Source organism: Patella vulgata, chromosome 2, assembly GCF_932274485.2.
Source record: "Patella vulgata chromosome 2, xgPatVulg1.2, whole genome shotgun sequence".
Lineage (NCBI taxonomy): Eukaryota > Metazoa > Mollusca > Gastropoda > Patellidae > Patella > Patella vulgata.
In genome coordinates, this window is record NC_065880.2 from 68,435,974 (window position 1) to 68,580,152 (window position 144,179).

General features: G+C 35.2%; 5 protein-coding genes and 3 long non-coding RNA genes across 10 annotated transcripts; 4 read left to right on the forward strand and 4 right to left on the reverse strand.

Moving 5' to 3' along the window:
* Positions 1-10,432: 10,432 nt before the first annotated feature.
* On the reverse strand, positions 10,433-23,856 carry LOC126812580 (myosin heavy chain, striated muscle). The gene is made up of 24 exons (XM_050539037.2): positions 23,722-23,856; positions 22,316-22,642; positions 21,914-22,057; positions 21,520-21,676; positions 21,285-21,312; positions 20,797-20,911; positions 20,402-20,494; positions 17,682-17,745; positions 17,024-17,122; positions 16,605-16,708; positions 16,331-16,469; positions 15,918-16,186; positions 15,598-15,768; positions 15,184-15,478; positions 14,875-14,945; positions 14,550-14,637; positions 14,211-14,328; positions 13,604-13,861; positions 12,728-13,403; positions 12,319-12,555; positions 11,989-12,045; positions 11,549-11,802; positions 11,164-11,242; positions 10,433-10,879 (listed from the first exon to the last, which is right to left on the reverse strand). Exons 2-24 carry the CDS (start codon positions 22,508-22,510, stop codon positions 10,433-10,435), a joined length of 4,158 nt encoding a protein of 1,385 aa, XP_050394994.2. The 5' UTR covers positions 22,511-22,642; positions 23,722-23,856.
* A 1,740-nt stretch (positions 23,857-25,596) lies between these two features.
* Positions 25,597-38,377, forward strand: LOC126811019 (uncharacterized). The gene is made up of 3 exons (XR_007675352.2): positions 25,597-25,737; positions 25,850-25,904; positions 36,576-38,377. It is a non-coding gene; the product is annotated as an uncharacterized LOC126811019 (long non-coding RNA).
* Positions 38,378-39,453: 1,076 nt separating this feature from the next.
* LOC126811013 (myosin heavy chain, striated muscle) lies at positions 39,454-47,439 on the reverse strand. Its single transcript, XM_050536477.2, has 14 exons — positions 46,609-47,439; positions 46,006-46,062; positions 45,140-45,393; positions 44,847-44,925; positions 44,002-44,444; positions 43,766-43,898; positions 43,427-43,643; positions 43,094-43,334; positions 42,782-42,974; positions 42,526-42,654; positions 41,838-42,410; positions 41,494-41,652; positions 41,240-41,297; positions 39,454-40,154 (listed from the first exon to the last, which is right to left on the reverse strand). Exons 1-13 carry the CDS (start codon positions 47,221-47,223, stop codon positions 41,241-41,243), a joined length of 3,150 nt encoding a protein of 1,049 aa, XP_050392434.1. The 5' UTR covers positions 47,224-47,439; the 3' UTR covers positions 39,454-40,154; position 41,240.
* Positions 47,440-52,413: 4,974 nt separating this feature from the next.
* Positions 52,414-72,732, reverse strand: LOC126811014 (myosin heavy chain, striated muscle). Of its 3 annotated transcripts, XM_050536479.2 has the most exons (18): positions 72,597-72,729; positions 70,857-71,191; positions 70,294-70,437; positions 68,820-68,976; positions 64,937-64,964; positions 62,766-62,892; positions 60,653-60,748; positions 58,672-58,735; positions 57,231-57,329; positions 56,877-56,980; positions 56,478-56,616; positions 56,081-56,349; positions 55,764-55,934; positions 55,029-55,323; positions 54,716-54,783; positions 53,335-53,408; positions 52,645-52,732; positions 52,414-52,463 (listed from the first exon to the last, which is right to left on the reverse strand). In XM_050536479.2, the coding sequence occupies exons 2-17, from the start codon at positions 71,049-71,051 to the stop codon at positions 52,723-52,725; spliced, it is 2,040 nt and encodes a 679-aa protein (XP_050392436.1). In that variant the 5' UTR covers positions 71,052-71,191; positions 72,597-72,729; the 3' UTR covers positions 52,414-52,463; positions 52,645-52,722. The 3 variants fall into 3 exon arrangements, with proteins under 3 accessions (XP_050392436.1, XP_055954739.1, XP_055954740.1); XM_056098764.1 differs by lacking the exons at positions 52,414-52,463; positions 52,645-52,732; positions 53,335-53,408; ... (7 more) ...; positions 58,672-58,735; positions 60,653-60,748 and adding exons at positions 59,724-59,813; positions 63,731-63,848 and having other exon boundaries at positions 72,597-72,731; XM_056098765.1 differs by lacking the exons at positions 52,414-52,463; positions 52,645-52,732; positions 53,335-53,408; ... (6 more) ...; positions 57,231-57,329; positions 58,672-58,735 and adding an exon at positions 63,731-63,848 and having other exon boundaries at positions 60,661-60,748; positions 72,597-72,732.
* Positions 58,644-76,117, forward strand: LOC126811020 (uncharacterized). The gene is made up of 5 exons (XR_007675353.2): positions 58,644-58,781; positions 63,826-63,991; positions 67,234-67,334; positions 74,208-74,358; positions 75,550-76,117. It is a non-coding gene; the product is annotated as an uncharacterized LOC126811020 (long non-coding RNA).
* Positions 76,118-90,720: 14,603 nt separating this feature from the next.
* LOC126811010 (uncharacterized) lies at positions 90,721-94,726 on the reverse strand. The gene is made up of 3 exons (XR_007675351.2): positions 94,495-94,726; positions 92,524-92,607; positions 90,721-90,777 (listed from the first exon to the last, which is right to left on the reverse strand). It is a non-coding gene; the product is annotated as an uncharacterized LOC126811010 (long non-coding RNA).
* A 435-nt stretch (positions 94,727-95,161) lies between these two features.
* LOC126811009 (palmitoyltransferase ZDHHC6) lies at positions 95,162-106,559 on the forward strand. The gene is made up of 10 exons (XM_050536473.2): positions 95,162-95,281; positions 96,032-96,292; positions 96,726-96,817; positions 97,243-97,399; positions 99,056-99,187; positions 99,684-99,737; positions 100,203-100,367; positions 101,670-101,857; positions 104,107-104,132; positions 104,263-106,559. Exons 2-10 carry the CDS (start codon positions 96,047-96,049, stop codon positions 104,361-104,363), a joined length of 1,161 nt encoding a protein of 386 aa, XP_050392430.1. The 5' UTR covers positions 95,162-95,281; positions 96,032-96,046; the 3' UTR covers positions 104,364-106,559.
* A 2,164-nt stretch (positions 106,560-108,723) lies between these two features.
* On the forward strand, positions 108,724-116,191 carry LOC126810820 (myosin heavy chain, striated muscle). Its single transcript, XM_050536106.2, has 18 exons — positions 108,724-109,433; positions 109,626-109,769; positions 110,035-110,219; positions 110,478-110,595; positions 110,800-110,892; positions 111,068-111,131; positions 111,235-111,333; positions 111,470-111,573; positions 112,114-112,246; positions 112,448-112,716; positions 112,832-113,002; positions 113,168-113,462; positions 113,586-113,662; positions 113,816-114,279; positions 114,545-115,220; positions 115,338-115,574; positions 115,734-115,790; positions 115,934-116,191. The coding sequence occupies exons 1-18, from the start codon at positions 109,239-109,241 to the stop codon at positions 116,189-116,191; spliced, it is 3,639 nt and encodes a 1,212-aa protein (XP_050392063.2). The 5' UTR covers positions 108,724-109,238.
* Positions 116,192-144,179: the final 27,988 nt, after the last annotated feature.

Genomic DNA, 144,179 nt, shown 5'->3' on the forward strand with positions numbered 1-144,179 from the left:
CCTTGACTTAGTTCGATACTGAGCATTTTCTGCTCAGGGTAGGCAGAGCAATAAGCAATTTGGTTGGTCGAGACTTTGGAACAAAATAACTCTCCTACTAATTAAGGTAGAGTGTTCAAACTTCGTGTAGGCGTTCATTAGGTGAATGCCTTGATGAAGTGCGATGATGAACATTGTCTGCTTACGGTAAGCAGAGATAAGCAATTTGATTGGCTGATGCTTTTGGGCACGATAACTTTGGTTATAATTAAGTGAGAGCTAGGAAACTTCGAGTATAGATTCATTATATCATTACCTTGACTAAGTTTGATGAAAAATTGTTGCTTACGCCAATGAACGATAAGCAATTTGATTGGTCAAAACTTTGGAACATAACAACTCTGCTTTTATGTTGATGTTCATTAGGTGGATGTCTTGACCGAGATTAATGATTAAGATTTCCGGCTAAAGCTAAGCAAAGCTTAGCAATTTTTTTGACGTTGATTTTGTCTGATAGAGAGAGATGAAACTTAGTGTATAGTTGATAATCAGTTTGTTTGCTAGATACTTTTGGATAAGATAAACGTGCAATTAATTAATATGTGTCATCTATTTATTTCGGGATTTCGGCAGGGGACATCAGCCTCACTGTTGGCGTGTTTATTTTTTATCCTTTCCTTGTTACTCGTATTATTAAGTAAAATAAATTGTGAAAGCATATTACCACGGAAATAATGGGAAGTATATCAACTAATCCTATAATGAACTTGAATTCGATTTCCTGGCCATGGTTCCACAGTACACTAGGGTGATTTACGGATCTGTCATGCGGGGTCTTATTAATCATTGGCAAAACGATTCTGAACACCAGAGACACCCTATCTATGAAGTTTTCGAACGTTAATTACGTTCGCGACAAGAACCGACAAAAACGCCCTTCCCGGGCAACTATACGCTGTACCTTGACAGGCCCTCCCGATGAACTTTCTCGGCCAGCATGGGACTCCCAGGTTAGCAAGACAGAGACGTGGACCATTAATTAAAGGAACGACTTTTCATTTTTGTTTAGACACATTTACAACGAATCTAATACACAGACGTATGACTCATCAGCTATAGTGTAAGGGAGACGTTGTTTCGAAGATCTGTTACTCGTGTACATGTATATTTATGTAATAGGTAATGATTGATTACATTTACATGTATGTTTTGAAAACATCTATAAATGTACAAACAAAACCTCTTTCAGGGATTAGCAACGGGAAAACATTATGGAAGGGGATCGACGCCACATTAAAAGACATGTAAACACGAGTAGAAGTTACTATGTCAGCATATGAAAGTGTTGTTTTGATGATTTTTCCATGTTCGATTTTACAAAATAGAAAAGTATTGTCCACTAACGAAAAAACACATGTACAAATGCGCCTTGTAACGTTTGTATTTTCTACGTCTGATCTTTCAACTGTTGTAATTTCTACTAGTGCATAATCGACATATGTAACTTCGACATCGGTATTTTCTTCCAATGTAATTTCTCCACATGTCACATCCATCAAGGCGTGGTTCCGATTTTAGCCGAAGCTTGCGTCATAAAAACAAAACCTCCCTTCAAGTAGTCTCGGTCATCCAGACAATATGGCTCCTCCGCGATAGCTCCCTCGACTAACGGGCTTGGATGACCGAGGCTACCCTTCGAGGAAAGTCATTCCTACTACCAGAAAGTTGCATGGGGAGCATCAATAATTTTTAACGGAAGTTAACACTAACATATTGTTTTATGCTAAATTTTAATACAACTTTTAATAGTTTGCTTTCTTTGTTATTTTTATGTGTGTCTTGAATTCACCATTTCTGGTGTTCATGTCGTTAACATAATTTTGAATGCATAGTTATAGTTTCGAATAAAGAACCGCCCCTGTCGGCCCTGTCGTCTGCTCCACATTGGTGACATCGTTCAATCGTAGCCATGGACAATAATAATCAGGTATATTTATGTTTGAATATCTTCCACAAAAAACTTGTTCTTAGAGCACATAAGCGTACAAATATACTACATAAGTGACACAGGTCTTTCTTCTTTTTTTAGTTGTCAGATGGTAGCACTATCTACACTACAGTTCTACACTCGTTCAGTCGTTGAGTCGTTATAGTTTCACGCGTAGACGCCGTAGATACCATATGGTCAATGAAATGGGGTTTAACGTCCTATTTTGATGTATTTTTTGTATTGGCTAATGAAGACTGGCATATACCATGCAGGGTGCAATGAGGGAAATTTTGTCAGGACATCCATCAATAACTCGCCTAGCCCTAGCTAGACTATGTCTATGAAATGAATCACTAGGCCTACTACTACTAGTACTATCAGTATCTCTAACAATTTCCAACTGTCTGGGATTTTTAGCATGCGCCCTGTCCTGATGCAGCACACTGGACCTCGGTTTTTCGTCCCATCCAAACGACTAGGTGCTATTCTTGATATTCAAACATAAATATACCTGATTATTATTGTCCATGGCTACGTTTGAACGATGTCACCAATGTGGAGCAGCCGACAGGGGCGGTTCTTTATTCGAAACTATAACTATGCATTCAAAATTATGTTAACGACATGAACACCAGAAATGGTGAATTCAAGACACATAAAAATAACAAAGAAAGCAAACTATTAAAAGTTGTATTAAAATTTAGCATAAAACAATATGTTAGTGTTAACTTCCGTTAAAAAATTATTGATGCTCCCCATGCAACTTTCTGGTAGTAGTAATGACTTTCCTCGAAGGGTAGCCTCGGTCATCCAAGCCCGTTAGTCGAGGGAGCTATCGCGGAGGAGCCATATTGTCTGGATGACCGAGACTACTTGAAGGGAGGTTTTGTTTTTATGACGCAAGCTTCGGCTAAAATCGGAACCACGCCTTGATGGATGTGACATGTGGAGAAATTACATTGGAAGAAAATACCGATGTCGAAGTTACATATGTCGATTATGCACTAGTAGAAATTACAACAGTTGAAAGATCAGATGTAGAAAATACAAACGTTACAAGGCGCATTTGTACATGTGTTTTTTCGTTAGTGGACAATACTTTTCTATTTTGTAAAATCAAACATGGAAAAATCATCAAAACAACACATTCATATGCTGACATAGTAACTTCTACTCGTGTTTACATGTCTTTTAATGTGGCGTCGATCCTCTTCCATAAAACATATCCTTACATTTTAATAAGCTCCACCAAACTTACAAAATTAGAGGCCATTTTTTATTTATCATGTAATAGATCGGGTGTAGATGGTCGTTAAAATTGGATACTTGAATTTTATGCGATATAAATATCTACGAAACGAACTGCCATTCAATCTCATACGAGTTAACTCGTCTTTTGCGGGCAGAATATAATTGACTTCCTATATAATAGTCGGCTGAATCAGTTGAAAATCTTTCCTTATATAAGCATGGGTATCCTAGCTTCCTTCGTGTCGTTAGACAATATGACCCGATCTTGTAATACAAAAATTGGTTTCGGTTATACGGATTGTGTTGCAACTGTTTTGAGGTAGCAAAAGTTCCAAATTCTTGTGTATGAAGTGTACTGTAAAGACGGACACCGTATCTCAAACTTTTACAATAGCAGCTGCCTTGATCTTTAACATGTGGGGTTGGGTCGTCGAATGGTTAACACGTGCGCGTTGCATCGTAAGGTCTGTCATTGATTCAAGCGGCGTGGTTTCGATTCCCCGCGTGTACGTGACAAGGAGTAGGGTCGCCTGTCCCACTACTACGAAATGACCTAGTGTGTGTCGAGTAAATAACTCATGCAGTAATCTCCCTTTAATCAGTGATTGACCGTCGCATTCACCTATTGTTTGGACGAATGCCTATTGCTGTATTATTAAGCGCCAAGGAAGAGGTGGTGTTACTAACCTTTTCTCGAAACATACTGGTACTTAAGTACTATAGCTAGGACTTTTGCCTTTAGGGAGAACAATTTGCAAAGTGTATAATATTATAACAATACGGAAATGGATTGTTAAGAACTATTGTCATCGAAATTAATTGAACTTCCAGGGTTGTTTATGGGTAATCTAAATTTAATGAGATTTGCAGGAATAGTGTTACACTACACATGTGGTGCCCGTTTCAATATGGTCATTGCCCTTGTCACATAAATACTATTAAAAAACTAGGGAGTACACACACTACTGTATTTTTAAGGATTAAGGATGCGTCCTGCGGAAGATTGTAGTAGTCATTTATAAATTATAGACAGTAGCCACCATTTCCCAAAGTAAAGAAGTGGGCTGCTGAATTTAAGCGTGACGGAGAGAGCCTTCATAACGTTGACCCGCGTCCTGGAAGACCATCAACATCAACCATTCAAGAAAACATTACCCGGGCGCATGACATGGTAATGGCAATCTGATTTAAACACAGGCCCTATTTCGTTTCGTTTTTTATAGTTCAAAATTTCGTTTTACTTGTCTTTACTACACTATGATCTGGAAGAGTTGCTATATTACTGGCGTTCTGGTTGAAATGAGGGATTAGCCAATGAAACGGTCTGTTACGGCGAGTTCTTGGCGTGCGATGCACGGAACTGTGGGTAAACCACTAGAAACGTCAACGCTGATTGATTAATCAATGTCTGACGTCATAGGGTCAAAAGCCGCTCGTACGACCCCTGATGCGACCTTCCAGTACAACTGGTCAGATCTTCATGTAGTGTAGGCCATCCAAAGTATAAAAAAACAACATAACGAAACGAAATATAGATCTGTATTTTAATCAGATTGTGGTGATGGTTGATCGATGTAAACAGGGCTAACGCTACTCTCAACCCTAACCCTAACCCTAGCTCCAACGCTTACCCTAACCTACAAGCTCACCAACAATCACGTGCGCTAACCCTATTTACATCTCAACGAAGTTGAGAAATTGAGCTAGCATCTCTCATGAGAGGGTTGAGCACATTATCGCCAACGAGCTAGGAATGGCAAAGGTTCCTGCAAGATGGGTGCCAAAGTCCTTGACTACGGATCAGAAACGTGTCTGCTTAAGTGATTGGCAACGGAACTATATTGGAGCCCATGCGTGCATGAGCCATAGTATTAAGTATTTTTCTTGACTTTGGTAATGGGTAGTGGTAAGCCTACTGGCTCAGTGAATAATACGCTGGCTCACTAACTGTTGGCTGATACAGTTGCCCGGGATTTTCTAGCGTGGTTTCCCCTTGTTAGCGTTGCTTGCAGGACGGGGGATCTGACTAGAAACATCGGCTAGTCGACTAAAACATGTCATGTGTACACGTTGGCTTGTACTTAAAAGAACCCTTGACATATGCCCTTTTCATTTTCCCGGTGGCTGCAGAGAAATAGGTCGTTCGTCCATTCATGCTAAGTCGACTGTAGATAGTCACAATTGTTCGATCTCTTTCTATGGCCTCTCAAACTACAGCACCTCCATTTTCTGATCCGATCAAATACTTCAAATTCAACAAAGAAATAAAACAATACGTTCGTTTGCATGGAGAAAACCTTTTACATTTTTATTGTAGGTAAACCCAAAAGGGCTTATTTATAATATTATATAAATTCACGTATAAATTAAATAATTTAACTTGAATAACAGAAATTAAAAGTTATAAATATCTTGCATGATCAGAGAGATTCGAAACTGAAAACTACCTTTTCACACGAGATTATTATTGCACTTATAATATATAAGTACCACATTAGAGTGTACCTTATTATCTAATTTACATTTGATATCGGTGTAGGGGAGAAGAGAATTATGTTGTTAGCTTTGACGATTTCTTTCTTGTCAATGCTACGTAAAAATCTGAAATATATAAATTCAAAATATTAATTATTTGGTGTAATAAATTGTTTCTGCTAGAAAGGTGGGTATTCGCGTGCTGGTCTTGTATTGGAGACCCCCACCCTCCACCCTAGCTGTAGGGTAAGTAGGATTAGCTTTCTGAAGCACTGTACTGTACTTTTTATAGCTGTCCCCATTAGTTTGTTACTTCAACCCTAGACTGTAAGAGGCAATATGTTATTGGTGTTTTCTGGATTGCTTAAAAATAAAAGAATCGCCATACCTAGGTTTGTACTGTCGTCGTTAAATCCCACCCCTTCGTTTCCTTCGGCGGAGGTATGCGATACTTGTTATTCTTTTTTAAATGAAAGATTTTCATGAACAATTTCATTTACAATAGCAGTATTTTAAAATACATCAGAAAAAGTAATATAATGTTCGGGCAATTGGGTTTACAAATTCGACCCTTGACAAAACTTATATTCCGACTTACCTAATTACATTTCCACGGTTCTGACCGAACTTGCTCGGGATACTGAGACAGAGCTCCTGTTTTTGGCTCTTAATTTGGACACTGTGTTTTCAGCAGTATCAGCTCGCTCTTCGGCATCTTCCAACTCTGTTTGTACCTTACGGAATTTAGCCAAGTTAACTGCGGCAACTTCCTCCTGTAATGGTGATAAATTTATTGATTACTATAGTATCCATAATCGTGTAGTATAGCAATATTTCAATATATGCATGCATTCAGTGATCTATATTAATACCTGTCCCGATATTGCCATCACGTTTTAGAGGCGACAGTTCTGTGTTAATAGACGAAAAGGGCGTAAAATTTCAACTTGTCGCGTTGTTGTTGCCATATGCTTACATTCGTATTTCGTGTAGCATATAGCAGATCATGACTCATGCTGGCATTGCACAATGGTTTCTTTGTGTTGTGTTCCTGATTGTTTTCAAATTTGAGTGAAGTCTTTGTCACTACAGACCCGGGACTGTACATCGCAGTGAACGCTTACGGCTAGTCCCCGGATCCATTCACTTTTTTTTAATTGTCTGTATGTTTGTGTTTTCCTGAGTATGATGTCTTGTCTGTGAATTTGTTTTTGTGTAAATTTTGTGTGGTGCAGTCCCCCTGCACTTACTATTAGTGTTTAACGCCCGCTTCTACCGAGAGTGATATCGCAGACAATTTTACAGCAGAGTAATTGGCCTTTAGTTATAATATAATATGGTATAACACTAAAACACAATCTACTTACAGCTTCTTCTAATTGCCTCTTGAAAACCTTGATTTTGCCGTTCAATTTCTCTACCAATTCGTTAAGACGATCTTGATTCTTCTTTTCTTCTTCAGCCTGGAAGATAACCTCCTTAAGTCGTCGTTCACTCTTTCGGGCATTCTTTTCGGTTTCAACGTGTCGGCGTTGTTCAGCACCCAACTCGTTCTCAAGTTCTTGTACTCTTGATTCGAGTTTGGCGATGAGTTTTCGTCCGCCTTTAAGTACTTGGGATTCAGCTTCCTCTAAACGAACCTGGAGGTCTTTGTTAGTACCCTCAAGACTCTTGCGTAATTTTTCTATTTGTTGGCTGTGTTCTTGTTCTCGTTTAAGGTCGTCAGATAAGCGAATGGCCTCTTCGGATGCCTTCTTAACCTTTTCATCACAATTCTTCACTTCAAGGTGCATCTCATCAAGGTCAGCCTGCATGGCTGTTATATCTCCTTCCAACTTTCTCTTCTGTAATTGCACAGAGCTAGCTTGTGCGGCCAATTCATTGACGCGGTCGTTGGCTTCATTCAATTCACTTTCAGCAGCCTTGCGACCTCGTTCAGCCTAATTAACAGAAAAAAATAGTATTCGCAATTATTCATTAACCTTTAAAGAGCAAGGATTGCGTGTTATATCCATGCTTGCTTGATATATTATAATTCATAAGGATTGAATGTGACTATAATCTACAAAATGATTGATACTGGCAACGAATGTTGTTCTGATTGTATCTTAGTTGTATATCAATTTTAATGAGCTGGCTTTTATTCTAAAACTATTTACCTGTTCAAGGGCGGATCTGAATTCTTCTAGTTCAGTATTGCAAACAGCATATCTTCTTTCTGCAGCATTGTAGTTTTCAGTGGCTTCATTCTTTTGGCGTTGTTCATCTGCTAGCTGTTCTGTTATTTCCTATAAAAGCATGATATTAATAGTTATTAAGACTTTGGCCTGTTATCTATACTGTTTTTGTAGGTGACGATAAAAATAGTGTTTTTTGGGAGTTAAAGAGTCCATGACTAATTACAAATTTATGGATGATAATTAGTGTCGTTATTTATTATGACTGGAGGGTATTTGTGACAGTGAACTTGTTCTCTATCCGTTATGTCGTTCCGCGGCATTGTTGTTAGACGACAGCCGCACGGTTCGAGTAGGCCCACAATTTATTTTTCTTAAGCTATTTACTTACTACAACTTGTTGTTGGTATTTCTTACAGTTCTTCTCAACTTCAGCTCTAGATCTATTAGCGCCATCTAAAGCTACCTCGAGCTCATTGATATCTTGTTCCAACTTCTTCCTCATTCTCATAGCATCATTCTTACCCTTCTGTTCAGCCTCGAGAGATGCCTGCATGGATTCAAGAGCGCGAGCGTGGTTTCGTCTAAAATACAAACCAAGAATCATTATGAATAAAGAAAGTATATGCATATTATTATCAGTTGAAAAATGTTCAACTCATGAGTGGTGACTTTACTATTTTTAATACAATATAAACTAAGATTGTGTTTTGAAATCTGAAAATTTGGTATTAAAGTAAAAACACATAAAAATGATTATTGCAACATCGTATGTTTTGTTCGAAATTAAATACATAGGGATTTATATACCTTGTGTTTTCGAATTCTTCATCTTTTTCTCGGAGACGTTTGTCGATTTCGGCACGTACATTGCCGATTTCGATTTGGGATCGAGCAACCTTAGCTTCTTCTTGTTCAAGCATCTGTTCAGCTTCTTCAAGAGCTGACTGAAGTTCGTCCTTCTCGTTTTGTAATCGTTTTCTTGCTTTCTCAACTTCATAGACACTTCTACCTCCCTCGTTAAGTTGTTCGGTAAGGTCACGGATCTCATCTATTAAACATAAATATATCCATGTGGTATGAACTTACTAAAATTAATTTTGGGTTATATGTAACTACTCATGTATTCGGCAGTTATTAAGATGTATTGTTTAGGTTATATAATAATCACGTATTATAACTGTCGCTTGACTACTTGGTGAAAACTGAAATAATTATCATGTGAGAGAGAGAGAGAGGGAAATGGGGTTTAACGTCCACTCAACACAAACTAGGTCATTTCGGGACTAACATATGGTTTAATTTTATTTACATAATTCGCTTGCGCGTAGGGGTCTTAAGCAGTGGGAGGAAACCGGAGGACCCGGAGAAAACCCACGAGGTTGGACAGACAACCCTACTCCTTGCCACGTACAACCGGGGATTCGAAACCACGCCAGTCGACTCAATGACAGACTTTATGATACAGCGCGCGCACGCTAACCATTCAGCCATCCAACCCCCCTAATTATCATGTCGTTGCATGTATTTTAAGGTTCATTTGAAATATTCACCGTAGACTGACCGAAAGTTCATGTTTAGATTTGTTGTATATACTCAAAATAACATACCAGCGAGATTTTTGTTTTCTCTTCGTAGAGCTTCCATGGCGTCGATGGCCTCTTCCTCTTTAGATTTAGAACGGAAGAGTTCGGCAGAAACGCTACGAACCTCTCTTTGATAATTTTCGATTTCAGAGTTGAGATCATTACATTTAGTTTGCCATTCTTGGATTGTCTTGTCGAATCCTCGTTGCTTCTTCTCCAACATATTGGCGTTGGCGTTGGCCTGAAATCGATAATTATAGTCTATTTTATACAATATAAATTGCATCTATAATCTAGAAGAAGGCTAAACAGAGATCAGGGAATTCAGATAAATATAGGTATGCCTAACGTGGCTGCATAAGCTAAACATTCGGTTTTAATTCTGGTTTGTATAGACCATGAAGTATATAAATAATTGACTATATCCAACCCTAACCCTAACAATTTCACACACGGCAATCAATGTATCAATTTCAATTAATATATATATATATATATATGGAATAAAATTGGTATTTTGACAGAATATAGAATCGATTTTTATATGTTGCAGAAAAGGATATCTTACACGTTCGACGTCGATCATAAGATCTTCGAGTTCTCCCTGAAGTCTAGATTTGGCTTTCTCCAAACTATTTGCCCTTGTGTTGGCGGCTTCAGCAGCTTGTTCAGCTTCGTTGAGCCGAGCTTGAAGTTTTCGCCTGATGAAAAAATGTAAGTAAATAGTATAATATATTTTAAAATGCAAGGTCAAAATAAGTTTATCATCTGATATACCAAAAAGGAATAATCTGGTACACCAAAAAGGTATAAAAACATACCGAGCTAAAAACAAAATCCCCAAAACAAAAGAAACAGTCAAAAAACGCCTAAATATATTAACTAAATATATTACATTGGAGTATGTAAAAATATTGTATTTATCTTGGACCTTGTTATAATTGCATGAATTAGTAATATGAGAAGATGCCCCCTTACTTGGCGTCTTCAAGTTCTTCAGCTCGGGCAGCACCCTCGCCTTCGTATTTAGATCTCCATTGTTGAGCTTCAGCATTAGCTCTGGACAGTTGTCGTTGAACATCGTTTCGGGCTTCTTGTTCTTCTTCAAGTTGTTCGCGGGCACTGTCAACATCTGATTTAAGATTTCGGACTTCTCCCTGAAGTTTCTGTCGGAGCCTGCTTTCTTCTTCAAGACTTCTTTGAACTTCTTCGAGTTTAGAACTGAGATTGGCCTGTTCCTTGAGGGCTTTGCTAAGTTTGTTTTCACTCTCTTCAAGTTCACGGCTAAGTTCAGCATTCTCTGACTGGAATTTGTTCTTACTGGATTGAAGTTCGTTGATTGTTCGGTTGGCTTCATCAATCTTTGCATTGAGTTCTGCCATCTGAGTTTCAACTTGTCTAGACATCTTCTCGGACATACCCTAGAACATACACAATACTCAATAAAGTTGTATAAATTTACTTCTGTATTGGATGTCAAAAATGATGTCGTCCTTATGATTCATATACGATATATTATTACGATACAAAAGTTAAAAAAACTTTGTCACCTATATGAGTTCTTCATATGGCAAGTAATAACAATTATCGTTGTAGGAAATGGTCAAATCTCATGATATAAAAATGCATTTTACGATTCTAAACATTCATGTATGACATAATATAAACTTTTTTAAAGGTAAAATTTCACAATATGATTACATACCTTGTTTTTGCCAGCGTTTTGAAGTTGAGATGCGAGATCTTCAGCCTCAACTTTAGCTTGTTGTTTTTCTTTTTCGAGTCTAAAATTAGAAAATTGCACATTGGTCACATATTTCCAAATTTAAAGTGGTCATAACATACTTGTTTTGTATGGTTACACGTGCGGTGTTCCCATCTACTTTCTTCAAATTCCTTACAAGTATACACCCACGCGCGTGTAAATGGGTGGACCATGGTTGATATATCCCATGACAAGTCAGCAGGGAAGTTCGTGAGTCTAGTACCTTAATCCCTCCACTACCGCACGCGGAAACGGAGGGAATGGAAGGAAAAGGTGGGGGGGGGACAGCCATTTTATTATGAGATAACTTTATGTTATAACTCACTTGTTCTTGATTTTTTGGAGTTGATCGATTTGATCAGACAACTCGTTGTTAGCATCTTGTTGTTTCTTTCTGAGATTAGCAACCTGTTGGTCGTGTTGAAGCTGGCTCTCCTCGAGATCACGTCGAAGTTTCTGTAGTTCTTGTTCACGTTTTTTATTGATTTCAACCTGGGCATGAGTATTGCCACCAGCTTCATCTAGACGTTCACTGATGTCTTCGATTTCACGAGTTAATTCGTTACGCTGTTTCTCAACCTAATAGTATATAATGAAATATATTAAATTATTCTGTTTTTAATGCTAAACACATGACATTACTGAATAACGATTCATGAACATTAACGATTCCCTAAGGGTAATTTACACTGGCAAATATAAAACCATATACAGTATATGTCTTCTACATATTATATGTATTAAGTCAGTTGCAACCATTCTTACCTTGGACCTTGATTGTCTTTCGGCTTCCAATTCTTCTTCAAGCTCCTCAATTCTAGCCTGTGATTGAAAAATGAAATTGGTGAATTTATTAAATTGATACGATAGTTCGTTGTCGGCATCGTTAGTCAGGTCCTCGTCATTAGTTATTCACTAGCAGTACAAACATCCCCGTCCCCTTAATTAAAACGATCAAAGCTCTTAGACTTTACCTGGATGTCTCAATAAAGTTAAACATCTCATCAATCATACCAAAATGTAGTGTGGCCATGCATATCAATTAATCCCGAGATAAGAAAGCAGATGAATACACGTATTGATTAAAATTCTTACTTGGAGTTCTTTGATCTTTCTCTGTAGTTGAGCTACGAGGTTCTGTTCATCCTCCAATCTAGTATTAAGTGAGTTGATTTCAGTATCCTTCCTTCGGCTGCCTTCTTCGAGCTCACGTTTAGCCCTTTCTAAGTCTTCCACTGTTTCCTGTGTCATCTTTAAATCTTGTTCTAACTTCCTCTTGGCTTTTTCTACATCACCACGCACCTTCTTCTCTCTTTCTAAATTATCTTCAAGCTACAACAAATCCATATCAGTACAATATCAGAACAATAATCTACACCAAAACAGTCTATACATTACCAAAACTAAGTTTTACATGACACGGTTTGCCATATAATTTCTATATGGACATAAACCAAAGCCAGTTTATGTTCTTACAATTTAACTCATTCACTGGAAAACTTACCTCATCAAGAGTTTGTTCTAATTTGGTCTTAAGTTTGCTGAGATGATTGACTTTGTCTTCTTCTGCCTGGAGGTCTTCCTGTAATTTTTTGGTGCCTTCATCAGCATTCTTGTTTGCTTTATTTAGTTTGGCGATCATCTCATCTTGTGCAGCCATTTCATCTTGGAGTGTTTTGATCTGGTTATCTTTGGTCTGTTTATCTTGTTCAGCTTTGGCAAGATTACCTTCCATTTCTTCCAAATCTTTTTTCAGATCTGCGTTTTCTTTCTCAAGTTTCTTTTTCCTTTCCTCCAGGTCACCAGCAGCGTCTTCTTCGTCTAATAATCTCTCTTCCATTTCCTTGATTTGGGCTTCATAATCAATCTTTTGGGTAATCAATTTCTCGATTTTCTCCTGACAGTCAGCTACGTTATCTTGTTCAGCTTGGAGTTGGAGGAACATGTCGTTTTTCTGTTGAAGAAGGGTTGTATTCTGTTGTTCGAGCTCTTTTTTGTCTTTCTGGGTGGTCTCGAGCTCAGCTTTGGTTTTTTCGAGCAACTCTTCCTTCTGTTTCATCTCATCTTCAGCACGAGCAATGTTGAGGAGCGGCTTGACTTTTGTGTACATCTTCCACCAGAGCCAGTTACGCATTGACAGCCATTTACGGATGTTCCTCTGAATTACTGAGAGACCGACTCTACAATAAAAAAAAATATAATACTTTATTACCGGGAAAGCTATGGGAAAGTTGCACCGAATTGAATTATACGAATTGATTTTATTTGATGAAAATTTTTTGTTATCGATCCATTAAACGTAATTCAACTTCTGCATTAAGATCGTTATCATTTTAACTTAATTCGGAGTAAGTACAAAAGCAGGGTTAAATTGTGTTACCTTTGATCGCACAGTTTTTTGTAGGCCCTTCGCATGAGATAACCACGAATGAAGGCTTGGAACATAGAAATAATAGAAGTTAATCTCTCGTCACGAAGATCTTCAAGATAACCTAAGACACCAGCTTTGAAGAAAACCTTGGTTGTTCCCAATTTGTATTCAGCTGTGTCCATCTGAAGGGCCAGTAGGATCTTTGTAGCCACGGTCTTTCCATCAACGAAACCATCAGGAATAGCATTAGGAGCCAGGATGGAGTATCTGCGATAAAAACATACAATTAAGTACAGATGATGAAAGGTATATGGACAATTAAGGAATGTTCAATCATGCAGTGGACTATGAGTGAAATGTTCTTCGGACAGCGGCGTTCCGCCTACTCCATTGTATTCCAATGTCAATAATTCTTCTACATTCACGACACCGTGCAAAGGACAATGAGAAACCATGCTGAAAAATCCCAAGAAACTGTCTCGGCGAATACCTTAATCGAAAATCTTGCCTCCTTGATAGGGAGCCAGCGTCTTACTCAATGAGCCACCTTGGCTAAAACACTTGAATACTACTAAAAATGAATTTTACACTTGTCACACGTATTAAAGAAATCTACCTCTGTTTGAATTCACCGTACAAAATTCTGTTAGGGAATCCTTTTCGGCAAATACGGATACCTTCCAGTACACCATTACACTGGAGCTGATGAAGTACCAAATGGGCATCAATCTCACCTGAATCACGATAAACAGTTTTACCATTACAATTTAACATGCTATCAACAAAAAATATACCAATCCCCTATTAAGAATGTGACAGCTGCTGCGGATACTACTGTTAGCTATATTTTCATTAGCATGGGATACTTCATTTATCATTGATGACTATACTAGATGATTCATACTAGAACATACCTAGATCTCATCTAAGAATTTTTGTTCTGTTTTGTACTTACCGGGTTGTTTGTTCTCGTTGGGGATAATACAACGAACGAAGTGAGGATGTGTACTGTACAAGTTCTTCATCAATTTAGTCAAAGATTCCTGAAAAATAAAAGAAATACACACCACGACGTGTGATCATTGTCCTGAAGTGTTTAAGCTTAAATGGATTGTATTAATTAATTTTTAAACCATTAATTTATATACCTTGTTTAATTGGCATTTAGTAATTGAACATATAAACACGGGGTACAATTTTATGGATACACAATTACGACGAGGATACTCTCGTCTTTATCAAGATGCTTGATATTTATAATGTAAAAATAATGCAAGTACCTTGTGTGTAGCAGAAATAGTCTGGAAAGCAGAGCTCTTTTGTTTCTTCTTAGTACCACCAGCTTCGGGCGCTACAAATATCAGTAAGGCATTATTATGAAAGAATAGAAGTAAGTAATTGCATAGAGCATAATGCATAAATTTTACAAGATCATTATATCACTATGTTTATGTTAGATAGCGAGGTAAGCCAGAAACATTCATATATATGTATCAATATGTGTACCCACCTGGCTTACAGAATAATTCTTATACAATAAGGTTTTTTTTAGTGAAAACATTCATATATGCATCAATATGTGTACCCACCTGCCTTAGCGAATAATTGTTGTACAATAAGATCTTTTGAGTGGGAAAGAAGTTCGACAATGGTCTCATTCAAGGGATCCTTGTTTTTCTCCAACCAACCAGTAATACTGTATGGTACAGTACCAGCATAATGATGAAGTTCAAAGTGAGCTTCACCTTTCACTTTCTTACCAACTGGTTTACCAAAGTTAGGTGATTTGCCCAAATGGTTGTTGTACAATTTTTCCTTAAAAGTCAAGTCAGAGGCTTTGGGGAACATGCACTCTTCTTCTAAGATGGACAAGATACCCATTGGCTGAAATAATACACGATTCATAAGTGTTCAAGAATAGATTTTGAGATATACAAATTAGTATATAACATATAAAGACTGTCAAATGTCACTAAAATTATCAGATTTCAGATTCAACTTACCTTTTCAATAAGATCCACACAGGCTTGTAAATCCATACCGAAATCAATGAATGTCCATTCAATGGCTTCTTTCTTGTATTCCTCTTGTTCCAGTACAAACATGTGATGGTTGAAGAACTGTTGTAGACGTTCATTGGTGTAGTTGATACACAACTGTTCAAAGCTGTTGAACTGAATAATAAACCATTGATCAGTAAATTTGAAACATAGCGTACAATTATTTTAATTAAAGGGGTATACTGTATAATATAAAGGGGTCATTTTCTTTACAAAGAATATTCAGTTTTATAAGTGTTCATTAAAAGACTTCGCATTCTTACATCAAAAATCTCGAAACCAGCAATATCCAGTACACCAATAAAGAACTGTCTTTTAGCTTTTGTATCCAGAGTTCTGTTGACACGAACAACCATCCACTTGAACATACGATCGTAGATGGATTTAGATAAGGCACCAACGGAATAGATAACTTGGTCCTTGGTTCTGCCCTGGGAGACGAACTCGTTGCCGACCTTAATCTTGGGTTTCAAAAGACTCTTGACCAAGTCTCCAGAGTTGATACCCAACAAGAAAGCGACCTTCTCGGCCTCTGAAAACAGAAGAAGAAAATACCTTAATATATTATGTAAAAATAAAACCACAAAACCACGATCTAGAGAGATGTACAAATCCCCCATAATATATTTGTGAAATAGTCATGATGCCTGAAAATGCCAAATGCTAAATAACCTACCGGCGGATCCGTCAGCTTCGGCTTGTTCCTCTCTGGGTCTTTGTTTGAATTTCATCTCACCGAAATGAATGATCGCTCCAGTACATGTGTACAAACTGTTCTTCTCTGCTTCGGTGAAGCCCAAAACGTCAAAGGCAACCTTTGAAAATAATATTAAATGTGGTAATGTCTATAAGTTGTATAAAGGCAGTCAATTGTAATCTTTTTATAAAGATATGACGGTAAATGATTTTTGCATTTGATTACTCTTCATGTTATTTGAATTTATACTTACATCAGTATCCTTCATTTCTTGGTTGTCATCGATATTGTCGACTGTAATACAACCCTGGTTAATAAAACTATAGAGAGCTGGGTCTGGGCTACATAATAGCCTCTCTGAAAAACAAATTAAGTCATTGTGAATAGGATACTTTTAATCTTGAATTTTAACATTAGGAGTCAAGCATGTTTTATGATATACTAATTTCCCAGTTGGTTTCATAACTGTTTGTTTTGGGGTATATTTAGTTGTAAACTAGGAAAGATAAGTGGAATTTCAAACCTTATCAATGTAAATTACTAGTAAGATAAAGTCAACAATTATACCACTTTAAAACAAGTAGGTAATGGAATTTACTCATTCTACATCTCTGTTATCAGTACGTTTTCATTTGAAGTTTTCGTAGCGTAATGTTTTATAAGAATACGTACCAACAATACTTGGGATAGAATTAGACAGAAGCTGGTAGAAAATATGGTAGTTTCTTTCAGCAGGTTGCTGGAAAGTTACTCGAGATTTCTCTAACAAATCTGTTAACGAAGTAAATTTGAATCAATGAATATGTAAAAAATTAAAACATACCTAAAACAGTGATTGTATTTAATTGAATATGGTACACTACGTATTGCAAATATAACCCACATTAAGAAATAAATTTCTTTTGATTGCCCCATGTCAACTTTTTGCATATATACCTCCCAGTAAGAAAGTAAATTTCTTTTGATTGCCACATATACCTTCCAGTAAGAAAGTATGTTTCTTTTGATTACCTCCTGTCAGCTTATTGCAAATATATTTTATAGTAAGAAAGTAAATTTCTTTTGATTGTTACGTGTCAACTTATTGAAAATATTATACCCTCCACTATGATTGCCTCGTGTTAGGTTATTGCAAACATAACTTGCAGTAAGAAAGTAAATTTCTTTTGATTGCCACACCTCAAATTATTACAAATCTTTCTTACAATAAGAAAATATATTTCTTTTGATAGCCATATGTTAACTTGTTACAACCCTACCTTACAACCACATGTCAATTTATTGGAAATATACCTTACAATAAGAAAATATATTTCATGTTGATACTTACATTGTTCAATATCAGCTCCGGAGATTTTACCTTGAGTACCAAAATGGATACGGATAAATTTACCCTGTGAAAGATGTAAAATGAACCATATTATACATGTACTTCATATAATGTTATCTTTTGAATCCATATCTTCATAACCAAAAAAATAGATATGGATAAATTTACCTTGTAAAATGAACCATATTATACATTTACTTCATATAATGTTATCTTTTGAATCCATATCTTCATTATTAAAAAATAGATATAAACAATATATTTCTTCCATTACTCTCTTTGAATGTTAACAAATATGATCTGGAAATTCTCTTGAATTGCTGTAGGTATTTGCTATAATAATATAGTTAAATATGAGACTTTAAGAGGGTAAACTTGCTGTTAGAGTCGAGTTACCAGTTAATGATCATTTATTAATTGATAAACACCCTTAATCAAAATTATGTGTTAGATAAAGTAATTCCCGAAATTATGTAATTATATGCGCATGGTGTGTCAAAGCATCATTAACTAGAGTTTTAGTTTCTTGTGGCTCGCGAACATTTTCTGTTAGTTTTATAAAAAATACTTCATCTATAAATGAGGAGGAGAAGAAATCACCACGACAAGAACGGGGCCAGTTAAAGTATAATACCATCTACTCTAATGCTTATAAGAATAAAAAATAATAATTGAATAATTTATGTGTGATAAAAATAAGCACGCTAATGTACGTCAATATCGGCGTAAATGTGGGATTCCTTGCAATGTTCTTTTTAGTAGCTTTTACCCGGATTTTTATACCGTAAACTCATTTTAAATGAGAAACAACAAAAGCGTCAATGCAAGTGCCATTATGCAGAACATATTATAATATTGCAAGCAATATATTGTGTAATATTTAAAATGTATATTAGTAGCCAATGCTCATGAGCATTCGTAGTACTTGACCATGACACATATAACCTTTTAAACAATTTTTCTTTTAAACTTAACAGTTAAAGTAGTTAGGATCAAAGAACTTCAGTTACTGACTATCTCAGTTTTATAACAGAAGCTATTAATTATGTATAACAATATAACATGATTGCGACGTTTGTGCTAGCGTTTACATACAAAACCATACTTACGTATAACAGTTTGTGGCTATGTATGTTATACTTGTGTGTGTGTTCAGTATTATCTAGTTCTTCTTAATATTGAGATTTTAAGAAGAGATGAAAAAAGAAAGATATTGATGTTAGTAAAATGTTGTTAATACTAGGTATTGTAACAACTAGGTATTGTAACAAAATAATAAACGTCATTTGTTTGTTAATATGTGCATATAAATAAAAAGGAAGTATAGGCAAATTTATGTCCGTACTTTAAGTTGTTTTGGGTTTGTTCGGGGGGGGGGGGCGTTTTTTTTTATACATGGTAACATAGAAACAACAGCGTACAAATTATGTTTTTGATTCGAGTGGTTCAAACTCAAGTCTCAAACCCATTAATGCCCAAATAACAAGAATACTTCATCTATGACTCCTGCTCCCTTTATTTATATTCCAAACATTAATGGTTATGAACAATAAAGAAGTTGTAATATTTTAGGGGCTAACGTCCATTTTCCACGGCGTATAAATGTCTATGACCTTGATTAATTGTTTCAGTGACCAAAGCCTTTCAAAAGATGTCATTGTTTTTTTTTTATCACGTTTTTTTATTGTTAAATTGGTCTAGAATCGACCAATCACAATCTGCTCATTACGCACCTTACAGAAAAATATCTTTTGACCAAACGGGAGTAAAAGACCAAAAAATATAACGGAATGAAACGTTGCTATAATTTCAGTTAGATTGGGTGTTAATTAGTAATTAGTAAGAAACAGGACATTCTAATGTAATGACAATTCCAAGCATAATGCATGCGATGCAAGCTATGTTGACAGGCAACGAAACATACGCTCACATCAGCTAAGTCGTTCGATCAGTCCACTAAGGATGTCGGATTGTGAATTTTTTAGGTAAATAAAAGCGGCATTTGTATACTGTATACTCTCATTGGCGCATTGAAAATAATCTATGACTTTCTCAAGGGAAATAACTATATAAGTAATTATCAGAAATAGTTATATTATAGTCTGAAAAATTTCATAATAGAGTGTTCATATAACATAGTGGATGACAGACCGACGTGCCACCGGATAGACAGACAGCCGGGCCAGGAGACGGCACTATACGACCACATTTCAATGTGGGTGTTTAAAAATGTATATCTATATTCATCATCAATTTTTTGTTAACTTTTGTTTCAAGTTAAGAGAGTATTGCTTGGCTCAATACTTACGAATCTTGAAGAGTTGTTATTTCGAATTGTTTTAGCATTACCGTAGGCTTCTAAAACAGGATTAGCTTGTACAATTTGATCTTCAAGACTTCCCTGTGGTTTCAGGAAACACAAACACATTCAATGGGGGAGGGAAAGGTAAAAAGGTAAAAAACAAAGGATATAATATACATATGATTTGCTGAGGAAATGGAAATTGGGAGTTTTATGTTGGTGGTGAAAACACAGCAAAATATACATTGGGTGGTGTCTTGTGGGGTTGAGGTTAGTGGATTTGGTTGAGGTTGATTATGTGGTAAGGTTTCGATTGGAGTGGTTTTGAGGGATACAAGGGAAATCGTGACTAAGGTAACGCATCGAAGGGTTCAGGTGGAAGGGATTATTCACAGCACACCTCCACCAGTCTACTTACGAATCTAGAAGAGTTGTTGTTACGAGTTGTCTTGGCGTTACCGTAAGCCTCAAGTACTGGATTGGCTTGGACGATTTGATCTTCTAATGAACCCTGTATTTTGGGTTTTAGGGAGGCATTGTTTAGATTAAGGTATTATGGTGTTTTGCAAATGAGCAATACCATTTTAAAAGGAGAAGGTAAAGGATAGAATCAAAAAAAAAAAGGTGAAAATAATCGATTATTATAAAGATCTCATCAATAATAAAATATTTCATCGTTGATCTTAAATTTAATAAATTTACTATTTTAAAAAAGACAGACTAAAATCTTGAAACAGTTTTAAATTAAATTCATATAGTAGAAAATGATCTTATCATTTAGACGTATGGTATTTATTTAGTATTAAGACTTGCCTTTTTGGAATCCTTTTCTTCTTCTTTTGCCTCTTTTTGGCTCATGGCAGCAACGTGGGCGAAGTACATGATTACCTTTTTGGTATTTTCAGTCTTACCAGCACCAGATTCACCACTGACGGATAATAAAGACAATCATTCATTTGGTAAGAAATTTGATAAGTGCCAGCTTAATAGTATCGATCGGGAACTGAGTGTGACATCATCGCAGTTATATTTGGAATTGTCATATCAATGTTCGAAGTCAGTCAGTCGATGTGCACTTGTTCAACTTCAACTTCAAGGAATAAGCATGCCAAGTTTCAAGTCGATCGTACATGAATTGGCCTAAGGCTTTTTCCGAAGAGCTTCGCCCCCAAGAACAACAAAATGAGTAGCGGCTTGGGTCCTGTTCCTTTCTATGTTTGGAAATTAATATAATATAATCGATTATAGCAATAGACGAATCACTATGAAATCTATGTAGATGGAATATAAAATATACTTACGTAATAAGTACAGACTGGTTTTCACGATCTGAAAGACATAATAAAGTTAAATTAAACCACTATAGATTAACATCAATACATTTTGATAACGTATTGTTTAAAGGATAAACTCTGCATGGCGGTTTAGATGCAGATGATATTAATGGTGTACCATGTTAAATCACAATGGCAATATTTCAAATTTCTCCATAATTATACGTTCCCTGTTTCCAAATAAATAATTGATGTTCTTTACCTTGCAACATGTTTTGGTAGGCGTTATCGGCAATAGAGAATAAATGGGGAGGCATTTCCATCTTTCGTTTACCTCTATATTTAGAGATAACACTCATAGTGTAAATAGGTAGACGTCGGTAGGGATTGATGGCCACACAGAAAAGACCGGAGTAAGTCTGTAAGATAAGAATAATTTCAAGAATTAAGGACATGTATGGGTAATTAATTTGGAGCATAGATAGCAGATTCGGTTAAATCGGTTGTTAAAAACAAAATTCTATAGGCAAATCGGACAATACGGAGCTCTAGTTCAGTAAGAATATTGACTTTCAAGCTGAAGGGATTTCGCTTACAGACTTTAATTCACGATGTCGATTTTGTAATTTTTCTGGCTTTCTCTTACGTTTACTTACATAAATCATGGAGGCTTCATAACGGGCTTTCAGATTGTAAAGTACAGCGGCTTCATTCAAATAGGTCAAATTGGCCATGTCTTCGATCTTCTCAAACTTGGGAGGGTTCATCTGCATAATGGCATCTTTTTTCACGGTTTTAACCTTAAAGGAAAAGACAGAATACTCAAAACAAACCCATTTCTTCTGTAACAAAATCATACAGTGCCATTTATGTATTTTTAAAACTGTTGAAACATTGTGACAAGTTTCAAATCTAAATAAAAGAATTTATTATTTTTTGTTTTCTACTTGCAGGATAAGAACTTGTTTGATGCAGTTAAAGATAAGGTTATTCGGTGTGGAATTTTTGCACTAGTTATAGACTATAGGGTAAGATTATATAACAATAAAACATCATACATTTCGGTTGGATGTCAACTGAACGGTGATTTCTTCTCCCTTGCTGCTTTGGATTTCGGCGGCTACAAAAGCATCTCTCTCATCTGGGACCCAACATGATTTTTTACCATCAAAAGCTTGGGTCTGTTCCTTCAGCAACTTCTTACGGTCAACCGCAAGGTATTCGAAGTCTGGGTCATTCGGGTCGTACGACATCTTGACAGTCGCAGTGTTAAATCTCTTACAACGAAAAGTGGTGCCGGAAGGCTAAACACTGTACTATCTGGACCCTTTAAGGTTATTTCTCCACACAAGGCCTACCGATGACGTGCAGAACAGCTTTCCAGTCTGTAAGAAAGAAAGTACCGAAATTAAAGTGAGGTTAACTACTTGCTAATTAATCAGTGCCGTTTGATTATACTTAGTTAATGACTGATTCCTGCAGAGGAGATGAGGTCATCAAGACGCCCCCGCTATCTACTTATCCGTCACAATTAGTTCAGCAACCGAAACATGTTGCAGAAGATCCATAAAGATTTAGCAGATGAACAAATCGGTAAACCAAGCTACTAAATACCTGTTTAAATTGGCATCGCATAAGAAAAAAAGCCGACATCCTTCAAAATGATCAAGAGCCAAGCTTTGGCTTCTCGTTTATCAATACATGCGCACTGGAATGTAGTAGCGTGAAATAATGTATCTGCAGCTGCCTAACTCATCGAACAATTTTAACGTAGGTAGAATTCGTCTAAAAATAGATCTGAGTTTAATAACTTGTCGAATTTTGTTTTAAGAAATCTGCACTTGGAATGAAACAACGAGTATCATCTTTCACACCCGTATAATATGATCTACTGTACCGAATATACGCTTATATGTTTCTTCAATTTGAACGATAAGTTTTTAATGCAAATCTAATTTTTCTGATAACGATTTATTTCAGATTATTAAAATTATTTATTTTATTGTCTATTATAGATATATTAAAAAAATAGGCGCTGCTTTCTCTTTCGAGCTGTTATCTAACGACCACGCCCTATTTGAGAATATACTGATATTGAGGTGTAATAACATATCAGATTTTAATAACAATAAAAAAAATATCAGTACGATCCATGTCCCTTTCAGACAATAGAATTTCAGCATAGCGTTTCTGAAAACTACTAGATCCCAAAATTACTACTAACTGCAGAACTAATTAGCATCACACCTGAAGCTCGCGTGCTCTACCGGCATAACTCATCCGTCAAATTTGCAAGAAGAACGATTTTAAAATTTCTAAGAAACGCCTTACAGAATATTGAACTATATTCATGTAACAATAAAACATACACAAACATGATACAAAATTATGTATTCAAAAGATATATACATACTACAACTATAGGAATCTATTAAGAAATTGTCAAAATGACGATGGTACTTACGTTGAAAAAGCCGCTCTGTGTGGCTGGCTTGTATATATCCTGTCTTATAGAGCTGAAGACGACTTCTGCTCCCTTTCGTTATATACTTCAACCTTCAATTGGCTAGGAATTTCAACTGGACCAATCACGAGCAAGGTAACTCAATATGTCGACTTTTCTGTAAAAGGCAAGCACGACACTTGAGGCTTGAAGACATGAAACCCTATATTATAATGATACTTATAAAGATAGGTACTAAGCAGTTTGCTGCGCTAAGACAAAAGTGAAATGCATTTTTGTCCCGTGTATGTGGAACGCGGCCACTGGGGGCGAATGTAGTTTAAATTAGATTATTTTATAGCAATCATAACTGTCAGATTTCACCATGTACACTGAGAAATTATATATGTTATGCCAGTTTTTGTTTTTGATACTGTGTTAATATCAATTGAAATATCATAGGCCTATAACTAAGTTAAAAGCTACCTTGATGACCCCGAGAAGATAGATTAGGTGACGCATGGTGTAAGACGAATTTGGGTTTAAGTTAATGACTTCATTTGCCACCTAAACCCTTACTGGAACTTTGGCCGTGGTGGTCGATTATCGTAGATAATCTTCAGTTCCTGGGTTAGCAGAATTTATAAACATACATATTGTTGTGGAAAAATGATTAACCCCAAAGCATGTCACTTCATTACCCGTCATGCCTATCATAGTACGTGTGTGTATTATGATTTATGACACCCGTAGGTGTTCCTAAGTATCACCTGCGGTTAATAAGATTACGTCATTTAATTACCAGCGGGGTGCAAATAAATGTCGTTCTTGACCAATTAGGATTCGTCTAATGGATTAGGTTACACTTACTGGTGATATGTAGCTCAGTCAAACGAGTCGATTAGTTTGTTCGCAAGAGCATCTGATCGGTTGGTAGGATCTGTGATAGCTTCTGATCGATTAGTTGGATCAGTGATAGAATATAACCGATTTAGTGGGATCTGTGATAGCCCCTGATCGATTAGTTGGATCTGTGATAGCTTCTTGGTCGATTAGTTGGATTTATAATAACATCTGATCGATTAGTTGGATCTATGCTAACATCTAATCGATTAGTTGGATCTTTGATAGCTTCTGCCTTCTGGTCGATTAGTTGGATTTATAATAACATCTGACCGATTAGTTGGATCTATACTAACATCTAATCGATTAGTTGAATCTATAATAACATCTGATCGATTAGCTGAATCTATAATAACATCTGATCGATTAGTTTGATCTGCAATAGTTTAATTGAATCGACCTGTCCTGTCCATAATATCATATTTCAATGTAAAGTACGTTGAATTTCTAATGAACAACAACAACAGCTTTCGGTGGATCAGATGTATCTGTGATAGCTTCTGATCGATTAGATGGATCTGTAATAGCTTCAGGGTGGATTATCGCCGTACCGATATTTCGGCACGCTAATTCCTATGTTAAAACAATTCACACATTAACCTCCAGAATTACAAACTGTTTTTATTGTAAAATTACACGTTCTTGACAATCAAAAACTATGTGGCTTACCACATGATACCACTAGAACAATACGAAGGTTTAAATACCACAATGATCAACTACGAATATGGGTGAAATTCATGAAAACTAATGTTCAAAAAGCGTTGGTGGCTACACTACGTTTGTTCAAAACTGTTCGCCCATTGGGAAAGACCGTTGTAATGTTCTTTACATGATCATACCGCATATAAGGTTCGAGTGAATCGGGGGCTTTAAGTTATAGAGATAAATGTTAAAACTACATGTAGGGAAAATACATTTATAAGTCTATACCTGGCACGACACTGATTTTTCGCGTGCTCTAACATTTATCTATGAAGTTAATAGGAAATGCTGAGAGCTTTTACTTATACTGTAAATAAGAATTCCGGCGTGAATGGCCTTACTTTGCTGGCGTATTAATTAAACGCAGGCATACTAGCCATATGTTATACTAATATGGTCAAACAAATTTAGTCAACAAGGTGGCTTATGGTAAGGTAAATACAGATACCTGCATCCAACCATTTTGAAGATTCTGTGTTACCTAATCCCGCCCCTTTATGTCAAAGAAAACCAAATACTAATTTTAACATTATATTTTCAGACCACAAACAGAAAGCCTACCCAATATTCCAAATCATCGGACTACACATCACAAGGTAAGACAAGTTTTACTTTTAAATACTAAACATTTGTCTAGCTGTATTTCAAAATTCTACATTCGACGGTTGCCATAGCAATTAGTAAACATTTCACCAGTTGTTCAGATGCTTTATGTGAACAAGGAGGCGTTTATGTACAGTTTACTAGCTTACTCCTACACATATATACTAGCAATTATAGGGACATGCCCGCAGAGAGACGTCATTTACCAATAGCTAAGATCATACTTTATTGCATGCTAAAGTTTGTTTAGACACATATAACACATATATCACATTGACGTTGTATTATTGTTGTGATGAAAAGATAACATTATCTATAGGTATTGTTTGTCTTTACAAGTTGTTGTTTTTGTATATTTGATGATACTCATTAGACGTGCTTTCTGGGTGAGGATTCTATACAGTCTATGTTTTTCTGAATATCCTTATCTATTGATTTCTGATTTTGAGACTCTATCATAATAAATAGGCTAAAACTAATTTAACTGTTAGTAGAGATAGATATAATCTATATAGACATTATTTCATGTCGATAAAATTATATTATGAATACAAATTAGCACTGTCTTGGTAATTTGAGTTCAACGTCAAATTGGAAATCCAACAAAGAAAGCTGGATTTTGAATTCTGTTGTATTATTTTGAATGCAAGTACATGTATGTCACTAGAGATAAGTTGTAGTTTGATGTTGTACGAACATTTGATCTTCGTGTATTGTTCACAGTAAAATTTTGAAATTGTTGCATTTGTTTAAAGAGCACATAAAATGCCCCTATTATAAAAGTGGCATGTAATTAAAGTGTGTGACTACTATACGCTTTACACCAGTTTAATTCAGTTTTATTCATAATTGATTGCGACATATTCACTTAAACGTTAACGTTGTCCATTTTTAGATCAGTTTTAGATTCAACAACACTTGCCATAGACGGGGTAGTACCTGCTCTTTCCAGAATGTTGTGCTTTTGTATCATTCATGGATTTTATATTTTTTGATGTAGTCTGATTCAGGAATTCAGGAAAGTTTTGTATTTTGCTCTAATCATTCAAGATAATCCCAGTTTAGCATTAAGATATATTGGGTCTTTGTCATATTTTAGACCTTTCTTATGTTTATACATTATTCGAAAGATGACATATAAGTGTTCATAACTACTTGCTTTAAATCAAATTATAGTTTAAATCGAAAATGGCTATTCATCTGAGAATTGTTGCTGCAGTGGGCGAAGTTCCAACTTTCTATTACAGAGGTGTCAAATAAATCTACAACTATTTATTTTAACATGAGAAATTGTGTATATAGTCGTTCTGAGAACATTCGCTTTTTATTTCGGAAGACAGTTTAACAAGAGTACAACTTTTATAATTTATTTTAAAAATATTTAAGACTTGAACACTTCTTCTGATGAGTGGCTTGTCTAAAAATATTACCCGTAAAACTTATTTTATCAGCTGATAACAAGTTGGAGGTTTGCACTCTATAAAAGTTCACTTTAATTAACATACCAGTATTATATTTAAGGCCATAGACAACACAAATTACTTCTATTTAAAACAAATTCTGTCCCGAAAATTATTCAAATCAACCAATTCTAATTTATGTAATGACCATTTAGAATTAATATTGGTTTCTATTTGATGTCTTAGGTGAATATACCACCTTAGTAATTCTGTTATCTTTCATATACAAGCAAGTCTGTTCTTCATAAACTCTGATGTGCTTAAATACACAATAACGCCAGTCTTTACGTTAAAACGGCTAGGGCACAGTGGACGCTTATGGTTGGTTTGTGACAAACTTTAGTCAGCAGTAACTAATTTGTTTTTCTACAAAATATTTAATTTTTGATTAATCCAATTTGTTGATACAATAATTTCAAAGATTATATAACAAATTGTAGTTTATGCCCCCGTCAGACCGGGGTCGCGTCCTTACTGCGCTGCTGCGACCGTACGGCGACCAGAAAATGCACAAGGTCGCCGACAAACGTGAACACACCGCGCAAAAATGTCCCCAAAAATTAAAAACTTGAAAAAAGGTCGTGTTCTCATAGCTTTCCAGTTCAGATCGCAGAACCTTGGCGTTTGTTTTGAATATGCTCAAAACAAACGCCGTGACTCGGCGATCATTGGCGACCATGGTGACCACAGCACGATAGCTGGCGTTTCCACCACGCTTATGGCGATCTTAACGCGCTCTAAAACCATTTTCCGTCGCCGTAGCAGCGAAGTACGGACGCCGCCCCGGTCTGACGGGGGTATTACTGATTCTACATTTGATTTTAAATCTCTCATTTTATTCCCATTGACTTAGTTTAATTATATAACGTGGGCTTAATGTGATTCAGACCATAAATAACTTTCCTGGTTTATAAAGTTGTGGATTTTCTAGTTTACACTTGGACGTTTAAAGATAACTTACAATATAACAAGGCTGTTTTGTTTAGATTAAGGATTGGTTTTTGTAGATAATGCCACCCAGCTGTTTTAGTATATAAGAGCTTCCACTCTTCGTGTCTTGAATTAGTCTTCAAATGATATAATTCTTTGAAGAATTTTCAGTTCATGAATCTCCAAGAAGCCGCAAGGAAACGTAAAGTATTAACTCTATCACATTTATATGCTATGCCTTTCATTAACCTTGAAGATAATTTCCTCTCCTCTGTGTTATTTTTAAGCCAGGAAAAGGTAATTTACCGCGAAACTTGATATGCAGTTTCTCTTGGCACTATATATCAGTAGTGTAAGCTCTACTTGTCGACATGTCGTAAATCATATACCCCAACGTTCAAGCTTAGTAAGATGAACATGATTTTTAATATGGACAGTTCACCGTAAAAATTATTTGTAGAACATAAATCATTAAAATAATTGTAAACCAATTGTTATACATTTGTATTAAACCGATGGTCTCGGGACTCATGGCGCCCTTAATCGGTCCTGCACTTAATCAAGGTTTTGGCCAAATCAGGTCTGATAAGGACTGTTAATAGCCCGTTCAGACGCTTAAGTTGAACTAGTTTAAAAACCCCGGGGATCGTTAAACCAGTTTAACTTAAGCGTCTGAACGCACATGTGGGGCAAATAAACCAGTTTAAAAACCCCAGCTCGCGACCTGTCTTCGAGAAGGCTTTTTATTTTAAACTGGTTCATCTTAGCCGTCTGAACGGGTTGGCTTAAAAACCCCAGCTCCAGCTTGCTTTGAGCATGCGCAGTACGCAGTAAGTTACATTCCTGTGCCAATGTTATCTTAAGCGTGCGAGAACCGAATAAAGAATATGAAGCTACCCATGCGCAATTAACTCTAACCTCCGACCGAAGAGGTCAGAATAGTTAAACTGTTTTGGCTTATAGTACGTGTGAACGCAACACGATGCTGTCTTAAAAACCCCAGCGATTATGAACTGGTTTAAAAATAAGCGTCTGAACGGGCTATTATAACTCAATATCATCAAAAATCTTCGACATTGAAAACACGTATTATTTGTCAATTTAGATCAACATTGGTCTTATGATCTTACAAAGAAAAGATGGGCTTTTGATATCCAATATTCAAGACAAAATAAACATTTTACCATTGGTACACGAATCGTGTACCATAATGTGTTTCAGCGCCATTTGAAACAAGAGACTAAAAGAACAGGGCTAGACATATTCCACAAGTCATGTCAAATGGTGACGCTATATTCTTATCTGGAGAGCATGCGCAATAAATACCATCGGTGTAGACTGGAATAACTAGACGCTAAAGATTGCCATTCACATGAGACTTATGGCGTATTTCGACGAACATAACTGATTAGAAATTACAGTAAAAACAAACGATTGAATGTAAATCAGTTTATATACATTCATATAACATTATTATATGTGTTGCGACCCATTTTTGTCAATTTCTAGGTCCAAAATATTAACGATTTAGCTCCTTTAAGTAGGATTGTGAGTAGGTCAGTAATCAGACAGGTCCCAGCTGTCTTTATATATATATATATATATATATATATATATATATAGCTATACCGATACGTGGTGGGTATGGTGGGTATCGTTTAAGCGTTAGGATGGGCTCCTCTAGAACATGTTATACCACTTCCCATTTGTGCTGTTCTCATAGCTAACAAACATTTGTTGTAGGGTACTTTTTCTGGTGGTTATCACTAATTATTTGAAATGTTGTTATCTTTGTGTCTGTGTAGAATAAACGAATTATATGACAATATTGTACTGTACATGCTGTGTGCATTCGTGGACTACATTAATAAATCAAGCCACTTTTTCCCGGTAAAAAGAGAGAGAGATGATACTTAAAATTCAGTCGACACAAACTAGGTCATTGCGCGTAGGGGTCTTTAGCAGTGGGAGGAAACCGGAGTACCCTACTCCTTGTCACGTACAACCGGAGAATCGAAACCACTCCAGTTGACTCAATGACATCTAGACCTTTTGATACAGCACGCACGTGCTAACCATTCGGCTATCCAACCCACCTGAGCCGTTTGTACGTGAACGTTAAAACCGCTTATCCGGACATGTAACCCTTTTAAGATTTCGGGTTAATTGTTTTGATGGGATACCTGATAATCTATTGCCGTTCCTTTAGATGTAGATGCAGTGCATGACCCACGTGTTGTACTTGATAAGGAAATTTAAATTTCATCTACACGAATTTTTATAAAATGAAAGTCTGCTTTTATCCAAACACCTTATAATACAGCTTGGGTCTTCATTTCCAGGGAGTATAACGATATCATGGACTTTTGACTATTATGACCAATAATTCTGACGTTCATATGTTATAATTAATTACGCATAGTCATACGCATAATATGGCACGGTTAGTGAACATAATGGCCCACGAGCAGGCATATAAGATAGCTTAACTTTTTATGGTTATCTCTGTGTAGATGAATTTGCTTCAGATTTGCATCCTAATTGCAAAGTTAAGCGAGTTTAACATACCTGATATTGAATATACTTTTGTACACGATAAAAGCATCTCTACATTAGGACAGAGGGGTAGTCATTAAGATTAACAATATAAAAACAAGAAGTAATTGTTCATTTGCTCTTTACAATGCATTGAATAGACCCCGAATAGAGTATAAATTTGTAGTTTAAATAAAGTTTCTGACGTGTATAAACTTATATTTATAGAATAACTTAAAGCCAAGTTCCCTAATATTCTATAATGTGTCTTTATATTTATAGAAATCTAAGAATCCTATAATATGCTTGTTTATTTATAGGAAGCTTAGTAAATAATTAATTAATACTGGTTATATAATTCCTTACACCGCCCTGTAAACGACTTTGTGCTTGATTCCAACCAGCTAAGTTTTCCACCCTTTAAGTAGTATTTGATATCTGTTACGTTAAATCACCGACATATTCTCGATTTTATATTAACGAAGATAAAACGAAAGTTGAGATAAAACAGACAACCTGTAGTACACGTCTGCTTGAAATGAATACGGTGTCAGTTTATGCCACATGTTCAGTTTGCCATAAAGGGAGATGAGGTAATTAGTGTTAATAATACTAGTTCATTAAGTCTACTATTTCTGACTGTATCCTTCTGTTCAATTCATTTTCAGTATGTACATTCCACTTATCGTTTACAACACGTCTGTCTGTTTCTGGTCCATCAACAACCAGCTGTGTCAGTAGACAGCAGAGAAAATCTTTTCAGTATCTCGTTCACACATCAATGTTTTCGTTTGTAATTAATTTAGGAGGGTTTTCTCTAGTTTATGCACTTTCACGTATTTTTGATAAAATGTTTTGCATTATTTTCGTGTGTAGAAACCGACAAATACATATTAGTGTTAAGAAAAATGAAAATAGTTTAAAATGTTTTACATTATATTCGTGCGTAGAAACCGACAAATACAAATTAGTGTTTAATAAGTGATCGAACCAGTCTATAAATATGAGTCAATTGGGCTAAAAGGACCTTAGAAAAGATACATTTTTTTTTCGTTGAAGGTGTTTCAAGTGTTTAATAATTACAAAACGAAAAACGATGCGCTTTTATAAATCTGAATGAATAATTATACCGATTTACTCTATTGGTAGGTGCTATTATCCCATATTGATATATTTGCGATTAAAATTGTTAAGTTATATATCAATTGATATTGTGATATCAATACCTATACCGATTTGCTATATTAGAAGGTGCTAATAGTTATAGCATGTATGCCTTGTATATAATAACATGTTATATATTGTGTCTGTTATCGTTGTAGGATTCTTGGTTAATCATTCTACCGTATAAATAAATATATGTTACAACAGTAATGTATATAACTATAAACCCCCAGTTTTATTACTGTACAGATCTCTGGAAAACCATGGCAACGTAATTCATGATACCGGTATTTTTGCCGGTCTCCTTAAATTTAACGCTTATTTAATGACAGTGGTTTGAAGATTATATGCAGTCAATAACCTACTCATGATTTGATTGACCTTGAAAGTATTTTCTGAAGGTTATGCCTGAAATGTATTTTAACACATGCTTGGATTACTTTAACCGATAGAATTAGATTATTCCTAACAATAACGACCCAGGAAATTAAATGAAATATTTGAAATAAATCGATTTTAATTTAACGAATTAATTGTTGACAATGTATTTTCCACATTAGTTTCACTGTCTTTGCACTTAAAGTTTTTGAGGTTCTATGTATAATCAAGCTTATTCAACGGGGTTGTACAGTATTTTGGCCTTCAGTTACTATTATGATTCCATTGTCTTTGTTCTTTAAATTTTATCAATCCATCGAATTTCAGGAATGGTTAACGACTTACAATGGCAATATTATAGTCAGATATCGTTCTCGCATAACATGTATTTGCTCATGGTAAAACCATCAAGCCTCCATTTTGAACTAGATGAAAGGTATAGTCGGTAGTTAAAAAGTAGGAGGGCTATAAATTAATATGGCACCTTGCCCATACAGTCTGGGGTATTAATGGCTAGAATTTCCTCAATTATATCAATACGCCTGCCACTAATACTAAGACTATGCATCGTTGAAAAAGGTAAAGTACTACAATACCTTCAACGTATAGGCTAGAGAATCATTTTTCATGTTGTCTCTCAATATATATATGATATTCTATGATTTATTAGCGTCTGTATGAACCGGAACAGGATGGATTCAAATTACAATATATAGCAATAATGTATATCGGTTATAAGTGAAAGGGTCTTTTATAACCTTAAATTGCTTTAGAATTGACTCATAATTAAAGTTGCGTTTACACTTGGTCGCGATAAGCGTAACGTAGTCGCTACTGACCGCGATAAAATTCAAGAAATTACATCGTTTACATAGCTATAGAATAACCGTTCTTGGAACCGCTTTTGGTACGTCAAATGTGGAACTCTTCACATTAAAATTAATTTCAGTCACGGGGTAAAGGGTCAGAGGGTCAAACGTAATGCTAACGCATACGCAGAAATCCGTACTGAGACCGGATAGCGTTTACTCTGCGAAAATTTAACCGTGCCGTAATGAGAACGGTGCCGAGATCACCTAACACCAGTGGGCTAGATTGGCACGGTTCTCAATATGGCACGGCTATGTTTGACCCGTGTATACTACAAAAAAATTTAACGTTACGTTCGCGGCACGTCTAAAGTTTGTAATGTAAACGGGGTTATAAAGTTTTATCTTGTTTAGTTCACAGTAAATGGTTCCTGGTAGTTTTCCAGTTTTAAAGGGGCATAACTGCTGTTAATAGTTATGGTATAGATACAAGTCACAGTATAATTTATATATAAGTTATTTATAAGCTATATACAATGGAAATAAAAAATACCAGGTGAAGGTAATGCATAACTGAATCAATATCTTGTTAGCTTTGTAAAAATGTTCTAAATTAAACAGACAGCATATTATGTTAAACATCTTTTATAATCAACAAAATGTACTTAACGAAGTTGAAGTTACCAAATTCTGAGATCTGTTTACCGTGAGTTATAGCTATATATAGCACATGCATACTTTTCAGTAATGACTGATGGTGATATGTATAGCTGGGGGAGGAAAAGGTTTACTTTTTTTCCTGTTTTGTAAATTAAAGTATCAATGACGTTTTCACCTATGTTTTTCTATAGCCATGTTAAGAGCTAGGATCCATATGTACGTATTGTTTATCTTTATTTAGTGAAAGGTGTTTGATGAGTTTAAACTAGATGAAGAGGAGATGATATTGACGTCAATAGCAGACGATGTATCTTTTGAGTATGTCGAGATAACCTACACAAATCGGTTACACCCAGTTCCTTAATCAATTGGCAAATGTTCATTTTCAACAATTTCTGAAAATATGTATAAATTTTAAAGCTACCGACGCCTACAACGTCTAAGAATATTTAAGACATGCATTTCTTTATTGATAGTATACGGGAAACGGCGATTTCTTTAATTAGCACAGTGTGTGTGTGAGTTAGTTGTATTTTACGTCCGCTTCCACCGAGGTGAAAAATGAAAGCGGAAGTAAAATACAACTAACTCACACACAGTGCTGATTAAAGAAATAGCACAGTAAAATGATTTCACTTATATGTGAAAATAAAGTGTTGAAGAACATAATGTAGTGAAATGTTAGAGATGATGTGCAATGCTTGAAAAATTGTGGTACAATGCTTAAAAAACTGTGGTACAATGCTTGAAAAACTGTAATGCTTGAAAAATTGTGCTGCAATGCTTGATAAATTCTCACAAATGTACAAAGGTGTAATGCTTAAAAATTGTGCTGCAATGCTTGAGAGGTTGAGAAACTTTCTCACATGTACAGTGGTGCAATGCTTGAGAAACACTCACATGTATATTGGTAGACTACACTGCTTGAGAAACTCTCATACCATAAGTGTACATTACTGTAATGCTTGCAAGTGTACAGTGGTATAATTCCTACGACATTACTCTAGTGAGAAAATATGAGTCAGTCCAGAACAACTCTACAGGGCCACCACGTCGCCCTCGTGTGTCCTGCGGGTATAAACAACTATACAAAATTCACATCTTCGTATTACATTCGTGTGACCTTCTGTAGGCATCGCACTGACTTCGGCAGTTGATTGGCTGTTGACCCCGATCGCAAAAACCAAAATTCCGTATTCGTATGGCCATCTGGTGTCAATTTCGGGACAGTGTGACGTCCGCATACAGAGCAAATACTGTTTGAGAAAAAATGTACTGAATAGTATAGAGCAAATACTTTTTGAGAAAATGTGCTGAATAGTATAGTGCAAATACTCTTGGCGAACTAGGGGATAATCTTACAGAACATGTAGTAAATTTTCATTATTCATATTCTGTACAAATAAACACTGGAAAGTGTTTTAGTCACCGTCTTGTCCTCGATATAAGATTGAATTAAATTATTCTTCAGTCAGGGACGGACGAATACGGAGAATTGAAGATAGGGACATGAAATCTGTAGAAAGTAATATGAACTTTAGATGTCCATAAGACTATTGTTACATAGTGTGAGTGAGAGACAGTGATAGGTAAAAGATTATAATTATCCTATGACCGCATGTGTAATAAACTCTCCACTGTTCTCTAATTCACACTATGTAACAATATTTTTTTTTTTTTTTTTTTTTTTTTTTTTTCTGGATGCAAAATATTGTTACATAGTGTGAATTAGAGAACAGTGGAGAGTTTATTACACATGCGGTCATAGGATAATTATAATCTTTTACCTATCACTGTCTCTCACTCACACTATGTAACACTACTTTATTTTATGTAATGCTTAAGGTTGTACATGTAGCATAATGTAAGCATGTGTGTTGCATTGTGGCTTCATTTCATGTATATCAAATGTATTTTCCGACGTTGTTTCCCCTTGTCAGTGGTGCAGAACAGAGGGCCTGACAAGGACAGCTGTCTAGTCCTTCGGATGAGACGAAAAACCGAGGTCTCGTGTATACATTAGAATGCACGTAAAAGATCCCTTGGCAGTTGGAATTCGATATAAGAGTAGGCGATAGTGCGCTGCCCGGGCAAAATTTCCCTCATAGCACACTGTATGGCGTATGCCCGTCTTCATTAGCCCAGTATAGGAGCAGAACAGTAGGACGTTAAACCCCATTTCATTTCATGTACATCAAATGTATCACAAGACATGCTTTACCCGGCCAAAGAGGCCTACTTAGTTGACAGTACACTGAAAAATCAAAGATATGGCGGTGGAAACGCCGGTGGACGTGCAATATTATCTTCTACACCCGCCCGGCACTATTCAATTCTATTCCAGCATTATTATTTTCCTTGTTTCATATTTAATAGCATTTTGTGTCTATTTCATACTCCCAACATTTCATATGCATGTAGCTTTCCCTAAACTGAAACTTTTGTTAAAAATGTTTAGTTTAAAAAAAACAAACAAACAACACTTAGCTATATCCACCATCTATTGGTACTATTTGTCAGGTTTGACGTACTTTATTAGTACAGTTATCGGGGTGTGATGCTAAGATGGTATCTATAACAATCCATTACTATTTTTGCACACTTACCTTATTGGTTAAATTGGTTAAACTTTATTATTCAACGAATCATATTTCTAGCAATAGTTTCAGACATAAATTTGACCTCTATCTTTGTTGTTGATATTAACTCCCTTCATTATGTGTTACAGACGGACTTTATTTGTGTGATGTAAAGTTTGTAAATGGAGCTACCTTGGCAACATTCTACCTGGCGGAGAGAGTTCACTACATGTTACTGGTGATTGGCCATGGCTTTATATGTTTAATCGAAAATATTTAAAGGCAAGGTGAATTGTAAATTCAAAATATGAAACCCAGGAACAAGAATGGCATTGTCAACTGGAGATTTAAATTAGATAATGGCCGAGAAATACTGCAATATAGTGGTCATCTTCTTTCAGTTTATTGGCTAGTTCACATTATCAATTATTTGTCTATAAATCGCCAGTGGTCAGAAACTGTAGAGCTGGAAAATTATGGTTGACAGGTATTCGGTAGAGTATGCTGGCCATAACTTGAAAGTTCAAAGAACTATGTTTAATACTGTAATAAAAATGTAGAAACTAGGTGAAAGAACATTCTACTCTGAACTTATTTGAATATGTTAGAACGGCTGTGGTTTATCATTAATACAAACTATTATTGTTATCTAAAATATAATAATTATATCCTCTAATATTGTTCCTTAAAGGAGATGGTCCATCTGCTTCTAAATTCTAACAAAGGGTAGCAAATGATGACAGCTTCTCGTATCACCTCTCAGAAAAATTATGAGTGCCCACGTTTAAGCACACTTAATTACTTACATAATGCGCTAGTACCATCCCAAAGCTTACAAAATATGAAATGAAACAAAATGGGGTTTAACGTCCTACTGTTCTGCATCGATTGGTCTAATGAAAACGGACAGGCAAGATACAGTGCTGCACTACGGCCTACTCTTAATATTGAATTCTAACTGCTAAGGGTTCTTTTACATATTTTGTCCCAACTGAACGACTATGCGATGTGCATTGTCAGACGCTCCGTCCTGCACCACTGGCAAAGGCAAAGGGGGGGGGGGGGCACACCGGAAAGTCCCGGTGAACTTTCTTGGCCAACATCAGGATCTAACACGGGACCTCCAGGTTAGCGAGCCTACGCCTTACTCACTAGAGACACCACCATCCTAATAATGCTGATGATTTTTAGTAAATCGGTGATATTTACTATCTTGTGTAACTTTTAGTCGTCTTTTGCCTTTTCCAGTTGATATTTGTAAGTTAGGGATCCGCCGGCGCCAACATTGCATGCTATCTATAGTGTGGTGTTTCAAAGTTTTCCATAGTTTTTTGACCTGTCATCCTTATTTATCTATTGTTAAACGATAGAAATAGATGACCCTCTCCTTTAAATCTAACATTTTATCCCAGCATTCCACCCTTTTTCATGAAATATTTAAATATAAACAGCACCTCTATGATTTATATAAGGAAAGGGTGTCGATTTGATTGGATTTGATTGTGTTTTCTGTATGCAAGATTATATTAGTGAAAATTCAATGACCTCTTTCATCATCTGCGCCTAAATTTCCAGTGTATACTTTACACAGCGGGATTCTCAGTGTATGTTACTGTTCTGATTGATTGGGTAAAAAATGTTGTTTTTTTTACTACAGAAGGGGAGTTACCACCCCATTTTTGTTTGAACTCAACCTTTTTAGTTGATTTTTAAAAAAAGTTTCGTATATTGTATGCGGAACTACAGCAATCATGTTGGTCCAATACGGCGTAGTTTTATTGTGTTTACCATTGCAGATTTAATGTATTACTGAATAACCCACACTAAAACATAATATACAACAAATCGACACTAATCAACGAGGTTCTGTGTTTTTCTAATAATGGCATTACGTGTTTTATGACGTTATATTATTTTGCTTTATAAAATAAATTTTCCAATCTTTCTATAAGACTGCCTTTTGCTTTTTGGCCTGTTTATACTCCGAATATTTCGTATCTTCTTTCATAAATATAGCATGGCCATCTTATATTGATTTGTTTATGTTCTTCATCAGGCCACGAGATACGATATTCTTTCTCTTTCAATTTGAAAATCGTACAATCGCATCATCCTGGTATACACAATATTAATTTTAAGAAAACAGTTATTAAGAATTACAAAAACATACAAATTTTGTTGGATTACACAATGGTTTAAAAAATAAATAATTAGACACAATGGTGCCAGTGTAGAACATTCCACCGTGTTTAGTGGTGGGGTTGAGGTGCAGGGGGTTTGGTAATGAATCAAAAAAAGCGAAAAACTGTTTTGTATACAGTCATGTTTGTTACGTCATTTGTTATTTGAGGCTATGATTAGTTTCTTTGGAAGGTCTAATAATACTTTTGGCTTCTGACTGTCCAATCTTTTTATGTACTTTCGGCTTTTGGAGAGCAAAGGGGGTGGGGGAGGGTGTGTGTTACTTGACAGCATTCTAGATCCGTGAGCTTTGTGTATAATTCCTAATTTTTGATAAATATGAGAATGGGTGGGGTGGATTTGGGAAAGGCTTCTATCTATTATGATAACTCCTATTCATTAGATATAGACTGGTACATGTAGGGTAGGATAGTTTAACAATTCATCGAGTTACTGCAATATCATACCGTAATTTTGTCGCAAATACAATGGCGTTGTACAATTATGCCGGCGATCCCCCTTTCCCACAAAATAGCTGGTTATGGGCTTGGTCCCCATAAACATATATAACCCCATTGGCGACCACATTATCCGACGTACATACAAAATTCATTCATAGCTAGCCATATCCTGGCTCCTTGAGCCAATGACAACCTTTTCTGGTAGATGCTAAGAAGCCATTATTTCTATTGATTGTATGTTAATTTTATCCAAAATATATTCCAAATCGCGGGGAAATTTTCTAGGGAAGGCCCTCGAGGACCCGCCCCTCTCTGGAAAATCGTTATAAATAACCCCATATTCCTTCGTGGGTATACAACCAGTATACAAAACAGACACAGTGTATTTTGCGTTAAGAGAGATATAATTTCTTTCGTATTTCAAAGGTTTACAATAGTGTTTGAGAGAAAAAAAAGAAAAACAATCAATAAGCAAAAACCGAAACAAAATACATTGAATTGTATAAATAAATTTACTCTATTGTTTCCATGATGCGGTCCAATGAGGAGGCCTGATTCATTATTCGGAATAAATATAAAGCAACCTAATCCAATGTAGGGTCATTATAATAAATAAATATTATATATAATGAAAAATTAACTTCTAATACAGTTTTTAATTAATTGTAATAACAAATGGACGAGAAATATCTACAAAAATAATTGAGTTTATTTTAAGGACACTTTGTAAAACTTGTCGAATAAGCACAGGTATCACACAAACACATTTTCACCGAGTCAAATTAAAAATATGCTCATATGCGTTGCTTGCAACTTGAAAAAATAAATTAAAAATTGAATTCCAAAAATAATACATGTCTTATCACCATTACGTAAATATATTGCACAGTATATTGCACATAATAAATGTCTTTTTTTACAGCACATATTGTCGATATAGAGTAAGGCACAACGGCTACTGTAAAACAAAATCCCCCAAAAGTTTTAAAAGTCCTCCCCCTCATTGGACGGAGAAAGAGTTCTGTAGGACGACTGCCGTCCAGCTCCTGAAGATCTAAGTGTGCTGTGACCATACAAGTCAGAAAACTGAAAAAGTTAAAAATCGGATTAAAATATTTTAAAAATATATACTGATTATGTTCCTTGAAAAATATACTATTTGTTTATATTGATGTTAAATTTTACTATAAGTATTCATAAATTCATAAATATATACTAAAAATGTATAAAATTAACCTACAATTAGATCAAATTAAAAGACAAAAAAATAATATGTGTAAAATTTTAATTTTTATAAGCAATATGAATGATTCCATTTATTAGGCAGAAAGAAAATATAAAACATGCGATATGATATATAAAATATATATTTTAAATATGTAGTAGAAACGACTGATGTTCATGCATTGAATAAAAGATGAAAGACAAGAATTGGACACGTTTGAGGGATCTGATATAAATGGATAACAATAACTTAACTAAGTATATAGTAAAATAGTTTAATGAGAATTTAGTAAACTGGAATAAAGACAATTATGTTTTTGTTATAGGAAAACAAATAAATAAACCCAACATAATTTTAACAAATTTAAATTTAAGGAAAATAGTATATTAGAACAAAATGGCGGAATATAACCACTCAGGCCGCAAACCCACTTACTATTGTATAAAGCAAAAAAGCTTTTTTTTATTCTACAACCTCCTTCTGAGAAGGCAAAAACACAAAAAGCAAAATATAAATAATTTGAAACTACATGAAAGGCTTTCTACAATCTATATCTACATATACGATGATAAAGATTGACATATTATTAGGCGCTTGATGAATTTGAAGAAGCTGTTAATATTTGACGCCATTTTATATGATGTCTCAACAACTTACTGACTGTTTAATAATCGCCCGAAGGAGCGCGTGCCGTCCTCATAGGCTAAAGAGAGGAGAAAAGAGGCAAGAATATTAAGGATTAAAATTAAACTAAGCAATACACTACATATTTACTCTATTCTATTTTCTATCATTATGGAGTGCAGATTTATAGAACATGAGGGAAATATAAGCATTTGTTTTGCGATTGCAACATGTTGACTAGTTGACGTAAAATACACGGGAAGAATTTCATGGAATCTAAGCATTCTTGGACAATGAAAGCACCATCTCTAGTTTTCTTTACCTCACAACAGCGAAGCAGAGCCGGCTCTTGCAGAGCGGGAGACAGAACCAGCACGTCCCTATTACAAAAATAGTTGGTTAGATTTAAGTATATAATTTATTAAATATTTAAATAGTTTATATATATATATATATATATATATATATATATATATATATATATATCATTATTATTATATACTAGTATAGATATCAGTCATACGTCATTATATATATTTATCTAGTAAAGGTTGAATATGCCTATGAAATACTTACTCCTGGACTGGCACTTGTTCGGCCCTGCGAGACAGAGCTCCTGTTTTTGGCGCGAAGTTTATTCACTGTACCTTCAGCGTTATCAGCCCTCTCTTCGGCATCTTCCAGTTCACTCTGGACTTTACGGAATTTAGCCAAGTTGACAGCTGCAATTTCCTCCTATAAAAGTAGGTATAATACATAAATAATACTATATTTATATATGTGCAACAACTGCTTTTAGAATGATTGATTTCATGTTAATATTTGATTAGATATTTGTTGGGTGATCAATCAAAGAAACTTCTACTTTATTATATCTGTTTAGATTGAACATAGCTTTTGTAAAAATCTATTATACTCACAGCTTCCTCAACTTGTCTCTTGTATGTTTTAATCTTGCCCTGCAGTTTTTCAATGAGTTCCTGTAGGCGGTCCTGGTTCTTTCTATCCTCTTCAGCTTGGAAGGCTAATTCTTTAAGACGCCTATCTGCTTTACGCATGTTCTTTTGTGTTTCCGCATGGCGACGTTGTTCGCCATCTAGTTCAGTTTCGAGTTCTCGAACTCTGGTTTCTAGTTTACTGATAATCTTTTTACCACCCTTCAGAGCCTGAGACTCAGCTTCATCAAGGCGTACCTGTAGTTCTTTGGTATGGTTTTCGAGACCCTTTCGGAGTTTTTCGATCTGCAAACCATGTTCTTGTTCATTTCGGAGTTCTTCTGCAAGTCGAGAAGCATCGGCCATCGCCTTCTTAGCTCGATCCTCAGAGTTTCTGAGTTCACTGTTCATTTCATCAAGATCAGCTTGCATGGCGTTGATGTCTCCCTCTAACTTTCGCTTCTGGCTCTGAATAGAGCTTGCTTGGGCGGCCAGTTCGTTTACACGGTCATTGGCGTCAGTTAGTTCATTTTCAGCTCCCTTTCGGGCACGTTCAGCCTGGAATGAAGTAAATTAACAATAGCAATATAAAAGTAATTTCAGATTAAGTCAATTATAATGCACATTATTTTATTACATTAGAATCAATTTCTTATCACGCGTTTAAACTAACCTGTTCAAGAGCTGTTCTAAGTTCTTCAACTTCACCACTGATCGCAGCACATCGTCGTTCTGCCAGATTGAACGCTTCTCTGGCTTCTTCTCTTTGGCGTTGTTCCTCTTCACAATGAGATTGTAACTCCTGTAACGAGCCGTTTTTTTCAATTAATAAGAAATCACAAAAGATACAATTTTCAAAGATATTATGTTTCTATAAATACCAGTATACAATTTAAGAATGTTACTAAATACATGATTAAAAATCTTACTAAGATTTGTTGCTGGTGTCTCTTAACAGCCTTTTCAAGCTCAGCACGACCTCGATTAGCACCATCAAGGGCTATTTCAAGCTCGTTGATATCTTGTTCCAATTTCTTCTTGATCCTCATAGCTTCAGCTTTGCCCTTGCACTCAGCTTCAAGGGACGCTTGCATGGATTCTATAGCGCGTTGATGATTACGTCTGAAATACACATATAAAACAAGGTATATATCTCATAAGTAAGTTCATTTTTTTAAAAAAATACATATGTATATCAAATAATCCTAATTATGCACCATGGCGGATTTAAATCCATTTACCTTGTGTTTTCGAATTCATCATCTTTTTCATGAAGACGCCTATCAATATCTTGACGAACTTGTGAAATTTCTAGTTGAGCTCTCATAACTTTAGCCTCTTCTTGTTCAAGAGCTGCTTCAGCTTCTTCAAGTGCCGACTGAAGTTCTTCCTTCTCCAATTCTAGTCGTTTACGAGCCTTTTCCACCTCATGAACGTTGCGGCCTCCTTCGCTGAGCTGATCAGTAAGATCATGAATCTCATCTGTAATAAAAAGTAATATAATCATTTACACTTTAAAGAACGGAAAAGTCATTAAAATTAAGACTATATTCAAGTAAGGTTACGAGCGTTACCTGCAAGATTTTTGTTTTCACGTCTAAGGGATTCAATGCTGTCCTGAGCTTCTTCGCCCTTGGCCTTCACCCTAAATAGTTCAGCAGAATAACCACGGGCTTCTTTTTGTGCATTTTCTAATTCGGACTGGAGGTCATTACATTTAGCTTGCCATTCCTGGATAGTTTTGTCGAATCCACGCTGTTTCTTTTCAAGTTGGTTGGCATTTGAGTTGGCCTGTTTAATAAACAAAATATAGATAATCATACTGTTTCAATTCAGAACAAAGTCAATAAAGAACAGCAATCTATAATGTTTTAGCCCTATTAATATACATGTGTGTATAAATATTAACTTACACGTTCAACGTCGATCATAAGGTCCTCGAGTTCTCCCTGAAGTCTGGCCTTGGCTTTCTCCAAATTGTTGACTTTGGAATTCGCGGCTTCGGCATTCTGTTCAGCTTCAGAAAGTTTAATTTGTAGTTTTCGCCTAGAAGATAAAAGAAAAATGTTTTCCGGTTAGCATTTTATTTTGTCGTACTTTTCATTAAACGTTTACATTATACCTATCGGTATTAGAACAGATAACTTACTTAGATTCTTCTAGCTCTTCTGCTCGCGCTGCTCCTTCACCTTCATATTTAGCTCGCCATTGCTGGGCTTCGGCATTGGCTTTGGAAAGCTGGCGCTGTAAGTCGCTTCTGCCTTCCTGTTCTTCCTCAAGTTGTTCACGAACACCGTCGAGATCAGAGTTAAGGTTGCGAACCTCACTTTGGAGTTTCTGGCGAAGTCGTGTCTCATCTTCAAGCGATCGTTTAGCTTCATCAAGTTGAGAAGCTAATCCAGTCTTCTCTTTGGTGAGCTGGCCAACATGATGTTCTGCCTCCTCGAGTTGACGAGTGAGCTCAGAACTCTCTTGTTGGAGTCTTCCTTTGGTGTGCTGTAACTCACTTATCGTTCGGTTACCCTCTTCTACTTTAGCGTTAAGTTCGGCCATTTGAGCCTCAATCTGTTTTGACATCTTTTCAGACATACCCTAAAATGGCAAGATCATATGATTAATCGTCTTTTATTGTAGTCGGACATGATCATGCTGATTAATTTGAACACTTCGTTTGTTTTATATAAATCTACTTTAATAAAACATGCGATTGAAATATTAACTAGTGTTATGAAATAATGACAGGCATATTATTCATACAAGTATAAAATCATTAGTTAAGGTACCATTTGCTGTAGTCGTTGATCGAGGACAACCATCATGTCGTCCATCTCTAACTGCATATCAATCAGCTCTCTTTCTTTTCTACAATTCATGCAACATGCAAACAATTAAATAATAACATAGGTTTGAAATACTGTCTGCATTTTTTACATAATATTTTGTTTAAGGTTAGGCTTGTGATTCCATGCATACTACAATGGACATGCCAATTACCTTATTTTTACTGGCGTGTTGTAGTTGATGTATGGCATCTTCAGCCTCCGATTTAATCTGTTGTTTTTCTTTTTCCAATCTAAAATTCAGATTTAAATCCTTAAATTTGGAATTGTCACTAGATTTTGTGGACTCTAATAAAGTCAAACTATGCAGCTAATTATATTAACGTTCAGCTTGCAAATATGACCAGGTCAAACACAATAATCTAAACATTGCCAAAACAAAAATTACAGTGTATTTTTAAAACACAACCCCCTACTGAAAGATAGCTTCGGGTTAGAATTACAAACCTGCTCTTAATTTTTTGTAGTTGATCGATTTGATCCGATAACTCATTATTGGCATCTTGTTGCTTTTTACGAAGACTGGAAATTTGGGATTCGTGCTGTAGTTGGTTCTCTTCTAAATCTCTTCTAAGTTTCAATAATTCCTGTTCACGTTTTTTGTTGATTTCAATCTGAGCAGAAGTGGCACCACCGGCTTCATCCAGTCGTTCGCTGATATCTTCAATCTCACGAGATAAATCATTACGCTGTTTCTCAACCTATTTATAGCAAAATTATGATACACTTTATTGTCTTGTTTATGACTTAATTTAAGTTGTATGAATAATTAAACAATACAAGAATATGGGAAGATGGGGTAGAAAATTGATTATAAAAAACAATCTTTTAATTTTATTATGATTGTTTCAAAGCCTTAAATGTATTGAGTCTCGATTGTTAAACAGGTGAGCTCATTGTTAGCCTACTGTATAATCGGTTATTTTTGGTAGAATACATCTTGGCAGAATTACACTAGATGCAGACTCGAACTGTTGAAGGCAAACCGTTAGATACCAGATTCCTGCCTATATCTGGTTACTATTTATAGATATGTTCTATAGCAGACGAACCCATATTTACACCTCTAACACATGGGTAAACGATGCAGTAATTGTAGCCTTTGGCACTAAACTTGTAATTTAGGAATGCCTGTTTGCATTTTCACTATTCGCTTACTGGAGCGGGTCAGTACTGGATTAGATAAATGTCATTTTGATTACCTTAGTAACCGGTCGATAGTTTATATATCATTATTTAAAAGACAGTTAAATCCTACATAAAACTTTCTAAATATCCATTTTATTTAGATAATAAACAAAATGTTTACTTACCTTGGACCTAGCTTGTCGTTCGGCTTCAAGTTCTTCTTCTAACTCCTCAATACGAGCCTGTAAAACATGATAACTCATATTTATATCCACATTTATCCCACCGAAATATCAGAGTAGAAGTAGCCACTGACAAAATAATCCTTCGAAAATATATCCAAGAAAGTTGATATCACTTATTCCGAATTCAAACAATTTGTGCCTTTTATCGGGAATTTTAATTCATTATACTGGCTTGAACTCAACTAGTAATTGGAAGATGGCCTAAGGAGCCAGTTTTAAAAATTAAAGCTCCACGTCATGAATGCTAAATACTTCAGGTGTGAGTCAGCAAGAAAAAAAGGAAGATATATATATCGTAGTATAAATACGCCATGATAAGACGAAATCTAAGAAATGACGACTTTGATATCTTTGAATTCCATGTAAACATTTATCTATTAACCAACCGATTTATATTTACAATTTAAGATAAATAAAAACGAAGATTATTATTATTTATCATACACAGATAGCACACATTAATGTTTATCAAATAAAATTTCATCAATTTAATCAAGCAATAAAATCGAGAATTTAAAATAAAATTTTAATAATATACTATACTTCAAGAAGACTCTTTAATCCCGGACATGTCGCAGCTAACTCAGCCGTGTCACGAATAACTTTTCGACTTCGAGAACTTAATTTCGAACCTGAACTTCTCGAAGGCTCATAAGCTTTTGAATATAAAAGAGGATGAGTGGCGATGTTTTCAAGTACAGCTGGGCTCGTGCCCCGAAATTCTCTGGATAATGCTCCAAGATAATCCCCATATTGATAATCCGAACTAGTTTTGGTTCGCGATGAAGACACTTTCTGATATGATTTGGCTGTCGAAGATGTGGACGATTCTGGTTTTTTAGTTCTTGGACGTGTCTCAGGTTCCTCTGGTTGTCGAGGTTTTACGGAAATTGAGGGTGGTGCGGTCGTCGGAGCTGGTGCAGGTTGTGACTCCACTGATCTTTTGATGACAATACTTTCTTTAGGTGTCACGCCTTCGGTCTCCATGGGTGCTGGTGAGGCTTTAACTACGGGAGGGGGTATATCACTTGTTACTTCCTGAGGCTGAACAGACTCCACGGCTGACTTAACAACTTGAGGTGAACTACTGGATAAGTCGTCTTTCTCTTTCTCTACATCAGCAGTTGAGGTAACGTTTGTTTCCTCATTCGTTGCCATGGCATCGAAAAAAACTTCCCAATTATAAACTCAATCGTTATCAATTTGAACAATCTCAAAAATGCAGCCTTCTCAGTAATCGAGTGTGTTCTCCTCGGTGATATACAGTTATGTGAAGGTAGGCCACAGAAAAGTAAATGTTCGCCACAAAAAGTATAATTAACCGAAACACCAAGAGTTTATCAGAATCCAGAGAAGTTGAAAGATAAAAGACTTTATAGGCAAGAAGCCATTGTGATTCACTCCTATGTGTTAAACTGTCTCCACATTGAGGCTAGCATATGATAATGCATAACAACACGCCTCCTCCTTTAATGGCGTTTCTACACCGAATATGCTAATCAGCTTAGGTCATCCCCACCCCGAGATATTTTTGACTTAAGACCTTGAGACAAAATAGTGAAGGTGAATCTTCCGTTGACGAAAAAAAAAATAAAAAAAAAAATAACAGAATCGTTTTTTTGCCAAATATTTTTTTCTGACAGATAAGATCAACAGAATGCCGAAATATGCCTGAGTAATACCGCGTTTTACCTACACTCGTTTATATACACGTGTGTACGTCGACTCGACTCACACGACCGGTAGCTCTACGTCTGATGGCGAGTAACGAAAAGCCGCGAGTGTTTTCCAGGGTTATTTCAGTAACTATTTTCAAGTGAAAGTTGTTGTAATTAGACTCGTATGTGTGTGTGTGCTATGATACCATTCTTAAGTCGTTTCAAGTCGATGCGGAAATAGATAGATGTTGGTCTCGAGTTACACTAGGTAGATTCTTGCTCATCAAGACAGCAGCCTTTTCCTTATTTAGCCGAGAGACGGTGTATTATGTTTCACAACACAGAACCCGGGCGTACAGCATATACCCTAGCTTTCAGGTTGAGATAATTAATTGACTGGCAGCTGTCTTACTACATTATAAAGTCTTATCTTCCATTCTAATCACAGTAATTTTAACATAAAATCTACGGATTGACTCATTCTAACGGGGATTATTGCAGATCATTGGAATTTATTCAACAATATTCACTTCACTTCTGCCCCAAATAACATGCATGCCTCTAAATTTTTTAAAATTAGTTATTCACACTGATAAAGACACATATTATTACCAAATTGATATATAGAAACTAAACAGAAACACTAGCAATTAAAGACTGAATTACTTTCAAATACTAGCATGTAAATCATCCATAAGTTACGCCTATATGATTGTCTTGGAATTTGTTCAGTCTGATGATAAGACTAAGGAAGTTACACGTGGAAACTATTTATTTGTATAAACATGTCCAAATCTATAAATATGTAAGATTAATATATCTAGGTAGCGGCACGTAATTAAGTAAAATATGACGTGTAAAGAAATGTCAGTTTATTTTTGAAGAAGTCCTGCGTAGTTACTAGTTTCGTAATAGCATCTGCCAGTTTTACCTACATTTCAAAATAAACATTGATTCAAGAATATTCTTATATGATACAAAGATGTGAACCTAACTTCTATTCATCATACAGAGACTAGGGCTTGTGTTCTGGAATTCGTTTTCTTTTGTGCAAGACATTCCATTTTTTAGGGGTTGATTGCTTAAACATAGACACAATAAATAAAGGCTAGATCTGTAATAGTAATGAATAGATGAGGTAAGGGAATTACTAAGGCACTTGAAATTTAACAGATCATATAACCTGAACTAAAGTCAGATCAAATTTAACACTTATGATTATCAAAAAGAGCCATTATAAACCTAAATAAATAAAATTCCCGCATAATATAATATCTGTGTTTTTTTAAAGCAATATTTTATTCAGATTTGTATCTGAATAGGGATTGGGGAACAGGCATAACCTATATTAAACCCCTCTTCCTAAGATACAGGTTTCAGCAAAGTTAAATGCATATGGAAATCAGTGAAATCGAATGATTAGTTGAACCTCCTAGACATTTTCAACCCACGGAGTTACAAAACTGGTTGAGTAAATAATACTATAAGTTGTCTTGGGATTACAAAATTATCGTGTATTGCCTGGAAATGAATGAGTAAGAATAATGATAAAATGATTAAATAACAAAGGAATATAACTATTTGTCTTCAGGTACGAATCGGCGGTTTATTGACAGTTTCTATATCAAACCAAAATGGCGGAAACTGTGACCAATACTCGTTTTCTTGTGTGGGTTTATGTGATTATAAAATGCATTATATTTTATATACAAGCTAGGTTTGTTGTTATAGTTTAAAGATGCGTATACATCTTTGGGATAGGCTGGAGTAAGTCATTAGCATCTCATCCTGGTTGGTATATTAAAAACTGAACTTTCTTCAACGTCCGATAACAACAGAAGATTTTCATGCCGACCGTACTTGAATTGACGGAGCCTGCGGCTTTTTCGAAGAGCGTCACCCCAAGAAGAAGAAGAATAAAAACAAGAAGATGAGTAGCGGTTAGCGACCAGTTCCTGGTCCAAAAATTACAAAAAGACATCTTTATTTTATTGGCGAAAAAAGGTGTATCTAATTTTAAATGAAAATCTGGCGGAAACTATGAGAACCAGGGTAGGCACCAATTGCTGACAATAAGGTTAAGCCCCAACCCCCACCCATACCGTATCATAAGCAAAAGGAAATAGTAAAGAGTAAAAATATTACTTTTCATTGATTTGTGTTTTCATTTCAATCAATATTGTGGTGTTGATCTGCCTTTATCTCCACCGATACATAATAACAATAAACTGCTGTTTGCTGGCATAAATAGTTACAGTTCAAGGGAGACAATAGACTAGTGCAGGGTTTTCCAAAATATGCCCACACAATTAGGTTCTGTAATTTTCTGTGACCTGTATGTATATTGTTCTTACAAATAGATGATTTTAAAATCGTTGTATAATGTGACATTGGAATATAATTTATGCAGTCGCCTATACAGTACAAAAAAAGATAATATAATTTTTGATCAATTGAGCCAATACTACCAACGATACATAAATTCCTTAGCTGGAATAGTACAATATTATTAAAGCGTTCAGGAAAACCTGTTAAAACACCCGAAGAACTTTTAATACGAATGTGTTTGGCCTTTTCCCTATACAGCTACGGTTCACAAAAAGCAGACATAATATGGCAATTCATGATAGTGGATGTTGCGACTTTTAGAATGAATAATAAAATGTAGGGTCACTAAAAATTATTATTGGCGATTTGGTTAAAAGGTTCAACACAGGGTTATTTTTATGTTTAAAAGATCAAATCATTATGTTGTTCATCTGTGATTATGTTATAAATTGGTAAAGATGTTAGGAAAATAGAGGAAAACACATGTTTTTCACAGCAAACTTTATTTCGTAAATTTCCACCACTTTCATACTTACCAACTGTTTCTAACCAATGGCCTGTTTAGCTACCAACATACCAGGATCTACGTGTTCAATTGAAGTATAGTACAGTTAAAATAATCAAAATAGCTTAAACTAAATTACTAACTAAAAAGCCCCCCAAATACCTGAAGTTCTTTAATTTTCTTCTGGAGCTGGGCTACAAGATTTTGTTCATCTTCCAGTTTGGTATGAAGACCACTGATCTCAACGTCTTTTCGTCGAACATTTTCTTCAAGGTCACGTTTAGACCTTTCTAAGTCTTCCACTGTTTGCTGTGTCGCCTTTAAATCTTGTTCTAACTTCCTCTTGGCCTTTTCTACATCACCACGCACCTTCTTTTCTCTTTCTAAATTATCTTCAAGCTACGATGAGATTATACTTAAAAATATTGACATCAAGTTGTTATTAAAGATTCATGTCAGTTCATTTTTGATGTACTATCTGTGATATCACATAATATCAAGACGTATGTGAGTAGATTTCTTTCTTAAAAAGCGGTATATAAATAGTAACTTACCTCATCGAGAGTTTGTTCTAATTTGGTTTTGAGTTTACTGAGATGGTTAACTTTATCTTCCTCGGCCTGGAGGTCACCAAGGGTCTTCTTATGTGCCTCGTCCATATTTTTCTTATCTTTGTTCAGCTTAGCTATTTGTTCATCTTGTTGAGCCATTTCATCTTGGAGTGTTTTAATCTGATTATCTTTGGTCTGTTTCTCCTGCTCAGCTTTAGCTAGACTAGTTTCAAGATCTTCAACGTCTTTCTTCAAATCACTACACTCTTTCTCTAATTTCTTTTTCTTTTCATCCAGTTCACTGGCGGTTTCCTCTTCGTCTAGAAGCCTTTCTTCCATCTCTTTTATTTGAGCCTCGAAGTCTACCTTTTGTTTGATTAATTTCTCGATCTTTTCCTCACAATCAGCGACGTTATCTTGTTCAGCTTGAAGTTGGATAAACATATCGTTCTTCTGCTGCAGTAGAGTAACGTTCTGTTCCTCGAGTTCTTTTTTGACTTTTTCGGTTTTCTCGAGTTCAGATTTTGTTTTTTCTAACAATTCTTCTTTGACTTTCATCTCATCTTCAGCTCTGGCAACGTTTAAAAGAGGCTTGACTTTGGTGTAAAGTTTCCACCAGAGCCAGTTGCGCATCATCAGCCATTTACGGATGTTTCTTTGAATGACAGAGAGACCAACCCTGAAATAAGAAAAACTCATATTATCACATACCTTTAACTTTTAAATGAAACAAATGTAAAGTTATATATTTTAGGAAGTATTTTGTAGTAGCAAAGAGATAGATAACATTTATACCTCTGATCACATAGTTTCTTGTAGGCTTTCCTCATCAAATAACCTCGAATGTGGGCCTGGAACATAGAGATAATTGAGGTCAACCTTTCATCACGAAGATCTTCAAGATAACCCACGACACCAGCTTTAAAGAAGACTTTTGTAAGACCAAGGCGATATTCAGCAACATCCATGTTCAAGGCTTGGAGAATTTTGGTAGCCACGGTCTTTCCATCAACGAAGCCTTCCGGGATAGCATTAGGAGCCAAGATGGAGTATCTGTATTACAAAATTAATAAAACTTGAATTAAATATAAAAAATTGACATACAAATGTACAACATTAATACATGTTAGCCACGAAAAGTCATGAAAACGAGATCAAAGTCATCAAAAACCTAATTTCTGTCTTCGAGTTAACATCAAGAAACTTCATATTACAGAAAACCCTTAATCAGCACTCACCTCTGTTTGAACTCAGAATATATAATTCTATTTGGGAATCCCTTCCGGCAAATACGGATACCTTCCAGTACACCATTACACTGCAGCTGGTGAAGTACCAGATGGGAATCAATTAAACCTTTGAATAAATAAAACCCAAAACATTATCAGACACAATACCATTTGTACACCACATAATAGAAATCACGATAAAATAGCAGATTTGACAGTTAATACAGACTGTCCCTTTTCATTGCTGACAGACATGCCTGTTTTTTCGTCATTTAATTAAAGATAAATTAAGTATTGTCCGTGTATACCTGGCTGTTTCGATTCATTGGGAATAATACATCGTACAAAGTGAGGATGTGTGCTGTACAAATTCTTCATCAGTTTGTTCAAAGATTCCTGAAAAGTCAAGAATTATTTAAAAATGAAAAATGACTTTAAAGTTAAAATATACTTGAGAAATAAAGATTATTGAAACAAATATAGAGGAAACTGGGTTATAAATTTAACTGTTATAAATCAAATAAAATTCAAACGTGTGTGTCAAAGTTGTGAAATAACGTTACATAAGAAATATAGTATAGTGATCACATGACCTTTTTGGTTGAACTATATTCAAAATGTCAGTAAATATATTTCTTTCAATTCCATAGCAAAATCAAAGTCTAGGTTTTCAAATATCGGTAGGAAATGGGTTGTCTAAGCTAATTACTCCAATGATAACTGCGTAAGGGGATGTTTAATCTGATGTGAATGTTGCTAAGGAGGAGTGTGGGGGTTTTGTGAGGAATTGCAATACAATGGTTTCTGTTGTCATGGGTACATGCAAACACTAAGATACTCCTGGGTAAAATGTAAATCGGGAAAATAATTCAAACGGTATGTAGATTCAAAATGTGCAGGTATCAAATAAACTATTGCATGCATAGGAGTTTACGGCTAAAGAGAAGTCAAGAGGACATAACCACACACATCTCACGCACGTGGCATGCTTAAAGTACCCTATGTGTGGCTGAAATGGTCTGGAAAGCTGAACTCTTCTTTTTCTTCTGGGTACCACCACCGGCGCCCTCCTCTGATCAAAAATATCATAAGATACGTTTTAAAAGCGGATTTAATAAAAAAAAATAAAAAATATATCAGAAACTTTCACATTTATTGTACTTGCTTGGCCATCGATAAGTACAACAGATGTGAAATGATCCCTATATAATCACTTTTTTGTTCAGTCACTGATAAACAAAGTTGCTCTTCGAAAGTCTGCTACTTAAAAATATAATGTATACTTTTAAAAACGTTTTCAAACTTATAAAAATATTTAAGATACTTCTACCGACTTAAGAATATGTTTGGGTTTAAATAACTTTTAAATTGATGGAAATATTTAAAGATGGGTTCCCGCGTACAAATTGGGTGATTGAATGGTATATATGGACCAAAAGCATATTCAAACTAATTAATTTGTCATAATTATGCTTCAAATCCTTCTCAAACATTGTAATTGAGAAGGAATGCCCTGCTATTAAAATTCGATCAAACCAGGTCATGTTTACGTCACGTCTTGGGAGTCAGAGGAGAATTCATTGCATACATAAGACGATGTTGTCTTTAATCGCTTACTATTTATTACAAATATCGAATCCTAATTAAATTGTCGGACTATCCACTACCCGCGTCTTTTTCCATCATTCTTATCTCAGAAAGTATTGTACGTCTAACTCTTCATAAAGTTTATCAACTTGTACATCAAGCGCTCAATGTTCGCTTGTGACCTTTGACATCACGCGTGCAGAAGTTCCTAATCGTCGGGCTGTTGATTAGGGGAACCGTTACATTTTTGTCCTGTATACCCTCCATGAGTGTTTTTCGGGGAATCCAGTATTTTTCTAGTAAGATTGGATATCTCTACTTTCCATATATACCAAAATTGCCATACTTTTATTGGAAATAACCACCCGATAAATACTTTTCTGGGAACCCATCTTTAAGCATTTACTTCTACTGAAGCGTGCAATGGCCAGCATGGCCATTTCTACACCACGTCCTAAGAACCTGTTACATTCTTACTCGTAGTCTAGTAGCGTTTCAACAAGTATATGTATCATGATGCGATACAATTATTATAAAATTACATAATCATCCCAATTTCTTTCATTCGCATTGGTTCTTTAATCATTTTTTTCGGCATTTAAAGTATTCCTATTTTGGAATTACGGCATCTACAGTTTGAAATTTGGTCGGATGACGACCAGAAGTAGCGAAATAAGTCATGTTTCTTTTCAATACTTTTATACTCGAAATTTGTTATTTTTTTCAAATTTGGCAGTTACAAGACAAAAAGTGATTATTATAGGTTGTTTCTGTACAAATCTATGTGCCTACCCTGTGACGATAAGATACCGTCATAAAACTGGATCCCTTTTTACGTACTGGTGGGGAGCCATCATCGGCTAAATAAATACAAATTACATTTATTTAATAAAAAGATGATGAAAAAGAAACATTTATGAATTCAACACTAAATTTATAAAAAAATTTTTATGCTTGTTGGAATATCTGTTTCACGTTTATTCCAGTCCCTGACTGTCTCATGCATGTCCCATAACATTAGTTCTCCGTATCAACGTTTGATACAATCAAATTCCCACAAATTTAAATCTATTTTATGAACGAGTTGTAAGTGTGAATAAATTACCTGCTGGGGCGAAGAGAGTTGATACCAAAGCTTCTTTCGAATGAATAAGAATTTCTACCACAGTCTCATTCAAAGGATCCTTGTTTTTCTCCAACCAACCAGTAATACTGTATGGTACAGTACCAGCATAATGATGAAGTTCAAAGTGAGCTTCACCTTTGAGTTTCTTACCAACTGGTTTACCAAAGTTTGGTGATTTGCCCAAATGGTTGTTGTATAACTTTTCTTTAAAGGAAAGGTCAGTTGCCTTAGGGAACATACACTCTTCTTCTAAGATGGACAGGATACCCATAGGCTGAAATATTAATATAGTAAAACATACACATATCCACTAACTAAAAAGACAGGGAATAAAATAATGGACAAAATCTCCACTAACTGCCCCCTTTATCACCAAAGCATCGCCTCGGATCTAGCATACAATACAGTTACACATAAAAACTAAACGATGTTGTATTCAACAAAACAAGCGATCAATGCGAACCTCCTATAGGATAAGCTGTAACCGACAAGACACAAGTAAATGGTATGGGTCAGTAAAATGATATTTAATTCTGAGAAAGATGATTTAAAAGTAGAGTATCCACTCCCGAAACACAAATTACACGATAACTAATTCAAATTTGACAATTAATTAATATGTGTTGGCCAATAAAAATACCACTCAACCCGAGAAAAAATGATTTTAAAGTAAATCCATACAATTCTCAACAGTAGCCCGCTAGAATTTATTACCTTCTCGATAAGATCAATACAAGCTTGTAAATCCATTCCAAAATCAATGAACTCCCATTCAATGCCTTCCTTTTTGTATTCTTCTTGCTCTAAGATAAACATGTGATGGTTGAAGAACTGTTGTAGACGTTCATTGGTATAGTTGATACAAATCTGTTCAAAGCTGTTGAACTATTTAAAAAAAAAGAGATCAAATATCATATAACGTCACGTCGTGTCATTTTTGTATTACAAGATCTTGTACCGGCTATTAGATTAAACAAATTAGACACACACTATTTACAATCGTAATACAGTCTTATCATTAATCTACTTACATCAAAAATCTCGAAACCAGCAATATCCAGTACACCAATGAAGAATTGTCTTTTAGCTTTAGTATCCAGGGTCTTGTTGACACGGACAACCAACCATTTAAACATACGATCATATGTGGACTTTGACAAAGCACCGACTGAATATATAACTTGTTCCTTGGTACGACCTTGGGTCACAAATTCGTTACCGACCTTAATCTTAGGTTTCAGAAGACCTTTGACCAAATCTCCAGCATTGACACCCAACAAAAAGGCAACCTTTTCAGCCTCTGAAATAATTGATCGGTTATTTTTATCATTTAAATAGAATGCCCATTTGCTTTTAACATAACTTGTGTAATTTTGGCCAAAACCCCTTCTCACTGACATAGCTTACAATGATATCTTTACAACTCACCGGCATTGCCATCAGCTTCAGCTTGTTCTTCTCTTGGTCTCTGTTTGAATTTCATCTCACCGAAATGAATGATAGCTCCTGTACATTTGAACATACTCGTTTTCTCTTCTTGAGTGAAACCCAAAACATCGAAGGCGACCTGAAAATCACATATATAGGTCCTTGAGTTCTTTTTATAAAGAAAAGAAAAAGAGAAACCGAATTCCGTATACATCCCTTCAGCTAAGCTTCCAATGCCACATATGCGAGACATGTGACTTTGTCGACCATCTCCTCATTAAAGAATGATTGCTTTCTTTTTTAGTATCATTACGCTCCACAGTCTTTTTAGAAAGATATGACGATAAATGATTTTTGCATTTTAAAATTACTCTTCAAATTATTTGAATTTATACTTACATCAGTATCCTTCATTTCTTGGTTGTCATCGATATTGTCGACTGTAATAGCTCCCTGGTTAACAAAATTATAGAGAGCTGGGTCTGGGCTACATAATAGCTTCTCTGTATAAGAACAAGCATTACATAATTAGCCCTTTCAAAATAACATCTTTTCGGTATTACAAGAAGTAATTTGGAACACTTATATTTATAACTAGTTCCACAGACAATACTAATTGGACTGGCATACATAAAGTGCGCGAAATATACGTATATAATTATGAAAGTTAGCCAGATTGATGAAGTTTAGTTAACACGTACTAAAATAAAATATTTTACAGTGTATTTCATTAAAGAATATGGTAACACAAACCTGTAATTTCTGGGATAGCATTGGACAGAAGCTGGTAGAAAATATGGTAATTTCTTTCACCAGGTCGCTGGAAAGTGACCCGAGATTTCTCCAACAAATCTGTAAACATAAACCAGTAATATGTATAATACTTTAAAGCAACACCTACATACGCGAAAATAAATGAAACGTTGTTTAACGCCCTATTTTTCTGCACCAACCAGATTCACACGTACACAGACACATCCATTTATCAAACATGCATTCATTCTGTAATCCAGAGAAGAGAACGCTAAAGGAACTATCTTTAAGATGTATTATATATAAGATTTAGATAAACAGCTGGTCGTTCTTGCTATAATATACTCTTCAAAAAAAAAGTAGGGGATATTCAGAAACAATACAAAACTGCGGAAATGCACTGCTGTTTTTATTAGAGGTAAACAGTGTATGTTAATAACAGGCCAATTGCCTACACATGAACATAAACAGTTCATATGGGCGGCTTATCTGACGGCCGCATTTCACTCGCAAAGAGATACACTGTCAAAAGTGAAAATGGACGTTTTTGATTTTTCTCTTAATAATGAGTAATTGCTCCACCAATCCTCAGACATTCAGCAATTCGTCGTGGCGTGCTCCTAATCAACCGTCCAATCACGATTTGGGGCAATCTGACCCACTCCTTTTGCAGTGCCACGGCCAATTCATGCAGTGTTGTCGTTTGACGTTGACGTCGACGAACACGTCTACGATCAAATTAAACGTAACACACTAAAGCAAAGATACGCTAAACACTCAATCCTATGCAAGAACCGATAGGAAAGCAAACAAGGATAGGATAAACCAGCAAGGGTCAGTTTTCATCAACCCTTCCTTGAAGTGTCAAATTTGACAATGAACCCCTCCCACGTGTACGGCGCTATTGCGTGTCGCACATGCAGCTCAGTAGTTCTGTTGGGGCGATAAGTTCTTCATCTGTGAACATACTCTCAAAGCATATCAAGTGTCCATGACTATTTATCATATCACAAGCTGCATAGGTATCTCCATTACAATATCCCCTACTTTTTTTGAAGAGTATAGTTCAAAAATAGAATATATTGAAAATATTATCCATTTTTGTTTTAAGTTATTAAATGGCGTTCGCGGTTTAATCCAATTAAATCTCGTCTATCCGATGGCCCAGAAAGTTGATTATAGGGTTGTCAAGTGAATACATGGCTAAATAATAGTTTATATAAAATTGAAGCCAAATTAAAGACCCGCAATAAGTAGATTTAGCTCTTACACAATGCATCTTTATAGGTCAAGATATCTGGGTTTTTTTATGTACGGTTCATGTTTAATTAATTTCTTTATTAATTGCAGATAGAATATGCCATGTTTCGATTTTATTTTTATGTTTATTTTTTTTAATTATTTACAGGTAGATCATAATACACGCTAAATATTCACTTACATTGTTCAATATCAGCTCCAGAGATTTTGCCTTGAGTACCAAAATGGATACGGATAAATTTACCCTAAATCAGATGATAAGATCATATTATAACATATGGAGAAGTCATGGTAAGTAAATACTTGTACTTCTTTATACTACTTTTATAAATAAACAAAATGATGTAATTCATTAATTCATTTATTTTTCATTAGTAATCAGTTTATTAAAGAAAGGATATATGGGGATTCTTTGATGTCCAAAACACACGAATTCAGAATAATGATGCCTTAAAGATCCTTTCCCACGTTATTAAATTTGAATAATATGGTCAATGAAAGAATCGTGCCGTACAAAAATATCGTTCAGAATGAAAAACCAAGCAAACAAAAAAATTTAGGTTTTGATCGTATAGTGCCTAAACGCTTCTAGTCGGAGGTTTCATGGGGACCTTTTTCTGTCAACATATTTGTGACACTACGACCAGCACATCATTATTCACCATACGCTGCATTTTTAGCACAATAATCGGGCATCCTAATAATAAATGCTACATCATTTTCCCACCATCTACACCGCGTTTAGCCTTATGACACAACCCATACCACGAATTTAGCACATACGTGGCATTGCGGAGGTTATCTTCTACTCATTAGCCATCGGTTTCTAAAATCCAGGTCCAAAGCATTGCTCAAGTTAGCTATAAAAAAAGTGGTCAGTGTTGCTGGCGAGGCAGTGTATGCTTACTGTTTCTAGAGCAAGTGTCACACAATAAGTATTGTATACAATATTGCGAGGAAAGAGAAAATTATCCTTCCACATTGCCTTAGAAAGAGGGCCATTATAAAACTTACCAATTATTTATTTTTCTCCATAATTATTTTTACAAATTAAAGTGACATATTCTGACTGCCAATAGTTTTGTCGGCCGAAGGCAACGATATTAAAAAAAAAAACATTATCAAATACAACAGTCCATGCCTAGGATTATTATACAGGTATATGTACATACTTTTGGTCAGAATAATAAAAGACAATTTTCGTCAAACAGAATTGGGTCGAATACTTACGAATCTGGAAGAGTTGTTATTTCGAATTGTTTTGGCGTTACCGTACGCTTCTAATACCGGGTTAGCTTGAATGATTTGGTCTTCTAAGGTACCCTGTATAGACAGGAGCATTCGGGGGAAAAGAGGAAAGAAAACATACATGATAAAAAGGTAAGCGACATGTTGATGTTGCCTCAACATCGGGGTGGTGTCACATATGGATTAAACAACACTGAGATAAGGATAATGAGGTCACTCCGAGCAAAAGAATAAGAAAATACAAGAAAGGAGGAAGTAAAAGGATAAAAGTGAAAAATTCAGGATGTAGTTATTTACTCTCGTTGTTTGTAATTCGATTTCTTCAAAAATTGAAATTGCGCTCATGCGGTGAATTTTTTTAAAAAAATTGTAAATTTTTAGATTGTATGTATCCACGTCTAATTTGGGGTGATACTCAACATAATTATTTACGCATAAATAACTCCCCTTGTAATTCGATTTCTTCAAATATTGAAGTTGTGCTCATGCGGTGAATTTTTAAAAAATTTTGTAAGATTTTTGATTGTATGTATCCGCGTTCAATTTGGGGTAAATCTCAACATAATTATTTACGCATAAAGGGAGGTCGTAAATAACTCTCGTTGTTTGTAATTCGATTTCTTCAAATATTGAAGTTGCGCTCATGCGGTGAATTTGTAAAAAAAAATTGTAAGATTTTAGATTGTATGTATACACGTCCAATTTGGGCTGAAACTCAACATGGATTATGTGGCGGAAATTTTTTAAAGGTAATTGTAGTGATAAATTGCGAAAAGTGCTTGGGTTCTTTATGATTGGAAATTGGAAATCCAAGGTGGTGAAAGAAAGGTATGTGCTCGTGCAAAGGAAAGGATACAAATGTCACGTCTTCACAAAGGTAACTCAGCGTTAGGTTTTAGGGCACAGTTACTTACGAATCTTGAGGAGTTGTTGTTACGAAGTGTTTTAGCATTGCCGTAAGCTTCTAATACTGGATTAGCTTGTACGATTTGATCCTCAAGAGATCCTGCCTGAATATTGTTAATGCGAAGAGAAAATGGGAAAACATACAAATTACAACATATTTAGAAAGTATTCTATAGTTGCCACTTGATAAAGGAAATTATGTAATTATAAAAAAAGAAGTGTTTGGTTATTTGAGGCCGAATAATGTCCACGAGAGCATAATATCTGGTCTCAGATGCGATTTGGGCATCAGTCCTAACAAGTGTTTTATATTCCTCATGTTGCAGTGCTGATGAGGCTGGAAGAGTTACTGTGATTGTTTCTCTTATAGGGTTGGCATGGACAATTTTATCTTCCAGCAAACCGTGTATTAGGCATGTGGTATTTTGGTAGAGGGGTTTGGTGGGTTAGTTTCGTACAGAATGTAGCACGACACGTCATGTGTTAAGGTGCAGATCGACGAGAGAGAGAGGAAGAAGTAGAAGTGACCAGATTAACATAAATCAATACATAAATATAAGCTATATAATTTATCAATGGGAGACTATCACATTACAGAAGTTATTTCTTTATAAAAATTAATGTTAAAAGGGACTTGCTGGGACTTTGCAATAGAAACGAATAAGAAATAACTCTTTTCTGCGCTAGTGTGATATTCAGGTGTTTAACAGCAACTGTATTATTACAATAAAATTCAAATGTTTTAAGTTAATAATGTGCAATATCATAGCCCTAGAAATTTAGAATTGACTAGAATAAATTTCATAAGATCAAATTAAAACAATACATTACCTTTTAAAAATAAAATAATTAAACAAACACGGGTATTAGCGTGCACAGCTAAGTCTAAACAAAATGAATAATTTCCAAGGCACCAAACACAAAAGCCATAATCCCGCTTTAGATCTTAAAAATTTACTTTCTGAAAACATTCTCTCGTGAAACCATTATCTAATTATTTTTAGGTCGGTAAAGAACTCTGTTCAAATAAGTTTTTGTTTTTTTGCCTGGAACACTAATCATTTATTTTGTAGGACATAATGCATGCAGTCCTACATGCTCTATTAAAGGTATAATTATGCGAACTAATATTAACAAAATGTGAACCCTTTCTGTGTTGCTAACAGGAGATTATGATTTAATATATACTGTATGAGATAAAGTTATTTTCAAGATTGTATTGGAAGGATACGTAATTTAACAATAATGAAAAACTAATGAAAAACAAAATTAAATAACAGTTTTAAAATAATAAAATTATTTTATATCGATTATGAGAAATATATTAAAATCTTCAAGATTGCATTATTAGGAGAAATATTGAAAGAAAAGAAATATCTAATAAATACTTAAAAATAGTAAATATTAAAAAAAATAATTAACATATAATTCTAAAATAATTTCAAAATAACAAATCATTCAAATATAATTAAAAGATAATTTTGAAATATTTATAAAATAATTCTAAAAATTATTTATAAGTTATTCTAAAACATATTTATAAAATAATTCTAAAAATATTTATAAAATAATTATAAAAAAAATATTTATAAAAGATATTTTTGAAAAATAATAAAAAATAATTTAAAAAGATAATAAGAAAATATTTTAAAAATATAATTATAAAATATTTAAAAAAAATAATAATTGGAAAATATTTTTGAAAAGTAATTGGAAAATATTTTTGAAAAATAATTGGAAAATATTTTTGAAAAATAATTGGAAAATATTTTTGAAAAATAATTATAAAATATTTAAAAAAAAACATAATTATAAAATATTTATAAAGTTAATAATAATTATAAAATATTTTAAAAATAATTATAAAATATTTAAAAAATAAGCACAATCTGTTAGTAAAATTATTTGATTTAGATGATTGGTAACATATTAAAAATTAAAAGTTAGTAAGGATTTAACTGTTTATAACTGTTCAAACTACTTGTAAACAATATGGCGTTTTTTTAACTAATGAGGAACTGGGATTAGAGGGGAAATTGGGTCGAAGTGTATGTGATGGAATGGGATGGTGGGAGCGGGGGAATCCACGCCGTGCTGTCACACGAAATGTGATTTCTCTACCTTTTTCTCTGCTTTGCCTTCCTCCTCCTTTTTTTCTTCTTTTTCTTTATGTGATTTAGCCGCAACATGGGCAAAATATTGAATGACCTTTTTCGTGTTTTCAGTCTTACCAGCACCAGATTCGCCACTGTTTAATGATCAGTAAATACATAGCTAGTAACGTTAAACATCATTTAAGTTTTATATTTCAGGCTTATTTACAAAAGCGTTATAATAAAGCCGCTTTAAAAGAAATCACATTTAACGGTTAAATGATTTAAGCTGTACAGTTTCCTTGAAATGCAATTTGCTTAAACCCTCGCAAACGTCCCAATGTCGATTGAAGAAGAACAGATTCAATAAATCTTAATGTTTTCAAATACTTTGAAAATGTGGTCCCAGGTGCCACGACATTGTTTTTTCTAGCGTCTGAATTTAAATTTTACTTAAATTTCTTTTGCTTTTTTGACCTATGGCATTCAATGGTAAATATAAAATTGAATGGCCCCCATAACACCAGGCCCTACTCTTTTTTACGTAAATTTTGAATAATAAAAATATCCGACGTCAAATGTAAATGTAATTTGCAGTTAAAATGACAAGGCCTCTTCGATTTGAGTAAAAAATAAAAGTGACAATTTGATTAAATTTGATGTTTTGATTTGTTTTGCGAAATCGGATCTGTTTACATAAAAGTCCACAGATAAAATCAACCATGAGATATAACTGGCTCTGTGTTCCGCCAACCCCGAAACAAATATGTAAACAAACCGACATCCGCTTAATTTTTAGGCGACCAGATTCGACCTTGTCTCGCTAATCCAAATGACACACCAAATCAATCGAATTCCACGATTTGACCCAAATCAAAGAGGTTTAGTTCCTTTAATTATACAGAGATAAAGAAGTATTAAGCATATAGAAGTAGTACGATTATATGCGTATATAGAAGTAGTAGACATGTCCAAATAGAACAGGACACTTACAGCTAGGGATTTTTCCCCCGAGCCTTCTCTGTCCTTCTCTTTAGTTTTACCGGCCACGTGAGCGAAGTACATAATTACTTTCTTGGTATTTTCAGTCTTACCGGCACCAGATTCACCACTGCCGGGTAAAAATGGAATAACATAATCAGACAACAAGCGAGATAGGTTAACTAGAGATGTGCAAACTGCGCCATCAGGTGGGAGGAAACAGTGGTATTATAATGTACACGAAACAGAAGATAATGATGAAAACAGCGATGGGTACGTATTAGTAAGAGAGACAGCCATCAAAACAATATATTCAACTGATTTAAATTAAATTTTGGATCAAGTAAATATTTAAAACCTTATTCCGATAGGGTAATGATTTAGATCTCAAACTAATTCAATTCACGTGAAGGCAGCAATGATGTGCGTTAGTTGGAGAATGATGTGCATATTTTTCAACGATAACCCCCCCCACACACACACACACACACCGGTCGCTTAACGAAATGAAAAAAAATTAAACAGGGATTAAAGTCCAACTCTTCTGCACCGTTCGGAATAATGAAGACGGTCACAAGCTATGAGGGACATTTACTTGGACATCCGCTGTTCCGCCTAGTTTTTGTCTAAAACTGCCAAGGGTTCTTTTACGTGTGCGCCGACCCGTAGGGGGTCTACACGGGCCACAGGTTTCGTCCCATCCGATAACTATTCACTGTTCATTGCCAGGTCGTTCTCCAACACCACAGGGGAAATTAGGCTGGAACTTTCTCGGCCAACACCGTGTTTGAACCCGGGGCCGTCTGGTTAACGGCTGTTCCGCAGATTATATTACTATTAGACCCAGAACTAAAGGTTCAAATTCTATGTTGTATATCAAATAATTAAAATCGTACTTCCCTTTTCTAAACTTTATCGTGAAGATGTAATCTATAACCGCATTGATCGCAAACCAGGTTACGGGGGATAACTCCATTTAGACAACTCATAATAATAATAAACATTCGGTACTTTCATAAAGGATGTTATTTCAAAATTTACTGTCAGGACAAAATACAATCTGGATTGAATCGTCGAATGGATATATAAATATCTTATTTTAGGAAATAAAAGTATTATAACTTTCATTGGCATATGTTATGTGTTTGGCTGAGAAAGTCAGGGTATAAAAATACCAAAATGGACGAATAATTAGTAACTGCAATAGGTATTACTTACGTAATCAACATAGACTGATTTTCACGATCTGAAAGGTAAATATAAAACGGTAATGAATATTTTATATCATTGAACAGTAAACGATTTCATATATTTATATGCAAAAAATTCTTCATGTAAAATTTTAATAATATACAATATACCACCATGACGTCCCCCCCCCCCCCAAAAAAAAAAGAAACAAAAAAAAAACTACACACACGTCCCCGAGTTTGAGTGTAGAGCTGATGCATGAAAGGCAAAACATGTCTTATTTCGGAATGTAGAACAGGAACAATGACGAAATATCACCAATTCATTCCCGTTATCTTAATTGATTTATTCTTGGTACATTTTGATTATACTTTGGCTAATTCTAAATGGATTTTAAGAAACGTGGCCGCATTGTTTTATGGCTAGCGCTGACAAGCCACTGCTTTGCGTATTTAGCTCCAGTGACTTTGTTATATAACGCGGAATAGGGATGGGTTGGTATGGGTAATTTTATATTGCGTCTTATATTAACTTTCTTGTTAAAAGTTGTACACTTCTCAGTAAGAGCACCAAGCGCGCTTCATTGGACAGAAATATAATTATGTACAGTATATATCATATCTAGATTTTCCTTCTTGAAAGAATTGTGCTCTTTACCTAAAGAACAAGAATTTCTGAAATTATTTTGTTTAAATTGTATCCAAGTTTAAGTCGCGCCATATGTATAGTTTATTACTCAACATATATCTAAATATGTCTTATCAATTAACATATTTCACGTGTTTAATGCGTGTTTAATTTCAAAACCCCACGAATAACCAGATACCAGCATGTCTATTTTAATCAAATTGAAAACTTTCACCATCCTATATTTCAGCTTTATTTATTTGTAACGTACACGAATCTAAAGCGGGTGAGGTTGGATGGGGAGATTGGGGTTGAAACCCAAAATAGTTTCAATTTTCATGTATTTTTATTGTTTTGAATTTTTAAAATTTCTGAAAACCAAGTATCTGCGGCTTGCAGCTTTTTCTAGTGATGTAAAAATTGTGTTGACGGATATCACAGCAAGATTCTAGAATTTTGAAGATTTTCAGGATATAAAATACGGCACCGTGCCAAGTTAGGTTAATAGACTGCCAATTGCTAAGGTCAAAACTCAGATCATTTAAGGTTAAAGATGCTTCTAATGCAGATCTTTCGTTTGGCCTCAAGCGTATAAATCATTAATTATACATTTCTTTAAATGCAAGCCCCATAGTGAACTCTCTTGATGGTTTTGACATTCAGCAATTTTAAATACGATTGGCAGTTAATGATTTAATTTAAAAATGGATAATCGAAACTTTGTCTATTATCGTAACAACGGCAGCAATGCCTCTTGAGACTGCATACTGGAGTAATTTGGCGCACTTGACGGTCCACGGAGAACGACACCGGGGACGCGCCCGCTAGCCCCCCCCCCCCCCCGGTAAAATTTGGGAAATAGGAGTGGAAATATGAAAATGACGGACAAATTCAATTTTGACGCTGAATTTGCATGTTGGCGTATTGTGTTTTTTTGATATGAACATTATAAAAATTTGAAGTAAGTAATAGAAGAAATATGATTGACACATTAAATTATCAGATAGTATAAGAATGGAGTTTAACCACTCTTCAACATAATACTTCGGACATTTTGGGACCAACATACGGGTGTGCATAGACTTTTGGTCCCATTCAAAGGACTATAGACATACATTTATTGTTTATTCAGAAAATGTACAATTGTCCTACTTATGGTCTACCAGAATAATGCTTTATTTATGGATTTAACTAATCTTAAGAAATATTTTCTGTTGGAATGTGCCCCCTTTCGTTACTTTGACAGCACACCGTAGAAGTTTTTAAATTGCAGTTAAGACGCTGGCTCGCTAGCCTGGAGGTCGGGTGTTCGATCTCTGCATTGGCCGAGAAAGTTCATATGGATTTTCCGACGTGGTTTCCCCGTGTCAGAGGTGCAGAACGGGGGGCCTGACAAGGACAGCTGTCTAGTCCTTGGGATGAGACGAAAAACCGAGGTCTCGTGTATACATGGAATGCACGTAAAAGATCCCTTGGCAGTTGGAATTCGATATAAGAGTAGGCGATAGTGCCGCTGCCCGGGCAAAATTTCCCTCATAGCACACTGTATGGCTTATGTCCGTCTTCATTAGCCCAGTATTGGAGCAGAACAGTAGGACGTTAAACCCCATTTCATTTTGCAGTTCTGCATACATACCTGAATTTTGTTCTTTCATTTATTTGTAAATACATGTAGTTTTATATTTTTTAAATTTTAGATTATAGCCATGAAACAATTTGGTTGGTTCTTTGATGTAGAAGTATGTTGTGTGTATAATATCAGTGATAAGATATTAGGCCTATGTTAGAATATGATGTGGTGAGTCAAACGACCTTTGATATTTAGACGTACAGTTCATATTGTAAGACTTGTAGCTCTTCATATCTCAGCCGAGATAAACTGACTGACATCAGTCGCAGACCTCCTCCATTTACCATATAAGGAAGACTGCGGTTCGAGCAGACGCCAGTTTGACATTTAACATGTTGGGCCGGCTGGGCGCGTGTCGACAAAGATACGGCACGCGTGTTAAACTTAAAAACTTCCTTACAATACACGGCAGTTAACGTTAATGCCCATTTACTGACTATTTATTATTAGAATCCCTTTATTTAAAGACGCAGCGGCTGGTGCTAAATGTGTTCTTTATATAGAAATTTATGGGAGTTGGGTGGCCGAATGGTTAGCACGTGCGCGCTGTATCATAAGGTCTGTCATTGAATCAACTGGCATAGTTTCACTTCCCCGGTTGTACGTGACAAGGAGCATGGTCACCTGTCCATCCTCGTGGGTTTTCTACGGGTCCTCTGGTCCTCCCACTGCTAAAGACCCCTACGTGCAAGCGAATTATTGAAATAAAATTGAACCATGTGTTAGTCCCGAAATGACCTAGTTTGTGTCGAGTGGACATCAAACCCCATCTCTCTCTCTCTCTCTCTCTCTCTCTCTCTCTCTTTTCTCTCACTCTCTCTCTCTATATAGAAATTAAGGTCACTCTTTTGCGTGGATAGAAATAAATTACAATTCAGGCGTCGACAGATGAATATTGGTGACTAAAAATGACGTGAATTTAATAGAAAATAATAACAAATATGTTATGGTATTTGGTCAAATTACTTTTGGACAAGACTGTTTTTTTGGTGTGTGTGTGATTCGAAAGATTATATATTTACGGCTTAATCTGGTACATTTGGTCCTAAAGTTTGTCACATAAAGTCAATTTCCAGAAATATTGTCCCTTACACTCACTAGCCCGGCTCGTCGTCTTAACCCAATACCTGGCTATTAATATAATTACTAAATCAATATTAAGTCTTGGTCAGGAGAACAAAGGGTCTTATTTAGAGGTTACCTTAAACCAACACAAGGCAAAATGTTAAATAGAGTGGGCGTATGTCTTCTCATAAATATGTATCAACTTTTAATTAATAGATAGCCAGTCTAATTAAAACTATGAATTTTGTCTTTATTTCTGATTTTGTACTCGGATCGAAGTCGAAGGTTTATCAGAGCGTCTAATGGCCACGCTGTTTACATCGGCTATGTTATGCACGAAACTTAAGTGAAGTTAAAAATAGATCTTGTGGTGAATACGTTTTATTGGCTGTATACGGTGCACAAGTAAGAACATGGCGCGATGATAAAACTTGTCAAATATAAAATAACTGGAATCCGATAAAATCTAAAATACGGAATATAAAATTGAAAAATATCTGATTTTAATCAGCTCGATAATTTGCAAGTTTACTTGTGTAATAAGAAATATTTCACCAGGTAAAATATCCAAACCTTCTTCTTACTTACCCATTACCATGTATTGGTAGGCGTTGTCAGCAATAGAGAACAAATGGGGAGGCATTTCCACTCTTCGTTTACCACGGTATTTGATAATAATACTCATGGTGTAGATTGGTAGACGTCGATAGGGATTGATGGCGACACAGAACAGTCCGGAGTAGGTCTGTAGCAATGAAAAGTTCATGTATAAGTTTTTAATTAAATAACAAAGACCTTAGAGACAGACACACCAATGTCTACTTTTAGAAACTGAAATTTTGTTTTTTATAATCTGTAGAAGTGAGTTTTATGCGTTTCAAAGATAGAATAATTCCATTATTCCCTGTTGTAACATGGTTCATTAAATAATGCGTTATATTTTGTTTAAATGTAATTATTAAATAAAGAAATACTTCAATCCATAATGACCTTGAATAAATATTTGAAGCAAGATATGTTATGTTTTCTTTAATAAATAAATAAATAAATAAAATAGAAACTCCATCCAGGACTGCGTATAAAAATTATCATGTGAACTTAATTATTTCCATGACATGTTTGAAGGTCACTATGGTCCCGTTGTCTAGGGTAGATTTTTGGCACACGCTTCTATTTCCGAAAATATCAGAATAGTAGAGCCAGATATAAACTGTAAGATAGAATTGGCGATTATCTCTGTTTATCAAGGACATTTATAGGTCGTTAAGATTTATTGGGTATTTCTATAGCCTAACCACTCAAAGGAATTTTACTTATCATAACGTTGCGTAATTATATATTTAAGATAGTGTTATAAATAGTTGTTTACATTCTAAATATGTTTCCTGTTGCTGCATCTTATTTTCTAGAAGAAATGAATGCTATTTTGAATAAAAACAAAACAAAAACAAACAAAAAAACCCCAAAAAACATTCATTCTTAATTGTTGTTTTCAAGGACAATATTCTGTAAAGTTGTAATCTCTTGTGTAATTAGACCTATTATAGCCCTAATAGGCTAGAAGGCCAACAGCTGTTTTCCTTATTTAGTAATTTAGACGATTAAATAATAATAATAATTATAACTAATCTATGTAAGACACAGCCCTGGCCTCGATGATCATGAATAGAAACGAATTATTCTTCAGAAAAATATGGCATGTGCCTTTACTATAAGTTTCTAAAATATAATATTATAATATATGGGGCAATATTAAGACATAGATGTTATAATTAATATTTTATTGTCTGGATTGACATAGGCAATTTAATAACATGGACGATACAACGTTTATACAGTTTCCTATATTGATGATCGTGTTTAATTGTGTATTCAGATAGTTAATCGGATTAGTCCAGCTTATAAGTCAATTGATTAAATCAGATAACTATATTTGTTAATTTATCTTTCAATTTAGAGACTAAATAAGATATCTTTACTAATAAAATAATGAGCTTTCACATTCACTAAAAACTGATCATGGTCAATCTGTATTATTATTTGATACTGAGTAAGTACTTACATAGATAAAGCCAGCTTCGTAACGGGCTTTCAAGTTGTAAAGTACCGAAGCTTCGTTCAGATAGGTCAAGTTAGCCATATCTTCGATTTTCTCGAACTTGGGTGGATTCATCTGCTGTAGGTCATCTTTCTTAAAAGTTTTTGTCTTAAAAAAATAAAAATAAAATATTAGCAATTATTTGAGGAAAATTTTACCTATAGTGATACCAATGATAATAATAAGATAGGATACTAGTACACCAATAGCATCTTGTGGTGCAGGACGGAGCGCCTGACAAGACGGTGTGCACGTAAAAGAACACTAACTTAGTAGTTAGAATACGAAATATAGTAGGCCGTAGCGCCACTATCCGGACAAAATTTCCCTCACAGCACACTGTATGGCGTAAGTCCGTCTTCATTAGCTTAGTTAGAGCAGAAAGTAGGACGTTAAACCCCATTTTATTTCATTTCATTTGATATAACATCTATCTGGAAGAGTTTGGATAAACGGGATGTCACTGTTCAGAATTGTGTAAAGGCTAATACACTGATAAACTATATTCTTCTACTAAAATGTTTTACCTCATTTGTTTTAGTGATCTTGACTGTAACTTTTTCACCTTCGGTACTCTGGATTTCTCCAGCGAGAAAGGATTCTTTTGGGTCAGGAACCCAACAGGCCTTCTTACCGTCGAACGTCTGGGTTTGTTCTCTCATCAATTTTTTACGGTCGACAGCCAGATATTCAAAATCGGGATGTGTGGGATCGAAAGACATGATGACAGTTGAATGCTGGGTAGTTCTTTTTAACGAAATTCCAGAAACTGTGTTACGTGTTGTTCAAAATCAAAATATCTCAAAGCGCCGGCCAATTCAAAAAGGGCTAGTTTTCATCTGTGATTAAAACAGCCTTCAACCTGCAAAACAAGAATAAAATAAAATAAAAAAATAACAATAATAAGTCAATTTTACCCCCCATTTGTATTAATAAGTTCTAAATACACGATTTCTTAAACGACGTACCGGTACAAGATTTCTATATAAACATGATTAAAAAATATGCTGTAACTAGATGCCAATATTTTAAATACAGAATATCCTCTCAAACACCAGGAACAAATTACTATTTTAAAGGAGCTAAATCGCTAATATTTGGGACCTAGAAATTGACAGAAGTGGGTCGCAACGCATATAATACTGTAATATGAATGTATATAAACTGATTTACATTCAATGGTTTCCGTTTTTACTCTAATTTCAAATCAGTTATGTTCCACGAAATAAGCCAGCAGTCTCAATCGAATTCAAATTTCTAGCGTCTGGTTATTCCAGTCTACATACGCCGTTTGATTTGGTGCAATGTGTCTAGCCTCGTTCCCCGAGTCTCTTGCTAGAACTGGGGCTAAAACGCATTATGGTACACGATTCGTGTACCAATGGTAAAATGATTATTTTGTCTTAAATATTGGATTTCAGAAGCTCATCTTTTTCCGGTAAGATCACAGCATCAATGTTGATTTAAATTGACAAATAATTCGTGTTTTCAAAGTTGAAGATTTTGGATGATATTGAGTTAGAGACTTAGCTACTTTAAACTTAGGAGGTGCCTGCAAACGCCAGTAACAAAATCAATAATTGGTAAAATAATTAGTAACAAATTTAACATGACATTTAAAACAGATAAATTGTGTGCAATAACAGAAGTAGTGCTTGTACAAACTATTGAAATACGTCATAGGATGCAAAGAGAAAGCATACAGTTACTGGTCACAAAATTATCAACTTTTGAAATATATAAGTCGTATAATAAATAATAATAATAATAATAATATTAACTTGTTGACCTACTAAAAGTTGTGTTCTTATGCCAATATATAATATGTACATTATAATAAATAACAAAGGTAATACCTATACTTTTGAAATAGACAAGTCCCATACAATAACAAGCTGCGTAATTTGTATACTAACGTTTAAATTGAGAAAAGGCTCATCTCAAATTTAAGAATAGGACTACCAAAATATAAACTACAGCTGGCTTTAAAATATGCAGTATCAGTAACGCAGATAAGGTATATATATCCCTGCATAAACTATAAGCATGTAATGTTAGCCGAACATGTAACGTTAGATCCAAGTCCAGTCACCGTGGAAGAATCCGTTAGATCAAAATTGTAAATGGAAGCAGTCACACATAAACACTTCAAAGACGTCATGTCTAATAATCGAAGAATAAAGTCTATGTACAATAAATATATAAACTTTAAATCATGTTGTTCAAAATACAAATGTGAAAGGTTAAATGCGTAACTTTAAACATACCAGAAAAATGTATCCTTTGCTTCAAGGAATCCAGCACACTATGATTTACATGCATTACCGACAGCGCGCCTACCCATTAATATCTTCCAATGAGATGTTCGTCCAGTAGCTTCTTGTACTAAAACGCTATAAAATGTGATAGTGGATGATATGAAAAATCTCCTATCTCTGGCTGTCCGTGTCTTATTACTACTATGTTAAATTTTTACTATATTCTTAGGAAGCAGAGGAAGATATATCATGTGAAGAGAACCCGAATATATAAATAAAGTCAGTTTTGTGTTTATTCCCTCTGGTATTGTATAATAATCCCGTGTAATATGTAGGCGTGGTTTATTATTATGATAATCCGTTATCAAGATTAAACATTGATGAGAAATGTTCGTGATCCGATAATCGTTTTACGTTTAGAGAGCAAGCCGATTAGTTGAATCTAGTTATGTAATAAGATACACAATCTATGAAAAATCTCACGTTCACTCTTCTAATGTTGGGATACTGATAAACACTGAATATAAGCAACGTACTAAACTTTGTATGCAGGTGAATTATATGAAACTATATTCAGCTCCCCATTTTTAAAAAAAAAAACAAATTAGAGCACACAAAGTAAACTAGCATTATTAATATAACTATATATGTCAAACACACGTTTTATACTTACTTTGAAAGTGCTGTTCTGTGAACGTTGAATACCAAATTTCCTTTTATATAGGAGCGCTCAAAATGCAATCATTTCTTATATTATGTAACGAAAAATTCGATTGGTCAGGATTTCGACTGGAACCAATTGGAATAAATGTCAGTGTGGTATGGAATTCAGTGTTAGTCCAACGTGTAATATTATGTATCACTTCGCGAATATTCATTATTACGGTCCACCCGACCTCGAACAAAACAAAAAAAACCCAAACAAAAAAAACCAAAATAAAAGGCACTGTATTGTTTGTATCTAAACAATGCCACCACAATAAAGTACTTATTTTAATGTACAAGTTACCTGATATTACATTAATTTTAAAAGAACCCTGTTTTCTTTGTGAAGGAAAGATGATTTTTTTTTCTAAATAAAAAGATTGATACATGTACATAATATCATCTTGTAGAACAGCTGTGTATGAGCGCGTGAAGAAGTGATAACATGAATTGCATGTTGTGGAGATGAACTTCCTAATTTTAAGAGTACAAGGCAATATTATTAAAATATAGGTCACATTTTCTCTCATTACATTTATACTGTGCAATATTTGTAGTCACCCCAAGTGCACCATCACAGTATGATTTTACGTGAATCTGAATAACTAGATCGAAAATATAAAATAATATTTGTATTCCAAATCCATGTGGATGTCTGTGTGATTTATATTTTATTTACCCCGGTCTTCAGACTCTACGTATACTGTCATATTTGTGTTATATATTCTTCATGTTTCTTTAACTTTACCTTGCACTCTCCTACTGTGACTTTATTACAGATGAGTACACAAAAGCAGGATCGAACATGTAACCCCCTGATCCCTGATCGGTAACGGTTGTACCCATCACAATTATTTCTTGTATATACTATATGATTTATAATAATTATGACACCACACCTTTGTATCATTTCAGATCTATTAAACAAGAAATAGCTCTAGGTATTGGAACACATTATGGGACGTTAAAACGTTTGATTACTATTGCTTAACTATTTTTTAAAAATATTTACGGATGTAAAGAACATGCCCTCAAATGAACATATTATGTGATGCCTTAATAGCAGGTAAGTTTACGTTTTCTAAGTTTCGTTACTCTATATAGGGCAGAAATAAACTATGTTGATATATAGACTATAAGGGGTATATAGACATACATTAAATAAGTGCTTTAAATATAGATAGTAAACTAAGGCATATCTTCCACTGGTTTCTATAGCAACAAGATTTTATAATGTTGAAGATTTAAGTATGGAAGCTAACAGTTTACATACAATATACGAGTAGTCTTCCGTTTTCTAGCATGTTCGAGTACAAGCGGCTAACTGGATAACAATCAAATGCACACGAAACCTAAATCCCCACCTCTCCCATATAAGGTATGGTACTATATACACATAACGGGGGGTTGGGATGGCCTAGTGGTCTAGAGTGTCACGCTTCGACCTCTAGCTGGCCGGTCACCTCTGGCTTGCGGTTGTGGTTTCGATCCCTGGTGTGAGCGTATGTGGCTTGGAGATAGGGGCGCCTTCTCAACCTCGTGGGTTTACTCCGGGTACTCTGGTTTCCTCCCACAGGAAAGACCCCTGCGCGTGCGCTAAGATAATGAAAATAAAAAAAAGACAACTTGTCTGCGATATCACCTTCGGTGGAAGCGGACGTTAAACACTAACAACAACATACACATAACCAGTATTACGGAATATACGTCTCAAACAATTCCTAAAGCAAAAAAAAAAAAAAAAAAAAAAAAAAAAGAAAAGTGGTCTGCATTGTCCTACGTGATATCTCTGTATGTTGGAAGACATAGGTGCCCCATCAATTTGTACATGTAAACAAAGTTATTTTCTAATATAACATATCAGCACAAATTCTAGAATGTTCTTATCTGTTCTCGATATTTTAAGAAAATTTCATAGACATTTTCTACATAACAAGTATATATTTAGCAATTTAATACAGCCAAGTCTCGTTAGATCAGACGTTTTGATTCACAAAATAACCAGAAGTACTAAAGCAGATCCATTTGCAAATGTTTACCATTTAAAAAAAAACAAGAAAGAAAAAAATATCAATAATTACTTGTAAAGGGACAAGTCTGTGAGGCGAGATAATCTATACGAGAGTTACGGATAACAAGCGAAGATCTCGTTCTTACCATACTGAGTAAAATACATGCATACAATATATTTTCATACTTTTAAATTTATTAACATAGTATATTATTTATTTCTAAACTTTAAATATTTTATTTTTAGGTCACTGATAGGTGAAACCAAATTCCTATAGAATGCAGTTATGGAAGAATCATATAAATCTGCGACTACGTTCAGATAACGTTTTCACTGCTTTCAGATAAAATAGGTTTATGGCTAGATTTACCTCAACGGAAGATAACTTTAAAACAAATAAATAAACATAAAACCAAAAGTAAGGCTGACCTTAAAAATATCTTTGTTTCGCCAAACGCGACCGACTAACTAAAACCACCCCCGACTTAAATTATTTTATTGCACTTTTCCGCGATCTTTTTATTTTATTTTGTGTGTCAACCTGAAATATATCACGAGAGTTATTTCCCTTTACTATGGCTATGGTTTGATTCATTATTGAAACTGGTTGATCAAGACGAAAGCGTCATAGGTGTCGCTTCTCAACAAAATGGTTGCAGACGAAAGCACGTCCATTCCCACGAAATGATTCTGCCTCTATGTCTGTGGGGCGTCGTTTTAAACATGACGACGATATTTTCAATATCCGTTTTCGAGAAAAATAAAGGCACAACCCGCACGATCGTTAAAAACGTGTTGAGGGAGTTTCAAACGTGAGTTTGTCGCAATTTGTGTGCGAGTCGTGCATCAAGAAAAATCCCGATGTCATTGATTTGTTTGCCAATAAAAGAAGACGAATGTTTGCACCCGGAAAATTATCAAGCTGTCAAATTAGCTCTTAAAAAAAAGAAATCTGAAAAAAACCCGACCTACCGACCCTTCACCTCGATTGTGGGTCGGGTTTGGTGAAACAAAGATATTTTTAAGGTCAGCCTAAAGGAAAGACGATTCTTTTCGTGCACAGCACAGTCATCGTCACTTTACATATAAAACTTATATTCTAGTAAATTCTTGATTCATGCACTAATGAACTTTTCTACAGAGTTCCTGCGAAAAATGAATAATTTCACGAGGTGTTTAAAATATTAAGCTTACGAATATAAACGGGGAGGTAATTCTAGCCAGTTTTTATACGCCAACATTTTCATGTGGATGTATATTGTCGTATATTTTTACATCGAATTCCAACTGCCAAGGGATCTTTTACGTGCACGCCAATCTGTACGAAGAAGCCTATTGATTTTCAGCGATTTCCGATAATTACTGTCAGAGTTATGTTGATCACTTTGAAAAATCTTGTGGACGCTCTAGAGGTCAAAGTTAATATCCGATTGACTTTAAATTTATACACAGTGTTTAAGGTCATGAGATGAAGAAGCCTATGATTTTCAGCGATTTCCGATAATCACTGTCAGGGTTATGGCCCTCTAGAGAGGGAGAGAAATGGGATTTAACGTCCACTCGACACAAATCATGTCATTTCGGGACTAACACGTGGACTCAATAGGGACAATCCTATCGTAACTCATCGCAGGACAGTGGGAACCTAGCATTAAAAATTTTTTATGAATATACAACAAAAACTGTAGTAAGTGTTTCCGGACTGGATGTCGAGAACTCTATTTGATACCTTGACGTTCCTGTCTACTGTACAATTGACTTTTGTACGATCAATGTGGAGGGAGATATATAGATATATAGGTTTATCTCCCAAAGAACTCGGTTCCCTTCTATATTAGCATGTATCGGATCGTAACTGCATGGATTATGGCCCCTGAGTGTACGAAAAATCACGTTTTAAGCTTGTGACCATTCTAGTTATCCCAAATTTTTTATTTAATTTTGATGAAACTTAAAATGTATGTTTATAACCAAAAGATCGCGGTTCCTTTCGATATTCCCGCATATCGGACCGTAACTTCATGGACTATGGCTCCTGACTGTACGAACAATCGTGTTTTTAGCTTTTGGACCGTCTAGAGGTCACAATTTTTATCCGATTTTGATGAAACATAAAATATATGTTTATATCCCAAATCTCTTGGTTCTTGTTGATATTTTCGCATGATGGACGGGCCGGGTAAAATCTTAAGATTATGGCCCCTTAGCTTGTTTCCTGTCCATCTTTTGCAAAATGTGGGCGTATCTTGAATAGCAACAGCTTGTTCTTTTAATTCATTGCCCCATTAAATTACCCTAATATACGGTAAGTAGCATGATTCTTGACACATCCTTGTATTGTGATTTTTTTTTTAATTAAAATAACTCGTTAATACAGATACCATTGCTTTGTTATCTTTTATACGCTTACGACAATAGAAAGGAGATCGGGTGGTTATCTCCACTTGCAATGGTCTTAAGTTCCACGGTTTGTCTGCAAATTCGACCCAACATCCTCCTCAAGGGCGGATAACTCTTCGATTTTCCATTGGGAAGAGTAAATATCCATAAACATACGTGAAATAAGACACGGAATTTATCGGTATTAATCCTTCTTTGGAATACAGGTGTTCGGTTGCTGTTTAACGTAGTGATACTGTAAGTAAGGTCTGGAGTTTAATTTTTCGTCGACACATTAAACTGACATACACATACGGTATTTTTATACGTCCGCATTTCAATCCTGTCAGTTTCTCGTGTTCTACGACCTATGTTATGGAGTTACGCCCCCTTCTCCGAAATTGCTTTTCAAATTTGGTGCGAAGCATTTGGTTCTGGAGAGAACGAATCCTATCAATATTTAGCGTGCTGCGACACACTAACCTGAAAATTCTTTAAAAAATAATTTGGTGTGAGGCATTTGGGTCATGAGAGGACGAACCCTATAAATTTTCAGCGTTCTGTGACACACTATTCCGAAAATCTTTTAAAACATAATTTGGTGAGAAGCATTGGTGTCATGAAAGGACGAACACTATACTTTTCAAACTTGGGGTGAGGCATTTTGGTCATGAGAGGACAAACCATATCGATTTTCAGTGTACCGCGAACTACCGTTTTGGAGTTCCGCCCCCATTTTGGAAACCCCATGAACACAAAAAACCTACAATTTTCTAGCGGATTTTTTTAGAGTGAAGTATCGCGGTCAAGAAGACGAACCCTATCGATTTTCAGCGTTCGGCGAAAACATTTTGATCGTGATACAGGCTATGGTTTCCAATAATTTTATTTTACAAATTTAGTGTAAAGCATTAGAACTGTGATGGGGTGATCATTGGGTATATCTTACGTGAATTACTAGACTGAATATTTAACCCCCATTTTTCGTACCACGCGAAGGACCAGACACCGGGTTTTTTCCCCTTAAATTGGTGGTTGGGAAAGTCATGGGATTACATATTCCTATAATGTAAATCGAGATTGTAACGTTTAAAGTAAATTGTAGATTCTATATCGCAGTCCTGGTGCTTAAGGTTTTTGCAAATGTAGAAAGAAATCAATGATTCTAGCGCAACGTAAATCAAACCAAATGAAAGAATGCATAGTGTTAAAGATACATTATGTAAGATTTAGATAAAGAACTAACCATTCTTGCTATAATAGTTCGAAAGTAGATGATGTAAAATGAATAATTTGAAAATTTCATTCAAATTACTCTATTGCAAGCGAAGATATTGGCCTTTGAAGGTTGTGACAGACGTATGCATAATTTCACCCACCGTACTGGTTAATCGAAGCTAAGTCTCAGTCCTCCATATTTGATTAAATCAAAGTATCGCTGAACCATTCTAATCTATTTAATATCGGAGAAATCTGATGCCATCGAGAGTTGATTAAGGCCTCGATCAGTTACTTAATGTCTAATTAATACTTTAGAAAACATTTCAGGCCTAAAGAAAGACCTGCTATAGGCAGATTTAGCTCTTGCATAATGCATGTTTAAGTTGTCGATTCTAGAACGCAGTCACTATTCATAAGGGGTGATTCGAAAGTTCTAGTTTGGCTTCGTTCCACAAGTCAAATAAATATATGTTTGAAGTAAGAGTGTTCTTTGTATATTGATCTGATCGGAGCTATATATAGTAGTAGGTTATATTATTAACCAGGTGGTAATAATGCATTCTAGTTCCTTCCACGATCAAATGACCACCATACTTACGCAAAGCGCATTTATGTTAGCTTGACTTATTGATGTGGGTATGGATGTACTGATAAACAAAAGCATCGCTAACGCTGCAATATACGTCTCTATTCCTGATTTGATTAATATGGTAGGCCTACTTTTTAAAATTAAAATAAAGAAAATGAAATATGAAATGGCTGCAATGACTTAATACGACAAGAGGCAAAAAAGACTAGGCGGTGGGTTTGTATTGCCAAATTTACAGACTAAATATGAACATAAAAGTGGGCGTGACGCCACCCCAGTGGGTCGGGGCATGTACCAAAATAAATAGTTACTGTCTTCACGTTATAAGGAATAAGTATGCAAAGTTCCAAGATGATCCATTCCGAATTGCAGCCTACAGACGATAAACACAAAAACTGGGCGTGGCTCTGCCCCTGGGGGTTGGATATGGAACAATATAAATAGGTACCACCCTGTTATTGAACTGATTAACAACTGCAACCTGTAAAGTATTTACAGACCAAAAATTAACCCTGGGGGTCGGGGCATGCACATAGTTGCTATCCTTATGGTATAAGGAATAAATATGCCAAGTTCCAAGATGATCCTTTTAGAATTTAAGCCTGTTGACATAAAACACAAAAATTGGGCGTGGCTCTGCCCCTGGGGATTGGACATGGACCAATATAAATAGGTACAAGCCCATGATGGGTCATGCCGAATTGGATCCAAATCTGTTAATAATTGCAACCTGTATACCATTTACAGACAAAATATTAACAAAAAAAGTGGGTGTGGCATTACCCAAAAGGACGGGGGGGGGGGGGGCATGCACCAAAATCAATAGTTACTGTCCTTAGGGTATAAGGAAAAGGCGCTAAACTTAAAAATTTGAGCGTGGCTCTGCCCCTGGGGGTCGGGACATGCACCAAAATCAATAGTTGCCGCTATTAGGCCATAAGTGACACATATCCCAAGTTCCAAGATGATCCATTCAGAATTACGGCCCGTATACGATCAACGCCGAATTTGGGCGTGGCTCTGTCCCTGGGAGGGGGGGGGGGGGCTCGGCACATGCAAAACAATCAATAGTTGCCGTCTTAGATATACCAAGGTCCAAGAATTATTGCCTGTAGGCAACGCATAGAGACACAAAGAAAAGTGGATGTGGCTTTGCCCATGACGGTCGGGTATTCGCCAAATAAAATAGAGATCACCCTTAGGGTATAAGGAATAGGTAAGCAAAGTTTCAAAAGGATCTGTTAAGATCATATAGACACACTATAAAAGGGTATAAGGAATAAGTATGAAAAGTTTTCAAGACGATCCATTAAGAATTGTTGCCTGTAGGCGACACACAGACACACACAGAGAAAATGGGCGTGGCTGTCTCTGGGGGTTGGGCATGCATGCAACAAAAACAATAGTGATGTTACCTACGTAGAAGTATGGAATGTTTCAAGTGGATCCGTTAAGAAATGCGGCCTGTAGACGACAAACAAACAAAAAAATGGACGTGGCTTTGCCCCCGGGGGTCGGTCATGCACCAAAAACAATAGGAATCAGTATATAATGTTTTCAAGACGATCCATAAACAACTGTTGCCTGTAGGCGACACGCAGACACACAAAGCGAAAAATGTACGTGGCTCTGTCCCTGGGGGGTGGGCATGCGCCAAAAACAATAGTGATGATCCTTAGAGTATGAAAAGTTTTAAGTGGATCCGTTAAGAAATGCGGCCTGTAGACGACAAACAAATACAAAAAATGGGCCTGGCTCTGTCCCTGGGGGTCTGGCATGCACCACAAATATTGGGGATCAGCCTTAGGATATAAAGAATAAGTATGTAAAGTTTCAAGACTATCAGTTACGAATTGCGACCTGTAGGCGACACACAGACACACAGACCTACGCACACCCACAATATAAAAGTGTAGTTACTAAACGGAAGCGTCCGTTTCGTCATCCTATACTTACACTATTTACGTTCAAGGAGCGGCCGTTTTGTCGGGCAGTTCCGGTCCGAATTTTACGAAATTCGATCTCAATCATCACCAGGGATTAACGGTGATATGTTTAAACGATTTTAAAATCGGATAAAAATTGTAACCTATAGAGGGACCACAAGCTAAAATCGCGTTTTTAACGTATACAATCTGTCGTCATAATCTAGGAACTTAATGTCCGATATGCGCGAACATCGAAAGCAACCGAGATCTTTGGGGCATAAACACATGTGTTAAGTTTCATCAAAATCGGACCAAAATTGTGACCTCTAGAGGGCCCACAACATTGATATTACATACTTTAACACTATTTGAGCGTATAGAGCGGTCATTTTGTCTTGCAAGTTTTGGTTCGATTTTCATGAAATTCGAACCCAATCATCATTATGGTGTGACAGTGATATATTTGAACGTTTTTTTGTGACCTCTAGGGGTTTGTACAATCATGGGCCATAATCTAGGAAGTTGCGGTCCGATATGCGCGAATATCGAAAGGAACCAAAATGAAATGAAATGGGGTTTAACGTCCTACTATTCTGATCCGAACTGGGCTAATGAAGACGAGCATACGCCATACAGTGTGCTATGAGGGAAATTTTGCCCGGGCAGCGGCGGCCTACTTTTATATCGAATTCCAACTGCCAAGGGATCTTTTACGTGCACGCACATTTGTACACGGGACCTCGGTTTTTCGTCCCATCCGAACGACTAGAGTGTCCACAAGCTAAAATCACACAGTACCCGTTTTTATTTTTTTTTTTTCATCTCTTTGCTACCATAGTGTGTTATAAAGGGCTAGATACCATTTGTGTATTTTGTCACGTGTATTCAAAACGCGTATATAGACAGCGTGAATATGGCTCACGTGTACGTTTTAAACTTATTCCAGCTGCCAAAACTATAATGTAACTCAATCTTACAGTGATATTAAAACTCTGCTTAGCAGACATCTACAGGTATTATAAACCTCGGCAATTGTACGTGACCTTCTCGTAAAATGTTTCCTCCAAATATGTTTTCTGGCCAGCCAGGTAAATATGCCGCATCCGAACACGTAAACACATTCTTTTATTGCGTTATCACCATGGAAACGACTTCTGGTCTTAATATTATTTTACCAAACTACTCTATTCCAACAGACCATATTGCAAAGTTTCCGTAAAACAAATTCAGTAAAGTATGCAAAGACAAACATAAAGTTTTACTTCACGAAAATGACATTCAACATTTTGTATTTTCATTCCGTTTGAAATACGGGCCTACAGACCAAGCAGTGCATCGGGTCATTTTTTTGCTGTAACATGGCTACTGATTGGTTATATTTTTTATGTCTTGCCACAAGACGTCACGCGAACAACTTACAAACATGGCCTTTAATGATGTCAAGGAATCGGGCTAATATAAAAATATTTAATACATTGACGTGGTGAAGATGACATATTCTCTGAGTACATTATATGTCTTTCTATGCCTTTAAGTGGATCACCTATTTGTCACTTTGATATAGGTTCTACCGACGAGAAGTTCCAAAGACCGGAATCGATAACCATTACATTACCACCCAATGTAGAAATTTTGTTGAAAAACGGCGTCGAGTGAGTAAATTTAGGCTACTGCGTTTTTATCAACTATCATGATCAGTCAAAGGAAATACGCCCACCTGTAGCCCACATCCAAGCTTCTTATTCTTTTCAGGAAATTTGGCTCAGTAGCGGAGCCAGCTGTCGAGGTCAAAGATGGTTGATAGTGCGTGCCATTCATGAAATGTTTGATAAATGTGTAGAAACAAGTGACATTTTGAGTACATAATAGAGCTACGTGAAGATGGCTTTCGTGGATTAAAATGACAAATTGTCTATCCTAATGGTTCATCAGTACATGTAACCTCCCCATGTCTTCATCAGTACGTATAACCTCCGCATATGTCTGAAGGATGGCTTCCATCCTGCGTATGACCCCTCCTGTTAAACGCCTTATTAAACAAAAGACCGCCTATGTAATGATGCTTACACTTTTTGCAAATTCTGAACAGGGGGCTCCTTGCCTGTATCCCATGACCAGTGACATCCCATATGTGCTCTTGACTGACCATAGTAAAGTCGTCACAGCATTGTTTTGAAGGTAGGCCAGCATTGCGAGTTAAAGATGAGGTCTGGCGTTGTATACGAAATTGTGGTTGTCAAAACGAGTGATGATCAAAGATTCCACGACAACATGTACTGCTCGCAAGTAAGATTGCCTGTCACGATGTCCAGTTTTCTATCGCGCAAGACACTCCCACACGCCATGAATGAATCCCACCGAACAGTTGATAAGGCCGCGATTATGTGCCTACTCACAATTCTTATGCGTGCGTGACCCATGACCAACCTAGAGTGTCCCATTATATTTATGCGGCCATGGCTTAGCGTGATCCCTTACCCACCTAGAATGTATACCATTTTTATGTGTGACTTAAGAGTTGCCCACAATTTTTATGTACGACCTAACCTGACCCACCTACAGTGCCTCACAAGTCTTATGCGTGACCCGGTGTGATCCATGACCAACTTAGAGTGTCCCACCATATTTATGTGTGGCCTAGCGTGACCCATTACCCACCTAATGTGAACACCATTTTTATACCTGACCTAGTCACCCACAATATAAATGCGTGATCTACCCTGATCCATGACCCACCTAGAGTTCCCTACACAACTGAGTTTCAATCGGATGATAACTTTAGCCTCTAGAGTGTCCACAAGCCACTGTGGATGAAAGGCCAACGGCGGTGACAATATACGATCATATTTCAATGTGGGCATATAACAATCATGCATCCCATTTTTTACAAATTCGCAAACGACAAACTGTGTACAACGTTTCGGCAGACTTCGGTACTCTACATCTTTAGCTGGAGTCGGCTAATATTGGCTTCTAGTGTATGAATTTTGCATGTTTAAATATCGATGAAAAATGAAATCTGGTTTGTCCAAGTTACAGAGGCAGTCCCACTTTGCACTGGTTCTCAGAAATAACAGTTCATTTAAGTTGTCAAACCAAATCCTAAAATATAAATAGCGTATATCTGAAAGTCTCTAATCAAAATGTATATGGAGGTGACGTAACTGTTTTAGGGTGCTAGCGTCCAGTTGGATCCTTGCTACCAAAGATTCCATAGATGTTTATAGTATTTCGTCCCCACCATCTTCTCGATGCTGCCTTTTGGGGATTGTTTAGTGAAAAATCGAAGGAAAAGGTTTTAAATTATATGTTATGTTGAAATATAAAATTTTGAGGCGGAATGTTAACCGTAAAGCCGTCGGTATTAAATTGATATGTAAGACCAATAGTTACATGTTTACTATTATGCATAATATTCCAATTGGTATAGGGTACTTTTATGAGTTCCATTGGGAACCACATACATGCTTATGGTTATGTTACTCCATCTGTTGCAAAGATAGGTTGCCAGGCAACGAAACATATGCCCACAGCAGCTAAGTCGTCAGGGAAGTCAACAAGAGTTGTCGCATATTTTTTTTTTGTCAGTAATGAGAAGATTTACAACAGATGAAAATCTGATTACAAGTAATAATCCAAGAAGTAATTATCAGAAAACATTTGTCTCATGACCTTTAACAATTTATATTAACTTTAGCCTCTAGAGCGTCTACAAGATTTTTCGAAGTGATCAAGGGCAGTAATTATCGGAAATCGTTGAAAATGAATAGGATTCTTTGTCTCATGACCTTAAACACTGTGTATAAGTTAAAGTCAATTACATGTAGATATTAACTTTAGCCTCAAGAGCTTCTACAAGATTTATCAAAGAGGTCAAGGGCTATAATTCCGGCAGTAATTATTGAAAATAGTTTGAAAATCAATAGGGTCCTTCGTCTCATGACTTTAGTACGTATAAATTTAAAATCATTCGGATATTAACTTTAGCCTCTAGAGTTTCCACAAGATATTTCAAAGTGATCACGGGCCATAACTCTGGCAGCAATATCGGAAATCGTTGAGAATCATTAGGCTTCTGAGTCCCATGAGCTAAAACACTGTGTATAAATTTGAAGCCTCTAGAGCATCAACAATATATTTCAAAGGGTCATAACTCTGACAATAACTATCGGAAATTTTTGAAAATCAACAGGCTTCTTCGTCTCATGGCCGTAAACACTGTGTAGTAATTTAAAGTCAATCGGATATTAACTTTAGCCTGTAGAGCATCCACAATATTTTTCAAAGTGATCAAGGGCCATAACTCAGGCAGTAATTATCTGAAATCGTTGAAAATCACCAGGCTTCTTCGTCTGATGACCTTAAACACTGTGTATAAATTTAAAGTCAATCGGATATTAACTTTAGCCTCAAGAGTGCCACAAGATTTTTCAAAGTGATCAAGGGCCATAACTCTGGCAGTAATTATTAGAAATCATTGAAAATTAACAGGATTTTTCGTCAATCGGATATTAACTTTAGCCTGTAGAGCATCCACAATATTTTTCAAAGTGATCAAGGGCCATAACTCAGGCAGTAATTATCTGAAATCGTTGAAAATCACCAGGCTTCTTCGTCTGATGACCTTAAACACTGTGTATAAATTTAAAGTCAATCGGATATTAACTTTAGCCTCAAGAGTGCCACAAGATTTTTCAAAGTGATCAAGGGCCATAACTCTGGCAGTAATTATTAGAAATCATTGAAAATTAACAGGATTTTTCGTCAATCGGATATTAACTTTAGCCTCTGGAGCGTCCACAGACAGATGAATGGGGGCGACGACCATATACGAACACATTTTTAATGTAGGCGTATAAAAATTATTGAAAAGTCGAGCAAAGATACAGTCTGATAAAAATCCAGATCTATATTTCATTTGGTTTGTTTACACTTCCCATGGCCTTTACTACTTGAAGATCAGATCGGTTGCAATGGAAGGTCGCGTCAGAGGTCATACGAGTGTCTTTTGAACCTATGACGTCAAACATTTGATTAACAAATCAGCGTTGATGTTTCTAGCGGGTTACCCACAGTTCCGTGTAGCTCAAGCCAAAAACTCGCTGTAACAGACCATTTCATTGGCTAATCCGTCACATCATCCAGAATGCAGGTTATATAACAACTCTTCCAGGTCCTAGTGTAGTAAAGACAAGTAAAATGAAATTTTGAACTGTAAAAAACGAAACAAAATAGGATCGTGTTTTAATTAGATTGAGCAAAGAGACAACAATGCGAAACTCTTTGTTGATATTTGTCCAATTTATCATTGAGTGACTTGATAAAGTCAACTTTTTTATAGCTTTCATTACATGAACTGGTTATATAAAGATAGGTTGCCAGGCAACGAAACATACGCCCACAGCAGCTAAATTGTCCGAGCGGTCGACAAGGTTTGTCACATATTTATTCCTGTGTAGGTAATTGAGGCCTTTACAAAACAGTTCCATACAGATCAGATTATAAATTTTGTCGTTTGTGGGTTCACAAGGTTCTACAAACTGAAACAAGGGTCTCAACTCTGGAAGTAATCTACAGAAATTGTTGAAATTTGACAGGCTTTTTCGTTTTACTAATTCAAATAATGCATATAAATTTTATACAGATCACATGATCACTTTTGTCATTCAAACGTTCACAATCCTCATAACTCTAGAAATTATTAACTGAAATTGCTGAAATTCAATAGACCTCTGTTTCACAAATTTAAATAATGCATATAAATTTCATACATATCGGATGATAACTCTAGAAGTAATAAACGGAAATTGCTGAAATTCAATAGGATTCTTCTCTTGACTAATTTAAATGACACATGTAAATTTCATACAGATCAGCAGAGCATTAGAGCATTCCCATGGTGCAACAATTCAATAGGATTGTTCTCTTGACTAATTTAAATGGCACATATAAATTTCATACAGATCAGCAGTTAACTTTAGAAGTTAGAGCGTTCACAAAGTGCAACAAAGTAAAACAAGGGCCATAACTCTGGAAGTAATAAACGGAAATTGCTGAAATTCAATAACATTCTTCTCTTTACTAATTTAAATGACACAATATGTAAATTTCATCCAAATCGCCAGAACGTTAGAGCGTTCCTTTGGTCCAACAAAGTGAAACAAGGGCCATAACTCTAGAAGTAATTGACGGAAACCGCTGAAATTCAATAGACGTCTTCGTTTCACTAATTTAAATCACGCATATAAATTTCACAAAGATCGGGTGATAACTTTTGGCGTTAGAGCGTTCACAAGGTTCAATAAAGTGAAACAAGGGCCATAACTCTAGACGTAATAAACGGAAATTGCTGAAATTCAATAGGCTTCTTCGTTTCACTAATTTAAATCATGCGTATAAATTTCACAAAGGTTGGGTGATAACTTTTGGCGTTAGAGCGTTCACAAGGTTAAAAAAAAGTGAAACAAGGGCCATAACTCTAGACGTAATAAGCGGAAATTGCTGAAATTTAATAGGCTTCTTCGTTTCACTAACTTAAATATTGCATATAAATTTCACAAAGATCGGATGTTAACTTTTGGCATTTGACTAGAGCGTTCACAAGGCTCAACAAAGTGAAACAAGGGCCATAACTCTAGACATAATAAACGGAAATTATTGAAATTAAATAGGCTTCTTCATCTCACTAATGTAAACAACATATATCAATTTTAAAAAAATTGGATAATAACTTTTGGCGTTAGAGTGTTCACAAGAAATTGTGGACGATGGACGGACGGACGGACAGGGGCGACGACAATATACGTCCACATTTCAATGTGGGCGTATAAAAAGCAGATAATCTTATCACACAGAATCTGAAATGAAATTGGGTTTAACGTCCTACTTTTCTGCACCGGCGGGCTTACACCATATAGTGTGCTATGAGGGAAATTTTGACCGGACAGCGGGGGCTACAACCTAGAGCTGGACGATATTGGTAAAATCAAATATCGCGATATTTCCAAAAAAAACAACGATATATCACTATATCGCGATATTTTAGTTTTATTATAAAAAGCTAACAATATATCGCGATATATCACAATATCCCGATATTTTAGTTTTATTATAAAAGATGTGATTATATAAGTGTTAAAAACAGGTCATTCCCTCCCCCTTAGTTTAGGGTGCATTATTCCTGTTTCAAAAGCACAGACCGAGAATTAAGTTCAAGGGTTAGGGTTTTGGCTAGGCAAATGTGGAGAGGGGTGGGGGAGATGTCCTAGAACCGTGTTAGGCTTTATTACTACTGTTCAATCAGCTTGAGCTTCGCAATGTTCCGCCAAAATGTTGAATAACATGTGGGTATGAGTCGACTCAAAGAACCAGACGTAATTTCTCCTATTCGGTACACTACAAAAGCGCATAACTCTGGAGTTTGTCTAAATCTCGAATATCTAGACGCAATTTAGTTTTATTTACAAATAACATTTTACTTTTATTTAAATCGGCTTCAGTTTAAAAATTGGCAAAAAAACCCCAAAAAACACCCAAACACACACACAAAATGATAGTTAACTAACAAACGGCATCATACATTAAATGGTAATAACTATTTCCCAACGGTGCCAATGATAAATCGACCGAAGACGACGAAGAGAAGATATTACACCATGACTTACTTGGCTGGTTATTCGAGTGTTGCACAGCATTAGCGACGGGTTTGACATTATAATGACAAATTCCAACGGCAAGAGGGGAATGTCTCTATAAATTAAATAATAATTTTTCAATTATGAATTTATTTTTCAAGTTTAATAATGAAAAAACCACTAGACTATTCATGTATTTAGTAGGCCTTGTCAATGAACAAGTGACAAGTCATCCGAGTCATTGATCGTGACGTAATGTCGTAAATTGTTCGATGTCAATCCCATCCCAAATGCAGCACATAATATCGTGATATATCGTGTAAAATACCGGTATATTAATAGAAAAACACACAATACGATATATCATTATACCACGATTTTTTAGGTGGTTTATAAAATATCGGAATTCAAATTTTAATATCACGATTTATCGAATTACCGAAAATATCGTCCAGCCCTACTACAACCTACACTTATTTCGAATTCCAACTGTCAAGGGATCTTTCACACACATGCCAACGTACACTGGGACCTTGCTTTTATATCCCATCTAAATGACAAGCGGCTACCGCATCACAGAATCTAAAACTGCCATAATTGCCCATACTTCTCGCAGTGTTTTGTTTGATTAGAGCTAATCCCACTACAATATCATTACACTTTAAACAGAGCTCCAAATTGCAGAAAAACTCATTGCGTGACAAAGGAGGCTATCAACAGGATACAATGTATTTCTCGGGCCATTGCTTCAGGAATATAATTGCCATACATGTAGAATATTTATATAGCCACACTATTTCTGCGCTCATCCACCATATTTGATTAAACATGGTCCCCCACATTATCAACTTATGTTGTTCATTAATTTGACAGAAATTTATGAGCTTGCTTTGGTGAACAAAATTTTGAAACCAGTCAATTGCAAGTTCAAGTCAACATACAAGAGATTCATAGTGATATTGTCCGGCTAGCAATATCAATTGCTAACATAGAAAATCCTGGTGAAATACCACAGGCTTCCGTGACGATCAAGTGATTATGTCGAAAGACAAACTGACCAATGTTATTAAGGTGTTTTGGACCATAGACGGTAATAATTTGTTTAATGGCATGGCTAGACTCTATACACATAAAACACAGGTGTGGATATAAGGGGGGGGGGGGGGGGGTGCGGTGGGGCCAGGCTAATTTAGACTAATCTTCACTTTTTGACTTCAAAATCGATATGGTACAATACAGCTCAAATTCTTTATTACAATCCAACCACGACTGATATTGTAGATAATTAATATGATTGAAATTATATATGATGTTTGGCTATGTACTGGTACAGTGTTTTGAATGATATGATAGTGTTCGCTTATTACAAACTCTATTTCCACATCTTGACGCAACAAACCTCATTTACTTTAAGTTTAACATTTGTCCTATTTACAATCTATTCAATTTCTATTTACCACCATTTGTACATGTAATGCCAACAAATTTACTGCTTCATAATCCAGCATCCCCACATATAGACAATACGGCTGACTATGGTGTATAAACTTGTTGTACTATCCATGATTTTATTTATCCTTCACAAAACATACAGATAAAATGTACTATTTTACTATATTTTACTGAATGCCAAGTAACTTTTCAACAGGTGGATATCTCCAATCATCGTCTTCTAATGTTTTTACTAATTCTTTCAACTCCTTTAATCTTCCTTCGTGTGCTTCTGTAAAATTATTGACAAAAATAATACTGACTTCAGTGTCATACTTAAATCAGTTATAATATAGTTTTACAATTTGAGAATGATTCTAGTTTGAATAAAAAACACATGCAAGGCAACCTCATTAGATGGCCACCATCAGGCACATGGGCAATCTAGAGCACAGCAGAGGCGGATTCCAATGAAAAATAAGTGTTAAATACATCTAAACTTGCTACACAATTAATGTTGGGGGTTATACCTGGCACTTATGTGTATTTTAAATTAATAATTCCATGAATGTGATTTTCACGATTCTAACATATTCTTGACCCAGGGCTAAGATTCCCAGTCAAAAATGTAACCTTTAGTTTAAGCAAACTGGTGTCCATAATCTGCTGGAAATTAATTTTTGGCTGCTTAAACCAAAAGATATTTTATTCATGCATTAAACAGTTATATACTGATAAATATTTTAAACTGGTAGTCTAACCCAAAAAAAGATATTAAACTACATGATCCCTAAATTTTCTAAAATGAAAGCTTCTCAAATCAATGGTATTACAAATTTTCAAAAGAGAATATCTCCCAAATGTCCATGGCATGTTCAGAAAATATTATGTCCAAGAGTATTGAAAAGGTATTACAATCCAAATCTGGAATTCTCAACATTATTATTATATAATATCAAAAAAATAGATGAAACTCATTCAAATAAATTACAAATGAAAGAATGTGAAATTGTTCACAAACAACCTAATAAAAAACCAAAATGCCATGGGCGCAGATCCCGGTGGGGACAGCGGGACGCGTCCCCACCAATATTTTTAGTGGTGAGGACATGATATACTGTGTCCCCACCACTTATTTCCGATGTTTTGCTTACTGTTTATTTTTTTTAAATTGAAATCATTCCAGAGCTTTTATTGACATTTCAGAAAGTGTAGAGTTGATCCCAGGCACTTGAGGCCAGGGTCCTTAAGTTGTACAGCTGCACCCGGTGACAGATTTTTATTTAACAGGGAATAAGTGATAATTCATATTATAACAGTAAATAATTAAAATATTCCATAGGGTTTATAATAATATGTATATCATGTAGGTGTGCATATCTAATAGCTGGGTATTAAAGGGTTAAGGAATAACTGAGATTTTGTTTTTATCTGGTATACTGGATGATAAATCACTTAACTAAAGGAAATGAAATGGGGTTTAACGCCCTACTGTACTGCTCCTATGCTGGGCTAATGAAGATGGCCATACGCCATACAGTGTGCTATGAGGGAAATTTTGCCCGGGCAGCGGCACTGTCACCTACTCTTTATCAAATTGCAACTGCCAAGGGATCTTTTACGTGCATTCCAATGTATACAAGGGACCTCGGTTTTCCGTCTCATCCGAAGGACTACACAGCTGTCCTTGTCAGGCCCTCCGTCCTGCATTACTGACAAGGGGATTTGGTTTGTATATCAGGGGAAGCCTTCATTGCTAGATTTGCTGCCATACTAAATAAACCTATTTTTAAAGATTGGTTTCTATCTCTTTCTGTGGAATATAGGCAATTAAATCTAAAATTTAAGACTTGAGTACAGTAAGCTGAGCCAAGAATCGTGTACTTATTATTACAAGTAAGTGAAAAATACAAACTAAATTTCTTATAAAAAAAAACCCTTATTGCTACAAAGTTATTTCAAAACGTATAACTAGTAAATATAACCAATAAACAAAATCACTTTCTCTTTTCTCATGGATATTAAAATATGTACTTACCTTTTACACCTTCTTTAATAAATATTTCAGTGTCTCTCTCTACTTGCAATTTACTCATTATATTTAAAATTTTATTAGTATTATCTACAACAAAAAATAATCATAATCAACTATTTATTATATCACAGGATCATACACCCAACATCAAATTTTGGGGGCAATAACTACAGATAACATCTGAATTTCCATATTACGTTTACCTAATCAATTGCATCAAATTTGGAAAGAAAAAACTTTTAACACTGTATGGGTTTTTACACTTTGTAATAGTTAATTATAAGCGATCGTCCAACAGAGGTGAATTTTGAAAATTGGATCGCGGTAGATGAGATTAAAAACACTTTCTTGTGGGTGTAGATTGAAACTGGAACCAATGAATTCAGTGTCAATAAAAACCCACCTTCTGCACAATCTGGACTAACGAAGATGCAGTGTACTATATAAGTAAGGGAAATAAAGGTAGAGGACTTCAATTGGTGAGTGGTGTTGCAATGGTTAATAACTCACTCCTTGGAAACAAAAATGACCCATAAAATACCTCACCACTAAATATGAGATAATGTACATGCAACATACATGTATTTCACATGAGTTTCTTACAAGCTTTGATGACTGCCTCAAGATCAATATCATCCACAGGCTTAAACACAGACAACAGAAGTACATATAGTAAACAAATGTACATATATGAATATCAAGTTGATATTTCTCAAAACGCTCCAGGGTGACCTACGTTCACCTGGCATATTCTGAAAGAGGACACCCTAGGCTACTAAAATCAATCATAAAAAAAACTTTGTATACAATTTCCAGGTTCAGCCATAGTTCTGCTGGACTATCAACTAGCTCCAATATTATAATCACAACAAACATTAACGAATACCTGGACGTCGATTTCAGAGCACTACCCATGCACCCAATGCGGTGTGTTGAACATAGAAGACAAATGAAAACTTGGCCTGCACATAACGGCACTGATGAACGGTGTGGTGAAGCATCTTCCTTACTATAAGACAAATGCACAGGGGCTCTTCCAATGATGTAAACGGGGCCCTTTTCTCCGATTCAAGGGCCCTTTCTTGGAATCGTGGAAATTGGTGCAGTCAGTATTGCACACTCATAGACATGGCTCTAAAAGTAAAATAAGGTCCATGAGTGGTGCTTTTTAGCTAATAACGTACATAAAATCGCTGAAGTTACTTGATAAAAGTGTTGAATTATTATAAATTTGTGTCAGCTGTGGCGAGAAATGTTTCCTTTTGGCAAACAAAGAATAATCATGGCGATAAATAGTTGGTAAGGATGCCAAAATAGTCTTAGAACAGAGGTGGGGAAGAGCAGTATGTTCCTTTTGCAAATATCCTTGCCAACTATTTTTCACCTTGATTCTTCTTTGTTCACCAAAAGGAATCTAGAACGGGAGCCCAGAGGGTCAAACCTAGACGAATGAGGTACATGTACCAATATCTGACCTAAGCATCTACATACTAACCTGGGATGCACACCTAGGGACTGGGATCCAGACAGACGCCCATTTCTGTACATCCCAGGTTAGTATATGTACTAGTACATGGTCAGATATTGGTACCTTTTTGTTCGTCTAGGTTCGCCCCTCTGGGCTTCCGAGTCCGAGTCTGAGTCTAGATTCCGTTTGTCAAACAATGAAGAATCAAGGTGAAAAATAGTCATTAAGGATTCCAAAATAGCCTTAGAACAGAGGTGGGGAAGAGGGGTATTTTCATATTGCAGCTACATATATTTATAGGGAACGAATACGGAATAGGAAGGAACGGTCAGCGGACAGGCGTAAAAAAAAACAAACAAAAAAACAAAACAATGAAGAGTAGTCAGAGATTCCGCTGTTGTACAAAATTTCCCTCATACATAACACACATGGCATAAGTGTAGAAAAGTGTAAATCTCATTTTTCGTGTTTCTGACCAAAACAAAAATGAAAGTAGCCGCACTTACTAGAAGCATAACGCATGTTTTCGAGAACTGGGGTTTGAAACAGAGTTTTTCGAATGTGATCACTATTGGTCTTTGGTGTTCGGCTAGAACCGGACATGTTTCGTACTAAAATGTTTGTTTGGGTTCCTGCATAATGTAGTTTCCTGAATTGATAATGATAATAAAATTCCTTCTTTCTACACCATTGAAGTCATTGCGCAGGCTCGGTGCTTTTTTTTCTTGGATTTCCCTTTTGTAGTCTTGCAAATCCAGACCCGCCACAATGAAACGAAATCTTCTCACCACGAATGTAAGTTAACTCGTCCACATTGAAACTTGCCCACACGAAAAGTCTAGTTAAGTCGTCCACTGATCAATGCTTCTCATACATACGGCTAACAAAAGACGCCTTTGAATTCGTCTATTCCCCTTTAGGCTTTGGGTTACATGAGAATCTTGTTCATGACAACACAAAATTTAAATTGTCGTAAATTATAGGCTCCCTTCAATCAGCAATAGAGAGTATTTTATAATATAAACTAGTTTGGAAATAGAACGTGTCTGTTCGAGCCAACTTTTAGTAAAATTGTGGACGACATAACAATAACCAGGAGGACGAATCTGTGTTCTAATTTGAGTGTGGACGAGTCAGAAGCATAAAGGGGAGATAATAATTTTGAAAGGTCAAGGCTGAAAGAGACACGAAAAAGTATTTTGTAGGCTAATTGAAAAATGTTTGATTTTTATTCTCTAAAGATAATATTAATTTTCTCTGATTAAGAAAGATCGTGTACGGGGATATCTGCATGTGAGTCAGTTACTTATAATTAATTTTAGTTATATCTAAGTCTTTATCACACTACAAGAGAGATATGAACTTTGAAAAAATGGTGAAATGCAGAAATGACAATCTTGAATCTGACATCTGTATTTCCCTTCTTCTAGTTCTATATCACATGGATGTTAATATTTTCTCAAATCTCGTTTTCCAATTTAATTCAATTTCTGAAGTACCACTAGTATTATATCAGGGGATTCAATTAACAATACTAATTCTAACTAAGTCTATAATATTATAGTGTCTAGCATTACGTAGATGCATCACAAAAGTCTCTCTGATCCATATTCTCTATATAATTCTATACATTATTGGCATTATGGAGTCCTGTTGTGAGAGACCAGATAATTTATGAATAAGATTAATAAGAATAACTTTTTTCTAAGTGGATTGCAATTGGAAATATTTTAACAGACAGTGGAATAATTACATGTAGGCCTACAATTTCTTGAGATTTTGGCACGCCACCTCATACTCCGCATGGCCATACCCAGCTGAATAAAGAATGAATGAAATGGTGTTTAATGGCACGTCAGCACCAATCAGCCTATATTGCTCCAAATGTATGTTTTGAAAAATGAAAAACTGGTAAGATTGTAGTCCATGGCATGTATGGCAGTATCATAACCTCCCACAATTAATACTACCCTGTAAATTCTGATTGTATTTTGTTAAGAACAAATTTTTGGCCGTTTTCTGATTTTATTATTTTTATTTTAGTGACAGACTGGTAGAATGTCTAGAAGTAGACATGTTGGAACATGGAGGCAAATTTTCCATTGGGGACCAATGTTAGCTCTTTCAGTTATTATAATAATTGCATGGATGACAGTGGTGTGTGATTTGATGTGGTGGCCAATAACATCTATAGGGGGTTGTATAAATCTACTGGTATTTTTGATATGGGTTGGACTGACTTTCTACAATTATTTTAGAGCAGCATTGTTAGGTCCAGGATTTGTGCCTTATGGTTATAAACCAGTAAGTGTGGATATTAAGTATAACAATGTATTTAACTTTTAAAAAATATTAGTTTCAAATATTAAAGGGAGAATAGGCGAAAGCATGTGGTAAGCATTTACTACATACTCATTGACAAGTGGGGGCTGGGTCTTGGATGTTGGTGTGGTGGGGGTTGGGGAAGAGGGGGCGTTGTTCTAATATGCACACTTTAGATCATAAGGTCTGCCATTGAGTCAAAAGGCATGGTTTCAAGCCCACCATTGTATGTTACAAAGAGTAGGGTCACCTGTCCAACCTCATTGGTTTTCTCAGTGTCCTCTGGTGTTCTCCCACAGCTAAAGCCCTTTAAGTACAAGTGGGGTGGATATTAAACCCCATTTCTCTCTTTCTCTCACCACTGACAAGTGGACATTTTATATTTTGTGAAGTTTTATCTGTTTGTTTATTTTAGGAGAATGAATCAGATTGTGATAAACTACAGTATTGTCAAGTTTGTGAAGGATATAAGACCCCAAGATCACATCATTGTAGAAAATGTGAAAGGTATGAAATGTTTTATGTATAGTTCACCAAACTGATCTGTGGTAGATTTTCACTTGGCCAGAATATTGTGGCATCATCAGTGTGGAACAGTTTGATAGTTCACCGACATTTTCTTATATATTTTTTAGTATTGGAAAGATTAAAATCAGGATCAAGTGGTCTGCCAAATATTATCCATACAACCTCAGAAGTACTATATGACTTTAAAAGATTAAATTAAGAAAGATTCTAACAGAGATAAAACATTATTTTCCTACGCTGGTCTACCGAAAAAACACATTATTCTGTAATATTAGATTATTATTGTCATGAGGTGTAATGTGTGACTCATCCCTGGCCTAAGTCATGTCTACATGCAGATGCCGTAAAAACAAAATAGAACATCAAGCACTGTAGATCTAACAAAAGTTTGTTTTTGATTTCAGATGTGTTATGAAAATGGATCATCATTGCCCATGGATCAACACTTGTTGCGGTCATTTAAATCATTGCAGTTTTATTTGGTTTTTATTTTTTGCACCATGTGGGTGTATTCATGCCATATTTATACTCATTCCATCTATATATAGAGCACTTAATTTTGTAAGTTTTAATTTCTTTATTATTTACATTACATAATGACTGTTAGAACTGATAAGTAATTTCAAAAAGTATATTAAGTGTATTCTGTATCTTTAGAAAACAATGGTTAAGGCCGCACAAAAAAAAATATTCTGGTTCTCAGACAATCGTTTGTAAAAAGTTGAAGCGGGAGGGTGGTTTTTTTTTGGGTTTTTTTCTCGTCAAAATTCTAGCTATCTTTTCGAATTTAAAGCTGAACTCCGATTACAAAACTACAAAAACAATTCAATAAAAAAAAATTAATGCCCTAAACTGTTTTCAGTTTATAGAATAAACATGGCAACTGATTACGGAATATAAGAATAGAGGCAGGCCACGCCCTCATCCAGTCAAGCACTGTGTCAACATCCGGTTAATTATATTTCAACTACCAATTACATGCTTGACTGATTGATGTTTTATTTCACTATCAATTTACTGAAAATATTATTGCTACACAATTATTATCTCTGATCAGGTACATATTATTTTACTTATTAGACGAAATAAGTCAACCACAATGTACTTTTGCTCTAAAGATAAGAAAAAAACTGCCTTAACCCAAATAATAACAACTCTGCAACACCAACCAATTCTATTAGTAAGTGCAGGGGGACTGCACCACACAAAATTTACACAAAAACAAATACACAGACAGGACATCATACTCAGGAAAACACAAACATACAGACAATTCAAAAAAAATGAATGGATCCGGGGGCTAGCTGTAAGCGTCCACTGGACTGTACAGTCCCGGGTCTGTAGTGACACAGACTTCACTCAAATTTGAAAACAATTAGGAATACAACCCAAAGAACCCATTGTGTAATGCCAGCATGAGTCATGATCTGCAATATGCTACACGAAAGATGAATATATAGTAAAATTCAACTATACAAGTAACCACATGGGTGAAATGTATAAAAAAGTAGTCTAAACTCTTAAATTCAATAAAGAAACGCTTCAGTATTCAATACACATAGGGTACATGTTCCATCGTCACAAAAAACAAAAACAAAACTGAATACAAAGAAGCAAGTAGGAAATGTAGACTGTCTCGAGGGACAGCCGTCTGCTGACTGAGAATGACGTCATATCTTAGAAGGTGATAAAAAATCACAATAATAAGGGCGATAATCCAGATAAAATAACGTTAAAAGCTTAAAAACCATAAGTTCTCGCGATTAATCGGAATTATTAAAGTTATGTAATTGTACAATATATAAGCCATGAAATCAAGGGACATAACTACTTATGTCCCTTGATTGTTATAAATAACAACAAGTTGGTGACATTTTGTGACTATTTTGAGGTGAAAACATACATATTTGATGGAGAGAACAACAGTTCTATTGCTGCTTTGGATATATTTTGGAATGATAATGCTAGACTTTATGATGCAAAAAATTATTTGGTGTTTCTATGTTTATTTAATGACATGGTAGTATCTGAGAACCAGAATATTTTTTCTTTTGTGGACTAATAAATTGTTTTGATAAGTTTCATTTTCTTTATTACCGTATTTACATTACTATTTAAGCTGATAAAACTATGGAATGTGTAACGTCGGAAAGTAAATTTGTTACCTTTTGTTTCTTTACGTCAAATTAGTTAATAAGTTGTTACCTTATGTTGCAGCATTGGTATTTATATTATAGACGTGAGGAACCATTAGTAGAATTGGGTATAGTAGGTTTTATATGTACTATGTTTGCTATTGGGTTAGCAATAGGTGTTGTTATAGCTGTAGGAATGTTATTTTATATACAGGTAAATATTACCATGTTAAACTCAATCCTTGATATAATAAGATACAATGAATTATATGAAATTAATGTAAAAATAATAGTCAAGTAGACCCATAAGAAAACCTCCAAAGAACAAAATTTTAAAAGTAAGAACATCTTCAAGACAAAGTTTTATTGTCAATAGTCAAGAATATTATTCTAATCGAATAGACAAGGGCCTAATCCAAAACATCCAAAAGTTATTAAAATTAATTACTGTCTCATCTCTTCTTCTTGTCTAGTAAAAGTAAGAAAATATCTTCTGAAATCATAATTTTACAGTTCTAACAGGCCTTCACTTTCTAGAACCTCCAGTTTCATCAGGCTACTAGTGTGATTGTGGTCAAGTTATATACCATTTCTAATTTTGTTTACAAATTATATATGTATTAACAATTTGCTTGCACATCCTTAAACATTATTGGTGACAATATATTTTTTTCTGATATTAATTGATAGATTGATAATTTTTTTTAAAGTTTAAAAGTGTGTGGAAGAATGAAACGGGTATAGAAAATTGGATCATTGAAAAGGTGAGCTGATTATTTTCCTTTTAGCTTTTAAATAAGGGAGATAACTGTTTTTTTAAATACTGCTCCTTCCATCTCTCATGTCCATAGAGTAGTTCACAAAATTATCATCTACAAAGTATCTTTAAAAAGCAATGGTTTCCATTCAATTTACTGATAACAATGGATCAGTACCAATGTTGTCTACATTGAGCATTTTGGCTTACTCCGAATACAATCGAGTTGCCCCCTACCTTACCACAGGATATGTGAACCTGCTCTAACCAATGAGGATCTTTTTATTGGGCCCGCCTTTCGAAGAAAGCAGGGGACTAGGACTATTAAAATGGTTTGTCCATCTGTCAGTCACATTTTTGAGACACAATAACTCTCTGCTAATTGGTGTAGGTGAATATTAGGTTAATGCCTTGTTTAATAGGTGGATACAGTGAAAAATGTTATATCTATGTCGATTGTTCTTTTTACTAGGCTGAAGATAGATTACGAGGTGAAGATGAAGAAGAAGAGTTTATATACCCCTATAATTTAGGTTGGAAAGAGAATCTACGACAAGTTTTTACTTTCACTGGTCGTCCAAAATCTGATGGAATAACATGGCAGGTCGTAGATGGTTGTGATCAGTTTACATTTACAGTAAGTGTTCACCACATGAATTTCAAAACACAATCGGATTGTGCTTTTACTACAAATTAGGTGTACTTAATAATAAGTTTGTCGCTTACTGATAGTATTTTAAATATTACCAATATATTGTATAGCAAGAAAATTTTGCAAGCTTTAAAAGAATGAAAAAAATAGTTTTTTTTTATAATATTTACATGCTACATGGATTTGTTCATCTGTCTGTAGATGTAGAGGTTTAAATTTGGTGTAGGTTTTCAATAGGTGAATGTCTTGAATGAGTTCAATAAAGTGTATGTTATGACATTAGAATACAATAACTTTGATTCTATTCTAAACAGTTTGATTGCTCAAAGCTTTATAAATGGATAAATGTGAAAGTAGTTAATGGTACTGTTGGTTTGTTTTATATAAAAATAATCATGAATATTTACACATTCATCTCAACTAAACTAGATTACCACAATGGTTTACTGTTCGGCTTACCAAACTATCTGATTATCAAATTACAACACGTCCAAAATTCAGCAGCTTGACTCCTCACTAAAACTAGAAAATATGAACCCACCTTCCCGGTATTGCAATCTTTACTTTGGCTCCCAATTCAACAAAGAATTAAATTCAAGTTACTCCTCTTCGTCTTCAAAGCGTTAAATGGCCAAGCCCCATCTTATATAAAAAGTCTTGTAGAACCCTATGCTACCAGCAGAAATCTCTGTTCTCAGAAAGAAACATCTTCTAAAATCTCCAGCTATTAACTTACAACTTGGAAAACGTGCCTTTTCTTATGCTGGTCCTTTTCTATGGAATAGACTAACACAGTCAATGAAACAATTACCGTCTGTGGGCCATTTTAAATCTCAACTCAAAACATTCTTGTTTCAAAACCCTGATCTGTCAATCTGATTAAAATATGTTTCATTTTTTTTATTCTTTCAATGGCCTTTACTGCATGAAGATCTGACCAGTTTTAGTGTGAGGTCAGACATAATTTTATTATCCAATCAGCGTTGATGTTTCTAGTGGAATACCCACAGTTCCAAGAACTTGCTGCAACAGACCATTTCATTGGCGAACCCCTCACATCAACCAAAACGCGGATTATATAACAACTCTTTCAGATCCTAGTGTAGTAAAGACAAATAAACGAAATTTTGAACTATAAAAAACCAAACGAATTAGGATCTGCGTTCTAATCAGATTGCTGATCTGTAAATAATGAGTGAATATAACAACCAACAACGCCTTAGAAACTGTTTTTTCAGTATTAACACACTTTATAAATGACGATATTATTATTATATTTTATTACAGATTGAACAAATACATCAGAAAGCTGAAAAACGTGAAAGAACAGTAGAATATACAATAATATCAGATTATGGTGGCTCATTATTTCCTATAACTAAAGGTTGTAAAGTTATGTACTGTATACCCTGTACAGATGAACCACGAATACCAGTTCTAACAGGAAATAAGGTTCTTGTAACACGCTGGAAAAAGTAGGTTTAGTTTTATATTTACATTAATTAGGGTTTCACACTGCGAAGCTTGTGTGAAACACTATTGTTTTTGTTAAAATTATTATTCTTATTATTATTATTATTATTATTCTTCTTTTGTTTTGAGTAGATCTCAGCAACTACTTGTCGCATCGTTACGATTTCTTCGGTTTTACTGGGAAAGTGGGTGTGACTTAGAGGATAAAGCTATTTTGAACGTTCTGCGACAATGCGAAATGTCCGAAATCACCGAAGTTATCGTTTTTACAAATATTGCGGTAATTTTAACAATAATCATGGGATTTTAACTTTCGATACATTTTGGCATAGCTGGAGACAGGGCACATAGCTGCGCTACTTTCGATTTTTGATTTTCAGCAAAAATTCGAAGATATTAGGCGCCAAATTTCGGAAATTTAAAATTTTACAAAAAACTTTTTTATTGATGAATATTTTTTACTCGTGTTGTGCACAGAATTAAAGAGTCATCTGACTTGCGCAAAAATGTTAAAATTTTTTGTCTCAGTAATTTTCCTTGGCCTCCATTGGCTAATTCAGTTTTTCAGTCCTAGCTTAATTTTTTATTGTTCGATTTGTATAAAACAAAGTTCATATGCTTCGTTGTCTCAATTGTCATTTTTTTTATTACCAAAAGTGTTATCTGTCGGCACCGGAAGTGGCATAATTTTACCAAAAACTACAATTTTGACAGTTAGGTACCATTTTTTGAAAACAAATATTATTTTTTTGAAAAATTATATGACTCAAAGAGTGTGTCCTTTAAAGGCGCAAAAAATGTCGGAAGCAGTTTTTTTAATTTCTTTTTCATTTTCTAGCAAATTGGATTAAGAGGTGAAAAAAAGCGTAAAATTGACCTATTTACAACTCATTCAGGCTTTTCAGATTTTAAAATATTTTTACGTAACTTTTATAAACTTGTAGCTATAATCCATACGAAGAGAATGTATGTGAAAATTAGTTTGTAATATAAGCAGTTGCCGAGAAATAGGCAATTTTGCATGAGTCACTTTTCACGTAATTTTGGCTGTAAAAGAATCAATTATTATTCGATTTTCAATTTTCTTTCGCCATTGGATGCCTAATGCCATAGTGGACTATGTCAAACCATTTTACCCCTTGCGCTGCCACCGGAAATGACGTCATTTGCTCAAAACTTAAATTTTAGCCTTCAAAAAACAATATTTTATTCAAATGATTCGTATTTGTTATTTTTTTCAAATTATGATATTTGATTCTATTGATCAAATAGATTGAACCCATACGATCATACAGATACCACAAAATGGTTTCTAACTTGTACGGTTGCAGAGAAATGGGCGATTTTCCTTAAGTCACTTTTCAAGGTTTTTGGTCTATAAAAGTGTCAGTTATTATTCGATTTTCATAAAATTTTCACCATATGATATCTTGTGTCATTTATGATTTCATAGAACTAATTTAACATTTTCATTATCACCGGAAGTAACGTCATTTTGGCAAAAACTGTATTTTTAGCCTTCAAAACAGATATTTTTTTCAAATGAGTCTTATTTGTATTGTTTTTAAAATTATGATATTTGATTCCAATCAGCAAATAGATTGAACCCATACGATCATACAGATACCAGAAAATGGTTTCTAACTTGTACGGTTGCAGAGAAATAGGCGATTTTCTACAAGTCACTTTTCAAGGTTTTTGGTCTATAAAAGTGGCAATTGTTATTCGATTTACATACAATTTTCACCATGTGATGCCCTATGTCATTTCTGATTTCATAAAAGTAATTGAACATTTTCATTATCACCGGAAGTACAGTACACTTACATGTAACAAATGTATAAAATGAATTGATATTGCTGGATTTTGTTGATTCGGCGTCCATTTTATTTGATGTGTGCAATGCTTATGTGGAAACCTGTTTAATGGTTTCATTGGTACGGGAAGTAACATGTTTAGGGTAAAGTGGCACCGGTGAAACCCGTCATTACTGCATCGCAGTTCTAGTGTTATTATTATTTTGGTATTAGTATCAGTAAGAGGAAATGGATGTAAATGTACTGATTTTATCTGCTGGTATTAACTCTTTAAAAGTTAATATTGTTTAAATTTCTTTTACGATTGAAAGTTACCATTTTATTTTCAATATTTGGAACTTAAATTTGAAAAAATAAATGCGCTTCAATCTACATGAATTTTTTGTAATTTTGTATTGTAGAAAATTTATTTGGAATTTTTGTTTATTTTTTAGACACTGGCTTTATGGAACAAAATTAGGTAATATTTTATTTTAAAATATGTAAGAATACTAGATAAGATATTTTGTAAGATGAGCCGATAACCAATTATTTATTGATGTTGATGTATATTTTCAAAATGAATTTGGTTTATTAATTTTGTATTTCAGATAATGGCAATAAAAAGAGAATACGTGGGTGGTTTCCAAGACGGTGTGCAAGGGAGATAATAGGAAATGACATATCAGAAAGTGATAAGAAAGATGATTAATGTATGCATGTAGTTTACTGTAAATCAAGAAATTAATGTGTCATGAAATTAATACAAATTGAATGGAAGGTGGCCCGTTAATATAGCCATTGTTGGCAGAAAGCTTTTCTTTCAATCTTTAACAGAAGTAGATAAATTTAATTTGACATTGTCACAGATGAGAAATTTGTACTAAGATAACTGTAAATGACGATAGAACATACCTTTTTTGCGGGGTATATCTATAAGTCAAACCTTTTTCCTGCCGAAGTCTAGACTTACCTTATATTCCACATTAACTTACATAAGGATGATGGTAGCTTGTTTTATAAATTCAACTTTGTACAGGACCAGGATGTTGTCAATGAGTACTTTCTATTTTTGTAATATTGATGTGATAGTGGCATTGCCATATTATTGCCATATACAAGATAAAGACAATATGTTTATTGTCTCATATTTATCAGGCATTTTGAAATAAAAACTGGTTCAAATACACCCTTTGAATATTACTCACGTTAGCCTTTTTAAAACATCTTATTATTTTACATCATGAGCCATTTATAATTATATTTATGTATATCAGTAGTCAGTACCATTATAGACTACAATATGCCCTGCCACTTTATACAAGATTGGAATGACATTGAAAAGCATTTGTCGTGTACACTGCTTTAATTTATGTATGGATAAATTGTAAACTACCATGTTTGGACTTATTATTATACCCTGTATAATATGGTATTTAGCACATTAATTTCTTGTTTTACAATATTTTATACAATTATAGATAAATTCTACTTTTCTATAGTTTTTATGTTGAATTTTGTTATGATAAATTATTTATATGTATATGATATAGTCTATATTTTTTATGAAGTACATCACGACCAAGCTTTTGTCCATTGTCCATACTGGTATATATATATATAGTTTTATATGTTACACAATGCAATGTACATAAACATCTATGAAGAAAATGTTTGAGAAATTAAACTTATTAAACATGCATTATGCAAGAGTGATTTTAAAGGTTTTCTTGGCTTATGAGTGAAACAAGTTGACTGAAATTTTCAGCATATTCCCTTTACATTATTTAGTTTTTAACTATTATAGTGAGAACTGCAATCTCTTTATCTAATCTTCCATAATGTATCTTTAAACTACATGTATGTTCTATTTATTTAAAATATTTTTTTTATTATTATTTTGGCTTATTTCTTAATGATGCATTGCATTGTATAAGATTAAGATAAAGAGCTGACAATTCTCGCTATATATAGATAATGAAAAAGGAATATATTGAAAATTGCAGTCAAATTAATTTATTCTGTGCGAAGTTATTTCGTCTTGATTTTCATTTCTACCATTGTTTCCATAATAAAAAAGTGTCAATTATCCATTTTGAAATAAAATTATTAAATGGCGATGGTGTTTAAATCCATTTAAAATCATGACCATCCTATGGTGTAGAGAATTGATTATGGTCTGGTCATGTGAATAATTTTTCATTTTTCTCAGTAGCACCATTACCAGGTATTTTAAAACCAATTTATTTGGAGGATTTCTATATTATAATTTAGAACCTGTTCAAATTTTGGAAACAAATTATTATAATTAAATTTGGTTAACTGTTAGTAACAAACATTGGATTATGTGATAATTAAACATAATCAAGTGGGTTGAAAGTGTGTGAAAGCTTCCCTCTATATATTTCTATGCACCTGTAATGTACTCGCACTGTATAGATGAATTTTAAGCTGGGACCTCTTGTGTACAACAGAACATATCCATTTCTTTTTAAAGATGCATCATGTAAGATAAAAAGCTTGCTAGATAATGAAAAGAGAATATCTTCAAAATTTCAGTCACATTACTTCATTCTGAGTGATGTTAGGGCTGTTTGGAGAATAGTGGAGTCTTGATTTTCATTGTTTCCCTTGTTACGATTGTAAACAAAGTCTTGACTATCCATTTTTTAATTAAATCATTAAACGTCAATCATGATTAAATCTGTTGTTTGTAAATCTAGAGCATCCGATGGCCTCAAGAGTTGATTATGGTCTTGGCAAGTTAAATAATGTCTAATTAATAATTTATATAACATTTAAGGCCTAAAGAGGGACCTGCTCTTGCATACTGCATCTTGAAAATTGGATATGTTCAAACTTGTAATGTAAAAATGTCTTTTGGGATAAAATAACTTTGGGAACTAGATTTTGTAGTTTTGTATGTGAAATGTATTTGATAAACGCAGAACCTATAGGGGAATGCTTGTGCTTTATTTGTGGATGGATTATCAAAACAATGTTAAAGCATGTACGTTTAAAAACAAGACAATTGTAATTTCATCAAGATTGTGGCGAATTACACCTGGATCTCATATAGAGAGATCTCGGGTCTGGCAAGAAACCCTCCCACTGCCAAAGATCCCTACATGCAAGCGACATTTGAACTATAATTGAACCGTATGTTAGTCCCTAAATGACCTAGTTTGTGTCGAATGGACGTTTATTCCCCCCCCCCCTCTCTCCCTCTAGAACTAATGTCGAGACATTGATTTTAAGAAGATTATGAAACTAAGACTTATTAACAAATCGTCGACCTCATTTTATTTTGAAACGATATTTAACCGTACAGATCTTGTTCCATTTGAAAAAGAAAACACGAGATGAAGTCCATTTAACTCTTTCTTTTGACTTAAATCTAACCGGGTTGACTCCTTTGAGTCACTGGGTAGGCCTTTCATCCGCTTTGAAACAAGGCAATATCGCAAGGTGTGTTTTAATTCAAGTAGAATCTATGACACGTTGCTGCCACATGTGTATTAAAGAAGAGAACGATTAACTTTATTCTATGGTATACTGGTCTTAACGTTAATTCAGTCAATATCTCCAGCTGATTCACAGTGAAGTGTTAGATATATCATCAAAAAATATTTAATCTGTGATCAATCTGATAATTAGCCAGAATGGTTATCGTTCTAAGGAACTAATTAATCAATTAAATTTACAAATCAATTCATTTGGTAGTTTATGTAATAATGAATCAAACAGTATTTTAGTATAATATCAGGAACTGTAATAATTTTGCAAAAATTTAATATCAAACATAGGCCTACATAATTTATTACTTTATGCGTGAATTTTCGGAAATAACATATTTCTCACGGCTTAATCCACGCTAATATGCACTCAGATTTAATTAAGAAAAACAAATTAATAATATCAACCCTAGATCCCAGTTTGGATCCAGTCGTATTAAAACAGGCCCATCAATTAGATTTCGCTAAACTTAAAGGTGGCGGTGAACAGGATAGATTGATGGAATTTCAGTTCATCATATCGGTATAAAATACTGAACGGAATGGAACCATTTTTGGGCTGATATTCCTGTTTGAGATTCAACTTTTATAATATGGTACTGACCAGTTATTCTACATATGTATATCGCTAAAATCACGCCCATAGATAAAGATAAATAAAGAGAAAGATAAATAAAATTCGATGGGACTCTATGAATTGTTATAAAAATGAAATATACGGGATACCATTGAATAAATGACAAATGCCCAATAGCAAAATACGTTTTTAGGATTCATAAATACAGTGTCGATATTATACAAAATAATCTTTTTTTTTTTTTTAAAAAAATAATAAAAATAAATACAGACCCATTGGTTATTTATGATTTTTATTCCTAATTCTTTTTATCAAATTAATAAAGTCTGCTATTAATATAGACTAACATGTTAATGTTCTTTCGTAACGTCTCATTTTGAAAGAAAGCTCTTTTTTCTAATAATTAAGAGTCAGAAATGGTTATTATTAAAATGTTGATTTATTGCAAATAAATATTTTGTGTGTGGATTAGAGAGTCCGTTTATCTAAATATCATTTAAACCAATTGTTTTAAATGCAAACATAATACTTTAAAATAAATAAATGCTGGTACTTTATTTATAATTGGTATTAAAAGTTATCCTACGTATTACATGAGCTCGCAAAGAAAATATGGCTATAGCATGTACTATAACGTTAAAATTCCAATTTTAATAAATTTTAATAAATAGAAAGAAAAATGTTTCCTTTTCTAACGATTCCACAAACTTGAATTTCTTTTTATAAAATGTTATAAAAGATAAAATTTAAATATTAGAAGGATACTCACATGAGTTTGTAGATTATCCGATATTAACATCCCACCCCCAACCAGATATACCAGATAACTAAACTGACCATATGTTTGTATTTAGTAAGACAGTAGGTAAACATTAGTTTAAAGTATTGTATTAACATGATTAATGCCCCCTGTCTCTATAATCTAATTATTATTGTTATTTATAATTACACAACATATCTACTCTTACTTTACATGCAATCTCCATATACAGTAGCCCCTATCTGTCTTTCCCTTATCTTGGTTGGTTCAGGGTATCTCTCTTGTCCAATCAGGATATGTGTTAGATAATGACACCACGGGGTACGTTTCGGTAGATGCTCTTAAATACCAGGAATAAATCTTGTAGCATCACAACTCACTTGTTCAGCGTAAGTAAACAATGTTTGAACCTCGTATTGCTATTTACAATGTTTATTATGTAAACTTATATTACGGCCAGTGCGTTCATTTTAGGCGGTACTATTACTTTATTTGTAGAGAAATCCCCATTGGATTATAAGAACCAATATTTTTTATTGTAATATTGACAATTTTTTAGGTTTAAAGTTTTAATATTAACCACAGTAAAATCCTAAGTTATAATGTTTGATTTTGCTTCATATATACCACCGGTGAAACAATGTTATATTCTTTATTTCAGTTAGTTGTCAGAACCAGACCTAGAGAGATCACTTTAGTCGCCATATCTTTTTTTTTCATCAATAGCAAGTAATCATGTCTTACGATCCCAATGATCCCGACTTCCAATATTTGGCTGTCGACCGTAAGAAGATGATGAAGGAACAGACTCAAGCTTTCGATGGTAAAAAAGCTTGTTGGGTTCCAGATGAAAAGAACATGTTTTTACCCGCCGAGATCACTGGCTCCAAGGGCGATGACATTGAAGTCAAGATAACTACCACCAATGAAGTAATTATCAATTACGAATCAATTTATAAGCTTTCTAATCTTTAATTTAGACTGGTATCTTATGATTGTAGTACATAATTATTTTCCATTTAAAAATGAAATTTGGAACATTTATTTTGAAAAAAAAGAAAGAAAAAGAGTAAGAATTTTTAAACGACTTATAAATTAAGCAAACGATAAAATTTATTTCAGTCAAGAACTGTGAAAAAAGATCAAATCCAACAGATGAATCCTCCTAAATATGAGAAGATCGAAGATATGGCCAATATGACCTACCTGAATGAGGCGTCAGTTCTTCATAACTTGAAATCACGTTACACCGCCGGTCTCATTTATGTAAGTATTCATAAAATATATAAATCTATTTGATAAGAAAATAACTTATTCATAAGAAGAGTATCCGAAATAAAGAAAATAAAAGCTTGATTTTATTCGCACCTTTTTCAAACTTTCTGTCACTCGATGAATGCTAATGTTTCTGTTGTTCCTTTACACATCTGTTGATTATAGATTAATTGACAAAATGATATTTTATTTGAAATATTGAAAAAGAATATTGTGATATCAATTTATTCGATTATTTATATTTCGTCCCAAACAGACTTACTCTGGTCTGTTCTGTGTAGCTGTGAATCCCTACCGACGTCTACCTATTTACACCATGAGTGTTATCTCTAAATATAGAGGTAAACGAAAGATGGAAATGCCTCCCCATTTATTTGCTATTGCTGATAACGCCTACCAATCTATGGTACAAGAACGTGAAAACCAATCTGTTTTAATTACGTAAGTACAAATTAAAAGGTTCAGTTATTTGTAACAGTGGATTTTTGCAAGGTGAACCACTTTCACGGGTCTTGTTCAGTTTGTAAATAAATGGTTTTGAAAATAAAATTGCATATGATATCATTAAGGATTTTTTCACCAAATCCGAATAGCGAACAATATGCACATGGAAATCATTATAAGATTATTTTACGATAGCTAGCCTAATTATTATGTATTATCATTTCGACACAAAACTGTTATAAATTTATATTTCAGTGGTGAATCTGGTGCTGGTAAAACTGAAAATACCAAGAAAGTTATTATGTACTTCGCCCAAGTTGCTGCAATGGGTCACAAACCAACTGAAGAGGAAGAAGCTACAGACAGTAAAAAGGTAAAATATTTTCGACATTTCAAACAGTTCCTAACGTAATTTAATTATTTTAAGGGCAAAAAGACACGTCCATATATTTCCAAACTATCGGTTGGGGATTATAATCTCTATAGAATGTAGGTAATCATAAATCCCTAGAACCTTTCTGAAAAACAACAACTGCCAGTCTCACTTTATTTGATAGAAAAATCTGTTTTAATTCAGGGTACATTGGAAGACCAAATTGTACAATGTAATCCAGTACTTGAGGCTTATGGTAACGCCAAGACAACCCGTAACAACAACTCTTCTAGATTTGTAAGTATACACACATGATATCATATTCAGAGTCCACAAAAACAAAAGATATTATTAGCGTGATAGTTCGTGGAATTGACCAAAATTGAATAAATGTTTTTTTTTTTGTGTTATTGCCCAACTCAAACAATCCATTAGCTCCTTGAATCGAAACTTATTATTATGTTCATTTCAGGGTAAATTTATCCGTATCCATTTTGGTACTCAAGGTAAAATCTCTGGAGCTGATATTGAACAATGTAAGTAGCAGTAAATTGATTATAACTTTTAAAAAGAAAAACCCAGATAAAATAATTCTGGATTATCTATTCATTTAATTCATTTTGACAATTTTATTTACAGATTTGTTGGAGAAATCTCGAGTCACCTTCCAGCAACCTGCTGAAAGAAACTATCATATTTTCTACCAGCTTCTGTCTAATGCTATTCCAGAATATAACGGTAAGGATACTGACAGAAAACCCCCCAACAAATATCTAAACTCTCCCACTATAATTCAATAACAGTAAAATCTACATTAAAAAAACCTAATAAATGCTTTTATAATTCTAAATGTTTCAAATCTTTTTATTAACAGAGAAACTATTGGTGAACCCAGACCCAGCTTTATACTCATTTTTAAACCAGGGATGTCTGACTGTTGATAATATTGATGATGTTCAGGAAATGAAAGATACTGATGTACGTATTTTTTAAAGGGGCATTATGGAAGATTAGATAAAGAGCTGGCAGTTTTCACTATAATAGTTAAAAACTAAATAATGTAAAGGGAATATGTTGAAAATTTCAGTTAAATTGCTCCACTCTGAACCTAGATATTAACGATCATCATTACTAAAGTCGGCACGATAAAAAAAAACGTACCTGCAATAGGCAGATTTAGCTCTTGCATGATGTATGTTTAAACTAAAATTATAAATTAAAAAAGAATACAGCTAGAAACATGCTCATCTTCGTACTTATAATTATGTATAGGTTGCGTTTACTTATATTTATAGGTTACCTTTACTTATATTTATAGGTTACCTTTACTAACGGTTGCTTTTATTTATATTTATAGGTTACCCTTCCTTATATTTATAGGTTACCTTTACTTATATTTATAGGTTGCTTTTATTTATATTTATAGGTTACCCAAACTTATATTTAAAGGTTACCTTTACTTATATTTATAGGCTGCTTTTACTTATATTTCTAGATTAACTTTACTTATGTTTACAGGTTGCTTTCGATGTTTTGGGTTTTTCCACTGAAGAGAAACATGGAGTCTTTAAATGTACTGGTGCTATCCTCCATTTTGGTGAAATGAAATTCAAACAACGAGGGGAACAGGCTGAATCTGATGGCAATGCTGGTAAATATTTTTGTTATTCTGTTTATTGTCGGTTGTGAAATAGCGAGAGACAGACAAGGTTATCATATCATGTTTAATTCACCACTATCATGGACAAAGCTTTCATTCAATTATTGAGTATCCATCTACCAAGTTATGTAATTCACCAGTTAGTCACCATTCTTCCTTTAAGTGGTCATTTGATCAAATTTTACCTTTCAGAGGCTGAGAAGGTAGCTTTCTTATTGGGTATCAACTCTGGAGATCTTATGAAAGGTTTGATCAAACCCAAGATCAAGGTCGGCACAGAATTTGTCACCCAAGGTAGAACCAAAGTTCAAGTCGTCAACTCTGTTGGTGCTTTGGCTAAATCTCTCTACGATCGTATGTTCAAGTGGATGGTTGTTCGACTGAACAAAACTCTGGATACTAAAGCAAAAAGACAATTCTTCATTGGTGTACTAGATATTGCTGGTTTTGAAATCTTCGATGTAAGTGAATTTTTATTTTCTTGTTTGAATTATGAAGGTATAATCCAAAAAATGAACTTAAAACAAACAATTTACATTCAGACAACAATGAAAGAATTCTGGAAATTAATTTCAGTTCAACAGCTTTGAACAGTTGTGTATCAACTACACCAATGAACGTCTACAACAGTTCTTCAACCATCACATGTTTGTACTGGAACAGGAGGAATACAAGAAAGAGGGCATTGACTGGGAATTCATTGATTTTGGAATGGATTTACAAGCTTGTGTGGATCTTATTGAAAAGGTGAGCGAACAGTGCAAAATAGATAACAAATATACAAACACCGTTTTGGGTAGTAAATAATGGATATCTTGTAAGCCATATATTATTGTTTTGTGCCTGTGTACAAGTCTACAGTTTCCATTACTTCTATTAGTAGTTTCTGTTATATGTGTGTATTTTCTTCAGCCTATGGGTATCTTGTCCATCCTAGAAGAAGAATGCATGTTCCCAAAAGCCGATGATAAGTCCTTCATGGATAAATTATACAACAATCATTTGGGTAAATCACCGAACTTTGGTAAACCAGTTGGTAAGAAAGTGAAAGGCGAAGCTCACTTTGAACTTCATCATTATGCTGGTACTGTACCATACAGTATTACTTCCTGGTTAGAAAAGAACAAGGATCCCTTGAACGAAACCATTGTAGAACTCTTGGTCCACTCCAAGGAAGCTCTTGTAGCTGCTTTGTTTGCTCCTGCAGGTAAGTTTTTTGACACTACTGTTTGAAAAATATAACAATAACTAAATATTTATCGAATAATACAGCTTCTCTAAAAAAATGACAGTGTATGATACAAATAACATTTATCATTTTGCACTATAGATCCTGGAGCAGCAGCTGGGGGTGCTACCAAGAAGAAGAAGAGTTCTGCTTTCCAGACTATTTCTGCCACACACAGGGTAAGGTTTAACAACGTATCCAAATTCTTAATCCAATTATCTTTTCGTACGTTTGAATTTAGAATACCGAAAATTTATTTTATGCTCACCATAATGTAACCTATTTTTATATATTTGAATGTTAACGTAATTTTATTTTACGCTGTCTTCCAGGAGTCTTTGAACAAACTAATGAAGAGCTTGTACACAACGCATCCTCATTTCGTGAGATGTCTTATCCCCAACGAATTCAAACAACCGGGGGAGGTTGATGCTCATTTAGTACTTCACCAGCTCCAGTGTAATGGTGTATTGGAAGGTATCCGTATTTGCCGAAAGGGATTCCCAAACAGAATCATACACTCTGAGTTTAAACAAAGATACTCTATCTTGGCTCCCAATGCTATTCCTGAAGGATTCGTTGAAGGCAAGACTGTTGCCACGAAGATTCTCCAGGCGTTGGAATTGGATACTAACGAATATAAATTGGGTTCCACTAAAGTCTTCTTCAAAGCTGGTGTTTTGGGTTATCTCGAAGATCTTCGTGATGAACGACTGAGTAGTATCATTTCCATGTTCCAAGCCCACATCCGCGGTTATTTAGTAAAGAAATCCTACAAGAAACTCTGCGATAGAAGGTAACTTATTCTCTTATAAAATCCACAGTAATGAACAACCAAAAACCATTTAGCATTCAGTTTTCGATGATATCGATTAGATCATATAATTCACATTAAGATTTGAAACAATATCGGTGACTGGAAATGTATAATATTGAAGTTTTACTTCAGAGCTTAGGTGGACAAACTGCACTTGAAATATACTAGAGCTGGTAGATATTGGGCATCTGATACCATAATAAGTAAGGCATTGTAATTGTAACTGATTTGTTCTCTTTAACAGAGTTGGTCTATCAGTCATTCAAAGAAACATCCGAAAATGGTTGGGTATGCGCAATTGGCTCTGGTGGAAGATGTACACCAAGGTCAAGCCTCTTTTGAACGTTGCCCGTGCCGAGGACGAGATAAAGCAGAAAGAGGAATTGTTCGAAAAAACTAAATCCGAATTAGAGAAAACCGAAAAGGTTAAAAAGGAGCTTGAAGAACAGAATACAGTTTTATTACAACAGAAAAACGATATGTTCATTCAACTCCAAGCAGAACAAGATAACGTTGCTGACTGCCAAGAGAAAATCGAAAAGCTTATCCTTCAAAAAATTGACTTTGAAGCTCAACTTAAAGAATTTGAAGACCGTATCTTGGACGAGGAAGATGCTGTTGGCTGTCTTGAAGAAAAGAAAAAGGAACTTGAAAAAACCAATGACGATTTAAGGAAAGATATTGAAGATCTTGATACTTCTCTTGCTAAAGCCGAACAAGAAAAAGTAACGAAGGATAACCAGATTAAAACTTTGAATAACGAAATCGGTCAACAAGATGAGATGATCGGTAAACTCAATAAAGATAAGAAAAATATGGAAGAAGCTAACAAGAAATTGACTGAAAGTCTGCAAGCTGAAGAAGACAAAGTCAATAATCTTAGTAAACTGAAGACTAAAATGGAACAAACCCTGGATGAGGTAGAGTATTAAATCGTCTTTATTAATTTATGACCATTTTATTATTTATCTTAAAGTTGTTGTTACAGACGTTATTTACGTAGGAATTTATGTTAACACATGTTTTACTATATTCAGTTGGCAAACAACCTAGAACGCGAAAAGAAGGTTCGAGGTGATGTAGAGAAAGTTAAAAGAAAACTAGAACAAGATTTGAAAACGAATCAGCAATCAGTTGAAGAATTAGAACGAATTAGACGAGAGTTGGAAGAAGGTATGAGAAAGAAGGATGTTGAAATCAATTCTCTTCACTCAAGAGTTGAAGATGAGCAGACGAGCGTCACGCAACTTCAAAAGAAAATCAAAGAATTTCAGGTAATTGGAATGGATTCACCATTTGGTTTTGTAAAGTGTATACTTTATTAATATATTTAAAATATAAAGTAGTACAATAAACGGACCTTATCTTAAGCCTTGAAGATTTTCTTCAGATCATTACATGATTCTATTTTCACACTTTATATATACTTCCAGTCTACCATTGAAGAGCTTGAAGAAGACCTCTCTGCTGAAAAGCAAACACGAGCTAAGGTGAGAATCCATTAAGCACTGCACTGGCCGATTATAAATAAATGACGATGTATTATTCAGTACAAAATCCCTAACAATTTCATTTTAATTTCCCTTCCCACACTCCTACTGGTACTAATTGGACGTTACTACCTTCCTAATAGGTTGAGAAACAGCGAAATGACTTGACTCACGAAATTGAAGATATCAGTGAACGACTGGATGAAGCTGGTGGCGCCACTTCTGCTCAGATTGAAATCAACAAGAAACGTGAACAGGAATTGTTGAAACTAAAAAGAGATCTTGAAGAGAGTCAGCTACAACATGATGCTCAAGTTGCTAGTCTCAGAAAGAAACAACAAGATGCTGTTAATGAATTATCTGACCAGGTTGAGCAACTACAGAAGGTTAAAAGCAAGTGAGTATTTTCTCTATAACGGAGTGTGTCTTTTGATAAATCTTCAGATTCGTGTGTTTAATTACTATGCAAAGTTTCTGATAAAATATGTTACTATCACATTCTATATGAATTATTTTAGATTTTAGGAGCAAGTGAGTATCTTTAGAATTCTTATATGCATATTTAGAAAGGATTATTCTATAATATTTTCTTACAGAACATATTAATGACATTATCTCATTGGATTTCAGAGTTGAAAAAGAAAAACAGCAATTGAAATCCGAGATCGAAGATTTAGCAGCACAGCTTCAACATTCAAGCAAAAATAAGGTTAGCATATTAAAGCACATTGGGGCCTGAATTTCAATCAAACATTTACCTATTTCGATAATAATGTCATCTTATTATGTTGAAGACTAACTTTTATTGATTGTTTTTAAAGAATGAATTTCAATCTTAAAACTAAACTTTTAGGGTATGTCTGAGAAGATGACTAGACAGGTTGAATCACAAATTTCCGAACTGAACGCCAGACTCGAAGAAGGAACCCGAACTATCGCCGAACTCCAATCGAGCAAGACAAAAATCCAACAAGAAACTATTGAAATCACTCGACAACTCGAAGAGACTGAACACCGATTTAGTCAAATCACTAAGGAGAAGATGAGTATCCAATCTCAGTTCGAAGAAACCAAACGATCTCTCGAAGAAGAAACGAGAATTCGCCAGAAACTCCAGGGTGACATCCGTACCATAACATCTGATTACGAGTCTATCCGGGATCAGATTGAAGAAGAACAGGATAATAAAAGTAACCTCCAGAGATTGTTGTCTAAAGCCAATTCAGATGCTCAACAATGGAGATCTAAATATGAAAGTGAAGGACTTGTCCGAAGTGAAGAACTTGAGGAGGCCAGGTAGGAAACAATTTACACCTTGCATAACCATTCAAGTATAATTATTCTTATTTGCAATGGTAAATTCGTGTTTTGCTTTTAGCCTGCTTTTTAACTCTTGGTGTACTCTTCATTCATTTATTTACTGGTGCACATTTCATTTACAGGCGTAAACTTCAATGTAAGCTTGCTGATGCTGAACAAAATGTTGAAGCTGCCAATATCAAAATTAACAACTTGGAGAAAACCAAATACAGAATGCAGGCCGAGATGGAAGATCTTATGATTGAAGTCGAGAGAGTAAGTCGTTCTTCGTCGTCTCATTATTTATAAAAATAGGTTTGCAAGCGAAGTGTAATGATGTAAGTTAAATGTAGGTGAGGCCTTTGACATTATGTATTTATATTCTGTAGGCTAACAGCAGCGCCACCATTTTAGAGAAGAAACAACGGGGTTTCGATAAAACTACATCCGAATGGCAGTCAAAATTCTCTGATATACAATTTGAATTGGAGACCTCACAGAAAGAATCCCGTGGACTTTCCGCTGAACTATTCAGAGTGAAAGCTAAGGATGTTGAAACACTTGATCGCGTCGAAGCCTTAAAACGAGAAAACAAAAACCTTTCAGGTGAGATTTTCAATATTAATACTGTCGGTATTATATTAAAGTCGAGACTTTGCATAGTTATTACTATCACATCGACCAATCTTATATTTATTGTACAAAGAGGTCAGATATACTTTTAAAAATCAAACTGCTCATAATTTAGTGTGTTCTGTAAAGTCATCAAATATACAAATTTCCTCAACAGATGAAATCCGTGAATTGACAGACCAACTAAGTGAAGGTGGAAGAAACATCCATGATGTTGAAAAAACTAGAAGACGAATCGAAATGGAGAAAGAAGAACTTCAAGCTGCTTTGGAAGAAGCTGAGGCTACTCTTGAACAAGAAGAAGCTAAAGTCATGAGGGCTCAACTGGAAATCTCCCAAGTCCGACAAGAAATCGACAGACGTGTCAATGAAAAGGAAGAAGAATTTGAAAATACCAGGTAAATAATACCTTTAGTAATACATCACGTACTATATTGATGCAATGACTGCCGATACAATGTTTATTTAAATAGTTCACCGTTAATTTAATTGTTATCCGTATGACCAACCTAAATTTAATTGGCCCACATATTAACTGCTTGTTGGTATCGTCCAAGGTAAACTATCTAATTAAAAGTATTATCAGTATTTGTCTTTTGACTTACTACACGTTCGTCCACTCAGTCCAACATGTAAGTCTTAAATTGTGTTACAAATTAAGGTTTAAAATTTGAGTAATATTTCGGTTGAAAAATCTTTTAATATTATCCAACCCAGTATTCTACTTACTAATGTGAATAATTATATCGTGTACAGGCGAAACTACCAGCGTTCAATTGAATCTATGCAAGTATCTCTTGAGGCTGAAAGCAAAGGCAAAGCTGAAGCCATGAAAATCAAGAAGAAATTGGAACATGACGTCAACGAATTGGAAATTGCTCTGGATGCCGCCAACCGAGGCCGAACAGATATTGAGAAAAATGTTAAGAAATATCAACACCAGATAGATGTAAGTATCTCCCCAGGTAGCATCACAACCATTTATTTACTTCTTTGCTTCCAGTCTGCTATTTTACAATAGTAGTATTCCAAGAACCCCTTGGAGAGGTTTAAACGATATATTGATTTAGCTTAAAGTTTTTGTGATGATTACAGGAAATGGAAACTAGGTGCGAAGATGAACAGCGACAGAGAGATGAAGCCCGCGAATCCTACAATATGGCCGAACGACGATGTGCTGTCATTAGTGGTGAAGTAGAGGAACTCAGAACATCTCTTGAACAGGTATGAAAAATATATAAATAAGAGTTCTTTTGTTTCTGGCTTATAAAGAGAATGTTTAGTAAGATTTACAAAAAGAAAAACCTCACAAAAATTAAATTTTATAATTTTGTCGTTTCGTTTTATGATACATATGTTTAATGTTGTTTACTTCTCTAATTTTCAAATCTTTTATTCTTCAGGCCGAACGAGCAAGAAAATCAGCAGAAAGTGAACTCATAGATGCTAATGTACGTGTGAGTGAGATGACTGCCCAAACCAACTCAATCAATACACACAAGAGAAAGTTGGAATGCGATATCGCCGCCATGCAATCCGATTTAGATGAGATGCATTCTGAACTTCGAGCCTGTGATGAAAGATGCAAGAAAGCCGTATGTGACGCTGCACGTTTAACAGAGGAATTAAGAAGCGAACAGGAGCACAGTATGCAGATTGAAAAGATCCGAAAAAGCTTAGAATGTAACACCAAAGATCTCCAGATACGAATTGACGAAGCTGAAGCCCAGGGCTTGAAGGGAGGAAAGAGAGTTGTGCAGAAACTTGAACAAAAAGTAAGAGAAATGCAAACTGAGCTGGAAACTGAACAACAACGTCATGGTGAAACTGAAAAGAATATGAGAAAAGCTGAACGACGTCTCAAGGAGCTTCTTTTCCAATCAGATGAAGACAAAAGAATCCAAGAACGTATGCAGGAATTGGTTGAAAAGCTGCAGGATAAGACAAAAACTTACAAGAAGCATGCCGAGGAAGCAGTACGTATTTGTTTACTTTTATCCATGCAAGTTAAATATCTTTATACTTTTATTTTTATTAAAAAGTCCAAATTGTCAATGATCCCTTTTATGAAAAACATTTAATCACTCTCTGCATTTGAATTTCAGGAGGAAGTTGCTGCTGTTAACTTGGCTAAATTCCGTAAAATCCAAAGCGAATTGGAAGATGCCGAAGAAAGAGCTGAAGCTGCTGAAAGTGTCACCAATAAACTCCGCGCAAAAAGCAGGAGTACTGTTTCTCAGACTCGCTCCAGCTCAGTATCACGAACCACGGCTGTAAGATTTTCTTAAGGTAGGTAGCAACAGTGGCTACCCGGCCTCGTCTGCACAGCCATAGCTCACCACCCAATACAATATTAAATCTATTTTCTGGGTGGATAAAAAAAAATCTGTTTATAACTTGTTTGTAAAGACAAGTGGGATTAAATAGGGCTTAATGTAATTTCGTTCTACGCCGGGTTCTTTTGCAGTAGGGGCAAACCCGAGAAGTCCTGGTAGGATGACCTAAAACAACGTGTAATCAACACTTCCATCTAGGACAGACCTTACGGTCTACACTAAACCCCTCGTGTTTGTTTCAGGACGGGAGCATGGCAAGGAAAAGCGTCTCGCCGTCCGGAAACGTTGGAAAATCTACGTGTGCACAAAAGAATACCTTAGACAGTTGGAATTCGAAATAAGAATATACCGTAGCGCCTATGACCGTCTTCATTAGCCTGATTGGTGCAGAAACATGGGACGTTAAACACATTTCATTTTATTTGTGTATTGTAAATAATGTCATATTAACCTATATTTCAGGTGTTTTGGTTATCATGGTGACTGTATAGTCCAGTGTCATTATACTAGTATAGCCTTGTGTCCTGTTGATAAGCGAATGTCAGCTTAATCGTAATTTCGTACAACCTAAAGACAATTAACCAACCTATCAATTATTTGTTATTTCGCACGACCGAAACAAGTTAAACAAGATACATGATTTTCTATCAGTTAATAAAGCAGTATGATACTAATCAGCTTTACATTGTATAGCTGTATAAATAATTACAATAATTAACTTATTCATATTTATTGTATACACGTCTTTGTTGAAATGATAATAAAAACTGTTTTACCTGAACTGTTATTCACATATATTGTTGTTGCAATTAAGAACCCGTGCTTTAAATTAGAAGAGGCCGGGGTAACAGAGTTGCCCAAATTTGAAATTTTCCAAAACTTTTAACCAATGGCGAGCAATTGGCCTCCATGTGAGCTTTCAAAAACTGGTTTGAATTGGTCTAGAAAAATTAGGTAAACTCGGCGTTAATTAAAGCAATGGGTTAGGCCTAGATGTCATATGCCGAACCTAATTACAACAAACATTTGCGGAAACTTTACAAATAATTGAGAAGTGTTAGCAACAAGCATATATTGCCTCGTGTATAACACACGTGAAATGGAATGAAATGGGGTTTAATGTCCTACTGTTCTGCTCCGGCTGGGTCCTTATGCCATACAGTGTGCTATGGGGGGAATTCTGCACCGACAGGGGCGCTACGGCCTACTCTTACATCGAATTTCAACTGCCAAGGGATATTTTACGTGCACGCCAATGTGTACACGGGACCTCGGTTTTTCGTCCCATCCGAACTAGACAGCTGTCCTTGTCTGGCCCTCCTTCCTGCACCACTGACAAGGGGAACCCAAGCCTATAGCACAAGTAATTGGGAATCTAATCTAGTTTATAGTCTATCAATGGCTGAAAGGCTTTAGAACACTTAATACTACTTCTCGTTTAAGGCGGTCACATTTTATTGGGGTTGAAATCACGAAAATATTGCAAGCAACATCCTTCATCGAACTTGGTTGTTAGAATCCAAAACTACTTGGATCGCTGGGACGAACATCTAAAAACTGAGTGACAGGTGTCGTTCATAAAACCCCTAAGGTTAATCTTTCCGAAACACATATTACAACCTTTAAATTGTATATTTCCATTTTTAGGCCGACTTATCCTTGCTTTATTTTGTCCATGGTTCAATTCGTTTATGTATTAGACAACAATCCCCATAAGTCGATGTTTCACCCCGATTGCATTTGTCACAGCCCTTTCTTCGAATGGCGTCACACAATGTCTGATAAAAAAAACCCGCCCATGACCTTAATTTAGACCTTCCTTCAATGATAAACATGGTTACGAATGGTTTCAGGTTTTGGGGAGAAGAAGGTTGTGGTGGTGGGAAGGCGTATATAAGATATGGATGATGTGTCAGGATCCAACAGGATCCAGTAGAATATTGGGTGGTAGAGCTAAAATGATGGCTTGACTATCAAGATTCAAAAAGAACGGGAAAGCGATAAGATTTGATAGACAGGGCATGAAATTTCTATTACTATCACGAAAGGACCATATCCTAAACGTGGTGGTTGCCATTTGGTATGATTTCGAATTCATTTATACAATGAAAATTGTTAGTCTATTTATTTATGTTAGTATATCGATTTCATGAATGGGTTCAACGGCAGCTCGATACAAAAGGTAATTTCGGTAAAATTTTATTTCAATAATTCGATTGCGAATGTTTATATAATAGTATAATAATGGGGCAATATAATGACTTGATCGCCATACCTGTTAACGACGCTAAATCTCTAACTCTATATTGTCCATAATATTCGAAATTAAAAACACGAATTGGAATTCAATATCGACCCATTTCAATCAATATTGATGCTGTTATCTTTTAAAAAATATGGGATCCTAATATCAGTACACGAGTCGTGTACACGCTTTGGTGCCATTTGTAATGAACAAAGACAAACATATCCTACCAGACAATGCGGAAGTAATTAGTAATGGTTGATTCACAAAGGACAAAATAATAATGAAAAACGTGTAGAACGGACTTAGTAGATGTAAAAGTTTGCCGTTTAATTTGGACTGTTCGCCTCTTTTACCGATCATAATTGATTAGAAATTACGATATATTTTGTTTAAATGAATATAAATCACTTTTTATACATTCATTTTACATGTGTGCTTTTAGACCCATTTTCGTGTAGCTTACGGTTCAAGAGAATAGAGCCATACGCCCTTTAAAATTAGAATAGACAATGTTTCCATTTTGCATTTTACTAAAACGTGTAGTTGAATTTACTGTACTTCTAATTTTATTAAAATACGGTTACATGTTTTAGATTTATAGAAATTATAGGAAATGTTTATTATTACAAATTACCATGATATCCCTCGCCAGCAATTGCGTCAGAGATGAGAAATATTCAAAATTCAAAACAATATCTATCAAACTGCACTCCTTTAAACTTTGTAAAATGTTATATAATATTATACAAGTTTAGACATAGGTAGATGGGTAGGGATTTTGAGATCTAAACTCACGACCATTTGCATTAATCAGTTTACGGTGATCACGTCATGTTAGTGGGGTTGAAAATATGTAGCTGGCCCCGCCCCGCTCCGCCTCACCCATAGGTGTGCTTTAAATCATAATAAATTTTTAAAAAAGATTAAAATAGGTTAAAAAATATAGACAAAAATTTCAAGGTTAAAAGACTTTTATGTGATTATAATAATATATAATATTATAGATATTATAATTCAGATAGTGGTAAACATAGTTAAATAATTTAACTTGTGATAGGGAATTATGACGTAATAATCTGATAACGTCATACAATCAAATAACGTCATATCCTTCAGTTTTCTAATAGTATTTCTACTGGAAAACCGCATACTATTTTCTTATTTAGAAAAAAAGTAATTTTATCAACGAATTTAAAGTTTTCTTGAAAAATTCAAGTTACACGGTAAGTGAACATTCATTCTCGGAATCTGATCTCCCTAGTTTCAGTTATGTTCATGGTAAAGATTTGCTTGAACACTCTTCTGGCGTTTAGTCATAATGCCGCAAATTGTCAAGAAAGCAAAATTGTTTTCTCTAACTTACTATAGATCTATAATTACTAGCTTATTGTAAAAATCGAATGTTGTAATAATACATGACACATTTTTGGCCAGCTCGGATTTGCTATGAAGCCAAACGTTCCGTTTCTTTAAAAATGTCCGTGAATTTTATAAATCAATAATGTGAAATATCCCTCAAAAGAAAACTACATCTAAATTTATCATTTCGAATTTTCCCCATGACTGATATTATCTTTGCTATTATCTAAATTCCTTTTTTTATGCTAAACTATTCCGTCACTTTATAACGAAGATCTTACTATCGTCTGTCTGTGTGGTGTCTAAAATATTATCCTAATCTTCCCTATCTCTAAATTACAGCTAGAATAATGAATAATCTACACGATCTGAATAAATTCAGAAGCAACTTCGCTCCTGTTATGAAAGAATTAGCAGAATTAAAAGGTATCTTATCTATTTTTTAAAAATTGTTTAAGTTTGCTTACCCTCAATAGATTGTCATTTCTGTGTATTTTTGTATGGCAATAGGTACAGTATATTAGATCGGATTTCTTCCTTTTTGTCGTTTATTAAGAAAATCTTAAACATTATTTCCTAATCAACCATTTCCTCTTTACCCCAGATTTTCGACAGTTGGTGGTGTCAGATCCCAGGAGATTAAAGAATTATCTTAATATGACAGATCAACAGACTTCATCCATATATAATGAAAACATATCCAGAAAATACAACGAAGTAAGAATTCCCAAACAGTGTCAAAAGCTCCAGTCCCTTGTCCAATCAATTGATTCACCTTTGAGTGTTAAACGCCAGAGAATTAATTTTCCAAGATCCCAAAATTTGCCAGATGGCGCCTTTGTTAGTCTAGCAGAACTTCACCAAGTTATTCGGGGATTGAAACCAGTTAATATACCCAGAGATATCAGTTCTAATTTACAAGACTATCAGTCATGGAAGGCAGCACCAGAACTCTTTGATTCTAACGTGCAAGACTACCAACCGTGGAAGACAGCACCCGAACACCTTGGTTCTAATGTGCAAAACTATCAACCGTGGAAGACAGCAGCAGAACTCCTTATTTCTAATGTACAAGACTATAGGCCGTCGAAGGCAGCACCAGAACTGTTTGGTTCGCGAGATGTAACACGGAATTTCTTCTGGAATAAATGCGGTACGGCAGCTAACTACCCTAGACGTTCGGACGTTCCTGGTGGTGCCTTTGTCTCTCTAGCAGAACTCCAAACAGCAATTCAACTCTTAAAACCGGTTTCGAAAGTGGGTGATGTAACTGAAAATATCTGGACTCAACGAAGTTTTACTAGTGACAACGTGTCTTTACATAAACTTTGTGATGTCCGTCATGAATTCAAGTCAAAAACTACTTCAGTAAAACTGGAAAAATCAAAAGATCTAAAAGATAAAGTTAGTGGTTATGACTTCAGGATAACAGTGAAAGAATTAGAACTTCGTATACAGAGTTTGAAAAGCGTTGGGAGAGTTTACTATCCTCAACTGAAAACAACGTTTTACGATGATATAAAAGAAGAACACGATGATATAAAAGAAGAACACGGAGAGAAATCCACGAAAGAAGCAGAACAGGTGATTGAAATCCAGTCGACAAGTGACTATCATGAGATTTGTAAAGTAGATGAAGTAGATGTTAGTAAAGTTATCAGGATCAAGAAACGAAGCTTTCTATCAGTAAGTTATTTCATAAAACGTTCCTTTATTTTCTATATTTTGTATTAAACTAAAGGCGATTATTATATAATGATATGCGTGGATTTACTTTAAAACAGTTGATAATTCTATTACAGAGATTAAAGTTCTGGAAAAAAGGAGGTAAAGAAATAAAACAGACAACGTGTGAAATAATGACGAGAGGAAATTGTGATAAAGGTAGATTATTAACAATTATTTATACAGAAATAATAATGGACTTCAAATTTTAATTACATGGTTCATAATATTCCAGTAATTTAATCTTTATAACCGTAAAGACCTCAACATGTCACAATCATTTGATAAAATATTGATGGGGGTGGCTGTCTCATTTCTTTAACGCTACTTTTGGCTTCATTGTCGTAGGTTATTTCCCTTACCCCCCTCCCCCCGATATTTAGTGCAATGTTTTAAAAGAGCACAGAACCGGAGATGAGGGTTAAGAAAGGTGATAGTGTTTGCTATTTTTATATTGAGATACCGAGAGAGTTTGAAAAGCGTGTACAATTTCAGAGAACAATAATTATTTGGATTCGAGAAACTTAAATTGTTCTTGATCTTTATATTTTCAGAACAAGAAAAAACAACAAAACCATCAAAAGAAAATACTCCATCTGTATTTGCGAAAGTTTCATCTTTATTTTGTTGTTGTATAAATGACGATTGAATCTAAAGAATTTTTCTCTTCATTTTGTGGGAGACATCAATCATTTATTATTTTATATAAAGTGCAATAATTTTATCTTTTAAATTTATTTATTGTTATTTTTGATTTGCATAAAAGTAGAAAGAGTTTTTTTTAAATATTTGTATTTGTATTTAATTATAGTCGAACGGTTGAAAGGAAGCGATATGGGCTACATTATTGTAATCTTGGATTAATGGAATGAAATTTGTTTAGGTCAATATTAGATTAACATACGGTATTTCTTATTGATAATGGGGAAGTGAACAATGTGGAGGCGGGGGAGGTTCTTGGAGAGGGTGGGGTGTTCTAATATTCAAGTTCAAACTAACACCTCACGCCCACCTGTTATTATTCTTCACTATGATAACAATGTTGTTATTTTTTATAAGATTGTACCATAACCATAACGTCCATAACGATGATGGAAGTGGTGACGATGGTGGGATGGGGACTAACCTACGTTTTTATTTTCTACTAGCAGGATACCCGGCTTCGCTCGGGGGTCATAACTCCGAAACCGGAAGTGGTAGACTAACGCCACCTGGCCTATGTTACTCCCCGGTCCGAGCTACCCCTATACCCCAAATTTCAAACTCGGGGCAGACCTAGTGTAGCCGCCAACCACGAACAGACCGGCTTCGCTCGGGGGTCATAACTCCGAAACCGGAAGTGGTAGACTAACGCCACCTGGCCTATGTTACTCCCCGGTCCGAGCTACCCCTATACCCCAAATTTCAGACTCGGGGCAGACCTAGTGTAGCCGCCAACCCCGAAGAGACAGACTTCGCTCAGGGGTCATAACTCCGAAACCGGAAGTGGTAGACTAACGCCACCTGGCCTATGTTACTCCCCGGTCCGAGCTACCCCTATACCCCAAATTTCAGACTCGGGGCAGACCTAGTGTAGGCGCCAACCCCGAACAGACCGGCTTCGCTCGGGGGTCATAACTCCGAAACCGGAAGCGGTAGACTAACGCCACCTAGCCTGTGTTACTCCCCGGCCCGAGCTACCCCTATACCCCAAATTAAAGACTCGGGGCAGATGTAGCCGCCAACCCCGAACAGACAGACTTCGCTCGGGGGTCATATCTCCGAAACCGGAAAAGGTAGACTAACGCCACCTGGCCTATGTTACTCCCCGGTCCGAGCTACCCCTATACCCCAATTTTCAGACTCGGGGCAGACCTAGTGTAGCCGCCAACCCCGAACAGACCGGCTTCGCTCGGGGGCCATAACTCCGAAACCGGAAGTGGTAGACTAACGCCACCTTACCTATGTTACTCCCCGGTTCGAGCTACCCCTATACCCCAAATTTCAGACTCGGGGCAGACCTAGTGTAGCCGCCAACCCCGAACAGACAGACAGACAGACAGACAAACGACAGTCACAAATATGTATATAGATTTTTGAGCACGGGATGATCTTGGTTTCGAACTCATCCGAAGGTCACTGGACACACTCTCCTCGCCAGTTACCAGACTTGATACCGAGCATGAGAAATTCCCGGATGTTCTAGTCCAGTACGCTGACCACCCGACTACTATGTTTGGAATTCGGATAAAAAATATATTAAAAGTATACTCTTTATTAGTCCAAGACCAACCATATTACTGAAACGACCCGTCAAGTGCTACCTTAGATTTCTTAGAGATATATCAGCTCAGTATGAAAACGTGTTATAAAAGTTTGATGATATTCTCCACGACAAATAACCAGAGAATATTGCAATGTGCAGATATTGCTTCAATGAAGTATTTATAGTGACGGATATCGTGCATGGGACAGGATACGCTTGCTCCTTCAAAGGTGATACCTCATTGATGCTAGGGAATCTTTCGTCATGTTATTTTCCCAAGGATGATGGATTTTAACCAACAGATTTGTGCTACAAACTAACAGAAATATAATGAAATTTGTTCTTGTTTGCTTTCTTTATCATAGTCTGGAGGCTTAGTGGGGGGCGGGGTACTGTCCATCAAATGGGCACAAAACCAGACCCAACTTTTCTGTAGTAGGCCTATTTTTTTTTTTTTTTTTTTTGCGTAGAACACGATGCCGAGTGGTAATCAGTCCGCAGTTGGGGTGTTTTCCAGTATTCGGGTATTTTTATCGACCAACCCCATAAATCGTTAATTGCAAAGAAAGTTGCCAAAGGGAAGTAACTCTCATTGGGTAAAGTGGGCAAAAAGCAAATGCTCCTCTTCAAGAGACAAGGTTAGGAATTAATAAAATGAAATGAAATGGAGTTTAACGCCCTACTGTTCTACGGGCATACAGTGCATGTGCTATGAGGGAAATTTTGCCCGGGCAGCGGCACTACGGCCTACTCGTATATCGAATTCAAACGTCAAGGGATCTTTTACGTGCACGCCGATGTGTACACGGGACCTCGTTTTTTTGTCCCATGCGAACGACCAGACAGCTGTCCTTGACCCCGGTTAGGAATTAGCCAGAATGTAGCCAAATTATACTAAATGCATATTTATTAACAACAAATTATAACTATTTTGTAATATATTAATGGAGGTTCAGGAGTTTTATTGAGAATGTTGTTGTTGTTCTCAGTGTTTAACGTCCGCTTCCACCAAAGGTGATATCGCAGACAAATCTTTTTTTTTTTTTATTATATGAGTAAACCCACGAGGTTGAGAAGGCGCCCCTACTACTTATCACGTATAACCGGGAATCGATGCTGAAATTGAAAACAACATCGAACGTGATATGGTTGGCATATATTTCAAAATAAGCTAAACAACATTGTTCATATTTTTTTAAAGACAAGTGAAGGATTTGGAGAATTTTATTTTATTTTATTTTTTTACAGAAAAACCAATATTATACTGTTGATCTGTATTCTGTTACTGCTCTAACTAAATTATCACTTTGTAATGATATATTTTTTCTCGAAATGGTTCTAAAATATAAATTGATTGTGGGGATGAAACGGCCTTTAAAGGAGATCGGGATAATCTGTTCATGTGTGTTATGTATTGATTGCAGATCATTACCGTACCTTTAAGATTAAGGTAAGGCAAGTTGTAGTCGGGACTGAGGTAACTTTAGCCCGGCAGTTCGATTTATTCAATCCTAGAATAAAGACATGTTTTGAAACCACCTTGGTGTTATATTAAACCCCACTCCAATATACAATAATTGGCGACGAGGATCAAAGATGGCAACTTTTGGTAAAATAGAACAGTTTAGTGGTAATAAAGATGAATGGGACCAATATATAGAACGTCTTGAACAGTATTTGGTGGCAAATAATCTTGATGAAATTGAACTGAATAGGGATGAAACGAACGCAACCGCAGTCAACGCACGTGCACAGAAAAGGCGTGCTATCCTGTTAAGTGTTATTGGGCCATCTACTTACTCAGTTCTTCGTAACCAAATATCACCAAATAAACCGGCAAGTAAGACATTTGATGAAATAATTGATATATTAAAAAGTTATTTTTCTCCGACTCCCTCTGAGACTGTGCAACGTTTTAAATTCCATACGTACCACAGACGACAGGGAGAATCAATAGCCGACTACGTTTCAGAATTACGTCGACTTGCTGAAAATTGTAACTTTGGTAACAATCTGAACAATATGCTTAGAGACAGACTTGTATGTGGAGTGGCGGATGAACGGATACAAAGGAGGCTTTTGTTAGAAACGGAGCTAACTTTTGAAATTGCATACACCATTGCCTTAGCCCAAGAATATGCTACACGCGATGCTAGTGTTTTACAAGGTACAAGTTCCTCAAATGACGCAGTATCATCTGTACATAGGATTGGTGGACAAAAATCGTTCTCTAAAGACAAAAGAGCACACAATCAAGACAGCAGTAATATGAGTGTACGTCGTAAACCCTGTTTTCGTTGTGGTGGAAGTAATCATACGTCTGACAAATGCCATTTTAAAGAGGCTGAGTGTAATTTCTGTCATAAGATAGGACATATTGCGAAGGTTTGCTTGTCCAGACGTATCAGACAGTCGCGTAAATCTGGAAAACATCCAAATTTTAAAGCGAATGCGATCAGTGCAGACTCTGACACCGATGTGTTATTTACTTTAAATTCTCTAACTGGTAGTGCCCCTTTAAACGTTAAGGTTTTTATTGACGGTAAACCCGTTAAATTTCAGTTAGATACCGGTGCAGGTGTAACGGTTATGAACAAACATGATTATGAAGAACTATATGGAAATTCCCGATTGTCTCGGTCGTACATTAAACTTAGTTCGTATACCGGAAATAAAATAAACGTTCTCGGTGAGAAAATAGTAAATGCTGAAACTAATGGACAGAAAACTCTTCTACCACTGATTGTAGTTGACGGAAATGGCCCACCTTTGTTAGGCAGATCGTGGTTACAAGAGCTTAAACTAAACTGGGATGAAATCATGACACTGTCAACAATTCAGTCTTCTGCTAGTTTAACAAGTTTATTGGATGAATTTGATGAGTTATTTTCGGACAAAGTAGGACTTTTGAATGATTATAAAATTCATTTAGACATTGTAGACAATGCTACTCCAGTATTTTGTAAAGCTAGATCTGTACCATTTGCTATGAAAAAGAAAATAGAAGAGGAGCTAAAGCGGCTTGAAAGTGATGGTTTAATTCAGAAAGTGACATATTCGGACTGGGCAGCACCAGTGGTTCCAGTGATCAAACCAAATGGCAGCTTGCGACTGTGTGGTGACTATAAACTTACAATAAATAAAGTGGCTAAGCTTGATCGCTACCCCTCCCTTTAATAAACGATATTTTTTTCTAATTTGGCTGGTGGAAAATATTTCACAAAGTTGGATTTGTCACAGGCATATCACCAAATAGCTTTGGATGACGTATCGAGGGGATTAACAACAATAAATACCCACTGTGGTCTTTATGAGTACTTACGCTTACCTTTTGGTGTTAGCTCTGCTGTGAGTTTGTTTCAGAGAGCTATTGAAACTGTTTTAAAGGGATTAGTTGGACAGAGTGCTTATCTTGATGATATTATAGTAACCGGTTGTAATGAAGAGGAACATTTAGAAAATCTCCGTGCTGTTTTATCGCGTTTAAAATCGTGTGGTTTGAAACTTAGAAAAGAAAAATGTAAGTTTTTGTTGACTGAAGTTGAATATTTAGGATTTAAAGTGACGGCTGATGGTATTCATCCTACTGAATCCAAAGTGAAAGCTATTAAAGAAGCAAAGGCACCTTCTAACGTATCACAGTTGCGATCATTCGTTGGTATGGTGAACTATTATTCACGGTTTCAACCACACCTTTCACATCATATGGCTCCACTTTATGATCTATTAAAGGTTGATAAGAAATGGAGTTGGAATAATAAACATGAACTCATTTTTCAGAAAATAAAATCTATGATGTCTGATGAAATAGTTCTTGCACATTATAATCCTGATGCTGAGTTAGTACTCTCCTGTGATGCCTCGCCGTTTGGAATTGGTACTGTTCTACAGCAACGAGAGGAAGATGGTAAACTGAAACCCATATCGTTCGCGTCACGAAGTCTTTCCGCTGCAGAGAAGAACTACGCCCAGATTGAGAGGGAAGCCTTATCAATAGTATTTGGTGTACAAAAATTTAGGCAATACTTGCTTGGTAGAAAATTCACGTTACTTACTGACCACAAACCATTGGTTAAGTTATTCGGAGAAAATAACGGAATTCCTCAACTGGCCGCGGCCCGTATAAAACGTTGGGCTCTGATCTTATCGGCATACCGTTATGAAGTGAAATGTTTCTTCAAAAGATAATCTGTGCGCGGATTACTTATCACGTACGCCGTTACAAGATGATAGAAGTAATTTTAACTGTCATAACGACGAAGTTTTGTTTGTTACAAACTCTGTGTTGAAAGAGGTTCCTTTAACTTCAAAAGTTATCGCCGCAGAAACCCGAAATGACACAACTCTATCAAAAGTTTTACAACTGTCCCGAGATGGTTGGCCTAATTATTGTAATGTTGATGAGCTAAAACCCTATTTTATCAGAAAGACCGAACTGTCGATCGAACAAGACTGTGTTTTATGGGGAAGTAGAGTTATAGTTCCTGTTAATTTACGACCGACTCTTTTGTTAGATTTGCATAGTGAACATTTGGGAACTGTCCGTATGAAAGCTGTTGCCAGACAGTATTTCTGGTGGCCGAAAATTAATGAGGAAATAGAAAAAATTACTAAACATTGTAAAATGTGCCAAGAAAACGCGCCTATGCCTGCATCCCCGGACGTCGCATCGTGGAATTGGCCCTCGAGCCCGTGGAAGAGATTACATCTAGATTTCGCCGGTCCATTTTTAGGTTACTATTTTTTGATTGTCGTTGATTCTTATTCGAAATGGTTAGAGGTCATTCAAATGAAATCTATCACCACGACATCAACTGTTAAAGAACTTAGGAAGCTATTTTCGACATTCGGTACTCCCGAACACATAGTAACAGATAATGGTACTCAATATACTAGTAGTGAGTTCTTCGAGTTTCTATTCGCGAATGATATTAAACATACGCGTACAGCTCCAGCACACCCTGCGACCAACGGTATGGCTGAACGATATGTAGGTTACTTTAAGAAACAAATGAAGAAAATGGCGGACGATCGACGATCGCTAGAAGAAAAAATTTGTGGGTTTTTGTTGTCTTACAGAACAACACCACATTCGGCGACTGGTGAAAGCCCGTGTTATTTGCTGATGCATCGACAACTTCGTACAAGGTTTTCAAGTCTTAGACCTTCTTTGAGTTTTAGAAAGGAGTGTGATGTATATGATCGTAATACGGTTTTCTCACCATTGTTTAAAGTTGGTGACCCTGTTTATGTATTAAATTTGAGATCTGGTCCGCGCTGGTTACCTGGTATCATTATTGATGTAAAGCAACGTTCGTACGATGTTCAAGTCTACCAGCAGGTTTGGAAAAGACACGAGGATCAACTTCGCAAACGTTCTCTTGAATTAAAGGATAAATCACCGGAATTATTAGATACAACACTTACGTCAAATACGTTGGGTCGTCAGTTTAATTCTAACCCGGACGGACTGTTAAGAGGCATACCAACTCGTCAAACTAATAAAACTAATATCAATACTGATATTAATAAACCAATCTTGTCTGAAGTTCAGAATCCTCCAGATCAACCAATCGTTACAGAACGTCGATATCCAGAACGTATAAGACGTGTTCCAGATCGTTATAAATAAACTTTTCTTAGTAATTAACGCTATTTTCAAACTTTCATAAAGAGAGATAATTGTTATGTATTGATTGCAGATCATTACCGTACCTTTAAGATTAAGGTAAGGCAAGTTGTAGTCGGGACTGAGGTAACTTTAGCCCGGCAGTTCGATTTATTCAATCCTAGAATAAAGACATGTTTTGAAACCACCTTGGTGTTATATTAACCCCACTCCAATATACAATAATGTGTAAAGCGATGGAGTTTCTATTTCTGATGCCTTCATTATATCGACCTGACTAACTTTATGGTAGTTTTTTTTCCAACAATTATTATTCAAGTTGCATAAAGCGATACTTAATTTCATAGATAGCTGTTCTTGACGAAATTAAACCAAAATGTAATGGGGTTTATCGTCTTACTTTTCTACACCAACTGGGCCAATGAAGACTACAATAATTGCAGCCTCCGCAAATCACAGGGACGGAAAATATGCTTTCTAGGCAGAAGTATCAAAATTCAATTCTAAATTTGTTCGATGTTCATGCTAAACATGTAGTAAAGCGACAATGAAGTAGACATTTTTCGTCTTAATAATAGAAATAAGATGAAACAGAATTAAAATTTACACTGAACAAATAACAAAGTTGGAGTATACATTATCTTAATTTAGAAATTACATGACTAGAATTTGGAAATTACACTACTAGAAGTTAGAAATTACATGAATAGAAGTTAGAAATTAGACGATCGCATGTTAGAATTTTGAATCTAGTATACCGCCATAATGCCTATAGAGCGTCCTTTTAGTTTAGCATCATATGGTTACCGGTCATTCTATGTACAAGCACCATTTTTATGGAATAAACTTCCAATTTAAATTCATAATGTCACTGATATTGGTACTTTTAAAAAGACTTTTACCCAGTGACCCAGTGATCCTTTTATATAGATTATGCAGAGCTAGTTTTGATTTCTAATTACATGTAAATTTATCTAAATAATAATTTTTATACGCCCACAATTTTTATCCGATTTAAATGAAACTTGAAATATAGGTTTATCACCCTAAGATCTTGGTTCCTTTCGATATTGGCATGTATCGGACTGTAAATTCATGGATTATGACCCCCGATTGTACGAAAAATCATGTTTTTAGCTTGTGAACACTGTAGAGGTCACACTTTTTATCTGATTTGGTTTAAACTTACAATGCATGTTTATAACCCACCGATCTCGGTTCTTTGCGATATTCGCCCATATCGGACCATAACTTCCTGAATTATGGCCCCTGATTGTACGAAAAATCGCTTTTTTGAGCTTGTGAAACCCATAGAGATCACAATTTTTACCCGATTTAAAAAAAAAACGTTTGAATATATCACTGTTACACTTTAAAGATGGTTAAGTTCGAATTTCGTAAATATAGAATCGAAACTGACGGACAAAATGACCGCCCCTCGTTCGCAAATAGTGTCAAAATATTGTATATCAGAGTTGTGGACCCTCTGGAGGTCACAATTTTCATCTGATTTTGATGAAACTTGAAATGCATATTTATAACCGATATATCTTGGTTCCTTTCCATTTTCGGTTCCTTTCGATATTGGCATGTATCGGACTGTAACTTCATGGATTATGGCCCCTGATTGTACGAAAAATCGCGTTTTTAGGTTGTGGTCCCTCTAGAGGTTATAATTATAATCCAATTTAAAACCGTTCGAATACATCACCGTTACACCGTAATTTTGTCTGAGTTTGAATTTCATGAAAATCGGACCAAAACTGCCGGACAAAATGGCTGCCCCTCGTACGCAAATACTGTAAACATCTGGTATATCAAAGTTGTGGAAACCATGTCGAATAAAATAAAATAAAATTAAAAATGTACATTTTTTATTACTAATTTCCATTAAAATATCATTTGAAACCCTGGTTAAAGCTGTTTCGGTACTGTGAAATTGTTTATAAGCACTTTGAAATGGTTCATACTAACAGTTATTATCTAGATGGGCCTTTATCTGAGAAGCAATACATTTCTCCAATATTTTAGAAATAAAACTTAAGTTAGAGACAGGTCTGTAATTTTCAAAAACATTAGGATCCAGTGTAGACCTTTTAATTAAAGGGGTAACATAAGCTTATTAGAAATCGTTGGGAATAGTAGAAGATGATATACAAGAATTAATAATATTGATAAAAACTGGAATAACTTCATCTAGACAGTCCTTAAGAACAGGAGGCGGAATATGATCTAATGAACAAGCTTTAGGAGCAGACGTTTTTTTAGCTTTAAAACAAAAGATTCACTAACCAAGTTAAAACTTTCCAAATAAACATAATTTTCTAACTTATCAAAATTTTGAGCGTTAAAGTCAAAAGTTTTATCTAAATCATCAAGTTCAGTTCGTATTTTCTGTATTTTATTTGAAAGAAATCAGAGAATAAATTCGTGAGTTCAGTGTCATTATCATTGTCCGTGAGAATAGTCCGCTCAGCATTATGATCCAAAAGTACGAAAGACGGGTAGGGACATTCCAACTTCAAAGTTCCGACATCTAACTTCTAAGTTCCAACTTCCAACTTCCATGTTCCATGTTTCATTCTCCATTTTATCAGTAGCTCAGTGCGTGTAAGATTTTGTTAATAGCTTAAATAAAGCAAGTTTTTATCAATATTTATAGTTTATAAATACACTTAGTACAGGTATCTAGGAAAGACCGACAGGGAAATTCCAGCTTCCATGTTCGAAGTTCCAAGTTCGGACTTCCAGGTTCATAGTATCACGTGATACCAATACGGCCAGACAGCCAGAATAACACGTGATTGAAAAATTAAAATGAATGAGCTTAAACATCTATTTGGCGAAGACAGAGGCTTTGAGCCGATGAAAATATGCGCTGTTATTTTAATGGCAAAATCTTCATTAAATACAAAAATATGTGACTTGAGATTAAGTAGAATAAATGACTGTCATGTACACTAATAATATACATGTACCAGGAACAATTATGTATATGGCCACGAATTATTGTATTCACGCTGAGGCTACAGATATTCAATGATAAAGCTCCCAAACATAATGATTTATCTTGCAGTTAAAATAAACCACTCTACCAATAAATGAAAGATTGATTAAAATACATATGTAGGATCTGAAGCCTTCCGTAGAGGAAAATACCACACATTCCATAATGTAGCATTTTTTTTGTGTGTTTTTTCTTTGTGCTTATTCTCTTCACCAGATTATTGTATCACTTTTTTTTCAAGTTTTGATATTTAAGAAAAGAATAATTTCCATCTTCATGTGAGATTAATAATTAAGAACTAAACCAAAGAAGTTTTCACTTCACTGTTTACAGCAATATCTAGATTTTGACAGATCTCCCCCCCCCCCCCGGAATCCCTGCACCTCTGACAAGGGGAAACCACACCAGCTAGCGAGTCTGGGTCTTACTCAATTAGCCATTGTTGCTCCTGTTGAACGTTAAACGCTATTTTATTTCATTTCATTTTCCTACTTTTCCGAACCAATCGGACTATTGAAGATAGGCATACGTCATGCAGTGTGATATGACGGAAATTGTCAATGGGCCATGGCATTTCTTTGTCGAATTTCAATTACGAAGGATTCTTTTAAGTGCACGCCAATGTGTACACAGGGGCTAGTTTTTTTTACACCATCCATAATACTAGACACTTTTCTTTGCCAGGCCCCTTGTCATGAACAAACCACGCTGCAAAATCCCGGGGAACTTTCAGTGTACATAATCATAGTATTGAGAGGAATATGGCCGATAACCCGACAACCCGACATCACGACAATTTAACCTGAAAATACGACATTTTTACGCGACATTACGTGGTGCGCACGTAAAAGATCCCTTAATCCTGAAGGAATTCGATAAATTGGTCGTAGCGTCGCTGTCCAGGCAAAATTGCCCTCATAAACCTCGAGAAAGAACAGTACCGTATGACGTTAAACCCCATTTCGTTTGATTGCTGCTATTTCCAAAGTGTGTTAATTACATTTACTTGCAAGTTGTAATAACGAATAATGATTTACAGCACACTCGACACAAACCAGGTCATTTCGGGACATATGGATCAATTATTTTCAATTATTCGCTTGCGCGTAGGGGTCTTTCGCTGTGGGAGGAACCCGGACGACCCGGAGAAAACCCGGGTGTTGGACAGACTAGCCAACTCCTTGTCACATACGACCGGGGAATCGAAACCACGCCAGTTGACTCAATGACAGACCTTATGATACAGCGCGCACGAGCTAACCATTCGGCCACCCATCCACCTTAAAAAAAATAAGTCAATTAGTATTAGACACCTGTACTAGGTGTATTTATAAACTATAAATATTGATAAAAACTTGCTTTATTTAAGCTATTGACAAAATCTTACACGCACTGCGCTACTGATAAAATGGAGAATGAAACATGGAACATGGAAGTTGGAACTTGGAACTTAGAAGTTAGAAGTCGGAACTTTGAAGTTGGAATGTCCCTACCCGTCTTCCGTACAAAAGGGAATTTACAACTTTATACAAGTCTTTTTGTCTGTTTACGCCATTTTCTATTCTATCTGATATTATGATTAAAATAGTGATAAAAGACACTAAAAACTTTCAAGATGGATACTTTTTATGTGACAATAATTATTATAATTAAATAAAATACTGGTAAAGACAGCCCTAAATTTAAGATAGGATGTTATGACGTCAATAATCCGATAACGTCATACAATCAAATAACGTCATATCCTTCAGTTTTCTAATAGTATTTCTAGTGGAAAGCCGCATACTAATTTCTTTATTAGAAAAAAAGTAATTTTATCAACGAATTCAAAGTTTTCTCGAAAGGTCAAGCTACACAGGTAGGTGAGCACTTATTCTCGGAATCTCAACGTCTTTCGATAAATTGGTTGACTTAAATGGTAAAGTTTTGGTTGAGCGTTCTTCTAATAATTATTTATTTGTTATTAATAACAAAGATACCATTTATAAAACACTATAGATCTATGTTTACTAGCTTATTATAAAAATCGAATGTTGTAATAATACATGACATATTTGTGACCTGTTCGAACCTGAAATGGGTGTTACATTTTCTTTATTAAAAAACATCCGTGAATTATAATAATTTTATAATAAATAATGTGAAATATCACTTAAAAATAAATTATCTAATTTATCAACTTTAAATTAACCCATGATTGATATTATGCGAAAACCTTACAATGGTCTAATTAAATGTTTTATGCTAACCCCCTCGGTCTCTCTCTAGAGGTGATGGTTTCGATCCCATCCACCTGGGTTTTCTCCGGTAGTCTAGTTATCTCCCACTGCAAACGAACTTTTAAAATTAAAATTGAACCGCATTGTGGACGATTACCTTCTCCATCTTTCAATTACAGTTTGAATAATGAATAATCTACACGATCTGAATAAATTCAGAAGCAATTTCGCTCCTGTAATGAAAGAATTGGCAGAATTAAAAGGTACCTTATCTTTTTTAAATTCTTTATTGCATGGCCGGTTAGAGAGACTCAAAAGATTGTTATTTGTTTATTTATTTTGTATATTTTCTGCTAATAATATAAAGGATTGATTTCCAACGTTTCGGGCTGCTTTATTACAGACCTTCATTGGGGAAATATATATAAATGATCAACCATGAAACAATAGGCAACAGTTAAAAAATATGTTTCTTTTTGTCTTTTATTAATAAAGTCTTAAACATTAGATATATTTCCTAATCAACCGTTTTCTCTTTATACCAGATTCTCGACAATTTGTGGTGTCTGATAATCCTATGAGATTAAAGAATTATCTTGATATGACAGATCAACAGACTTCATCCATGTATGATGAAAACATATCCAGGAAATATTATTATTCTATGGGTGATTCTTATATCCACAACAGCTACAGAACAGCGATGGAACATGACAAGCACTGTCAAAAGCTACAGCCACTTGTCCAATCAATTGATTCACCTTTGAGTGTTAAACGCCAGAGAATTAATTTTCCAAGATCCCAAAATTTACCAGATGGCGCCTTTGTTAGTCTAGCAGAACTTCACCAAGTTATCCGGGGATTGAAACCAGTTAATATACCCAGAGATATCAGTTCTAATTTACAAGACTATCAGTCATGGAAGGCAGCACCAGGACTCGTTGGTTCTAACGTGCAAGACTATCAACCGTGGAAGGCAGCAGCAGAACACCCTGGTTCTAATGTGCAAGACTATCAGCCGTGGAAGGCAGCCCCAGAACTCTTTGGTTCGCGAGATGTAACACAGAAATCCCTCTGGAATAAATGCGGTACGACAGCCAATTATCCCAGACGTTCGGACGTTCCTGATGGTGCCTTTGTCTCTCTAGCAGAACTCCAAACAGCAATTCAACTCTTAAAACCGGTTTCGAAAGTGAGTGATGAAACTGAAAATATCTGGACTCAACGAAATTTTACTAGTGACAACGTGTCTTTACATAAACTTTGTGATGTCCGTCATGAATTCAAGTCAAAAACTACTTCAGTAAAACTGGAAAAATCAAAAGATCTAAAAGATAAAGTTAGTGGTTATGACTTCAGGATAACAGTAAAAGAATTAGAACTTCGTATACAGAGTTTGAAAAGCGTTGGGAGAGTTTACTATCCTCAACTGAAAACAACGTTTTACGATGATATAAAAGAAGAACACGATGATATAAAAGAAGAACACGGAGAGAAATCCACGAAAGAAACAGAACAGGTGATTGAAATCCAGTCGACAAGTGATTATCATGAGATTTGTAAAGTAGATGAAGTAGATGTTAGTAAAGTTATCAGGATCAAGAAACGAAGCTTTCTATCAGTAAGTTATTTCATAAAACGTTTCCTTTATTTTCTATATTTTGTATTAAACTAAAGGCGATTATTATATAATGATATGCGTGGATTTACTTTAAAACAGTTGATAATTCTATTACAGAGATTAAAGTTCTGGAAAAGGGGAGGTAAAGAAATAAAACAGACCACGTGTGACATAATGACGAGAGGAAATTGTGATAAAGGTAGATTATTAACAATTATTTATACCGAAATAATAATAGACTTTAAATGTTAATTACATGGTTCATAATATTCGAGTAATCTTAATCTTTATAACCGTAAAGACCTCCACATGTCACAATCATTTGATAAAATATTGATGGGGATGGCTGTCTTTAACGCTACTTTTGGCTTCATTGTCGTAGGTTATTTCCCTTACCCCCCCCCCCCCCCGATATTATGAGCAATGTTTTAAAAGAGCGCAGAACCGGAGATGAGGGTTAAGAAAGGTGATAGTGTTTGCTATTTTTATATTGAGATACCGAGCGAGTTTGAAAAGCGTGTACAATTTCAGAGAACAATAATTATTTGGATTCGAGAAACTTAAATGGTTCTTGATCTTTATATTTTCAGAGCGAGGAAAAACAACCAAACCATCAAAAGAAAATACTCCATCTGTATTTGCGAAAGTTTCATCTTTATTTTGTTGTTGTATAAATGACGATTGAATTTAAAGAATTTTTCTCTTCATTTTGTGGGAGACATCAATCATTTATTATTATATATAAAGTGCAATAATTTTATATTTTTAAATTTATTTATTGTTATTATTGATTTGTATAAAAGTAGAAAGACTTTTTTGAAATATTTGTATTTCAATTGTATATCTACAAAAAGGAAAGGAAGATAGAGGCCATGTTTTATAGTCGAACGGTTGAAAGGAAATGATATGGGCTACATTATTGTAATCTTAGATTAATGGAATGAAATTTGTTTGAGTCAATATTAGATTAACATACGGTATTTCTTATTGATAATGGTGAAGTGAACAATGTGGAGGCAGGTGAGGTTCTTGGAGAGGGTGGGGTGTTTTCATTGTTTTTTCCTCGGTCTTTAAATCAACTTCAGCTTCTAAAATTCAAGATCAAACTAACATCTCACGCCCCACCAGTTATTATTCTTCACTATGATAACAATATTGTTCTTCTTTATAAGCTTGTAGCCATAACCATAACGTCCATAACGTCTGATGGTAATCTCCACGATAAATAACCAGAGAATATTGCAATGTGCAGATATTGCTTCAATGAAGTATTAGTGACGGATATCGTGCATGAGACAGGATACGCTTGCTCTTTCAAGCGTGATACCTTATTGATGCTAGGGAATCGTTCGCCATGTTATTTTCCCATGGATGATGGATTTTAACCAACAGATTTGTGCTACAAAATGACAGAAATATAATGACATTTGTTCTTGTGTGCTTTCTTTATCATAGCCTGGAGGCTCAGTGCGGGGTGGGGGCGGGGGCTGTCCATCAAATGGACAAAAAACCAGACTCATTTGCACTGAAAGTGAATACGCAGCCATCCTTGTGTCATAAAAACATGCTGAAAATGTTCGAAACTAACCACTCTTTCAATAAAAATGTAAACTTGCTAAATTCCATTCGATTCAACTGAAGTTACCCGAGGAGTTAGGTTTGTGATGTTAGCCCCTTCAAGAAGACATATATTATTAATTATTATACGTTATTATTATGCCTTCTTGAAGCGGCTACTTTTAACAAATTCTGATATCTGTAATTATTATTTTTATTTTCGCTGTCACGTGATCAGTGCGGACTCTAGTTTCTATATATAACTCTCATCCTCGGTATCCCCAGTGGTCTCATTCCATTCTGTATGTGTGTGTGTGTGGGGGGGGGGGGGGCACGTTTTCAAGTTATCCGCCCTCGATGATTGTGGTATTTTTATCGACCAACCCCATAAATCGTTAATTGCAAAAAAAGTTGCCAAAGGGAAGTAACTCTCATTGGGTAAAGTGGGCAAAACGCAAATGCTCCTCTTCAAGAGACAAGGTTATAGGAATTAATGAAATGAACTGAAATGGGGTTTAACGCCCTACTGTTCAACTCCGAACTGGGCTAATGAAGATGGGCATTCGCCATACAGTGTGCTTTGAAGTAAATTTCGCCCGGACAGCGGCACTACGACCTACTCGTTTATCGAATTCAAACTGTCAAGGAATCTTTTACGTGCACGCCAATGTGTACACGAGACCTCGGTTTTTCGTCCCATCCGAACGGCCAGACAGCTGTCCTTGTCAGGCCCTCCGCCCTACATCACTGACAAGGGGGAACCACGCCGGAAAATCTGGATGAACTTTCTCGGCCAATGCAGGGGTGGATAGCATTTTTTTCAAACACCCGACCTCCAGGCTAGCGAGCCAGCGTCTTACGCTTAGCCACCGTGACCAGGGTTAGGAATTAGCCAGAATGTAGCCTAAATGAGAGAAGTCCAAATTATACTAAATGCATATTTATTAACAACAAATTATCAATATTTTGTAATGAAGGGTCTGGAGTTTTATTGAGAATGTTGTTGTTGTTCTCAGTGTTTAACGTCCGCTTCCACCGATGGTGATATCGCAGACAGGTCTTATTTTTTTTATTATTATATGAGTAAACCCACGAGGTTGAGAAGGCGCCCCAACTCCTTATCACCTATAACCGGGGAATCGATGCTGAAATTGAAAACAACATTGAACGTGATATGGTTGGCATATATTTCAAATAAGCTAAACAACATTGTTCATATTTTTTTAAAGACAAGTGAAGGATTTGGAGAATTTTATTTTTTTTAATTTTTTATAGTTAAGCCAATATTATACTGTTGATCTGTTACTGCTCTAACTAAATTATCACTTTGTAATGATAAACTTTTTCTTGAAATGGTTCTAAGATATAAATTTATTGTGGGGATGAAACAGCCTTTAAAGGAGACAGGGATAATCAGTTCATGTGTAAAGCGATGAAGTTTCTATTTCTGATGCCTCCATTATATCGACCAGATTAACTTTATGGTAGCATTTTTCCAACAATATATTATTCAAGATGCATAAAGCGATACGTAATGGGGTTTATCGTCCTACTTTTCTACACCAACTGGGCTAATGAAGACTAGACACTGCTCCTGCCTACAATAATTGCAGCCTCCGCAAATCACAGGGACGGAACTAATAATGTCAGAAATATTATAAAGCTTGGTTTTGCCAGTGTGTATACTAGCTGACGATGTTATATAACCCATATAAATATCTTTCTATGATATAACCGGCGTGATTCTATCTCCCTTGTCATTTATACAGGGCAGGGATTGACAGTGGCTAGTCGTTCGGATGGTATAAAGAGACATTTATTTTAGAGCAGTAATAGAATATAGACCAACAGTATATAGTTATTAATTGGCTCAACGGTAAAAAAAAAATCAAATAAAATTCTAAAAATTCTGCACTTGTCTTAAAAAAAAATGAACAAATGTTGTTTAGCTTATATTTGAAATAATATTTGCAAACCATATCATGTTCGGTGTTGTTTTAAATTTCAACACTCAGCCAAACCATTCAATCTGACAAAAAACAAGTCGTTTGTATCAACATAATGGTCCCGATCAGGTGCTCATTCAATCGTCAAATTGAGCACACGGAGGCGACATTAAACGATGTCATAATGATGCTTTCTAGGCAGAAGTATCAAAATTCAATTCTAAATTTGTTCGATGTTCATGCTAAACATGTAGTAAAGCGACAATGATGTAGACATTTTTCGTCTTAATAATAGAAATGAGATGAAACAGAATTAAAATTTACACTGAACAAATGATGAAGTTGGATTATACATTGTCTTAATTTAGAAATTACATGACTAGAAGGTAGAAATTACACGACTAGAAGTTAGAAATTATCTAGAAGTTAGAAATTACATGAATAGAAGTTAGAAATTAGACGATCGCATGTTAGAATTTTGAATCTAGTATACCGCCATAATGCCTATAGAGCGTCCTTTTAGTTTAGCATCATATGGTTACCGGTCATTCTATGTACAAGCACC

Coding starts and splice junctions, on each gene's coding strand:
- LOC126812580 (XM_050539037.2), bottom strand. CDS start 22,510: ATGTCGTACGACCCGAATGACCCAGACTTCGAATACCTTGCGGTTGAC. Junction 16,470..16,604: donor AAGAAATGAAGGATACTGAT/GTAAGTATAAAT, acceptor TTATTTTCAAAG/GTTGCCTTTGACGTTTTGGG. Junction 11,243..11,548: donor CTCCAAAAAATCAAGAACAA/GTGAGTTATAAC, acceptor TTCTAATTTTAG/ACTCGAAAAAGAAAAACAAC.
- LOC126811013 (XM_050536477.2), bottom strand. CDS start 47,223: ATGGCAACGAATGAGGAAACAAACGTTACCTCAACTGCTGATGTAGAG. Junction 45,394..46,005: donor AACGACAAGCTAGGTCCAAG/GTAAGTAAACAT, acceptor TGCTATAAATAG/GTTGAGAAACAGCGTAATGA. Junction 42,411..42,525: donor TTAGAACAGCTCTTGAACAG/GTTAGTTTAAAC, acceptor ACTTCATTCCAG/GCTGAACGTGCCCGAAAGGG.
- LOC126811014 (XM_050536479.2), bottom strand. CDS start 71,051: ATGTCTTTCGATCCCACACATCCCGATTTTGAATATCTGGCTGTCGAC. Junction 60,749..62,765: donor AAGGCAAAGCAGAGAAAAAG/GTAGAGAAATCA, acceptor AACAATATTCAG/GCAGGATCTCTTGAGGATCA. Junction 56,617..56,876: donor AAGAAATGAAGGATACTGAT/GTAAGTATAAAT, acceptor TGTGATTTTCAG/GTCGCCTTCGATGTTTTGGG.
- LOC126811009 (XM_050536473.2), top strand. CDS start 96,047: ATGTCTAGAAGTAGACATGTTGGAACATGGAGGCAAATTTTCCATTGG. Junction 96,293..96,725: donor TGCCTTATGGTTATAAACCA/GTAAGTGTGGAT, acceptor TGTTTATTTTAG/GAGAATGAATCAGATTGTGA. Junction 101,858..104,106: donor CTTGTAACACGCTGGAAAAA/GTAGGTTTAGTT, acceptor TTTATTTTTTAG/ACACTGGCTTTATGGAACAA.
- LOC126810820 (XM_050536106.2), top strand. CDS start 109,239: ATGTCTTACGATCCCAATGATCCCGACTTCCAATATTTGGCTGTCGAC. Junction 109,434..109,625: donor AGATAACTACCACCAATGAA/GTAATTATCAAT, acceptor AATTTATTTCAG/TCAAGAACTGTGAAAAAAGA. Junction 115,791..115,933: donor AAAAGCAAACACGAGCTAAG/GTGAGAATCCAT, acceptor CCTTCCTAATAG/GTTGAGAAACAGCGAAATGA.